Source organism: Talpa europaea (genome assembly GCF_964194135.1).
Source record: "Talpa europaea genome assembly, chromosome: 15".
Lineage (NCBI taxonomy): Eukaryota > Metazoa > Chordata > Mammalia > Eulipotyphla > Talpidae > Talpa > Talpa europaea.
Window position 1 is genome coordinate 61,027,149 of NC_140083.1, and position 144,179 is coordinate 61,171,327.

The 144,179-nt window shown below is 35.6% G+C and overlaps 1 protein-coding gene across 1 annotated transcript; it reads right to left on the reverse strand.

Annotated features, from left to right (window-relative positions):
* Nucleotides 1–5,948: 5,948 nt before the first annotated feature.
* On the reverse strand, nt 5,949–83,343 carry ATF7IP (activating transcription factor 7 interacting protein; the record flags this gene model as incomplete). The annotated part of the gene is made up of 15 exons (XM_084255657.1): nt 83,311–83,343; nt 70,385–72,002; nt 66,181–66,264; nt 64,114–64,259; nt 61,614–61,751; nt 51,396–51,461; nt 32,015–32,088; nt 31,350–31,438; nt 28,298–28,936; nt 23,471–23,535; nt 16,510–16,588; nt 14,342–14,497; nt 12,506–12,688; nt 11,401–11,513; nt 5,949–6,368 (listed from the first exon to the last, which is right to left on the reverse strand). The coding sequence occupies exons 2-15, from the start codon at nt 71,994–71,996 to the stop codon at nt 5,949–5,951; spliced, it is 3,864 nt and encodes a 1,287-aa protein (XP_084111783.1). The 5' UTR covers nt 71,997–72,002; nt 83,311–83,343.
* Nucleotides 83,344–144,179: the final 60,836 nt, after the last annotated feature.

Below are 144,179 nucleotides of genomic sequence, written 5' to 3' on the forward strand. Positions count from 1 at the left end.
CACATCTTCTTGATCCAGTCATCTATTTTGGGGCATTTGGTTGTTTCCAGGATTTACCTATTGTAAATAGTGCTGCAATAAACATAGGGGAACAGGTGTTCTTTTGAATCAATGTTTTTGTGTCCTTCAGGTAGATCCCTAGGAGTGGAATTGCCGGGTCATATGGTAGCTCCATTTTTAGCAGGTTGAGGAATCTCCACACAGCTTTCCATAGTGGTTGTGTTATAGAGCAACCCCGATGTTAAACGGGTTCCTGGCTGTGGGTCCTCACCCGCGCGCTTTAAAGGGACCTATGAATACTCTACTACACACACACAAAAGGGTTAATAAAAGGTTTATTTACAAGAGAAAAAGAAATAAGGAAAATGTACAACTCAGGGAGAAAATAGGGAAATAAAGTCTTTAATGCGCCCTACCCGATCCGACAACCTGGAAACCCAAAGTCACTCTCAGAGCTGGCCGGACGCTGCGAGCTGGCCGAGAGCCCAAAAAAATGGAGAGACCCTCAAAGCCCACGTGTCTGCCTTTTGTATCCACCTGGCTGCTTAACCCCACCCTCAGGTCCCAGCCACCTTCCCTTTGGTGGTGATGGGATTTGGAGTTCCCAGTGTCTTTGGCTTTGACCTGGGGTGGGGGTGGAGTCCACAAAGCCTATATGGAATTTGCTTTGGGACATCCTTTTCCCCCCTAACAGTTGGACCAGTTTACACTCCCACCAGGTATATATACACACAATGGAATATTATTCAGCAATCAAAAAAGATAAACTCACTCCATTCGCAGCAACGTCGGATGGTTTCACTTATAGCAGGAATATAGGGGAACCAAATAAGAGATCAGTGTAAAAAAAATAATAGTACAAAACACAGCAAAGCAAAAAACAGACAATTATAAACCAGAGACATACTGCAAAAGAGGAGGAGGGAGAGAGTAGCACAGGGGACTGTGGTGATGGTGTACAGTGCCCTGGGAAAGGAAATTCTATGAGGACTCAACCTGAGGGGGTAGGGAGAAGCAAATATTGTTCAAAAATAAAAATATGTATTGTAAAATGTTAATGTAAAATTTAAAAAAATTAAAATTTAAAAAATAACCAGAAGTGAACAAAAAAATTAAAAATGATTAATATGAAAAAATAAATAAATAACAGAAACATCACATATGACAACAATACCAAGCCTCAGCAGACAAGCTTTTACGGGCAGGGCAGAAACTGCTTCCTCATTCACCAAAATCCATATTCTCCTTTCATGTCTGATTGTACTGCCACGTCTCCCAGGTTCCCTTAGGTAGTTGTGCCACGTGACAAGAGCGCATGCCTATGGAACCTGAGATGAGAGGCACTTCAGGCCCGGCCACTAAGAACCTGGACTACTCCATGTTCTTTCTTTCCCCCTTGGCTGGATATACTTAATGACATGGCCTGAGAGGGTGGTGGGCAGCATTTTCAAAGCAACAACTGACAGAAATAGAGCCAGTGATTTTTCTGGTCCTTGACGAACATCGCTTGTCTTTTTGTGGTGCAGGCAAGGCAGGCAACCTAGCACACCTGAATGTCATCTCCCCCTAGTTCAAAGCACTGTCTAATCTGGGAGCAACTCTACAGAGCAACTATTCTTTCACTGTTGAATAACTATGTGGCTTGAGAGCCATGGTATTGCCAAGCTGGTTAAGTAAAGCATACTGTACAGTTTAACAGGCGATTTTTAACAAGGTGAGAGAGAGAGAGAGATCTAAAAAAACAACACAAGGACTGAGAAGAATCAGCATTAGAATGACTCAGATACTCAGAATGTTAAAAACCCAGTAGTTTATTTCAAAGTATAAATTTCAGGCTTGCTGGACAAAATCCCACTACAGTTAACACTTACACAGACACCACTCTACTTACATTAAAAAAAAAAAAAAACCCACAAAAACCTTCAAAACCTAATAAAAATAGGGCAACTTGCTATAGCCCAGTTTATTTTAGACATTAGGTCTTACACTGTCTTACTATTTACACTTTAAACTGTAAAGAAAGAAAAATCAGGATGCAAGTTTCCTACAAAGAATTTATTTTTGCATTTAATTTTGAAATGGCTGATAAAATACTAAAGCCAGGTCCCCCAAAAGGTGTTTGATTGCCCAGTTACCTTATTTACAAACAAACCCTTTAAAAAAAAAGACAGCATTTAAATACAAATGGGTGCTTAGCTGACTCTACAAATAAAAAACCAGAAAAACTTACTTAGAATAAAACTATTTTAAGATGAGAAAAGGTGTTTGTATTATCCTATTCTTCCCCAATGGCTGGCTCAAGGGGAACAGGTTTGAGAAATCAGATGTCTGCCACACTAACAGAACACCTCATGAGAATTGCTTCAATCGATTTTTTTTTTGTCCCAAAAAGTAAAAAAGAAAGGGGGAGGAGATCATTTGCCTATATAAAGAGTAAGGAAGGCAGAATCATACACTGGTTTTAGATAAATTATTTGTAATAATCTAATACTGGGACATGGTTTTTCTGAAAAAAATAGAATAAAACAGGCCAATGACTAGTCAATGATAAAATTAAAATAACTAATTATAGTATACTTCAGTTGCCCAAGACAAGGAGTTGGGGAGAACACTTGGAAGATCTTTGCAGTATTAGACTGTGCTAAGATCACAGTGTGTAGCAGTGAGAGGATACCACAGGCATTATTTTGTTAATTTTGTACAGTACTGGAAAATTTGTGGAACAAGATAAATGCATCTCATGCAATAGTAACACTCACCTTGCTGCATAAATGATTTGAAAAATTTAAGTAAAAGAGCAAACAATAACTAAGTTAACACGCGAGACAGTAAGAGAACCGTGTGGTGCAGCGGGGCTCGGGACGTCTACACAAAGATGCACCTAAGATTCTAAGCTCCTTGCTGTAAGTATTTTTTTCCCCCAATTTTACTTTTCAGTTATTATCTAGCAATGGGGTGGGGAGAGTGGGGAACACCTCTTTTTGAGGCCAATGGTATCCCAATACTCACTTTTAAGGAAGAAAGCGCTACTCTTCACTATTCTCATAAACCATCCACTGTGTAAACAGTACACAGTATTCTGCATATTTTCAAAGTGAGTCGAGAGGAACAGAGAGCTAGTTACCTCATAAAGTTAACAACAGATGTCTTTGTATGTCATTTATAAATTTACTGGCAAGAACATAATTTTAAAAAGAGGGTTACTCACACTTAAAACAGGGTGAAATTTACTCTGACAAAGTGCAAAGTAGAGAGTAACAAACATCACTGTTACCTTTAAATGCCATATAAACATCCTACATTTCAGGTTGAAATATCAGAAGTTTCCAGGATTTCCAATAAGACAATACTTACACAGGTATTGTCAGGCTAAAAATGTAGCAAACTTGCATTCCCAAAATGGGATAATCAATTTTATTTGTAATACTTTGTGAAAAGGTACCTGTGAAATAAAAAAAGGTACCTTGGAGTGTGAAGTGCTACTAAAGTCATAATCAGCAGCTTTATCTAGCTGAATCTTCCATTCTCTCTCCCCAAAAGAAACAAACCAAAGAGTCAGTGCTCATCAACATTAAAAAATATTCAAAATAAAAGCCTAGAGTTCAAGCCTACCCCTTTCAGTAAATCCAGTAAAGCTGTGAACTTTAAATACAATGACATGTTAATGTGAGACCATTTTACATACTTTGTCCTCAAATCATTACAGTCTCTCTTTATTCCTTCCTTCCACCAGGTGGAATGAAACTTTTATTTTACTGTAAAAATCTGTTTTTAGGGCTACTATTTGAGAATTTTTTTTCCTCTGACAGAAAACACACAAGATAGGCTAAAATAATACAACATTTTCATTCTACTCGGATTTTTTCACCTGATTATATAATGCTATGAAAGCTTTGGAAAACAAAGTATCAGTGAATATAAATAAAAAGGGAACTCTTCTACACTTGGTAAACAAACTGTTACTACGTGACCATAAAACAGGCCAATAAAGAATTTTGAACATGGGCTTTCCCTTTTGTAGACAGGAATGATCTAGATTAATTATCAATATTGCAACCACTGCTGGAAAAACATATATACATGCAGATACAGATAGGTGTTCAGAGACATCTGGAAGATCAATTTTTTGCCTTTTAAATTTTCATTGGCATGACATTGGGAATGTCTTGACCATCATCATTAGTCCTTGAATGAGTAACACCTATATAGTTTGTTGGCAAATTTGATTCATGGAAACTTTAATTCTCATTGTGATCTCACTTTCTGAAAGTGAAAGGAAGCATTTACATTTTGGCAATCTGTACGCTTTCTTCGGCATCATTCAAACATTACACCTAACATAACAGCACAGTGACTAGTGGAAGTCTCTAAAGAGAGTTTTTGTATGGGGAGAATGCTTCTGACTACAAGTCATCAAAGTTATAAAACAAAGCAGCATTAATAAAAGGGATAGCCTCCTCCTGTAATTCCAGGAAAAATTAATGACAGGGTAGAAATAAGAATTCAAAGATGGCAAGGGAAGATGACTTGAAAAATTATTTCACAAACTTCAAAAATTCTTTTCAAAATATTTCCAACCACACTCTCATCTCCCAAATTACCCCAGCTTTCCTATCCTAAACTATCTACACTCAAACACCTACCTGATACCAATATAGCTGGCAACCAAACTGAAAATCCAAGAAAGACCTAAGCAAAATTGGGTTAACTTTGAAGAGGCAAAGAGATGCACAGAAAATTGTTATCTTATTGTCATATAAAATGATCCCAAGTATATACTTTAAGTTCCATTCAAAGCTGACATAGGGTAAACGCAGACAAATGTTGGCACCATCAAAACAAAAGGTGAAAACAGGAAAAATGATGAAAGAATAAAGAGGAAAGAGAGATTTCCCTTTGATCGTTTAGCCTCCTGTATTTAGTGAACTTTACTAATTACTTCCTTTGAAAGAACGCTTTGGGTGATCATGTACACTAGAATTGCTTTCTTAATTTCTAACACAGTGTGCAACACAGATACTAAAATATGTTTGAAAGAAAATTTTCTTACACAGTATGGTCTTCTCTTGATCACCTTTACACACAGTTAAATAGTGATCAAAAATAAAAGCATTTATATTTTTAGAAGAAAACAGCAAGTCAAAATTTGGGAAGTTAAATGAAGTGATGAACATATTTATATAAAAGCCTTAGTTTAAATTTTATTTCAGGGGAGTATGCTATATAGTTGGTGGAGATGAAGGAGAAATGAAGGTGAAAGGCTGAAAGTGAGCAGTAAACCACAATGGACAAGTGGCCCTGTTTACTTTTGTAGTTAATCTTTAAGGCACAAAATAAATGTAAAAGCCGGATCAGGAAAAGGAGGAAAAGGAGGGGGTGATGCAGATCTTTTTTGCCTACTTAACAACCCAGAAGAGACAAAAGAAAAGATAAACCTGTTCAAATTAACCTGTTTAAAACTATTTAGTAATTTTGCTTATTATTTATTTCTTTGGGTTTTGTTTAGATTCCGTTTAAATCATTTAACTATGAAACTCCAGATCCTTTAGAAGCAGAATCATGCCAGTTACATACCTCAGATCCTTTGATCATCTACTTACTTCATACCAGAAGAGGTAAATTGGAGAATGAAAATGGGAGATTCCACTGCAATAAACATATAAATAGGGAAAAACACACAAAAACACCCACACATATTCCCCAATGTCAAAACTAAAGCAAGGTGCACATTTACATTTCCAACTTTGAAGCTTGAATTGTCCAGGAAAATTCTCCCTTTATGGGCTGAGTTTATTTTACCTCTGATTATAAACAAATGTAGTGTATATACACATCTGTCCAAGAAATCTTGCACAATATGGATTTTACAATGGGTATCATGCACAAGATTAAAACAAGACCAAAAAAGTGGAACTTCTGAAAGTGGAAGAGATAAAGGCTCCAAGGTTTTAACTGTTCTGGGATGAAGAGATCACATCCGTTGACTGAGGATCACAGAAAGGTCCAAAACGTCCATAAATATCCTTGGCTCGTACTGCAAAGTAGTATTTGCTGCCAGATACAAACTGGGTGAGAGTGCATGCCATGGGCAAGGGAAGTGCCTTTACCTCTCCAATCTTTTTCCATTGTGAGGGCACAGTGGCACTGGGTTCCTCATGATAAGCATAGAGATGGTAGCTGTCAACAGTGGCACAGCTTCGATCCACCTCCAGGACACTCCATGACAGTACAATACCATTTTGACTCTGAACTCGTGCTAATTTCAAGTGTGGCTTCTGAGGCAGAGATGTGCTGGCAGCTTCTGGGGGCAGACGCTGCGGTTGTGGGGCTTCTGGTAAGGGTGCTGGATGCACAGGGCGTGGGGGCTCCTAACAAAAGAAGAGTTATGTTGATTTACAATGACCACATAAGGAACTATTTCTGAGTTCTAGAACCAAAACACCTTAGAGATCATTTAGAGACACATCAGTTAACACTAAGAATACTGGGAAATACCAAACATCATACCAAATTTGGCAAGTTTTATTGATTGATTTGTAATACAGCTTGTCCCCACAATGGTGCTGAGGTACTCCTACTTTACTTTCTAGATCTAAAACACTTGAGTCTTGGCGGGGGGGTAGCGGGGCGGGGGAATAAAATCCCTGCTGCTAGAATCATCTTGAAAAACACTGAAGGGCCTCCATGGTGGCGCAGCGGTTGAGCGCTGGGTTGCGAAGCTGCCTGCAGCTTCTGCAGCACCGGTTCGATCCCCGGTTGCTCCCCGGCCTCTGGAGGAGGGTCCCACATGGCACGCACACCTCTCCTGCCACCCGTTGCTCCCCTCAGCAGTGTGCTTCAGTCCTTCTGCCTGCTCTGCTCCCCACTCTGGCTCTGATGAATTCTCTCGACCTCCCGCACTTCTGACTGTACCCAGTGCTTGCATAAATAAATAAATAAATAAATCTTTTTTAAAAAAAAAAAAAACAACAAAAAAACACACACTGAAATAGCCATCAACTTTTAACAAATTTAATTTTTTTTTTAAGATTTATTGATTCATTTACACAAGAACCAGGGTACAGGCCAGATGCGCAGGGGGGTGAGAGGATTCACCAGAGACAGAGCAGGGAACAGAACATGCAGACTGACTGAAACACACTGCTGAGAGGAACAGCAGGTGCGACAGGAGAGGTCTGTTGCGCCATGTGGGACCCTTGCTGGCTAGCCGGGATCGAACCTGCGCTGCAGAGGCTGCGGACAACTTCACAGTGTGGTGCTCAACCGCCTGCGCCACCAGGAGAGACCCTAATTATTTGTTTTTAATTGAATTCTCTACCTGTAATTTAATTCTCTGTGCTATAGGTCTCGTTTTAGTATACTACAACAATATCATATGTGGTAGTCTAGCATATAAAATTTGAGAACGCATTTTTTTCATTAGAAAGCTATTTTTCCATATAACGACAGTTGCACATTTTATGCTCAATGTATATTTTGTTCTTAGTCTACATGAAAAAGGTGCCCATGAGAGAAAGGACTTGAAATGCAGAAATAGTTCTGCACATTTCTACCAACAAATAAAGCATGAGCAAAGGCATGATGGCATGATGATGGAATAGTGAGGAATTTGTAGGCAAAAAACAAATACTGATGTTTACTTAGACACAGGGTATGTAAGGAAGATAAACATGGAAAGGTAAGGCCAAATGATCAGAAAGCATGAATACTAAGTCAGGAAATCAAACTGATATATCAAACACTGGACATTATTACACCTGAATTTTAAGACAGTGATCCCCCCCCCCCAAAGATTCAACTGCTATGAAATAGGAATATGAATGATCTTTTCTTTTGTTCATATAAAACTTCAGTCCTCAATGACTTTATACTGGAACTCATGAAACATGATTTCCTTAACTGAAATTCATTTAACTCTATTTTACTATGCATTTCATTAAATGAATGACTTTTATTACACTAATGAATCTGCAAAGGTCTTATAACTTTTTAATATGTATGCCATCTCAAAGCTTAATAACAGGAACTTGTACATATCAATAGTAACAATTCAAAAAGCACATACTGAATAATTTCAAGGAATGCAAATCTACTATTCAAAATCATATATAGTAGGAAAAAAATCATTTTCTAGACATTACATATCCAGTAAAAGGTACAATCTACAGTTAAAAAACTAAAGTACATTAGAAGGAAAAAAATTAAAGTAGATGAAAAATTTGAAAGATGAAGTACAAGTGATTAGCATATTAATCTTGTTTTATTTTCTCTCAAGTTCTTTATTCCCTAAAATGACTTAATCTGTTCAGAAAATAACATTATATAAATATTAAGGCTAACAAAATCAAAGAGAAAAGGTGTAAAGGTATGAATTTGATTGGAGGGCACACAGGTTTCTGGAGTTTGACAATGGCTTAATAAATGGTCTGTCATTTCTAATTCTTCAAATTCTAGGATTCTGATTCTGCTCATATCCCAAAGTAATTAAGTCAAATGAGTTATGGTTTTGCTTTGTTCCTGCCATTGTAATAGAGATTTTTATTGAAATTTTACAGACAAAATAATACATCAGGCATCTGCTTCAAAATAATCCAATGTAATACATGATGTAGGAAGAAGTGACGGCTCTGTAGATCAAAGACTGTCCATGTGGTGAAACTGTTGAAGAGGTGACAGGTTATGTGGAGAAAACTACACACTGTTCTCGCCATAATTATATATATATATATATTTAAAGAATAAAATGTAAAAATAAAGTGATTAAAAAACAAGACTGTACAAATGCCCCTACTATGTGATACAGTTTAAGGCAATACACAAAGAATCATTAAAAAACCTGATAGATCATCAAATCTGCAAAATTACAGTAAGAATTTTTTTGCTATATATGTATTTTAGAAAATATGGAATTAAATTATTTTTAATTGCAAAAAAAGTATGCTGAATAATGGCCACATACACAAATAGAGTGATGATGTGAAGCACTGTGAAAACCCTCTGGAGGTGCCAGGAATCAATCTGTTTTAAAATACGTCTGGCTCTGACACCCAATGACACTGGGTAACCACTTAAGATCTTTATTTCCATTGAAAGGAGAATAATCCTCCTAAGGTTATAAATACTAAATTAGATAACACATGTAGGGTACTTACTTAAGTACTTTGTCTATGTAATAAATGCTCCATTAATAAAATAATAAAATAGTTAAGAGCATAAGCCCTAAAGCTGAAATGCATGGGGTTTTATGCTACAAGGACCTTGGACTCTGTGTATTAGCTGTCATATCTGTAATAAAGGATAGAAAAAGAGAGCAAGAGTTCTACAGGATCAAGGATCAGTGTAAAGATCAATTACATTACCAATGCCTGGCACATAGTTAACCCTCAGTAAATGCCAGTTATTATGAACATCAACAAAAAGGTTTGTATGGTAAAAAGTGGTATCAGCTTTAATCTCCTTCACAAAGCTAGCAAATTCATTTATATGGCATACTAATACCAATTAAAATCTTTTAAAATAACATCACAGAATAATGTGATACTATTTTGGAGGCTAAATCTAAGGAGAAATTTTTGGTTTTTCTCTATTAACTTCTGACAAATGAATTTCCAATAATATTGGATTACTAGAAATGACGTGATTATAAAGTAGCAGTTAGAACTGATAAAAGGTTTTGAGGAAAAGAATACAGTCAGAACATGAAAATAAATTTTTAAAAATACTTTTTTTACCTTTGACTTTTTTTATAATGGTCACCTCATTTTCCAAAATTTTTTTCCCACTGCCATCCATTACATTCTTTTCTTCTTCCCTTCTCTCTTTTAATTTTAGAAACTCACTTATTTTATTAGTGTCTACTATTTTTGTAAGCTCTCTCTTTGCTGAATCATCTGCTATGTAAAAACCCAGTATCTGTCTTAGTCACTGTGACTTGCTTTACTCCACATCACTCCCTCCAATTCTTCCCATTTTGCTGTAAGCGTCAATATTCCACCTTTCCTGGTGGTTTTCTCACACCAGCATTTTGTGATGTTATTTTCTTTTTAGTTTTAGTTTTTGAGTTTTAATAGGGAGTTTTCTTATCCTAGTAAATGGGCTTTATGCTCCTCTACAAGAAGCTGGGTATAATCCTAATCTTTCCCAGCACCTTTAGGTATAAACAGACTGCTGCCTTTGTACATGTCCAGATGGCCAGGGCAGTGTCACTGGCAAGAAAGGAACCAGGGCAGCAGGGAATCAAAAGGTCATCTCCAGTGAGCATCAGGGGTCCAACTTTCCTACTGTGCACTTAGTATCCCAATTACAGTGGATCCCCTCCCCTGGACCAAACTCCTCAGCCAAAATATCTCATATAGCTTTTCGCCACCTTAACCACTAGGTTGTATGTGTTGCAGCAGTGGGTAAGATCACTGTTGAGACAGAGCCACAAACCAAGAATTGTTCTTTTAACTTCTCAAGTATGGAGTCTCATCCTGGGGCGCTTTGCTTATTAAGAGCTTGTCATTAACATGCAAGGATTTATTTTGGTTAGAGAGAGCATTCAGTTGTCTTGATTTCGGTCATATGTGACACTGAGGCAAGTGTTTTGAGTATCAATCTCAGGCTGCAAACAAAGCGTCATCCCTGAGGAGACACAGGTGATCCAAACCTGTTTTTTCCTGCCAGTTCCGTTTCCAAATATTCTAGATTGGGAGCCTCAGGCTCCAGCCTGTAATAATCATTCTGCATCCCTACTCCTACTGCTCTCCAGTAGTGCACCTTCCGTCCTGCACGCCAACCCTGTGTATCTCCTTCTCCTGTGCAGTGAGTGAATGGTAGATCTCCAGAGTCCCCAGTGTGGATGTGTGGTCCTGAGAAAACAGAACCAGAGGGGCTTCCCAAAGCAGCTGCCCTCCCTTTCATGGGTTGGACTGGCCCAGTTTTGCTGCAAACACTACTCAATTACAGTTTATCCTAGTCTTTTCCAGAAGACCATTGCTTCCTACGTAGGTGGTAGTCATTCATTCATCTTTTACAAGTTGTTGTCTTTGAACTCCTGTAATTTAGTTGTGAATATTTGAGGAGGTGAGCCTATTATCTTTATTCTGCTGCTGTCTTGCCAGATTTGTCAAAAAATACTCTTTAACCATGAATTAGAAAGGATCTATTTTATTTTACATGCCCAGTTGTGAACATTTTTTGTACAATGGACACCATCCAAGGAAACTCAATGATATTTGAAGACCATCATCCCTAGGTATTCTGTTCATATTTATTTATTTTCTCAAATAAACTTGTGCAGGAAAAATAGAAGACTTGTCATTTCCTTTTGACATAACTAGTTTAAACAAAAAATACTAACTGATAATATCTGAAAGCTTTACAGTTAAGAATTTTGTAAAGCCAAGAGTCATCACTTACAGTATGCACTTGCGGTGGTCGATGATGCACTGTGAGCTGAGGTCCTGTTGATCCCAGGGCTAGTCCGTTGTTTACAACATATGTAGTTGCTTGAGGCACTCGAACTGTGACACCTACAAAAGAAAATTAAGGAATAACACTAGAATTCTATTATAAATTTAGTGGAGTACTTATTAAACACTTCAAGTCAGTGAAGGGGTGTTTTAAAAGTCAAAAGAAAAAAATGTTTCTATCTCAAAAGTCTACATTCAGTCAAAGTTTCATTTGAGCAAGGGGATAAAAAATTTTCATATATGCAAGCAATCAAAATAAAACTCCACAAACCCTTTTCTCAAGCAGCCACTGAAGGATGTGTCACCAACATGAGAGAAAATAAAGAGGAAATTTTGAGACACAAGAACAGGCAATGTGACACAGAAGAGAAACAAATGAAATCCCAACCAAGAGGACTATGAGCAGATTCTCTCACTGGAGACTATCCTTTCCATCGACTGGATGAAGCCACTATTGACCATTCCCACTTTAATTAGGGAAAGTATCTTTTTTTTTCTTTTTTTTTAAAGATTTATTTATTTATTTATATAAGCACTGGGTACAGTCAGAAGCATGGGAGGGTGAGAGAATTCACCAGAGCCAGAGCAGGGAACAGAACAGGCAGACTGATGAAATACACTGCTGAGGGGAGCAGAGGGCACGGCAGGAGAGGTCTGTCTCGCCATGTGGGACCCTCGCCGGTGGCCAGGGATGGAACCGGTGCTGCAGAGGCTGCGGGCAGCTTCACAGTCCAAAGTTCAACCACTGCACCACCAGGGGAAGCCCAGGGAAGGTGTCTTTTAATAGAGTGTACACCACATCAAAAAGGGTACTATAATAGTATAAGACATAAAAAATTACAGTTAAAATTGAAAACACATAGAACACAAACTATGTCTCATATATATATCCCAGTTTTCTCTGGTTAACTCTCCTAGAGGAAGAAATATGAATTAACAGTTTTAATATGATATCATAAGCAATTTTTCTCAAACAATGTCAATATCAGTGACAGCAACTAAATGTTTAAGAACTACATGCTATTTAGAGTCATAAATAAGAAATCTCTTACTATTTGGGGGATTGACCTGCCGAACAGCAGGAGCCTGCATAACAGTTCCTCGCAGGGGAGCCTGAGCTGGTGGTGCTGGGATAGTTGTATAAACCACTTGGTGGTTTGCAGGAGCTCTTGGTATAGGGAGTCTTGTAGTCACCTGAGTTACTGGACGATGTGTTACATTCACGGTGGTTGGAGCTAAGGAAAGACAAGAATATATATATAAATATAATGATATATAAATACATATTTACAAAAATTCAGTAAACTATGTATCATACAGTTAAGTTCATATAAAAGACATACTTAAATGTCAAGTAAACAGTATTAAATGATAATTACCTTTACACAAAATGTAACAAGCTGTAATAAAGAAATAGACAATAGTTTCCTTTTGTAATCGCATCTGCTAATGAGAGGACCAACCGAAATTACTATTATAGCCCAAGCTTTAGAAGAGCAGCTCAGTCATGCCACCCCCCCCCCCATGCTCTTTAGTTTGGACAAGATAATAAAGATAAAGGAAGGACTTAGACTTGAGAGGATGCTCTGTATAGGAGTGATTTAAAACAGCAAACAAGGCCCTCCAGGCCTTCTGCCAATAGATATAAATCCCAAAGAGTAAAATTCTCTATTCCCATAGTTCAAGAGCCTGGCTGACTAGTGCAACTGACCTTTTCTTCAGACGAACTAACCATCTCTTTTTCAAAACAATACATTTAGAAGACTTCTTCCTTCTCAACCCTGTCATTTCTCAATCTGTGCCTCACTCTTAAGTTTTTAAATAACATTTTACTTTTTTAAAGATTTATTTATTTATACAAGAACTGGGGCACAGTCAACAGGCGCAGGAGGGTAGGAGAATTCACCAGAGACAGAGCAGGGAGCAGAACAGGCAGACAGACTGAAGACACTGCTGAGGGGAGCAGCAGGCAAGGGAGGAGAGGCCTGCCACACCATGTGGGTTTCTCCCTGGTCAGCCAGGAATCGAACCCGCACTGCAGAGGCTGCAGACAGCTCCAAAGCGCAGCGCTCAACCCGCTGCTCCACCGGGAAGGACCCCATAACTAACTTTCAAATGCAATGGTAACTTTCAATGTGGTTCTTTCTTTAGAAAGGGGAAAAAGTACACAAGGAGAATTCTTATCTATTCATCACTTTATTCTCCATTTTATCATCTATACCAGACATCGGTTTGCATAGTAACATTTCCTTCTAAAATACCTAAATTAAATGACTGTCATTTAATTTTACTGAAGTCAGAGGGTTTATATTTAAGTATTTTGAAGATAAATCTCTAAGCAGTGGGGTATTTTAAGAAGGCAAACTATCTTGATTGGCTTCCAAATAATTTAGAAGATATGGGGCATGTCTTGAAAATGTCTGATTTACAGTTTGGGAAGTAGAAGTGAAATATTAGTATGCGTCCCCTCATGGTATTAGGCTGTTTAAAACTAGCTCAAGAATCATTTCAAAATTCTTGTTGGATCAGTTAACTATAGATTCTTGGTTATAATAAAATGAATCACTATAGCTTCCCTTCCAAAGAAACCATATTCATGTCTGTTATTTACAGTCGTGGATGACAAAGATATATATACATATATACATACATACGTGTGTGTGTGTGTGTGTGTGTGTATAGTTTAAATCTTTTAATAACCATTCTGTGCCAATGTTACTACTTAAGATGGTCAGCAAAACTAAGTTACACTGCATTCAAAATGATATATTTGTCTTCAAAATAACCATGAGAATTGCACTTTAATTTTGTTAATCTTTCCATTCAATTTCATAGTAACATGTCACTGTTAAGACCAAAGCTTCCATCCAATGATTCAGCAAGTTTACCTGTAGGTAGTAAGTGTATGGTTGTCTGAGATGGTCCACTTGTTGGCACCCCAGATGGTTGAAGAGGTGGCGCTGGCTGGATGGGTTGCAATGGTCGAGACACAGGCTGCGAAGAACTCAGGGTTGATACAGGAGTATGATTGAGCTTTTTAGGGTCTGTCAATTAAGTGATTATGACAGAAAAAAATTAGAAAAAACATGTTTTTTCTTTATACATTTCACTTTGCTATCTATTTACTCACATTTATCACTAAAAAAATAATTTATTTATTAGATTAAATATTAAATCTAATTTATTTCTATTTAATTATTTGTACTTTTGACAATTTAAAAACCAAGTCAGGACCTTAAATAATTCAGTTTCATACAGATTCTAATTCGAATTCACAAAAGTTTTACATTTTTTTAATGAAAGAATCCTACTTTTAAACTCAATACAGTCTCACATCATTTAGAATAAATTCATGTCTCACATTAACATCAGTCTATGTATCTATTAATGACATTCTCCTAGACAAATACTTACAAACTGATGAAAGTTTTTCACCAGTTAATTCCAATTGTTTAGGTTCATTTTTTGGTAACACAAATGTTCCTTCCTTATGCCATTCTGTATTTAAAATGAAATAGTGTCAATGTTAAAAAAAAATCTAATAGTCTATTAATTGTATGTTTGCATTTCAGAAAAGGCCTTTAAAAATAGTAACTGGGGAGATGAAAAAAAAAAAAAACAAAACCAAGGTAATTGCTATATGACATAATACATAATATAAAGACTAAAAGCCAGAGATTATTCTTTAAAAAAATGATCTTCACTGATTTCTATACTATGGAATTCCTCACTAAAATATAAATAAAATTTAAGGCTTTAGCAACTGATAATTCAATACTGGGATATTAGGGGAGAAAAATGCACTTTACAGTAGGAGAATTTAAGATACACTCAAAGGTGGGATAATGGTAGATCTCATGAAGTATGGATGTTAGAACTGGAAATGGAAAAAGCACAAATAACAAACTTTGCTTAATTTATGTTTTATCCAGAATCATCCCAACCTATCTCCTCTCAACAATAACCTGTATTTATTTTAGACCTCTAGGGATTTATTATGTTTAAATTTTTTTAAAAGAAATAATGAAAGCAAAAGAGATAATTAGAAACTTTTAAAAAATAACCATAGTAGACTAAATTAAACTTTGGGTAAATGATGGCATAAATCTTTCAATGATATGTCACTTTTATACAAAAAAGTTGACTTAACTGTCATAGTCAATTATATAACTTAATTTTGTTTTCCTAAAATCAAGTAATCTATAGTATTTGCTAAAATATTATTTTAAGTCTTTTAAAAAAACTTTAACATCTTTAAGGGAATAACACCATCTTAGTCAACTTTTCACATGCAATATATATAATTATCATTAAAAGTTTTACAGATATGTCAGTGAACAGTTATGTTGTGTAGCCAAGTAAATTTAAGAAATAATTCATGACTGGAATCATTCTTGTTGATTTACATTACAAATTAGCACAGCAGAGACTCAGCAAGGGTTATATTAAGACTCATAATTTTAACTCAACATTTCCCAAGCATATATAACCACAAAACTTTTTATTCAAAGAACATTTACCAACACTACAGAAGATTAAGTGGGGATATTAGTTAACATGTATCCAGTATTATTTCCAAATATGATTCAAAAAAATATTGAGAATTTTAAACTTGCATGCTTTTTAACATTACTTTCTACTTTTATTCATATAATATTACACAAAGTAAATTAATTCAAAACATCAAAATTAAATACGCAAGTTAGAGTCAGGTGACCTGGGCTTGATTCCCAGGTCCACTGCTAACTCATACTCTGCATCTATATCCTCAACTCAAAAATGAGTTAACAGGGTTATTTCCAGGACATGTGAAATAACAGATGTAAAGAGAAGTGTGCCATAAGTCTCCAGACTGTTTTCTTCTATGCCTTGTTCACTTCTCTTCAAGATTTGATTTCTATTTTTCAATTCTAATCTAACAAACTCTTATTCTAAAAGGGATACACAAACACCAAGCACAAAGCTGAAGAGATCTCTCTTTGCTGAATATTATATTGGATTAAGAGGAATAACTGGTTATCAACATTCCTTAGCATGACCACCTATATTTAAGTACCTTGTGAAGCTCCACTCTCTTCATCATCCATTGTGAGGTCAATAACACCACCTGAATCACTGCTTGTGGCCTTTCCACTCTGAAAAACAAAACATTTGCCCATTTGCAAAGGACTCTGGCAGACAAAGAAAATGAATTAATACTCGGGGGAGGGGTCGGGTGGGGTGGGGTGGGATGGGTGGGTGGGGCGATTTAGGGGTGAGGTGGAATGAGGATAATGAATAGCCTGGTTCAATCTGAACCTCAAAATTGATTCCCTTGAAGAAACAAGTTTGTCAGATAAATGACTCCATGATACCCATGAATTAAACATTTGTCCTGTCAAAATTTTTTTTTAAATAGTTTCACCAGAAATACTGTAAAAATTTTTTATTAAGTTGTTAATTGCACAGTGTTATTAAAATGATCAGTTTCTTTCACTGTGATTAAACGAACACAAGCACCATTCTTTACATATTTAAAATTTGATTATCAGTATTAATTCACAAAAATATCAAAGGAAGCTTCAAAGGTAGAATTAGGTTATATAAGAAAATCTAAAATTATTTTGTCCCCTATAAAAATGGCATGGTATATATGGCAGGATGTTGTATGCTGTACTGGTAACTAACCTACAGTTTACTAGAAGTCAATTCATTGTGCAAAAAAAAATTAGAAATGTAATTGAAAAATTTTAAACCATAGAATAGCAACAAAATAGGAAAAGAATATAACATTGACATAATAACCAGGATCAATCTTCAAGTGAAAAAGACAAAGTACATCTTTTAGTCCTAACACATATTAGCTATGTAGATGTATGTCTAAAGGTAATTTCCAAAATTTGAATAAGGACTCTATTATGAGAAATTAATCCGAATATGTACACAGAGAGCTAATACCAGACAAGGCACAGGGTAGCTGTTTATTAAATGCTAACCATAATTATGATATATTAGACTGAGATCAACTCCAAATAATTTTGCACATTTTTATTTGCAAAACTCCAATTTTGTAAAATTAGAGTAAATAATCTCTTTATGCCAGAAAAAATTGGGTCCAATCCTAAGTGACAATGCAATTCTAAATTTTACAATCATAAACTTCAGAGAAAATGACTTGTTCAACAAACAGCTCAAATCTGTGAAATCCAAAATTCAAAGTTCTTAAATCTGTGAAAAGCACAACAGAATTCACTTGTTATAACATATCTATAAAGTCCATTTTTTTCAAAATTTACTAAAATTAAGTTTATCAGATACTAGACAAACATGCAAAGATTACAGTAAAGTAGAACACAATAAAAGGCAAAAGAAATCGCTTCTCAACCTTTTGGCTAAAATCAAGTGTAAAAAGCAAAAGATAGTCAATAGAAAATTACTCCATATGGAGTCAGATGGTGAATTCAACAAAGACTTCAAATCAGCTACTAAATATCTGGTCAAAAAATTAAAGAAAAGTGTAATAATGTTAACAAGTGTGCAAATATCTCAGAAGCAGAAATTAAGAAACAAAAAATACAAATTCTAGGGTTGAAAAGTTATGATTACTAAATAAAAATTAATTGAGTAGGTTCAAGATCATAAAAGACTCAGTGAAGTGGACTCTAGATCATTATTTTCAGAAAGACCTATATAATAACAAACAATTCAGCAAGACCTTAATCAAAGGGAAAGAATGAATAGGTTTGAAAAAAAATTATTAGAAGAAATAATGGCCAAAAATTCCCCAATTTTTGACAAAAAAGATTAATTTACAAACACAGGAGCTTCAGTTACCCAAATACACCCACTCCTATTTATAGACATGCTTGTTAAACTACTGAAAACTAATAATGAAGAGAAAATTTTGAAAATGAAAACTGTTACAGAGAAGCATATAGTCATTGCCGAGTACTGATAAAAAAACAATGGCAGCAACACATTGAATTATCCATAATTCAGTGACTCCTCAAAAAAAGGGAAAAGACAACAAACTACATATTTACATATATAATAAAAACAAGGTATCACTCTCATATCATACTGTAAGATCTTCAGAAAAGCTTTCAGTTTGAAAGGAAATGCTAATTTAGATTTACAGAAAAGCAGACAAGGTAAATATGAACACAAATGCTAAGAATTATATATTTTTTATTTCTTGAAAAGACACATGATGCTAGGAGGCAAAAGTTAACAACAACGTATTAACAGATTTATAGCATGTGTAGATGCAGTAGAGAATGCAATATATGTAAAAATAAGACCATAATACATCTGAAAACATGATGTAATATATATAAGGAAATCAAAAACATTAGTGGGTAAACAAATACATAATAGCAAGGTCTCTTTAATTTATCTAACTAATTCAATACTAACTCAAGTATATTAAAATAACTTTTAGAGGGCCTCCCTGGTTAATTCCCAGCACTATGAGCTATCAGCAGTGACTGCAGCACTAGTTCAACCCCAGGATAGGGAGCTACCCACATGGTACAGCAGACCTCTCTTGCCTTGCCCACTGCTCCCCTCAGCAGTGTCTTCGGTCTGTCTACCTGTTCTGCTCCCTAGTCTGTCTCTAGTGAATTTGCTCACCCTCCCGCACCTCTGACTTGTACCATAGCTCTTGTATAAATAAATTAAAAAATCTTAAAAAAAAAATAAATCTTACTTGGATTTGCTACTTAAAAAAAAAAAATTTAGATTTAGATTTAGATATATATTACAAACCCCAGAGAAATCTCTAAAAAAAAGTAACACACACAGAGCTAAGAAAGGCAACAGGAAAATTAGGCTAGAATGTTAAAAAACAAACAAAAACTAACACAAAATAAAGCACAAGGACCAAAAACTAGATAAAGCTAATTTAAAAAATATAAAACAGCAAATCAAAATACAATCATACTATTGTAAATCATCTAAAATTTCCTATCAAAATGCAGAAACTGCCAGATGGATTAACACATCAAGAAATAAATACAATTTTTCATCTATTTAGTCACTAAATACAAAGACAGGAACAGACTGAATAAACAAACATTAAAAGCACTTGTGAACAATTAATATTAAACAAGATACAAAGAGAAATTTTATAATGGTAAAGAAGTCAATCTATTTCACTTTGTTGGTTTCACTTCATGTTTTGATGCTCTACTGTAAGGTGCAAAATTTTCTATAATGTATAATCTATAATAGAACAAGGAAGTCTATAAGTGACCTATCTACTGAATTGTAGTTTTATTGATCATAACATAACTGATACAATCAATCTATAGTCACACATTATAGTTTCCTGGCTATATTTTTTTCTTGAGAAATAAAAGTAGCAATTATTTCAATAATTATTAACAGCAAGTATAATTATGATAGCGAGCATTATTTTCATCACACTCTGTGTTCAATGTTTCACATTCATTAACAACTTTAATCTTTATAGTAATTCTGAGGTGAGTACAAGCATTAGCCACATTTTATAGATGAGAAATCCAAGGTGTTAAGGAACTGGCTCAACGGTTACCCACTGTTAAGTGACAGGAGTCAAGCTGCCTGAATCAAAGAACTTATTATTTCTATGCCACTAGGAGCAGATTTATAAATAGACATAAAAACAGTCATGAGTTGCTTAATGCAAAATGAGATGCATTCTGATGCAGGGTGATTTCATCACTGTGCAAGTATCACAGAGTGTACTCACACAACCCAGAACGGTATAGCCTACTGTAAACCTAATCTAACTATAAAGACCATTATTGTATATGCATTCTTGACTGAAATATCATTATGCAGCAAATTATTTATACATATATATGTATACTTACATTTTTTCCTAACATCATTTTTGAGAAAAAATTTCTAATCAGAGACATCATGTGTTTGTATCAGCATTTATGCATATTAGCAATAATCTCAATTTGAAACTATAAAAAAAATCATAGTCATGTCAAGAGAGCAAGGATTGGCTCTGTATGGTTATTATTTTTTTGGTGATGATATAAATAAGAATATATTTGAAAGGCTAGAGTAGAACATGTCAATAATTACACAAAGAAAGTGAACACAGAAGACCTAGTTATTCAATTTTTGCCCATCTTTCCAAGGGAACGTGGCACTATAATTGGGACTTCATTAGCTACCAGTTATTTGTCCCTTGGATAGTTCACATTAATAATTAAAATTTCTCCTATGTACACTTTGAGCAATAGACTGTGTCATAATGGCTTGTCAGGATTTATACGCAACAAAATCAAGACTGATGATGTACAACTGGCTTAATTGTTGAGGTTCCAAGTATCATGGCTGGTTATGCAGAAGGATGTAGTTTACATGATCAGTCCATGAAAATATCTCATACCCTGAGGCTCACTGTGGCTTCAAAGACCCTCTGAACACGTCCCTACAGTTAACAACTAGAGAGAAAAACACATTTTGTGTGATGCTGAAAACAGAATTTAGAAGTTTGTACCTGACCTTTTTAAACACTACTTGATATATATCTTCTTCCTGTTATTTTTACTTTCTAGATTTTTTAAGACAAACCATAACCAAATGTAAAATGCTATGGATCTTATGAGTCCTTTTAGCAAATCAGCAAACTTAAGGGTGACAAAACAGCAATGTAACTGCAGAAGCACCATAAAAAGAATTCTATTCTGTTTAATGTATGATGATGAACTGAATGAATAAACCATGCAGTTCATTATATGAAATAAGCTAATAAACACTTATTTGGGGGACATTAGAGAAATCTTCATTCAAGAATTACAAAAAGATTATTTTCACATTTAATTATTTCCTAATTATCTATGAAAGAAAAAACAATCCTTTTAATCTAAAATAGCTTTAAGGTGTTTAGAAGTGCAATTTTAAGTAAGATTTGGCATAGAAAAACAAATTAGTCGAGATCATAAAAAATGACAGTCTAAAGAATCACAGCCTATTTCATACAAGTTTCTATTTCTCAGCAAGTGGCATATATAAGGTTAAAAAGCTAACAAATTTCTTAAAAATAGCTTTTAGAAATAGTATATAATATTACACTAATGAAAATATCAAGTAGGATGACAAAAATTGTACCAGAAAAGTCAAGACAGCAAAGCATGAATTGATATCTGGTAGCGCATATATACTTCCATAGTGGTTCATCATATAATAATACTTACAAATCATATTTATAAGTGGCACTCATTAAAAGCTGAAGCTTTTCTCTCTCTTAAACTTTACTATTTTTAACCAGGCATTATTTTAGGAGGTTAGCTGCCTAGCCAAACTGCTTGCATTTTCCATGCTCTACTACTAAATTCCTCATTCTCTAAGCCATATACAAGTTCCGTGATGAGCTTAACACTTAGTTGTGCTCTTGGATGTCTAATGCAGTTTCTTGTCTTTTCAGGCATCTTTTGTATTCACCAGTACAAGTCATTTCTTTAACTGTCAGTTATATAGGGCAAGGTAAAGTATTTCAGATTCTAAAACTGTGAAATGTATAATAATTTTGTGATGTTTTAGATTTACAGATAAGAAGTTGGGGAATAATTAGATTTTATATTATTCTGGGTATATTTTTCTTGAATTTTAAAGTATAACAAATTTTATATCAATTTTAATTTCATTTAAATGTTGACAATGGTACAAACACTTCATTTTAGCAATCTACTGTCCCATTGTAATGACAAAAATGTTCTTCTACATTTGTGTTTTTCTGATTTGGTACTGGCTGGTCATAAGTGGTTACTGAGGCTTGAAATGGGGTTACTGATGACAGAGTAGGTGAAAATTTCATTTTAAAGATAGAGGAATTAAATCTACATGTGGCTTATGGTTACATACTGAGAAAGTATACCTCTAGAAGAATCAGCATTTATAAAATGAAACACAGCCATTACTGAATGTCAAGTTTCCTATCTTAAAAATATTACTTAGCTTATCCAAACCAAAAAAAAAAAAAAAAAAAAAAAAAAAATCACCAAGGAAAATAAAGATGATGGCAAATTCTTTGTTTAGTGTTAGGTTTGTCATAAAGATTACCCATACATCCCATAAAAATCACTGAATATATTATTATTTCCTATACTATCTTTTTCAAAGTACTTCATATACCTCTAATTATCAACAGCAATAATGCACAAAAAATCCTTATAAAATAACACAACTTTGTCCTTTACTATCACACAAAGACTGACAAAATTTTAAGAAATAAAGTATTTCTAATGGCTTTAATTTGAGCTGTAAATCATGGTATCTAGTTTTATCTAGTTTGGGTAAAAAAATCTGTTACTTTAAAAGAAAACAATCACTATGAAAGATCATTATGTATTCGTTTTAAAATTCATGTCCTTTATTCCTGGCTGATTTACTCAAGACTTTGTCTTGTTAGGAATGTGTTTCTTTCAATAATTAAAAGAAAGGAAAAAGAAAAAAAAACACCAATAGCCAAATGACTTCCCTATAAATCTATTACATCTAAAGTAATATAGTGGAAAAAGTCAAACGAACACTGTTATTACAGGAAAAAAATGTAGTTATTCCCTTCCTGGGTAATTAAAATATAATGTAAAAAAGTAGCAAGCTGGCAAAATGCTAATAAGCGATCAAAAAGACCAAGATTTCCTTTCCAAAAAGATGTTTATAACCAGTTAAAGAGACTGTGGGTGTATTGGGGGAGGAGGTATAAGGAAAGTAAGCCAATGAGACCTGCTTTGAATGATGGATCAGGAGGAAAATCAATGGGGAGACTGAATTTTTACAATATATGAACGCAAGTAACTATACTGTCAATTATATAATCCAAGCAGTTAGTTAATAATAATAAACCAATACTAAGAATTACTAAGCAAAGAAACTTGATTCTTGTCAAACATTAGAGAAGCTGCTTGAAAATCGTTTTTGAGAGTGGTAAAAACCAGACTTAGGATAACTTTCATTATATCAAAGAATATTGATGGAAATCTGTTCTTGTAAATTTTAATTAGAATTTTACTTTGAAACAGAAGGAAAAATCATACCTGTGATGTGCTATCAGCTGCTTTCTTATTAACAGAAGCATCTAATGTTTTGTTTGTCTGGTTTTCTGAGAAGTAAAAACAAAAACAAAAAGTCAGAACCATTTTTTAGAAGCTCTACAAAAATGTGAAAGGTTCAGCTGCTTCATATACAGAAGTTCATGTGCTTTTTTCCATACATAAATGGAACCTATCATAGATCACTGCTATAATATTTTTCAAAAGGGGAAATTCATATTAGGGTAAAAAAATTTCACATATCCTTTGATTCAGAAATTTTAACTCTATCACAAGAATATCTTAGGGAAATTATTTAAGATGTGATTAACGTAAATGTTCTACTATGACTTGTTAAGTAAAGCATAATTAATTCATCCATACGATATGCCTTTCCAGAAGAACTGTTAACGACATGGAAAAATATAATAAATTCATCAGAAAAAGTTATAAGCACAGTGATTCTGAGAATCACTACATGATCTCAGCAGTTCAATCACAGATGATTTTTCTTTCTTTATTCATTTTTTTAAATTCACACACACACAATCACATGAAAGTACCTCCATCACAGCAAGAAGATAAGCAATGTTCTTTCTGCCTCAATTTCTTAAGAGAAGACACTAAATTTTATCATATCTTTAAATCACTGAGGTTAGTATTTGGCTTTTCCTCTTTGGTTATATGGTGAATCACATTTCTAAGACTGAAACTTCCCAACTTTGCTTTCTGTGAATAAAACCTTTCTAGTCAAATATGGCATTCCTTTCATATGCAAATCTTCAGAGCACATACTGAGTTAAGTCATATGTATATTTTTTTTAAAAAAAGGAGATAGAGCTATATATTCCCATAAGCCCATATGTAAACCTGTACATTAAAAATATGGTTAAGTTAGACAGCTACCTGTTAGGTTTTTCTAGGCTACAAAAATAAAAAAGAGGCCCTTATAATTGCTACTTACTTCATCTGAATTATCTTAGTTCTTTTCATAGGCAAATATATTAAATAACAAAATTACATTGTTCATAAATGAATCACCGATAGTTTTTGGACTATGAAATTCTTGAAACACCGTTTAATGAAAAAAGGAATTCATGGTTACTAATTCTGTATGGTAAATATTGAAATACACTGATGACATTACTAAAACATAAAAATGACTCACTACCAAAGTTTTTACATAGATGTCAGGATACATTCTTTTGGAGTTGAAACTCCTTTTCGTTTGAAATGAAAATGAAACGTTAAGATAAAAGTATATAAGGGAGGCTTCATTTTTTATTTTATGTTGAGATTGCCTCATTTTTCCCAATATTCAGGAAAGGTTTAGACTTCTTTATAAAAAATTATACATACACAAACACACCACATATCATAAAATAGCTTTGAGTTTTGTTATCCAGCATGATTCTCTCTTGACCTGTGTCATAGCTAAGAATTATTCAGTGAACTATAATATTTTTTATCTAGACTTTCAATTATATCTCCTACCCCTTTATTATATACTTTCTTCAAGTTACATTTTACATTTTCATTCTATTTTTTTCTTACTAGATGACTTCTAAAAGTAAAAATTATATATCTTTCAGTCAAAACACAGAAGGTGTACCTCAAACTTTCCATCATATGGGAAACATTTTTCTTATTCTTAAAAGATACTGCTACTTAAACCAACACTGCATTTTTATAAGAGCCATAAAATGATCTTACAAAAGTAAATTAGTGCTAGATAATAACTGAATGAAAATGAATGGAATGAAAACACTGAAATTTTTTCAAACCACAGGAGTCTTTTAACTGGTATCCCTAATTCCATTTTTATCTCCCCCAAACCATTCCCTTCATTTACTGCAGTTGAGCGTACATAGATATAATACTAACCAACATCTAAGCTCTCTGCAAAAATCCTTTAACCCTTTCTCACTATCTTTACATTACTTCATACCTTTCCAGATCTCCCACATTATCTCACAGAAACTTGCATATCTTGAGAGTCATCATATTTATAACAACTTACTTTAAAGCCAAGTTCTCTATTTGATTGTGAACTTGGTGAGAATAGGGACTGGACTATTTTTACATTTGTTTTTGTGTGTAGGATTTTAAAGCAATACAGTCATTCTATATTCATGAAAGAATAAAATTAGTTAAATTTTATTCTGAAATTTCCAAGTCATCCCTAGGACATTTTTACTTAATGTAAACAGAAAATACTTACTCTATAGGAATTATAAAACTAATAAAATATATACAAATGCAGTCTAGCTGACAGATGTTTTTTATAAATAGTACCTAAGTATAAGACTCAGAAGATTTTCAATCATGTAAACCATCAATTTATCACATTAGAGATGTATTAAAGCTTGGCTTTATTATATTCAGTAAAATCTTAGTTATTTGATTTCATCTTAGGTTCTGGGGACTCTAAGTAACTATATATTTTAGCATAATTGATGGCATCCCTATAATTATGCATGATCAAAACCCAAATCATCTCATAGGCTTTAATTCTAATTAACATGAATAAAAACATACAAAGTTTTTCATTCACACTATGGCCAGTATGTAATAATTTTCTTTCAAATGTAGGAATGCAATCTAGACACTGAACTAAAGAGCTACTTAATATAACATAAAGTACACATAAATGTGCTAAACAGATGTTAAGACATGAAATTAAGTGTAAGTGTATATTATCAGAAAATAATGATATACTAGTAATAACTTAATTTTCACACAAAAATAAAAAGTCAAGTAATTAAATGAATAAAAACAAACCAACACTTATTATGACCTACAAAGTGTAATAGCTAGATAACTTTGGGCAAATACATACTCTTTGTGTCAACAAATATTCATAAAAATTTTAAGAGAACAGACAATGAAATTATATTATAATCCTGGTATTTGTAGACGTGTTTAGGGTACTAGAATACATAACATTTAACAACATTAATCTTTTAAGTTATTTCTTTTCAGACCGTGATTTTTCAGGAAAATTTCTATATTTAAGAACACATCTTTTTTAAATTGAAGTAATGCTGTTTGACAACACTGTATATAACTAAGAGGTTAAGAATATATCTTATCGCTGGAAACAACTGAAATGCTCCCAAACAGATGAATAGAGCAAGAAGATGTGGTATATATACACAATGGAATATTACTCTGTGATCAAAAAACATAAACTCATGCCATTTGCAGTAACATGGGTGGAAATGGAAAGGATAATGCTAAGCAAAGTCAGAAGGAAAAATACTGGATGGTTTCACTTATACTGGAATATAGAGAAACTACACAAAGGGTCCAGAAAAAAGACAAAGCTTGCTAGCTGATCTTAGATCTGAGGCATAAGGTAGGGCAGGGGGAGGGAGAGGAGTCACAACAGGAGAGGGAAGAACACAAGGGACTATGGTGATGTGAGAATAGCAGGGAAGACAAAAATGAATGATGATGTAAGAAAATAAATTTAATTATAAAATATATGTGTATATAGTATATTTTATATACTATATGACACTCATATGACCATGAACTAAAAACAATATCAACTTAGTCTCAAAATTTCATGAGGAAAAACTCCAAAATCACATAAAACATCTTCTATCTGATTTATTAAAAAAAAAAAATCAAGGATTAGCAGAGAAATTAAAGAAAAATAAAGTAGACCCTTCCCCCCCAAAAAATTGTGCTTGCTCTGACTAGCTAAATATAAGCATCTTTTAGTTTTGTGATAGTTGGTACTTGCAAAAGAATAATTTACTAAGGAAACATTTAAATTTTAAAAACTAATAGGAATAATTATACTTTTATTTAAAAACTTTCATATTCTAGATGTGAATTTTATGAGTGATATTCACTATGAATCCAAAATTAACTTTACCAATAAGAGCAAGTCCGTGAAATGCCATTACTATATATTTTATATGAGGAAATATACTGAGAAGGCAAGTGTATTACCAAAGGCTATATGAAAAAAAAGTGCCTTGCACTCTTGCTTACAAAAGTAATATGTACTTTAGAATCTTATATTTCATGGTTGGGTACCTACTATATCATATTAGTAAGACAGATATACTGTAGCAATTTCATTATATAGATGATGTCCACCCATTCTTGCCTGTCTTTACAAAAGTAGTGGCGATAAGTATGAAGTCAGAAATGAAGAATAAGCAAGTTTAAGAAGAATACAAAAAGTATGCTTTGTAGGAATAAGGAAGACAGAGTTTTAGATTTTATATACTAGTACAATCAAGTTGTGCTTTTTGCAAAAAGTTTGAAGTATATAAAGACATATCTCAAACTGGAAAATATACAAAAGAGAAAACTAGAAACAATCAAATATTTTATAATAAATTAGAAGGGGAAGAAATTAGTTTTAAACTGTCCAAATTTGGAAGATATAAGTAATGAACGCACAAATGATTTTTCCAAATTGGTAGGAAAGATATGTGGCTTTTATTTTCTTGCATAACCGTTCTGTCAACTATACACTTTAAAATATCTTTTGTTCTATTCAGAAATTCCTGGCAAATGTACTGTAAAAATAATGCTTGCTATAAAGCTTAAATTAAAAATTCATCTAGATTATGAAAATGACTAAAAGATAAATAACAAACGTTCACTTCTCAAACTCTTCCTCAAATCCCATTTTAACAACATCATTTCTCTCCAAACTTACTAAAAGCAATCTCTAGGAAATTCTATTTACCATGTTCATCCAATAATGCTAGTCACGTACCCTTACACACACAGACACACACACGTTCAATTACTTATAGGTCAATAACATGCTTAAATCTCTCATCCTAAAGCTACACAGTGACTCACCAATTCTTAGGGTCGTAGCACTGCTCTGTTCTGCAGGAGATGAAGTACTAAAAGCAGAAATTGGAATTTTCATCTGTATAGGACCTCGATTATTTGAGGGACTATAAAGTCCTGAGGGGCCCACTGTGGGTAGAGAAGTCCTTGTGGCTTGTACAATAGAGTGTGCTGTTGGAACAGCTTGTACCGCAAGTGTTGTTCCCAATGGTGCAGCACTGGCAGGAGAGTTCCTTTGAATACTGGGACTGGGCACAGAAGGAACATTGTTTGGTTTAGTGGAGTTTGACAAGGATGGCAAGGATACTGGATTTTTGGTAAGACCACTCACTGTAGGTGGGCTTTGCACAGAAATGAATTCAACATTGCCGGATGGTTGATTGGTCACTAAAGTCCCTGGATGACTCTGCAGAAGTTGAGGCTGGGAGGATACTGCAACAGGTACATGCAAGATCACTGGTAAAGGTTGCAAAGAGATGGTAGGCTGGGGATTTCCACTAGGCACCTGAGTCGTAGCAACTACTGTAGCTGTGTTGGGTGCAGGAAGAACTGATGTTGCTGTCAGAGAACCTGAAGTCACTGGAGTATGCAATTTAGGTTGACCACTAACAACCGCTGGAGGAGTAACAAGACTGGTTGAAGATACTAAAGAAAGAAAGAAAAAAATCTCAGATTTTAATGGCTATCTTCATCTATCAGCTAGTATAACAATATAGTTTGCATTATTTTAAATTTAATGTAGTATATATAGTAGACAGAGTAAAGTCTTTCTTAATGAATTTTTTCCAGATTTACATTCTGGAAAATCTTAAAATTTCATTTAGAGAAGTATTTTTGGTACATTATGAAAACAGGAGACAATTTATACTTAATATGGAAGACGGCTATTTCAACATCAAAAACAATTTTTGAAAATTACTATAATCACCTCAGAGAAACTAACTGGAGAAACAAAACACAGAAATCTATGTAAAATCTATGTAAAACTGTAAAGATATTTTTGAAATCACACTAAAAGAATTACAAATGCCACGGAATAGTGGCAATGTAGAAAATCAAACAGAAAATTTAGGGTCACCACCATTAATGAGTAATAGATAAAATTGGTCATGGCATTTTATCATTTTGACCATGTAAAACCTGTATCTATGGATCATGTTTCACTGAATTTTCTAGGAGCAAATTGAGGGGATGCTAATATTGGCATTATTAACATAATATGATATAAAAAACAAAGTGATGGTGGGAGATAAATTAAGAAATAAGGGAGAAGACACTAAAGACAAAATCAAAATGCTGATTACTGGTATTTTATAGTAATTTTGGTTCAACTCTTAGGTTTATTCTCACTTGAACAGCTTTGAAATCAATAACCAAATTTCTGTTTCAGATTTGTAGTCTTCTAAAGTCAGACATTCTAGGTCAACAAATTTTAAAGTGTGGTCCAAGAGGACACCTGGAGGTTACTGAGACCCTTTTTTTTTTTTGACAGTTTCCAATGTCAAAATTATTTTCATAACAATAACACATTATTTGACCTTTTTCTCATGTGGACATTTGTAGTGATAGAGCAAAAACAATGGTGAGTAAAAGTTCTCATGTCTCAGTACAAAAATGATGGTTATGGTACTAAACTGGATTCTTTATAACCACATTTACAGAAAAACTAAACAAAATTATTTCACTTAAATATGTCCATAATAAAGCAGTAAAAACTACTGATTTTATTAAATGTCAACACCCGAGTACAGTTCTCCTTACTATTCTACATATTGAAAATTTATATACTAATGAAATGCACCAACCCTGGGAAGATTTAGATAACTTAATAAGAATTTCCCAACTGATCAAAAAAATTATACTATAAAAGATACATCTAAGCCCCCCAAATAAATAAATAAAAGATTTGTTGATTGGGTTTCAGATTCCACTTTGCAACTAACCTCTAAGAAACTATTAGTTGGCCATGTCAAGCAAGAATATCCACAATTCTCTAAAAATGTTACCTAGTCCTAACCAACTATATACATTTGTATGAGACTGAATTTCCTTCATATATTTCAATAATAACAACAAATTTATAGCAGATTCAATTAGATTTAGATTTGAAAATTTAGCAATCATTAGCAGTCTTAATTTTTTTTTTTTTTTTTGGTGGGACCCTCACCGGCGGCCGGGGAACAAACCGGTGCTGCAGAGGCTGTTGGGCAGCCTCGCAGCCCAGCCTTGCAGCCCAGCGCTCAACCACTGCACCACCAGGGTAGGCCCACAGTCTTAATGTTTTAAAGTAAATTACAAAGGTGATTTGTAAAGATGTAACATAATACTTTTTCACTAAAACTTTAAAGTTTAAATAGGTATTTTTCATTAAGACATAATTTGTGTTCTATAAATATGATCTCTGTAATAATTTTAACTGATTAAACAATCACTTAAATATTTTGTTTCAATTTCTACTGTATTAAATATTGATCAAAAATAAAAGCTCAGGGCCTCCCTGGTGGCACAGCGGTTGAGCGCTGGTCTGCGAAGCTGCCTGTAGCCTCCACAGCGCCGGTTCAATCCCCAGCCACCGGCAAGGGTCCCACATGGTGCGCAGACCTCTCCTGCTGTGCTCTCTGCTCCCCTCAGCAGTGTATTTCGTCAATCTGCCTGTTCTGCTCCCCGCTCTGTCTCTGGTGAATCCTTGCACCCTCCCACGCTTCTGACTGTACCCAGTGTTTGTATAAAGTAAATAAATAAATCTTAAAAACAAAACAAAAAAACCCAAAAAAACACACACACAAAAAGCTCACTGGGGTCTTAATAATTTTTAAAGATTATATGATCATACAGGGGTAGGGATACCAGAAAGTGTAAGAATCACTACAGTAAGATTTGTATTCCTGTATTTTCATGCATATCTATAATCTTGATTTTTTAAATGAAATTGTGTATTAACACTCTATTTTATCAGTGTGTTCACTTTCTTAGTCTATTTAAACATCAAAAGAATGTAAGAAAAGAAAACCAACCTTCATTTCCTGAGAAAATGTATTTCAATGTTAAAGAATATTACCTGTATTCACAGGGGTCTGAAATGATGATGGTGTACTCTCGCTTACATTTCTTTTGGACTCCAGCATCTGTCTCACTGTGGTTACATTTCTATGAAATATATATGCACACAAATAGTCAATGGAAATGCTACTGGAGACATCTGTTTAAGCACAGAGAAAATAGTAGCCTATAGGAAAAAGGGGTGTGTAGACTTGAATACTGTAGCAGTAAGCAAATAAATATACTGAGGCAAAAGTGGCACACAAACTCTAAAATGCTGGGACTTATGGAATATGATAAGAGTCTTCTCGCTTATATACTAATGTGCTCAGTTTTCTCCTGAAAACCAAGTGTAGGTTCTAGTATCTGCTGACATTGGCTTTTACCATCTTTTACCAAAGGATTTTCAAAAAATTGAGAGTATGATTTATTATATTATAAGAAGTTATATAGCCATCTGCAACAACCAAAGAAAGCTCTATAATAAATTATTAAAGTCAACTTCCAGAGATGAGCAATTGTAACAAAGCAAAAAAGGGAAAAAAAGGAAATTGATTTAATATAACATACCACTATCTCTACATAATTACATAGAATAACATTCCAACATTTTCCTGCAAAATAAAATCAGAAACTTGTTTTTTTTATTAAAACTCTGACAAGCAGACTGCTTATAATTCTCACCTGTAGGATGCATTGTTATTGCTGTTGACATCAATTACAGACTTTCCTGGTGATACAGGTGGGTTTGGTGGATTCTGTGGGAGAAAAATACCCAAGAAAATAAAATCCGATGTACAAGAAAACTTTAAAAATAAGACCTTTATATGAGTTGTTAATTACCTGTTATTTCTATAACGCAGAAAATATTACTAGTTGAAAGAACTTGTGTCTTGACACTGCCTTTTGTAGTGTACTCTAACCATATCACTTAATCCTTAGAAATAACTGCTTACCATGAGTAAGATTAAGTATAATTCCTATATCTCAGTATCTTGAGTGAAAAACAATAAACAATATAAAAATGTCTTAAATGCTGTAAGGCTTCAGCAATTCTAACAATACAAGTGAGTGAATGGACACACAAGTTCAATAAAGATATAATGATTGCCTACTACATACCACATACAGCAGACACCAGATGACCACCAGCAACTCAACAAAGTATGGTTAATATTCATTAAGTCAGATAAATGCTTGATAACTATGACTTAAAGCAAAATTGCATAGAATGAAAGCAGAAGTAAACTACCAAATAAATGGTACCCTAGGTCACAAATCAAAATTCTCAGTTATTTTTATATTTTTTGTTTGAAAGTAATACCTGCCACAGTGACTGATAATTTCATAAAAAGATGTCTCAATTCTAACTAAGAATCACTATTTCAACCTCCCCCCTTAAAAACCAAATAATATAGAAATATAATTCTAATATCGACAAGTTAATTTCCACTATTTGGACCTTCATCATAATGGTACTATAATCACTTATTTCTTAAAGTGAGGGAAAAAAATCAGTCCAAGATTTACTTAAATGTAATAAAAATACATGTCAAAGCAAATGTGTTAAGAGCTTAGGATAACATCAAACAGATGCCACTAAACATTTCTTCTTTTCTCAACAACAAATATATCTCACTGCTTTTAACAGGACAAGGGGATAATTTTAATCAACCAAATACAGCAATTGTACTAAGTGTGTAGAGGAGTAGAGGAGACAAAATATAGAATTAAGAAACTGCTTTAAAGGTGCTTAAATGTGATTGTGGACAAAGATATTTGAAACAATCAGAAAGCAAATTAAAGTAACAGTGTAGCATCAATGGAAAAAGTTTGTGGGAAAAGGACTGAATCTCCAAATAGGACTTGAAGTAATCAGTATACTCAAAACAAGACGAAGTTAAAGAATATTTCAGGAAGAAAAACAAGAAAAGGAAGAGTAAAACGTAAAGGATAAATACAACTGGTTTAGGACATTGGCATGGAGTCATTACAGAAGCTTGAACACTATAGGGTGATGACATCAGTTGGATGGCAGAATAGGAAACACTCCCATTCTTCCCTCACAGAGACAACAACTTAAAAATACATGAACCAGATTTCCTTTTGTAAGAATTCTAGAAACCATTTAAGAGATTATAGCACTGCAAGAAAAGCAAGGCTAAGAAGAGGTGTATTGTAGTGAGTAGAAAAGTCTGTTGCACTTACCCGCACATACCCTATCCACCTCCCAGCAGAGCATGGCGGAATCAAGAGAAAATTCCCAACTTGTAGCTTCTCCTTCAGGAAGGAAAAAGAAGAGTGGAACTTGCGTGCAACATTCTGGCTGTTTGGGGAACTGTCAAAGGGGCTGGTTTCTATTTCACCTGACTTGGAGGAAGAGACACTTGGCAGATGCCTGGAGGCCAGATGTGAACAAAGAGAAATCTCTTTGACTGGGGCAACACCAGGAAAATTGCAGGAACAGAAACAGAAAGCAAAGGGAACTCCAAAACCATGGTTTGTTAAAGTAGCAGCAAGACTATAAAATGAAAGATAGATACTAGGGGGAGAGTTCCACAATAGAAAAAGATAAACCTCTTCCAGTGGGAGATTAATGAAAAAGATGCATCAAATATGCATCTCCAGGAAGTTTGAGAGCCCCAGAACATCTACCTGGCTTGACAAGTCTTCCTTCTTTCCCTTTGTATGAAAGTATTCTGAAGAATAGAAAAGGATTTTTCAAATGCAGAAATTTCAACAAAAGAGAAGCAGTCACACAAAGAAACAGAGCCCAATCACAGGACTATATTTCCAGAAACAAACCTTAAAGAAACAGAGATCTATGAAGTATTCAACAAATAATTCAAAATAGTGACACTAAGATGCTCAGTGAGATAAAAGAGAACACAGACAGAAACTGAAGTCAAGAAAATAACACATGAAGAAAATGAGAAAATTAATGAGACAAACTTTCAAACAAACTATCAACAAACTTGGAAACAAAGCATTTGAGTTACAGGAACAAAAAGAACAAAGAATGAAAAAGAATGGAGAAAGACTAAAAGATTTATGCAACATTCAAGTCCACCATGAGGTGTACCAATATATGAATATGGGAGACCCTGAATGACAAGAGAAAATGGGCGAAAAAAGTCTACTTGAATAATGGCAAAAAAAAAAACTTTCCAAATTTGAGGCTGTAAATTGACATACAAATTCAAGAAACTCTGATCTCCAACAACAAAGAATGCAGAGAGCTACATGAAAAACACAATCAAGTTGTCAGAAGTCATATGAAGATAATGAACTTTGAAAATAGCAAGAGAAAAGCGAACCATCACATTCAAAGCAATTCCCATAAGATTATCAGAGGACTTTTCAGCAGAAATCTAGTGGCACTAAGGGAGTGATATGTTATCTTCAAGGCATAGGGTCAAAAAACTGCCAAGCAAGAATACTACAGCTAGTAAAACCATCATTCAAAACCAAATGAAGGCAAAATAAAAACTTTTCAGATAAATAAAAAACTTAGTAGAGTTCATCAGCACTAGACCTGCCAAACCAGAAATGCCAACAAGAGTCCTTAAAATGGAAATGAAAGGACTAAAACTTGAAAACATAAGAATTTCTCTGGTAAAAGTAAATAACACCCCCCCCCCCGCAAAAAAACAAAACAAAAAACCCCCCATAATTCTCCATCAATAAAAACCTGGTGAACAAATCATATTTAATTCAGCATGGACTTGAAGCATAAATAAATCTGTTAAGCGCTATACAATATAGTAAATATGTAAGATATCAATACCATAAAATGGTATGAAGATTGGGCATCCCTGGTGGCGCAAGGGGTTAATTCCCAGCACTATGAAGCTATCTGCAGTGACTGCAACACCAGTTCAACCCCCAGACAGGGAGATACCCACATGGCACAGCAGACATCTCCTGCCTTGCCTGCTGCTCCCCTCAGCAGTGTACTTCAGTCAGTCTGCCTGTTCTGTTCCCCACTCTGTCTCTGATGAATCCTCTCACCCTCCCACTCCTCTGGCCTGTACCCCAGTTCTTGGATACATAAATAAATCTTAAAAAAAATACTGATTGGTAGAGCTGTTATATGTGAACAAAGTTAAAGGTGTTACCAGATTAAAATAATAATTTTAAGATATCTTATGTAATAAACATGGTATCCACAGAAAATGTATTTCTATTTCCTTGTGTCTTCTACTTATATTCACAATGTTTTATAATCTCCCTCTTTTAGCTTTTTCACCTCCTTTATTAGGTTATTCCTAGGTATATAATTTTTGGGATACCATTGTAAATTGGATGGTTTTCTTAATTTCTTCCTGATCAGACTGTTTTTCATATAGGAAGGCTACTGATATTTGTGTATTGATTTTGTAACCGGCTACTTTACTGAACTGGTTTTAGTTTTCCTGTAGAATTTTTAAAGGATTTTTTCTATATATTACCATATCATCTACAAATAATGATAGCTTTACCTCTTCTTTTAGAATTCCTTTTATATCTTTCTCTCACCTAATTGTCCCAGCCAGTACTTCCACTATTACACTGAAAATCAGTGATAAGAGAGGACATCCTTGCCTTGCTCCAGATCTTAATAAAAAGGCTTTCAGTTTTTCCACAATTGAGAATGATGTTAGCTGTGGGTTTGTCATTTATGCCTTTTATTACATTGAGATATGTAATAAAGTAGCAGCAAGGTTTTATATCAAGGTTTTCACCATAGAGAACTTTATCAAAAGCTTTCTCAGCATCTACTGATATGATCATATGGTTTTTATTTTATTTTGTTGAATTATGAATTATGTTAATTATTTTTGGGTGTTGGACCATCCCTATGTCTCTGGAATGAATCCACTGTTGATGGTGTTTAATGCCTTTGATACATTGTTGCTCTGGTTTGCAAAGGTTTTAGTATGGATTTTGTATCTGTATTCATTGGTGAGGTTGGTCTGTGGTTTTCTTTTTTGTGTTGTCTTTGGTTTTGATATTACAGTGATGTGACCTCATAAAATGTATTTGGTAGCATTCCTTCTTAATTTTGAAAGTGTTTCAGCAGAATAGACATTAGTCCATCTTTGAGTGTTTAGTAGAACTCACTTATGAAACCATCTTGTCCTAGGATTTTGTTTTGGGGAGGATTGATTACTGTTTCAATTTCCTTACTTGTAATAGGATTGCTCAAGTTGTCTATTTCTTCTTTGTTCAGTCTTAGATGACTGTGTAAGAATTTGCCCATCTCTTCTAGATTGTTGAGCTTGTTTGCACAGAAATGTCCATAGTAATCTCTAGCCTGTTTTTCTGCCATGTCTGTTGTGATTTCTCCTCTTTCATTTATGATCCTATTTGAGTTTTCTCCTTTTTCTTAGTGAGCCTGACCAGAGGTTTGTCTGTTTTGCTTATTTTTTCAAAGAACAAACTTTTGGTTTCACTGATCTTCTCAATGGTCTTTTCAACTTCTATTTCATCTTTTTTGTCCCCCTTCTTATATTTTTTTAAATTCTTTTTCTTCCAAGTTCCTCAAGATAGGAGATTAGTATATTTCTGTGAGTTCTTTCTTGTTTCTTGATGTGGACCTGTATTACATATATTTTCCTCTTAATACTGCCTTTTGCTGTCCCAAACATTCTGAAACGTTTGTCTTCATTATCACTTGTCAAGGTAGTTTTTAATTTCTTCTTTGATTTCCTCACTAATTCAATAGTCTTTCAGTAGCATAATGTCCAGTGTCCTTGTAATGAGGGATCTTCTGGCTTTCTTTTTGTAGTTGATTTCTAGTTTGATACTTTTATAGTCAGAGGAGATCCTTTGTATGATTTCAGTCTTCATGTACTTGGTGTTTGTCTTGTGACCCAATCAATATGTGGCTGATCCTAGAGATGATCTGTATGTACTAGAGAAAAATGTGTATTCAGTTTTCTGGGGGTGCAGTGTCCAGTAGATGTCTGTTAGGCCATGTGTCTAGATCTTTGTTTAGGGCTATTGTGTTTTTGCTTCTCTTTTGTCTTGTTGATCTGTCCCTTGGTGAGAGTGGGGTGTTAATGTCTTCTACTACATATGCATTTTCTCTAGTACCTTTTCAGAGATGATAGCAATTGTCTAATGTATTCTGGTACTCCTTCATTTAGTGAGTATCTACTGGTAAGTGTTATGTCTTCCTGGTGTACTTACTGTCCCCTTGATCAGTATATAGTGTCCATGTCTCCTGTCACCTTTTTCAACTGGAAGTCTATTTTATCTGCTGTAAGTATGGCTGCCTCTGCCTTCATTTGGGTGCTTGTAAAATTGTTTTCCAACTCTTTCAAACTACATTTATCTCTGGAACTCAGGTGTGTTTCCTGGAGGCAGTAAGAGTTGGATTCTGTTTTCTGATCCAACATGCTACTATGTCTCTCTCTATTGGTGAGTTTAGTCCATTCACTTTTAGAGTGATTATTGCTACGAGGAAGTCTGTAACTGCCATAGTTTGTAGTATTGTGGTTCTATTTAATTCCTTTCTATGCTATTCAATTCTTGTGTTCATTCCTCTATTGGTTTCCATCATAAGGCTCTTTAATATTACTTGGAGTGGGGATTGAACAGCATTTCTTGCCTTGAGTTTTTTAAATATGTTACTCCATTCTCTTTCTGTCCATAGTGTTTCTTCAAAGAAGTCTGATGTTGGCTAATCTATTTTCCTTTATAGGTTATGTGTTTCTTCCTCCTCCTCAACTTCATTACTTTTTATTTGCCTTGGACTTTTGGAAGCTTTACAACTATGTGTCCTCCTGTAGACGTCTTTTTATTAAAACAGCCTGTGTTCTTTGAGCTTCCTGTATGTTTATTTTCATTTTATTTTAAGTTTGGAAAGTTTTCTTAAATTATTTCCTTGAGTAACTTTTTGGCTCCCTACCCTCATCTTCTGGGACTCCTACGACTCTTACATTTCCTTTCCTCATGGAGGCAGATAATTCTTGAAGTGTCTCTTCACTCTTTTTCCCTTGAATCACTCTTCTTTTTTCTTTCTTGATTCTTTTTTGCATTTGCATCTTGGAGAGTACTGATTTGTTTTTTCATATCTTTGATTCTATGTCCATGGCTTTCTCCAGAATTTTTTACTTCCTACATTGATTTTTTTTTATATTCTTCAGTTACTTTATTTTCTCTTTTTAAGTTTCAATCTCGAACGTCTGTTTGCTGATTATATTTCTCATAGCATTCTTTCCCTTTCTTGGACATTCTTGTTTATCTCTGATCTGTTTTTCTGAGTTTTGCATTAGTCAAATTCTTTGACTTTCTTAATTATGGCAATTCTGAATCTTCATCTGACAAGAAAAATTCTTCCATGTCAGTGTTACTGGGTTCTAGAGACTGGTTTTCTTTCTGTGGTATTTTGTTCCCCTGAGGGCTTCTTTGACCATTTATATTTTTGTTTCTCCCCATTGTCTGCTTTCAGGTTTACTCTGCAATAGATGGGGTTTCTATCGGGTTGGGGTCTGTTGTCCCTCTAATTCTGAGTGCGTACTGGGGTGCAAAATACAGCTTGTTCAGGTGGGTATCCAAGCTACTGGGGCCATGGACTTCTATTTGGGAGAGCTGCTGGTTGGGTATCATGGGTGGCTGTGTAGCTCTGGCTAAAATAGTTTACTACCTGACTCAAGTCCTGAGTCTTACCAGTCTGTGCAGGTGCTGGCGGGGATCTCATGGGAAGTCAAAGGACCTTTGTATGTACAGGCAGGCACTGGTGGGGTCCTGTAGTACATCGCAAGGCTTTTGCTGGTCTGGATAAGTGCTGTCTGTCCAGGCTGAGGCCGGCAGGATCTCATATAAGTTTGTAAGACCTTTACTGAATGGGCAGATTCTTGCCGAGAATGATGTGAGGTCTCTGTGTGCTCTAACTCCATCCCCAAAGTGGACCTGGGATCTCAGAGGTCCAGGTAAGGACTAGCTGGGTCTTAAAAAAGTTTACAAGACTTCTGCTGCTCTGGGCTGGGGTGGATTCTTATGTGGAAGGTCGTGAGGTCTCTGGGAACTATGGCACCCTACAGTAATTATTTTAAATTTAAATAGATTAAATTCTCCATAGAAAGACATACAATAGATTTAATGAATAAAAAACAAGCTCTTGCTATATGCTGTCAACAAAAGAGATACTTTAGATCTAAAGACACACAGGCCAAAGGTAAAAGGCTGGAAAATGATAATTCATTCAGGGCCTCCCTGGTGGCGCAAGGATTTGAGACACAACCCATGAAGCTATCTGCAACCACTGAAGCACGAGTTCAATCCCCGGTCAGGGAGCTACCCACAGGGCGCAGCAGACCTCTCCTCACACTCCCGCTGCTCCCCTCAGCAGTGTATTTCAGTCAGTCTATCTGTTCTATGCCCCACACTGTCTCGGGTGAATCCTCTCACCCCCCCATACCTCTGGCCCATGCCCTAGTTCTTGTATGCATAAAATAAACCTTAAAAAAAAAAAAAAAAAGAAACGGAAAAGTATTTAAAAAAAGATAGGGCCTCCCCTGGTGGCGCAGGCGGTTGAGCGCCACACTGTGAGGCTGTCCACAGCCTCTGCAGCGTTGCTTCGATCCCAGCTGGCCGGCAAGGGTCCCACATGGCACGGCAGACCTCTCCTGTTGTGCCCACTGCTCCCCTCAGCAATGTGTTTTGTCAGTCTGCCTGTTCTGTTCCCCAATCTGTCTCTGGTGAATCCTCTCACCCTCTCGCGCATCTGGCCTATACCCTGGGTTCTTGTATAAATAAATAAATAAAAATCTTTTAAAAAATAAAAATAAATAAAAAAGATAATTCATTCAAATGGAAACTAAAGAAGAGTTTGTATATAAAAGACGTGAATTCAAAAACTGTCACAAGAAACAGAGAAAGGCATCATATATGATAAAGTGAACTGGCCTGTTATAAAAATTAAAAATACGAATGTACACAAGTTTAAGGTCACCATATACACTATGCAAAAACAGAGTACTAAAGAAGAAAGAGACAGCCATATGTCACCCTATATGATACCTATATAATGGAAAAACAACCTGGAGAGAAAAATCAACAAGTAAACAGCAGAAGTGAACAACATTATAGACTAAATGTACCAAGCAGGTATCTGCAGAAATTTTTACCCAGGAGCAAGATATTAGCACACATGGAATGTTATCTAGGATTAATCACATATAGTAGGTCACCAAACAAGTCTTAACACATTTAAAAACATAAAAAGCATGCAAAATGTCTTTTCTGATCATAAAGGAATAAAACTAGAAATCAATGGCAAAAGGAAAATGGAAAAGTTACAAATATGTGGGACTAAAAACTACTTAAAAATCCAACAGGTAAAATAAGAAATGACAATGTCTTGAAGCAAATGAAAAGAAAGACACCCTATCAAATTTATGGGAAAACACATGTAGCAAAAGTAGTACTAAGAGGGTAGTTTATAGTAAATGCGCTCATTAAAAAAAGATGAAAGAGGGCCTCCCCAGTGGCACAGTGGTAGAGCGCTGGGTTGCGAAGCTGCCCGCAGCCTCTGCAACGCCGGTTCGATCCCCAGCTGCTCCCTGGCCAGCAGAGGAGGGTCCCACATGGCACGCAGACCTCTCCTGCCGCCCGCTGCTCCCCTCAGCAGTGTGCTTCGGTCCTTCTGCCTGCTCTGCTCCCCGCTCTGGCTCTGGTGAATTTGCTCACCCTCCCGCGCTTCTGACTGTACCGAGTACTTATATAAATAAATAAATAAATCTTTAAAAAAAAAAAAAAGATGAAAGATATCAAATCAACAACCTAACTTTATACTTCAGAGAACCAATAAAAAAGGAGACAACTGAATTTGAAGTTAGAATAATAAAGGTAATGTTCCTAAAAATATACAATTTAATAAAACTGAATTATGAAGAAATAAAAAATCTGAATGGGCGTAAACAAGCAGGGAGCTTGAACGGCTAATCAAAAAATACACTAACAAGAAGAGTCAAGTAACAGATGGGTCTCAATGGAAAATTCTAACAGACATTTTAAAGAAAAATTACCAAGTCTTCAACTATTCCAAAAATTAAAGAGGAGGAAACACTCACAAACTCACTTTATGAGACCAGCATTATACTGACACCAAATTCAAAGACACTATCAAAAGGAAAAGAAAAGGACTTAAGGCTAATATCCCTGATTAAAAGAGATGCAAATATCTTCACTATAATAACAGCAACCCAAATTCACAAGCACATTTAAAGGATTATACAACATGACCTAGTGGTATTAATCCATGGAATAACAGGAGGATAGCCTGATATATGAAAATCAGTAATAAAACACCACATTACAGAAGGAAGGAATAAAATACATGATCTTCTCAATTTTTTTTTTTTTTAAGATTTATTTATTTGTTTATACAAGCACTGGGTACAGTCAGAAGTGCGGGAGGGCGAGAGAATTCACCAGAGCCAGAGCGGGGAGCAGAGCAGGGAGCAGAGCAGGCAGACCAATGAAGTACACTGCTGAGGGGAGCAGTGGGCGGCAGGAGAGGTTTGCGTGCCATGTGGGAGGCCCAATCTTCTCAACTGTCTCAGAAAAAGCATTTGAAAAAATTCAATATTCTTTCACCATGGTGATGGTGCAAGGGTGACTTGGTGGTGGCAACTTTATGACACCTGAGAGAAGACAGCATACATTGTACAAAAATAAAGAATGATGTAAAATATATATAATTTAAAAAAAATCATTACGCTTTCATGATAAAAACAATCTCAACAGATTATGAATGAAGCAAACTATCTTAACATAATAAAGACCATATATCAAAATCCTATAATTAACATTACACTCAAAGGTAAATAACTGAAAACATTGTCTCTAAGTTCAGGAATAAGGTAAGACTGCCCACTCTCTCCAACCTTTCTTCAACAGAGTACTAGGAAAGCTTCACCAGAGTAAAAAAATTTTAAGGCAGACCGGGTGTGCAGGGGAGCGCGTCCCCTGCACCGGCATTTTGCAACCACGACCTTTCTTGCTGGAGACTGTGTGAACCCAGCAGAAGGCTCACCGAGGAGACAGAGGTAAGCTGGGAGGCTTGCCCATGCCGGGCGCCTTCTAGCCTGCAGTTCCAGCCCAGAGGGGAGCAGCACCCACCGCTGGGGCAGACCGGGCGTGCAGGGGAACGCGTCCCCTGCACCGGCATTTTGCAACCGCGACCTTTCTTGCTGGAGACTGTGTGAACCCAGCAGAAGGCTCACCAAGGAGACAGAGGTTAAGCTGGGAGGCTTGCCCATGCCGGGCGCCTTCTAGCCTGCAGTTCCAGCCCAGAGGGGAGCAGCACCCACCGCTAGGGCAGACCGGGCGTGCAGGGGAGCGCGTTCCTGCATCGCCATTTTGCAGCAGCGACCTTTCTTGCTGGAGACTGTGTGAACCCAGCAGAAGGCTCACCGAGGAGACAGAGGTAAGCTGGGAGGCTTGCCCATGCCGGGCGCCTTCTAGCCTGCAGTTCCAGCCCAGAGGGGAGCAGCACCCACCGCTGGGGCAGACCGGGCGTGCAGGGGAACGCGTCCCCTGCACCGGCATTTTGCAACCGCGACCTTTCTTGCTGGAGACTGTGTGAATCCATCAGAAGGCTCACCGAGGAGACAGAGGTAAGCTGGGAGGCTTGCCCATGCCGGGCGCCTTCTAGCCTGCAGTTCCAGCCCAGAGGGGAGCAGCACCCACCGCTAGGGCAGACCGGGCGTGCAGGGGAGCGCGTTCCTGCATCGCCATTTTGCAGCAGCGACCTTTCTTGCTGGAGACTGTGTGAACCCAGCAGAAGGCTCACCGAGGAGACAGAGGTAAGCTGGGAGGCTTGCCCATGCCGGGCGCCTTCTAGCCTGCAGTTCCAGCCCAGAGGGGAGCAGCACCCACCGCTGGGGCAGACCGGGCGTGCAGGGGAACGCGTCCCCTGCACCGGCATTTTGCAACCGCGACCTTTCTTGCTGGAGACTGTGTGAATCCATCAGAAGGCTCACCGAGGAGACAGAGGTAAGCTGGGAGGCTTGCCCATGCCGGGCGCCTTCTAGCCTGCAGTTCCAGCCCAGAGGGGAGCAGCACCCACCGCTGGGGCAGACCGGGCGTGCAGGGGAGCGCGTTCCTACATCGCCATTTTGCAGCAGCGACCTTTCTTGCTGGAGACTGTGTGAACCCAGCAGAAGGCTCACCGAGGAGACAGAGGTAAGCTGGGAGGCTTGCCCATGCCGGGCGCCTTCTAGCCTGCAGTTCCAGCCCAGAGGGGAGCAGCACCCACCGCTGGGCAGACCGGGCGTTTGCAGCAGCGACCTTTCTTTGCTGGAGACTGTGTGAACCCAGCAGAAGTTCCCCAGAGGAGCCAGTGGTGAGCTGGGAAGGTCACCCAAGATGCCGGCCAGTACCAGCAACACAGTGTCACAAGGAATACGGCAAATTAGAAAACAGGCAGTAGGGAGTAGAAAAGCCACATGCAACCCAGCAACTCCTCAGCAAAATAGCACACCGCAAAAAGAAAACCATCTACCAGATTGCAACGACAGTAACTTGGAAGAACTTCTGAACCTTACAGATAGAGAATTTAAAATTGCTGTGATTAAAAAATTGACTGAAGTCATAAAGGAAAACAATGATAAGGGGAAAATAATTAATGACCAAAAGAATGAAATTGAGTCCCTAAAGAGGGAAGTAAAAGAAATGCAGGAGATCAAAGAATTAATGGAGACGCTAAAGAACTCTGGGAAAAGCAATGAAAGCAGAATAGATGAAATGGAAGAACGAATAAGTACTCTTGAAGACACAGAAATAAAAAGAACTAAAACAGAAAAGGAAGGAGAAGTACGAAGGAAAAAGACCGAAGAAAGACTCCGGGAACTATCTGACTCCATGAGGAAAGGAAATATAAGAGTTATAGGAATCCCAGAAGGAGAGGAGAGAGATGTAGGAACAGAGAAAATATTCATGGATATAATTGAAGAGAACTTCCCAAACGCGAAGAAGGAGCTGAAAATTGATATACAAGAAGCAAGAAGAACACCAAACTTCCATGACGAAAGGAAAAATACAGCAAGACACATAATAGTAAAGCTCCCAAGAATCCAAGACAAGGAAAAAATAATGAAGCTGGCAAGAGAGAAGAAACAGATAACATTCAAAGGGAAACCAATCAGACTGACATCAGACTTCTCTGAAGAAACACTACGGGCAAGGAGAGAGTGGAGGGACATAGTCAACAGACTCCAAGAAAACAGATGCCAACCAAGAATACTCTACCCTGCAAAGCTCTCCTTCCTCTTTGAAGAAAGAATATGGACCTTCCCAGACAAACAGAAACTCCGGAATTTCATTAAAACTAAACCCCCACTCCAAAAAATACTACAAGGAGTCCTAAAGCCAGAACCTCAGAGGGACGAATAACAACAAAAGAAGGCCAAAGAAAGTTATTAAAAGAATAAATAAATAAAATCAAAGGAAAGACAAACACAATGGCAAATACAGATGCTAACATATCAATACTAACTCTAAATGTAAATGGACTAAACTCTCCAATAAAAAGACACAGAGTTGCAGGCTGGATTAAGAAACAAAACCCAACCTTCTGCTGTCTCCAGGAAACACATTTAGCTGCAAAAGATAAAAATAGACTCAAAGTTAAAGGATGGAAAACAATTCTACAAGCAAATGGACCAAAAAAGAAGGCAGGAACAGCTATACTCATATCAGATAAAACAGATTTCAAACTTAAAAAGATAAAAAGAGATCCCAGTGGTCATTACATTATGATCAAGGGAACAATACTTCAAGAAGAAATAACACTCATTAACATATATTCACCAAACGAAGGAGCACCAAAATATATCAGACAACTATTGGCATCTCTAAAAACAGACATCAGAGAAAACACATACGTAGTGGGAGATTTCAACACACCACTATCAACAATGGATAGATCAACAAGACAAAAAATAAGTAAAGACACTAAAGCTCTAAATAAGGATCTAGAGTGCTTGGGCTTAACAGACATATATAGAACACTAAACCCAAAAAAATCTGAGTATACATTTTTCTCAAGCGCACACGGATCTTTCTCTAGGATCGATCATATACTGGGGCACAAGACAAACATCAACAGATACACCAAGATTGAAATCATACCAACCTTCTTTTCTGACCATGAAGGCATCAAACTAGAAATAAACCATAAAAAGAAGGCAAGGTACTCTCCTACCTCATGGAGATTGAAACCCACACTACTGGAAGTCCACTGGACTAACGAGGAGATAAAAGAAGAAATTAAAAAATTCTTCGAATTGAATGACAAGGAGGACACCAATTTCCTAAATGTATGGGATGCAGCAAAAGCAGTAATAAGAGGAAAATATATAGCAATAGATGCTCACATCAACAAACAAGAAAGAATTCAAAGAAACAACCTAATCTCGAAGCTCAAAGACCTAGAAAAAGAACAACAAAAAAACCCCAAAACCAGTAGAAGAAAAGAAATAATAAAAACCAAAGCAGAAATAAATGAAATCGAAACTAAAAAAACAATCCAAAAGATCAATGAAACCAAGAGCTGGTTCTTTGAAAAAATAAATAAAATAGATAAACCCCTAGCCAGGCTCACAAGGGCAAAAAGGGAGAAAGCACAAATAAATAGGATAATAAATGAAAGAGGAAAAATCACAACGGACACAGCAGAAATCAAAAGAATAATTAATAACTACTATGAAAAGTTATATGGAAACAAGTACAACAATCTAGAGGAGATGGACAAATTCCTACAACTCTACAATCACCCAAAGCTAGATAAAGAAGAAATAGAACACCTAAACAGACCAATTACAATTAGCGAAATTGAAATGGTAATCAAAAACCTCCCCAAAAACAAAAGCCCAGGACCTGATGGATTTACAAATGAATTCTACCAAACATTCAGAGACGAATTAGTGCCTATCCTTCACAAACTCTTCCAAAAAATTGAGAAGGAAGGGACAATACCAAACACGTTCTATGAAGCCAACATTACACTAATACCAAAACCGAACAAGGACAACACAAAAAAGGAAAACTACAGGCCAATCTCCTTAATGAACACTGATGCAAAAATCCTCAATAAAATTTTAGCCATCAGAATCCAACAATGTATCCATAAGATAATTCACCACGACCAAGTAGGATTCATTCCAGGGGCACAAGGATGGTTTAACATCCGAAAATCAATCAACGTTATCCAACACATCAACAAAAAGAAATATAAAAACCATATGATAATATCAATAGATGCTGAGAAAGCTTTCGACAAAGTGCAACACCCATTCATGATAAAAGCCCTTGAAATTCTTGGGATACAAGGAACATACCTCAACATCATAAAGGCCATCTATGACAAGCCAACAGCCATTATTATTCTCAATGGTGAAAAGCTGAAAGCAATTCCATTAAGATCTGGAACAAGACAAGGATGTCCACTCTCACCACTGCTTTTCAATATAATACTGGAAGTCCTAGCCAGGGCAATAAGACAAGAGAAAGACATCCAAGGAATCCAAATAGGAAAAGAAGAAGTCAAACTATCACTATTTGCAGACGATATGATATTATACATAGAGAACCCCAAAAACTCCACAGAAAAGCTAATTCAACTTATCAATCAGTTCAGTAAAGTGGCAGGATACAAAATCAACATGCAAAAGTCAGTAGCCTTCCTATACACAAACAATAAATCTGAAGAAGAAGAAATCAAAAAAACCATCCCTTTTGTTATTGAAACAAAAAAAATCAAATATTTGGGAATAAATCTAACAAAAGAGGTAAAGGACCTATACAAAGAAAACTATAAAACACTGTTAAAAGAAATAGAAGAAGACACAAAGAAATGGAGAGACATCCCCTGCTCATGGATTGGAAGAATAAACATTATTAAAATGGCCATCCTTCCAAAAGCAATATACAGATTAAATGCTATTCCAATCAAAATTTCAATGTCATTCTTCAAAGAAATAGAACAATTATTGATGAAATTCATATGGAATCACAAAAAACCCCGAATAGCCAAAGCTCTTCTGAAAAAAAAAGAAGGGAATGGAGGCATCACACTCCCAGACTTCAAACTATACTACAAAGCCATAATCATCAAAACTGCATGGTATTGGAACAAGAACAGACATACAGACCAATGGAATCGAATAGAAAATCCAGAAATAAACCCACAGATTTATGGTCAACTAATCTATGACAAAGGAGCAAAGACTATGCATTGGAGCAAAGAAAGTTTGTTCAATAAATGGTGCTGGGAAAACTGGGTCGCTACATGCAAAAGAATGAAGCTTGACCACTACCTCACACCATACACAAAAATCAACTCAAAATGGATTAAAGAACTAGACATAAGACCTGAAACCATAAAATATATAGAAGGAAATATAGGAAAAACACTACGTGATCTGCACATCAAAGACATCTTTACAGACACATCACCCAAAGCAGTGATAGTGAAGGCAAAGATAAACAGCTGGGACTACATCAAATTAAAGAGCTTCTGCACAGCAAAAGAGACAATAACAAAAACAAAGAGAAACCCCACCAACTGGGAGAACATTTTTGCACCCAACACTAATGATAAAGGACTGATCACAAAAATCTGCAAAGAGCTGATGAGACTCAACAACAACAAAGAAAATAATCCAGTCAAAAAATGGGCAGAAGAGCTAAAAAGAAACTTCTCTGAAGAGGAAATGCAAATGGCCAACAGGCATATGAAAAAATGTTCAACATCACTTGCCATCAGGGAAATGCAAATCAAAACTACCATGAGATACCATCTTACACCAGTGAGAATGGCACATATTAAAAAAACTAGCAACAACAAATGCTGGCGAGGGTGTGGAGAAAAAGGAACTCTTCTGCACTGTTGGTGGGAGTGCAAACTGGTCCAACCACTGTGGAGAGCTGTGTGGAGATTTCTGGACCTACTAAACATAGAGCTTCCATATGATCCAGCAATTCCACTCCTAGCTATTTACCCAAAGGACACAGAAACATCCATTCCAAAGAACACCTGCACCCCTATGTTTATAGCAGCAATGTTTACAATAGCTAAGCTTTGGAAACAACCCAAATGCCCAAAAATAGATGACTGGATCAAGAAGATGTGGTACATATATACCATGGAATATTACTCAGCATTCAAAAAAGATAAACACATGCAATTTGCAGCAACATGGATGGCGCTGGAAGGGATCATGCTCAGCGAAATAAGCCAAAAAGAAAAAGAAAAATACCGGATGGTCTCACTCATAGCAGGAATCTAGAAAACTTAAATAAGGGACCAGGAAAATGAATAACTATAAGAAAGTGAAAATCAAAATCAATAGAAAACTATGAACCAGAGACACTTTTAGGGGGGCGGGGGCGGGAGGGGAGGGATTGGGGTCAGAATGGGGGGGCTGCAATTGTATGGGGAATATAACAATAAAATTTATTAAAAAAAAAAAAATAAAAAAAAAAAAATAAAAAAAAAAAAAAAAATAAGTAGATGCAGAGAAAGCATTTGAAAAAAAAAAAAAAAAAAAAAATTTTAAAAAACTTTCCAAAAGGAATGACAGAAAGGAAAATTATCTCTCTTCACAGATGACACAATTTCATATTATGAAAACTTTAAAGAGTCTACCAAAAAAATGTTAGAAATAATAAGTGAATTCAGCAGCACTGCAGGCTAGGAAAAAAACACACAAAAATCACTTGTATTCCTTTACACTAACAATAAGCAATTTGAGAAAGAAAACAATCACACTACAATATTACCAAGGAAAATGAAATATTTAGGAATAAACACAACCAAAATGGTAAAAGACCTTTACAACAAAAAACTATAAAACATTGCTGAGACAAAGTATACAAATGGAAAGAAAACTCATGTTAGTGGATTTTAAGACTTAATATCGTTAAAATGCCCACACTGCCCAAAGCAATCAAATACTTCAATGCAATCCCTATCAAAATGCCAGCATAATTTTTTTCAGGAAAAGAAACACATACCCTAAAATTCATATGGAATATCAAGGGAATCCAAACTGCCAAAACTATTTGAAAAAGAACAAAACTAGAACTGCCATACATATTGTCAAATTATCTACAAGGGTGTCAAGGCTATACATGAAGAAAGAGCAGTCTTTCAACAACAGGTGTGAACTCTGAATATCCAAAAACAAAATTATGAAACTAAATTATTGTACTAGCCATAAAAATAATTCAAAATGGATTGAAGGACCCTAAGACTGGTAACTATCAAATTCCTGGAAGAAAACATAGGGAAAAAGTTTCAAGACACTTGATTTGGTGATTATTTCCTCACTAAGGCATTAAAAGCAAAGGTAACTAAAGTAAAAACAAAGGTAAGGGCATCAAACTTAAAACTGGCTTTAAATTTGAAAGATTAAAGACCACCTTAACATTTTTCTTGACGTATCACACATCCTAATTGTTCAAATTAATCTTTCTTAATTTATAGGAATTATGCAATATTTATTCCTTATATCCATATGTCTTATTAGCTAACTCTCCAAAACAAACTTTTCAAGAATTATAGTATTTCTGTATTTATTATTAAAGCTTCTTACCATCTCCTTTGACTATATCAACAAGAATTTGGAAAACAGTTTTGAGAACAAGTTTAACAAGTTCAAACACTAGGAAATCATATGGTGGACAGCATGCTTCATAAGTTTAGAAACAAGGATGATAGAGAAAAAAATGGAAAATCAGACTATACAAAATTATGGAAAAATTTCAAAGCTCTGTTTGGTTCAGGCATAGCAAATAAAAAGATTTACATCAATTTTCTAATGTAAGAAATAAAATATCTCAGTCCTTAAAAGTGATGACAAAGAAACAAAGATGAAAAATTGCAGTTCAGAATCAGAGAACTGATTATATCATTGAGAAAGACCATAAAAAAGAAATCTGTGAGTAGGGACAAATAAGGGTTTAGTGTGATTTGTTTGTACAGAACAAATATAGTTTTTCCAGAAAAAAAAGTCAGATAACACAGTGATGGAGATTAGTTGTTTCCAGGGGCTAGGAAACAGGTGGAGTGGAGAACAAGGCAAAGTTGAAAATATAAAACGGTAGCATGATAGTCTCTTTGTGATAACAAAACAGTTCTTTATTTAACTGTGGTGGGGCATTACAAGGAAGTAAATTGTGTAGAACGATCCACCTATATACCCACTCTGATTTTAAATTCAAGAACCCTAATAAGATCTATAAATTATTTAATAGAATTGTACCAATTTCTTGATTTTGATATGGTACTGTACCTATATTTCAGCAATGGGGAAGAAAGGAAAGTCATAGGGAACTATGTACAATTGTTGCTTGTTCCTACACATATATATTTATTTCAAAATAGTTGTTTTAAATGAAGAAATGAATTCACATGAAAATGAATTAAGACAGAAATATCCTATAGGAATAATGATTAGTACTAAAATAGTCACCATTACTATGTGCTAGACAATGAAATGTAATTTGCTCAAATGGAAGAAGTCAAGAGGAAAAGAAAGAAATTCACCTGAAAACTATAATATACAAGTGTTACATTAAAAACATGTATTACAAATAATAAAGGAAATAATAAAAAGCAAGAGCTAGACTACAAACTATAATTCATGCTGTGTTATGATGTTTGAATTTAACAACATGGGGGAGGGGGGAGAAAGGGAGAGGAGGACAGGGCTACCCAAGGCAGTGGAGGACTAAACTCCTTTGGAGGAAATAACAAATAATGTGACTAAGACAGTGGCAAAAATGTAAAAAGCAAGAAACATGGTAGAGAAAATTTGAAAACACAATTTTAACGATTGATAGAAAAATCCACCTTCAAGAATGTTGAAATGAAATAGATCAATATACTGACAGATGAAATTGTGAGGATTAGAAAGGGGTTAAATAATTTGTTCTGTATCTATAGCTCTTCAGAAACATACAGGAATAGCACAGTAGAAAAGGGAAATTTCAAACCTGTAAAAAGAAAGAGTTTCCTGATATTACTGCTTAGAGCTAAATATAAATTATACAAGACAGAAATTCTTACTTCTTGTCTTTTCTTAAGATCTTCTTTGGCTGCTCCAAAGCGTTTAGTTAACCTGGCTATCTTGGCCTAAAAAAAAAAACAAAAACAAATACAAAACAAAAGTGATATGGAAACAAGTGGTAATATAGTAGTAAAAAGAACTCATACATACACATATAACAAGAAACCCACAGGTAAGAGGAATCTCAGGAGGCAGCTAATAGCAAAGGCAGACAAGCAAATTGTAAAAACAACACATATTTAGAAAATCAGAATGAAAACTAAACTGATCCTTGAACTCAATACCCAGAAGTAAATACTATTAATTTTAGATTAGCCTTTTACATCCTAATGCTATGTATATATGCTCACAAACCAGTATTTTTTAGACAGTTTTCTTTGTTTTTGCCTTTTACATAATTGTAACCACACTTAATTTTCTCACTGAGAATTACGTAATAAGTATATCTGCAAATCACAAAAGATCCTTTGCCAATACTAAAGGGTATATGTAAATAAACTGATTTTTTCTATATTCTCTGTCTTACTGGATATACGCCATGTTACTCAATGGCCTGATACAGTCCAATAACACTGCAATTTAATAACTTTGTTCTTTTAGGTAATTCACACTTGAGGTATTGCAGAGAAAGAATATTCTTAAGGCTCTTATCTAAATGCTTTTCAGAAAGACTTGCTAATTTCCAATAGCAACAGACATGAGTGCCTAGATAACATTGCTTTGAAACATTTAATTGAATATATTGTTAATTTCTCATGACAAAGAAATTAACATTAGCAAACATTTGCCAAATTATTTTATTAATCATTTGTTCTGCCTAAATAAACTGACCACATATTTTGTCAAAATATGTATTCAGAAAATATAGTAACAACAACAACAACAAAAAAATCACATAATCACATGAGTATTTTGTTTGTATTTCCTTTAACTTTTTTACTAAGGCATAGATGTGATACTCAATTTTTTTTTTGCTGCTGCTGCTATTGTCATTTTTGTGTAAAATATATTTCAAAAATTTTAAACTAAACTTCTAAGTGTGTTCATGAGATATAACTAAGAAGAAACTCTTCTAGAGAATTTCCTAAGCATATTATACAAAGGAAATGACATCATTTGATGTTCAAGTATCTTTCAAAATACAGTAACATCTGGAAGGAGATCAAAACCTTAAAAAGGATATAAATCCATTGATATGGTGTAGGCTGGCCAAGGCAATCAATCACCTATGAGGTTGAAGATGAAGATTTCCCTCAGGATTTATTTATGCATATTATTAACACTCGAGGACATAAAGTGTAATTTTTATATTCTTAATATGGAGTTACCTTTCTTTGACTAAAATATTTCAGCAATTTTGATAGTGTTCTCTGCACCCCAACTTATGGAAGAAAATCTTTTTTATTTTGACCTTAGTCAAACTACCTCTCTGATGGATCAGGATTCTCTAAATTGTATTTTATATATAGTACTGTATATTTACTTTAAAATGAAAGAAAATTTAAAAATCATTTTGTATGTTAATATCTCATGAAAGTTCTAGAAAGATAAATACCAAAGTTAAAAGTGGTTTACCTCAAGAGGCTGGGTTTGGCAGGTAGTGAAGGAAAATTAAAGAGGACTCTATTTTCATGTCATATACACCTGTAGTTTTCAACTGTTTTTATAAAAATAATTTTATCACTTAATAAACTATTAGCAGAAAAAGAAAAAAATGCCTAAGTGACTTACTGTCTTCTCTGTCATTTGATATTTTTTAAGGAAATCAAAGAACAGCATATTTTTAGTATTAAGCTAGGAAAAAATAAAATTTTTAAACATTATAATTTAAAAAATAACTGCCATGATGTGTCAAAGTTGGATCACTATTTTGGCAAATATTCTGTGAAATGTTTTTATATTTTTCTTTATAATTTATTTTCTTACATCACTGCTCTACCTTCAGGTGTAGTCCCCATAGTTCTCCCATCAACGGAGCACCTATGAAATACTACCACAGTCACCTGTGCTCTTCCCTACCCTCTATTGATCCCCTCTCCCTCTCTAGTTGTTTGTTTCAAATCTATGGTCAGCTTGCAAGTTTTGTCTTTTTCCTGATCCTTTGGTTTCCCTATATTCCCCCCCCCCCAATAAGTGAAACCATCCATATTTTTCTTTTTCCTTCTGACTTATTTTGTTTAGCATAACCCCTTCCATTTCCGTCCATATTGCTGCAAATGGAATGAATATCTTTTTTGATTGCTGAGTAGTATTCCATTGTCTATCTCACATCTTCTCGATCTAGTCATCTGTTCTAGGGCATTTAGGTTGTTTTCACATAAATAGTGCTATAATAAACATAGGCGTGCAGGTTTCCTTTCAAATAGTGTTTTTATATCCTTTGGGTAGATTCCTAGGAGTGGAATCACTGGAATAAAGCATGTTCATTTGTAGTGTTCGGAGGGTCCTCCACACAGCATTCATAGTGGCTGGACTTGTTTGCATTCCCACCAGCAGTGTAGGAGAATTCCTTTTTCTCCACATCCTCACCAGCATTTGTTGTCACTAGTTTTTTTGATATGGGCCATGCTCACTGGTGTTAGGTGGTATCTCATGATTTTGATTTGCATTTCCCTGATAATAAGTGATGCTGATCACTTTTCATATGCCTATTGGTCATTTGCATCTGTGAAATATTTTTAAAACTCTATAAATTATTTTTTATTAGTCCAAGAAAGAGGACGCTATTATGTCTATGATTACTATATCTAATTTCATTTGTTCTTGGCTTCTTCCTTAGGCATATCTATCACTTCTCTTATAAAGGAACAATGGTAGTTTTTTAAATATAAGTTACAGAAATTGTTGTGAGTCTTTGGCAAATTGGCAAGCCAGGACTTTCTTTGCATATGTACCAAAAAACCTCTTAGGGAATGATTCTAGGATCTCCCCTGGTGGCGCAGCGGTTGAGCGCTGGGTTGCGAAGCTGCCTGCAGCCTCTGCAGCGCTGGTTCAATCCCTGGCTGCCAGTGAGCGTCCCACATGGCACACAGACCTCTCCTCCCGCTCCCGCTGCTCCCATCAGCAGTGTATTTCGTCAGTCTGCCTGTTCTGTTCCCTGCTCTAGCTCTGGTGAATTCTCTCACCCTCCCGCGCTTCTGACTGTACCCAGTGCTTAAATAAACAAATAAATAAACAAACAAATAAATAAATAAATAAACCTTTTTTAAAAAGAGGAAATGATTCCATCTAAAAATGGGTTAATTATGTATGAAGTTTAGCCTAGTAATACATTAGCACTCAAGAAAGTTGGTTAATAGACATGTGGTATCATCTTGTTAATAGACATGTGGTATCACAGTTGCTAAACTTTTTCTGTTTTGTTTTTTTTAATGTTTAACCGTTAATTCTATTGGGCTCTATTTACCAGTCACTACTGTTTTAATTTTTTGTCTTTGTTGTATCACCAGACTGTTACCAAAGCTCTAGACAGCAGCACAGATTAACAGACATCCTTGTCCAATTCTCTACTTCAATGGAAACATTTCTAATACGTGATATCTTTATGTTTCTGATATTCTTTGAGGTTCATGGCTTTCTAAGAATGGCTGGTGAACTTTAACAAATCCCCCTTAACTTCTATCTACTAAGATTATCACACTTTCACACCTTTCCTCTGTTGGTACAGTACTGTGTAATTATGAATGCTGAGCCAGTTTTGCATTCATGAGAGAATTCTATGCTGTGAAGTAAAACTGACCTATAGTTGTAATTATCTTGTGCTACAAAATTCCTAAGTTTGGCTTGACTCATCTCTTCCTATATTCTGAAACATTTTATATGAAATATGAATCAGCTGTTCCCCAAATCTTCCTCAGAATTTTCTCGCAAAGCTTTCTGGGTATTTTCCTGTTTGATAGCAATGAATATAAAATTACAAATTTCACTTTACATAGTGCTTTGGCTTTAACTTACAGGTTTTGGTATGCAGTACTTTAATTACAGTTTTAATCTAAAGACTTGAGAATTTTATTTTAATTCCTCTTTGCAATTATCCGTAAGCATATTGGGGGAGACTAGGGGAAGCATGTATGGGAGGAATAGAAAAGTTAAATATTGACTGATAATTTCTAAATTTATTAGAAAATTGCTACTGCATCCACAAAAATTAACTGTTAACACGTCAAGACTTTAGAAGTTATTACAGTTCTAACAATGCAATGAAGATAGATAAATCTAAAAATGACACATTTTTCTAGTTAAAAAACAAAATCATGGAAATAATTGTTGGGATTTACCTCACAATTTGACATCTCTGAAAAAATGAAAAAACACAAACTTTTCTCACAATTCAGAAAGCATACAAGCCCCAGAGCTAATACACAGAATTATGATGTCACTAATCTGCCATATATTCAATATTGACAATTACTTTCAGCTGTTTAGTACACAGAAATGGAATTAATAAAAACGAAATTTAATAAAAACATATGGACAAAAATAGCAAAGAATTGTATTATTCAAATTCCTCTAAATGTACATTCTGTTATTCAATATTATTCAAATTTAAAATCAAGTAATCTTAAACTAGCCCATCTTAAAAATGCATAAAACAATAATATGTAAATCCACACAAACTCTAATTTTTGTTAGAGAGAAATTTATACATTTAAAATTACAGCACAATAGACATCTTCAGGATCTTTCCTCTAAAGATACTTTTTATGTTGTTCAATTTTATTCTTGCATCAAAATTTCTTAAAATATAGTAAATACACTATGGCAAAAAGGTCACAAGTTCTTTACAGGTCTACTTTCTCATAACTACAATGTTAAAAATAAAGAGGTCAATAATACTAAAATTAATAATTATATTAAAGTTTTAATGTCAGTTTTACCTATAAAACAGTAAGTAATTTAACAAAGTATATCATTATTTGCTGAAGTATGTGACAGAACACCTCTAAATATGCTGGAGATCTTTAAAGTAATAATTAAAACAATGGAACAGACTATAATGACATCACCAAAAATGGCTCAGTAGGGAACTACCTTGCCAAAAGTAACAAATGAACTGGCAACTTTTCAACTGTGGAATCTATTAAAAAAGCACAATACTACAAAAGTCTTAGTGTAGACTGAAGCTGCTGATTTGTGATCAGAGCACTGTGGTCTTCTAAGTTGTCCATTTTCCACCCTCATACCCAAATCAGCAGCAACAGTGACTTCTGGAGCAGGTTGCTAGTGCCACAGGAAGCAATTTGGACCTCATTTAAACTGGCAATTCCTTCAAGGATTAACCAACACAAAGGCTAGCCTTTATTTCACCCAACTAAGGAGTAAATTGCAAGGCTGGGGCAGCATCTCAGATGTCCCTTTCCCAAAGAGACTTAAAAGCACACATATTGACTGGTACAGCAGTCTGGGCAAAGGAACAATATCTGAAGAAGCAATACAAAGAAAAACCTAGGAACGAAAAGTTTGGGAAGGAAGACACATGGCTCAGAAGGGGCTTTTACCCATTTAGGGAAATCAAGAAGACTCTGTGAATGCCCAAAGCACAATGCATGGTCCGATTTGACCAGAAAAAATCCTAAGCTCTTACCTTCTACTGGCCTTCAGAGTCTATGCAAGCTGTAAGTGAAGGATAAGGCAAGTTGTAAATGGCCTAGGCAAGCACTGAAAGAAATGCCTCCACACAGTCAATTTGCTTTATGGGCTCTTTTTTAGGCTCAAGCAATTAAGGTAACTGTCAAATCACCAGTTGACCAAGAAGCAAAAGAAACATAAGACTTCAGTGGCCACACATAACAAAGAATATACTTTATAAAATAGTTCACAAAATCACTAAATAAGCAAACAACTACAAGAAACAAGAACAATAAACCTGGGGAGCAGGGGGGAGAGCTGATATCCAGATTACTACATAATGATATTCACAACACCCAGTTTTCAATTAAAAACTTGGGCATACAAAGAAAGTAGGAAGTATATGGTTCATTCACAAGGAAAAAAGGGATTAAGAAAAAGATAGATACTGGACTTACTAGACAAAAATTTTAAAAAGGTAATTTTAAGTCTGGTTAAAGAGCTAAATGAAAGGACAAACTACAAAAAAAGAAAAAAAGGAAAATGATGTCTCACCCAATACAGCATATCAATAAAGTAAAAGAAATTATACAAAGAAAATAAATAGATACTCCGGAGCAAAAGTACAATAATTAAAATTAAAAATTCACCAGAAAAAAAAAAAATTCACCAGAAATGTACACTAGAAAAAAATGACCCAAATGAGTCAATATAAGTCTTCCCTTATCAGTAACTACTTTAAATAAATGAGACTCTCCAATGAAAAAGCAGAGATTGAGGGGGCAGACAGAGTGGCCAGGTGGGGTAAGCAGGGGACACAACACCCATCTGTTTCAAGAGCAATGGGCCACAGAGATTTATTCACCTATAATCACAATGGGGAGGTGCCCATATCAAGGGTCTACAGAGATGACTTTGGGAGGAATGCAGTTGAGCTGTCTTTCAGATTATGTTATCCACACTCAGAGCAGGTGTACAGCCTCATCATCAATATCACTTGTGCCAGTTCCTTCCAACATCTTGTGCCAGGGGTCCAACATCTGGCTGACAGCTGTCAACAAGCAAAATAGAAATGTGCCACAATCTTCAAATTCCTCTATAGGATATGTGAAGTAACAACAGCCTACACTGGCAAGCACAGTGAGGAAAAACACCAAGACAGGAGCCGCTAGATGAAATACTGGACTTTGGCTGCACAAAGAACTTAGAGAAACAATGAAAACCTTCATCACTCAGCAGGACATCAAGAGTCAGTATCAGACAAATGAAGAGCAATTCAGATCACCAGCCAGGTAACCAAGCAGACTGGCTGGTGGTGGGACAGCAATAAATAGTGCCGGAAAAAACTCTTCCTTGATGTCCTGAAAGAGTGTGAACCTCCTCATGTGCTTGCAGGAGTAGATGCTGAGTGCCAGTATGTCAAGCTCTGTAATGAGGAGCTAGCTACCTGAGTGGCATGCTCAAGTGCACGCCTAAGATGAAAGACAAGATTGTCATTGTGACACAGAGTAAAGACACAAGTGATAAAACAAGCAAGAACAGGAAGCAATCACGTACCATCTATGACTACCTTCCATCAATGTGTGTGACTCAGCAAGTATGACTGAATATAGCAACAGCTTCATGCCACCAGATAGAGAGTGTGAGGCTCATGATATATCACAGTACCAAGGATATGATCCTTCCTTTCTATGTGATCCCATTACAAGCTATGTGAGGGATCTATGTGATCGCTCAGCAAGCTGTAGGTCCAAGTGGCATCAAGTCCAACTCCAAGCCCTCACTAATGGTTCAGACAATAAAGCTGAGTATCCTAACCCCACTGAACACAAAATGGGTATAGATGACCTGCATGAAGGGGAAGGCCAAGTAGAAGGCAAACGATATTACTATCATGTGGAAGGTTGAACATATGGCAGGCATAAAGGAATCATAACCCAATAAAGAGATATTCTGCCCACCAACAAGAAAAACTGGGCCTAACCCCACATTTGAGTTGTCAGTCACATCCACTAGACTCAAGGTGTTCTACTTGAAGGTGCTTGAACTAAAGCTGAACCATGTCACCAAATGTGTGCTCCATATTGGCCACTGCAGCATTTATGATTCTCACAGCTGTCCAGTGGCAGTTTGCTCCCCTCCAGTTCACTATCTCCCACAGGCCTGAGTGTCAGTGGTCAGTTACCACACAGTGTCTCCTCCCTCCTGCTTTGATGCCTTCCCTTTGCAGCAGCCTATGATTCTAGGTCTGGATCAGCCATAGTGTGAGTGCACAGGAGTCCCTGGGCTTCCTGGGTATGGTGGTTTCTGGGGTACCTGCTTTTCTATCCATCTGGCCATGCTCATTGCCAGGCTGAGTTCTGTGACCAAAGCCAAGCGGGCTCCTTCTCTTCCCCTCTCCTGTGACTACATCTCTCTGGAGTAGAAGGCTGGCTGCCTTCAACTCAGAGCTTCCCCAAATGACAGTAACAGATTGTCTAGCTCTCAATCCTACTCTACTTTGGGATAGTATGAGCTTCATTTTGTATACATGTGACTCGGGATCAGTGATAAAGTCAATAAACTCTGCAGAATGGAAAAAAAAGGGACAAAGATTGGCAGAATGGATAGTAAATCATGACAACAATATGCTATCTTTAGACTTTATCAAAATATAAAATTTCTGATTAAAGGACATTATCAATCAAGTAAAATAACAATTTGCAAACGGCAGAAAATATTTATAAAATATCCAAAATATGTAAAGAAATTCTGCAACTCAACAATGAAAATGCAAAAAAGCCCAAATTAAAAATAGGCAAAGAACTTGAGTAAACATTTCTCTAAAGATACACAAATGTTCAACACATGGAAAGATGCTGCTCAACATCATAATCATTGTGAAAATGCAAATCAAAATCACAATGAGATACCACTTCACACCCACTAGGATTCCTATTTTTAAAAACCAAGGGAAAAAAATCCCAGAAACTACCCAGTGTTGGCAAGCATGTGGACAAGTGCTTTGAAAAACAAATGAGTGGATCTTGAATAAGTCAAACAAAGAATTACCATATGACCCACAATTCTAAACCTAGGTATGCCCAAAAGATTTGAAAAATGTATTTAAACACAAAGCTGTACACAAATATTCAAAAGAATACTACATACAATATCCAAAAAGCAGAAACAACTCAAATATCCATCAACAGAATAATGCATAAACAAAATAATGTGTATTTATGCCTGTTACATTACACACACACACACACACACATCCTAGCTTTTTTCTTTCCTGATTATGCAGGTTTTAAAAACAAAAATCACAGGATTGATGAGAAACAAGGAATGAAATTACTCTTAAATCTTCAGCCATTTTTAGATCTAATTCAAAATTCTCAACAGTACTAATAAAATTAAATCTACTAATTAGACAACACTGTCATTATAGAAAGACCTCACAAGGTAAGAAGCTTGATAAACATCCTAAATGGTATATTACAAAATTGAAAAAACCTTACTATTAATAAAGTCTCACCTTGGAAAAAAATTAACATGAAATCAATAAAATAATTTTTAGGCTGAGAAATATAATACCTAAACTATAGCCACAATTGGTTGCAATCTGCTTTATTACTGTAAAAAAAGAGCAGCTTTACTTCCATGGGCCACTTTTCCATCATCTCTAAAATAGGATCCAAAGGGGATTTTTTGCCTAGCATCTGTAGACTCTGCTCATACTTCAGATAGCCAAATAGAAACAACAGATTTACTTATGATGGAAAGAATAACAAAAATTTCTACTCTCAGGCTTTGAATAAAATGGATTATCACAACATATTACCATATGCTCATTTCAAATGATTAAAAGCACTCACACTACATGTTTATAGCTTATTTAATAATTAGCAAAATATAATCAATAATAATATACATTAATAAACTTAAAGTCTTTAAAACATAAGATCCATGGAAGGAAAATGGTCAATATAAAAAGAATCATAACAAGTATGATTTAGTACTCATGACATGATAGATGATGCCAGACATTATTCAATCACTGAAAAAAAAAATTTAAGAAGCACTAAGTTAGATAATTTCTCAGGCTCTGTAATAGGTTAACTTTGAATCTAAAAAGTTCATAAACTGAGTTCTGAACCCTGCATATCTCAGAATGTGACCCTATTTGGAAACAGGGTCATTGCAGAGATTATTAGTTAAGATGAGAGCATACGGAGTAGAGTGTGCCCCAGTCCAACATGACTGGTATCCTATTAAAAGGGGGACATCTGGACACAGAGACACACAGATGCACCACTGTGAAGATGAAACCAGGGATAAGTGATGTCTCTATAAGGCAAGGGTAACCAATGATTGTCAGTAAACCACTAAAAGAAAGACCAAATACAGTTAACAGATTCTATGCACAGCCCTGAGAACCAACCCTGACTTTTAACCTCTAGGAGGATAAGACAACAGTTTCTATTGTATAAGCCATCCTGATTACAGTACCTTTTAATGGCGGCCCTAACAAACTAACAGAGGTACCTTTTACTTCTAATATTTGTAAGTTAAACATATACTATTGCCAAATACAAAATATGGATCCCAGAAAATTAAGTTATAAAAATGAGGACACACATACATATAATTCAAGTTAGTGTACAAACCTGTAGTTCAGTGAGGACTGTTTTATGCCTCTTGTTACATTCAATCTTTTCCACTCGAGTTTTTAATTCTGCCAAAGTCTTATCAAATACAGCACACTGCAGCGCACACAATTTTTCTTCCAGCAACCATTGTACAACCTACAGAAATGTATCATTCCTTTGTTACAGCAAAGAAAGCAATTCAATGAAGCAGCAAACAGCAAATTCATTAAGTACTAATAAGAAAGTACTAATGTATCTACTAATTTAATGGAAACACGCTGGCATCCATAACAAACACTATTGGCTGAAATTCTCCACTTCTACATATATAATATCTATTGCATATTAAAGATAGATAATTTCCAAGTGATATTTTTTAAATATTTTGAAATTGAAGTTTTACTATTTTCTTCCCATACTCTCCATCACGATTTAAAAGAAACCAGTTCAAGGACAGGAGTTCTTTTTTAAAATTCTTAAACTTCCATGAGACATCTCATTATGGACCCAGAACAAAGAGGTAACATCATGTATGCCCATATGCCATACTCGAAAAAACACTATTCAAGTAAATTCTCAGTATACACAGAAGTTTTCAAAATTCTTTTATGTTAACTATCTTCATATTTCTTTTTTTTTAAAGATTAATTTATTTATTTATACAAGAATTGGAGCACAGGCCAGATTCGCGGGAGGGTGAGAGGATTCACCAGAGCCAGAGCGGGGAACAGAACAGGCAGACTGACGAAATACACTGCTGAGGGGAGCAGCAGGCAAGACAGGAGAGGTCTGCCACACCATGTGGGATCCTCGCCAGTCGGCAGGGATTGAACCGGTGCTACAGAGACTGCGGACAGCTTCACAGCACTGCGCTCAATCGCCTGCGACACCAAGGGAAGCCCTATCTTCATATTTCTGATAGACCTAACAAGACAGACTAAATAATCATTATTGTCTCCATGTGAGAAATAAAAAAAAATCTGAAGGAAAAAGCCACTTTTATACTGCATCATTATTCCTTTTTCTAGCATGGATATTTACACTCTATCTCAGTGAAAGAACATTGATCTAAAACCTAGATTATTTACAATTTTATCATTAAATTTGTAAGAAGATCTCAAAAATTAATTTCATCTGAGTTTCATATTCCTCTTTAAAAAGGCAACTGGGCCTCCCTGGTGGAGCAGGCAGTTGAGCGCCACACTGCGGAGCTGTCCACAGCCTCTGCAGCGCCGGTTTAATCCCAGCCCACATGGCGCGGCAGGCAGACCTCTCCTGTCTCACCGGCTGCTCCCCTCAGCAGTGTATTTCGTCAGTCTGCCTGTTCTGTTCCCCGCTCTGTCTCTGGTGAATCCTCTCACCAGCTTGCGCATCTGGCCTGTACTCTGGTTCTTGTATAAAATAAATAAATAAATCTTTAAAAATAATAAAAAATAAATAAAAAGGCAATGGTCATAAATATTTGTGACAAGTTTTGAAAAATACTACATATTTTCATCATTTTTATCATTAGTCTAACAAATATAAGGGGAGGTTTCCAAAATCTGTATCTGAAATAGTCCTTTTCACTAGTCCTTTTACAGCCTGTCCTTATCAAATTCAATACTAATCTTCTTTTTAAGATTTATTTATGCATATAAGAGCTGGGGTGTAGGCCAGAGGTGTGGAGGGGGAGGGAGAGAGGATTCACAAGAGTCAGAGTAGGAAGCAGAACAAGGGGATTGTCTGAAATACAGTACACTGAGGAGAGCAGCAGGCAGAGACAGGAGAGGTCTGTTGTGCCAAGTGGGTTTGCTCCCTGGCTGGGCTCAAACTCATGTCACAGTGGGTGGTGACAGCTTGAAAGCACTGAGACTTTAACCCTTGTGCCACCAGGGAGGCTCAATACTAATCTTAAAAGTACAAAACAAAGATTTGGAACACAGGAACTCAGAAGCATGAAGCTAGCTTATTTTAAAAATTAAAATGTCAACATAAAATTCTTTTTTTTTTAAATAGAGGCATATTTTATTTATTTATTTGTTTGATTGTTTTGTTTTGTTTATACATGCACTGGGTACAGTCAGAAGCACAGGAGGGTGAGAGAATTCACCAGAGCCAGAGCCGGGAGCAGAGCAGGCAGAAGGACCCAAGTACACTGCTGAGGGGAGCAGCGGGCAGCTTCACAACCCAGCGCTCAACAGCTGTGCCACCGGGGAGGCCCTCAACATAAAATTCTTATTATAATAAATTTAATGTAGAAGAAAAGAGCTGAAAATTGATTAGTTTTGTTACTAAAAGCAAAGAAGTCATTATTTTTCCTCATTTTGATAATTACAATCAAATCTAAAATAATTATGTAGCTTTAAAAGTCAGAAGAATTTTTAAATTAAATTATAAAGATAATAAGCTCAAACACACTCTCCAACTTGTCCGTCTATAAAAAAGCCTGAATATGAGTAAAATACCAAATATTAAAAGCCTAGTAGAATAGTGTGATGTTTTTATTTAATGTAGTTTTTAACATCATCTTTAATACCTTTTGTAATTTCTGGTTTATATCTCCTTTGGCTGTAATCTTCACTTGAAATTCTGCCTCATATTCTTCTTCCATATATCGACGGCGCTTGGACTGCACATTGTCCATGTCTTCTGATTTAGAACGTTTTCTTCTGGAAAATTCACCTAAGAATGAAAATCGTAATATTCAATCAGGTGTTTTAATTGTAGAACTTAATGCCTACTCTCCATCCTCAGCACATTATTTCTAGCTATCACAATAATAAACTCAAATCAACATTTTATGAATTGTTTTAGAGATTAGAGATGTTGGTAAGTTGAATCAAATTTAATATTTTTCCTGTGATTTGATACCTTTGCTGTTTTGTTTTGGCTAATGTCTCCAGAATTTTTTTTTTTTTTTTTTTTTTTTTTTTTTGGCTTGGACTGATAAACTATTTCCCAGGAATGGAGGACTTATGCTTTCCACAATGGACAATACCTGGAGAGACTGGTTTGCTTTCCAATGGGAACCCTGAGAAAAATTTTCATTTGAGACTGTACCCCAGCATCCATACATTTGATCTTCAACACCTTAGAATTGATGGCAAAAGGTGAAGTTAATTCCATACAGGCTTTGTGGATGCCACCCCCACTCCATCAAGACACCAGGATCTACAAATCCCAGGATCACCAATGGGAAGTGGTGAGGACCTAAAGGCAGAGTTAAGCAGCCATTTTCTCTGTTTCTAAATAAAAACCAACCATGTTAGTGGGGTTGGTCACACTTGGCTCATGCTCTTGGCCAGGCAGGTTTGGTCTTGGCGGGTCATTTGGGATTCCAGATCAGCAGAATAGGTAGGACACATTTAAGAATTTATCTCCCTCTTTTCTCCCTGAGTTGTATGTTTCCTCATTCCCCTTCCCTTGTAAATAAACCTTCTGTTAACCTTTAAAAATAAAAAATAAAGAGAAAAGTATGTTGGCAGCTTGCAGTAGCAAACTTAAGACTTTCAATATGAAAGTAAGAACCTACACATGGATAAGCAATGTGCAATGTAAACAAACAACTTTCCTTAAAATCTTTATATTAAGACAGAATCATTTAACTTTATAGTATACATGAATCCTCTCTTGACAAAATACAATATTCATACACATCATAGATGGTAACCAACTGTGCATAGCTTTAACTATTTAATTCTTCCTGCTCAGAAAATTTTTCCCTTAGCAAATTTAGGAAAAATGCTTAATTACCAGTCTTAGGAAAATAGCATCATAATAATTATTCTTAATACATCCTAATGAATTTCAACCATAAAAATAAAATTATTATGATTATAAAAGCATATTTAGCAAAAATGGATATTCAAAGATCTCAGAAAATTCTATTTCAAATATTGATAACGTTCATGAAATCTACCTAGTTATAAGTTTTATCTGGCTTCTTTTTTAATATATAAAAAGCAAAAATATAATATTACCATCTCCACAGCTGCTGAAAGTCAGTGTCCTTATGCAATCATAACTGTATTTCCCCATTTCACTGAACATTCATATCTATGTGCCTATTTTTTTAAACCCTGTTCTACTCTACAACTTCTCATGTTTTTAGTTTACATAGTCATATATGGAGAGCAATATTTCAGGGAGAGTTAAAGGACCCAGGCTTCCTGACTTCTAGTGCAAAGATCATCTTCTTATAAATATGATACTCAGTACCATCATTTGCCCTTCCCATGAAGCTTAAGAAACTAAGACACACATTTCCATTGAAGTATATTACCCCATATAAAACACTATTAGTCTCAATTGGAAAACAATTTCTACCAAGACGTTCAGATAGTACCTTACTAAACATTGAGCATAAATCTTTCCTTTGGAACAATCAAAAGTGTAAGTAAACAAAATAAAACATTGAAGTGCACAAAATAATAAAGACTTCCAAATATCCTTGGGGTAGTCTTCAATGAAAAGATTTAACAGTGACTTTCTTAAGCACAAACTTTTGCGATACCTCATGGTAAGAAAATTATATTGCATAGACTTAAAAGCAGAAACAATCACTATTTTTAAAACTAGCTCAAGTTTTTTTACACATGCTTACTTTTTTCAGAAGGCCTTTCATCTTCCTGTATTACTTGCTCTTCTTCTACAGGTTTGTCATCCTTTTCATTACTTTCTTCTACTTCTGGAATAAAAATAGAAACAAGAATCTTACTTCATTAGAGTTCTTAACGGCTCATTATAATTCACTTTCAGTGTAACTAGTTAATATAGTTTATGAATTCAAAGTCTTAAAACTGAAATTTTGGGTATAAAAAGGGAACATGAACAGGTAGACATAACAACCAAGTCCATTTTCAAATGTGCCACCAAATTCATATGAAGGCTCTTTAAACAGTATAGATTTCAAAACAAAGAAAATTTATTGTCACCAATAGATTATTAAAATGTGAAAAGTACTATAAAGCAGCTAGAATCCCTTACATTTAATTGCTATAACTAAAACACTGGTGATAACAATTACAAAAAAAAAAAAAAAAACACTGAAAAAATTCAAAATACCTAGTATTTTGACTAAGCAGGTTGAATTAGTTATTTTAATGGCCTTGTTATAGTTCCAAAAGAATAAAAGATCTTTAAAATAAATGTATTACTTAAACAACTGAGTAAGGTATATGACACGTATTACTTCATATCTTCAAATACAATCCTACACTATGAACAGCATTTTTGCCATCATATAGATAAGAATAATAATGTTTAGAAAGGTTAAGTGAATTTCACAAGACAAATAAAAAATGAAACAATTAAAGTGTACAACCAAAAAATATTATTAAAAAAGTCTATACAATTTCATTTTTATAATAAACAAAATATCTTAAAAGGTCACTGGTCAATCACTGCAACTGGCTCCCCAGTGGCTTCAATAAAGTCTGCTATAATTTATCATATTCTGCAACCAAAACTAAATAAGAAATCACAAGGTAAAGAACACTATATAGGGTGTCCCTGGTGATGCAGGGGTTAAAGACACATCACTATCAAGCTGTCCTCAGCCACTGCAGCACAAGTTCAATCCCCGGCTGGACAGGGGACCTCTCCTGTCTTGCCCTCTGTTCCCCTCGGCAGTGTATTTCAGTAGATCTGCCTGTTCTGCTCCCCACTCTGTCTCTGGTGAATCCTCTCACCCTCTGTGCACCTCTAGCCTACACCCCAGCTCTTGTATGCATAAATAAATATATCTTTAAAAAAAAAAAACACAAGCCCTGAATTCTAATTCCCAAGGAATTATCCTCATTAGCACTTATGGTCATTTTACTAAAGATTCAATGAACGAGAAAAAACAAACCAACTCTAGGTTTTTTTTATCTGAAATAAAATCTGGAAGAAAATTATGTCAGAATTTACTGGAAACTCTGGCTAACCTAAATTGAGGGATTTCCCTCAATAAATATTAATAGCATTATTTTAAAAATTTAAAATGCTAGGAGGAACATTCCCCCTTCCTATTTCTCTATAGTAAACAGAATGGGAACAACAACAAAAAGAAAAGGGGGGGTAGGAGAGGAAAATTGGAGACTGCAGTAGACTAAAAGCTAAACACAGTGAGACTCTTATAGTGGGTGACCAAAAAATATTATCTCCTGAATTTAACAACATGAATGTCAATACCACTTCACTTAGAAAAATTAGGAGGGGTCTGGCAAGAGAGAAACCAAACTTTCCAAGAGGAAAATCTTTTTTTCCCTAGCTTTCCTAAGCAGTCTATGTTTTTAATCATTCAATGAGTTTGTTATTATATGAAACAACAGGCTTTCAGGTATACTAAGAAATACAAACACAATACTTTTTAAGGTCTTTCTTCTATTCTTATAAAATTAAAATAGCTTTCCTACTCAAATAGTTACCCATTGAAAAATCAGTCAAGAATTTTTAAAAAAACTGATATAAGTAATTCCTCAGCAGGTACACAACAAATATTAAATGTGACATTTAGTATTTTTCTACTAAATAGGAAAAGGAGTATCACCTGTAAAGAAACCACTTCAACACTCAATACACACAATTTCCATGGTGGGTGGGTGGGGAGAAGACAGAAAATAATTAAGTTTTGTTACCAGCAAACAAGTTGAATCTATCACTAAACTTACTCTTCTAAAAGCACACAATAAAAGTCTAAAATTAATAAAAATAAATCCAACTTTTAATTTCTAAAGTATGCAGCGTAGATGGCTTAATATTAATCTCTCTGCATTTAGTAGCATGGTGTGATAGTGACAGTCTCCAATATCAAGATCCTAACACAAAGGTAAAGTGTATATTCATTAATAAGCTGCAATTTTACAGATTACAAAATTTTTAAGGACTTGCCCCAATGCCACTTTCTATAAATTATCATTAAATAAATGAGTAAATTTTACTTTTACCTTTCCAAAATGTAATTTTATCATCTCTGCTTAAAAATCACTCAATAGCTCCCCTGTGTTATTAGGATATTTTAGCTTTGTAACCAAGATCCTCCATTATTCAATCACCCCACAAATATTTATTGAGCATATACTGTAATCCAGGCATGATTCTGGCCTGATGATGGTAGCTCAGAACAGGGATGTTATCAGTTATGATGGTAAGAAGATATTGGATTCTAGATCTATTCTGAAGGTAGAGCAAAAGCATTTCCTGAGGGATTACCTATGGAGTATGAAAGAAATAAATAAGAAATGGTTTAAGGTATTTCACCTGAGCAGTAAGTGGAATTTTCTTCACTAAAACCCTATGTAATACAGTTAGTGAAAGACAAGTATCTTCCTGAATAAATCTTATATTCTCATCAAGTTAACCTCCTCTAACTCCCAGAATATCACCTTAACATTATCACTAGACACAGTCCATATCTAATGGTGTGATTTAATTCGTGTCTGCATCCTGAGAGCAAGTACTAAATTTTATCTTTGAATCCCAAGAACTAAAAAAAACCTGGCCTGTCTCGCTATATGTTGAATGAATGAACACTAACACTCTGGAATAAAACTCATCTTTTAATAAGAAAAAAAAAAAACTCTACCTCCAAAAACTAGTATGATATATTGGTGGGGGGGGGGGAGGGAGGGAGAATTCTGTGTGTCTCCTAGGCCTGACTCCTTTTTTATTCTTTAAGCAAGTAGAAACAGGGCCTCCCCTGGTGGCACAGGTGATTGAGCGCAGCACTGTGGGGCTGTCCGCATTCTCTGCAGCACCGGTTTGATCCTGGCCGGCAGGCGAGGGTCCAGCATGGCATATCAGACCTCTCCTGGCTCACCCACTGCTGCCCTCAGCAGTGTATTTCATCAGTCTGCCTGTTCTGTTCCCCACTCTGTTTCTGGTGAATCCTCTCACCCTCCCGCACATCTGGCCTGTACCCTGGTTCTTGTATAAATAAATAAATCTTTAAAAAAAAAAAAAAAAGTAGAAACAAAATGCTGTGTCATGGTACAAGGTCACTTCTCTTACAGAGTTCGTGTTAACATGAGGCAATGAGTGCACACAGGTATTCATTCCAGTCTGAAAGGAGCTGAGAAAGTTATATAAAGGAATAGGTTTGAATCTGACCATGAAAAATTTGCTATTTTTTCTCAGGGAATAACAAAAGAGAGAGTAAAGATAGGCATTGAACAAGTTACAAAGTTTACATAACTTTTATGTAAGGAGTTTGGAATTAACCTAACAGTAACAGCAATCTAATGAAAGAGAGGCACACATTAACAAAAGACATTTAGGTCATAGAAAAAAATCATTCAGATGATTGATGAGAGGGAAGACAATAGGTTGAGTAGGAGTGAAAGAGCCAATGAGGTCAATAGATAATCAAGTTTCAGTATTTTTGGCTCCCAACAATGGTAATATCATTTGCCAGATAAAGAATATTAAAAGATCAAGATTTCAATGAGAAAATTTTAAAACATGATGTTACACTTGAAGTAAATTAAACTACTGAGACTTTTAGATTCTAAGTTATTTGGTAACTAAGTGACAGCAAGAATAATTACGTACTGACTTGAAATTATTCCACAGTGTTGGTCCATCTCAACTGTACGCCTAGATTCTAGGCTCCTCAAGTGTAAGTAGCACATTTTCTATTAACTTTTTTTCCCTTCTCAGCACTGACACTGTTCACTGAATTTTTTGAAGTTAAGATACTATGAAGTTGGGATATCCTTTTATTCAACATCATTCTCTGCAACTAAATGAAAATTAAAACCTTCTGAGTGTTTTATTAAGCAGTTTATTAAAGCTCATAAAAATCTTTAAAATTTAAATATACTAACCTGGAGAGCATGTCTCATTTTGTGATTTCACTTCAGACTCATCTTTTTCTCCTGAAATATCCTCCTCATCAGAAAGGACCAAAAAGGCTTCTTTTGGCAAACTCTCACTACTTTCTTGTTTAGATGGTGAACCAAAAGACCCTTCCATTTTTTCTTCCAAATCTGGATTTGTCTCATCAATTGGAAGGAGAGAAGTTTTAGAAAAGCAAGTTAGTTCATCTTCAGCAGGTGCAAGCTTCTCCAAAATAGGAATGATTTCATCTGTCTCCATAGAATCTGTATTTTCTAAGATATTCTCACTTTTGTCATTTTTTATAACATTTTCACTAATCGTTTCTTCAAGGTCTGCAGAATTTTCATCGTCATTCTTCTCACTTTGGTCAACTTCCATACTGCTTGATATAGCTTCTTCTCCAAGAGCAGGCTCTGTGATAGCATTTTCCTCTACTTTCTTTTCATTTTCAGGAGGTAGATCTGAACCTATAATTCTATCATCTGTTTTGAGAGTTTCTTCCCTAGCATCAATATTACTATCAGCTTTATTTTTCTCATCAAATGTGAAACTTTGATCTAATTTTTCATCATCCCCATTTTTTTCAAGAGAATCTTCACCTTTATTGCTACTGGGCTCTGTGCTGTCAGTTTCAGGAGCTGGGTCACAAACTGGTACAGAACTTGGTTTAAAGGTGGAATCAAAGGCTGATTCAGAAATTGGTTTATCAGAATTCGGTTCATCAGAAGCCAGATCACTAGAGGCTAGATCACTGAAGGTCAGATTACCAGAGACTGGATTATCAGAGGATGATGATCCAGAGGTCAAATCACCAGATGCTGAATCATCACAGGCCTGATCACTGGAGACTAGGTCACTGGAGATGGGTTCTTTTGAGGTTTGTTCACTTGAGACTGGTTCAGCAGAGACAGGCTCACCAGAGATTGCTTCATCAGAAACCAGATCACCAGAGACAGGGTCACCAGAGACTGTTTCACCAAAGACTGGTTCCCCAGGGACTGGCTCACCAGAAGTAGGAACACCAGAGGTGGGATCCCCAGAGGTGGGATCACCAGAGGGGGGGTCATCAGAGGGGGAATCATCATATGTGGGATCACCAGATGTTGGATTACCAGAGGTTAATAGTAATTCAGAGGCCAGCTCTCCAGAAGCCAAATCTCCGGAGACTGGATCTCCAGTAGTCAGATCACCAACAGCTGGATCACCAGAAGTTGGTTCAGCAGTCAATTTAGAAGCTAATTCAGGAGTTATATTATTGGGAGACAAAGGTTCACTATTTAAATCCTCATCCTGCTTGTTTTTTACATTAACATTTAAGGTACAGGGTGTTTCTTTCCATTCTGATTTAATTTTCTCAGGGTCAAAACAAAGCTCTTCAATGCCATTCACCTCTTCCTTGTCATTAATATAGTCCATATTTTCCAAAGGTGAGGTTGGGTCCAAATCTCCATTTTCATGGTTGCCATTTAACAGCTTGACATCAGTTTTCAACAGTTCTTCTTTGACTTTATATACTGCTTCAAGTTGTTGACGATCACTTACTCTCATTGTTTTACGAGCCTTAAAGACTTTTTTCTGAGGTTCTTCTATACTATCCATTTTGAATCTTTAAAAAGAAAGAGAAGGAGAAAAAGTTTAACAATTAAAACAAGCCACAAATTACAGACTGACCATAAATTGGTCTTACAAGCAAGCAGCATTTCATGTAATTTTAAAATAATGACATATAGAAAGCTTAATAAATCTTTGCTGTGTTAATGTTCACATTTATTGGATTTTTGTAATATAGTTGATAACAGATATAGTATACCGAGGATCAGTTACTAGAAAGTATAGGGAAACAGTGATTAATCTCCAGTTCCCCCATTCTTAGTAAGGTACTGGATTCACACAATTTGGAGAAGTTACATAAAGAAAGCAGGTATGGCATAAAAGCAGATGGAAAAAAAAAATAAAAGTATAAGAGAATAAAGCCAGTAGGGAAATAGGAAGGAAGTATAGAGATTGGGGGGAGGGGGGGTGTTGGGAGGAACATATAAAGATAAGATTACATTTGCAACTAGGCATATCTAGATTAACAGAACAGTAAATATATAAACAAGAGATTACCATCAAGAAAGTAAAAAGTAAAACACAACTCATACTTTAGGAGGAAATATTTGCACATCATATTTACTAACAATATATATGGTAAGAGATTTATATCTAGAAAATATAAATAGTTATAAGTGAATGAAAATAAAACCCAATTTTAAAATGAACAAAAGACTGGAACAGAAATTTCTGTAACAGAGATATAAACAAGCCAACAGCCAGTTAGTAATAAACATGAAAAGATGCACATAATCATTAGGCATCAGAGAAATGTAAATCAAAACCACAGTGAGATAACACACCTAACACACCAAGATGATTATAGCAAAAGGTATCAACAAAGATATGGGTAAAATAGAATCCTTTTACAATGCTGATGGAACTATAAAATAATATAGTTGCTTTATAAAGCTGCTTGTTAGTACTTCAACATGTTAAACATTAATTAATTTTCAATCTTTGTACTTAGGTAATGGGTACACTTAAAGCTATACATTTCCCTCTAGGCACTGCTTTAGCTGCATCTAACATTTTATTGTATCATATTTTCATTACTGTCTGTTAAAATATTTTCAATATTTCAATGTTATTTCTTCTTTCATCTATGAGCTATTTGCAAGTATATTTATACATTATGACCATGTAAAGCTCACTAAAAATATGTAAAGGTGGTTTCATAATTAAAAAACAAAAAAATATAGGTAACAAGTGAGTCATGAAGCATTATAGCTTTATGTCAGGTCTAAACAGCATATTCACTTGATAAAAATATATTAGTGATCTAAGCCCCAATACCTCAGAATGCGACCTTAGTTGTATAGGGTCGGTCTCAACAGAGGCAATCAGGTTAAAATTAAGTCATTAGGGTGAGCCCTAATCCAGTATGATTGGAGTCTTTTTAAAAAGGGAAAAATTTGGATACAGACACACATATAGGGAGAAAACCGTGTTAAGACTGTAGTTAAGTTGTTAAATGTGAAACAAATACTTCCCTAACATGGCCCTGCCATCCCCTTGATTTTGAACCCCTTGATTTTGAGCCTCCAGAGCCAACAATAAGTTTTCGATATTTAAGATAAAAAATTCTAGCAATGCAATTCATCTCATGAACAGAAGAGGTTAAAAAAAAAATAGTCTCAACAGATAAAAAATATTCATTTGACAAAATTTAACAATGATTCATAATTAAACTCTCAGAAAACTATAGTTAATCATGTTTAATGTTTAAATAAGATCAGAACCAAAACAATATCAGCACTTCTATGTTATCATCTGGTCAGTACATTATGACAAGCAAAAGAGAGCATGGTTCTGGTCCTGGAGAAAGACAATGTTACTAGACTATAGTGGAATAAAACAAAAGTCCTTTAAGACTAAGACGTACAAGAGAGCAGACAATATTGCTCTTACATTTGGATGTTCACTGACCATTACCATTATCAGTGGGAATGATGGTAGGAAATACTTGTTTAGATTTGCTTAGAGTGGAGAATGAAAAAAAGGAGTCTCTGATGTCTGAGAACCTCATATGAGATTTACAGGTAAGCTTCAATGTTATTATACACTTACTTCATACCTACTGCTAAGCCACATTCTTCTTCTGTTGGACATAAAACCACTTCAATATTCCAATTAGGTTAAGGTCCCTGTGTAACCCATAAAGTACCAAACATCTCTCTCTCTAAGTGAGTAATGTTAATTTTTTCATCATTTGCAGCTTTACTTGCAGTCTGTTCTCCTTATAGGTAAGTTATCGTGATACCAAAACTGAGAATTGCCCCCACCTTCTGACAGAACCCAGTCTGGACTAAGCTCTACTTCTTCAAACCTTCCTCCAAAAAGCTTAACCTATAACTAGAACTATAACCAAATCCGATAACAGCTTTTTTCCTAACATCCTTTTACTGACTGTCTCACAGTTTTGCATGGTCTTTTCCCTCCTTACAACAAATAACGCAAATCCAACTTATTCATACAGCGTGTTCCTGGTGTTTCACTGTTCCTTTCAATGAAAGCCATAAAACAATGGCTCTGCCTATTTATTTGCTCCAGGTCCACACCACTTTGCCACAGTACATCTAGACTGGGGGACTTTTTGTATTAATATTCTCACCATAAGCCAGTTACTTATATTTCTTAGCTTCTTAGCCTTTTAATTTAAATTATGGAACTTGGGCCTCCCCTGGTGGCGCAGAGGTTGAGCGCTGGGTTGCGAGGCTGCCCACAGCCTCTGCAGCTTCGATCCCCAGCCTCGGGCAAGGGTCCCACCAAAAAAAAAAAAAAAAATTATGGAACTCAGTAAGACTACATATAAAAAATAGTTTTCAAGTGATAAGAAACTTCAATGCAAAATTATCATTGTAACTTCAATGCAAAATTATCATTGTTACCACTGCACTGCCAATGAAGTCTAAATTTAAACTCAAACTTCCATTCCTCTCCCCACCTCCACCCCCACCCATTCCAAACTCATGCGAACTAAAATGTTTAACAAAGACTACAAATTTTGTAGTCACTTTTCCCTGCTGACTCTAAAATTACAAAATAATTAAATTTATAATGTAAGGGGTATGGTCATCCTTTCAATATTTTCAAATACTTAACTAATTCTTTTGTAAATTCAAATAGTCACATTTCTCAGCTATTATATGAATAGCTGACATAACTAACAGGTGCACAAAGTACTTCATGAATAAAAGCGTTCTCTAATAATTTTTAGTAATCTAAGAACATGAATTCTGCAGGCAGAAACATGGATTTGAATAAGAACTCTCTCACGTACTTACTATGTAACTCAGAGTAACTAACTTATCTAACATTTCAATGTCTGGATTCAGTTACTTTTAAAAAGGGAGTATCAGTAACTGTCACATAAATTATAGTATTATTGCGATTCTACACATTAAGCACTTAGAAAATAACAAAGACTCAATAAAGGTTATCATGTAATTGTCCACATATATCCAGAATGTTTTTAGGCTTAACCTACAGAATCAAAGACAAGTTTCCCCTAAGTTTGTTATTTTGTATACAAATTAGAAAATTCAAAATCCAAGTGTCACATTTGAAGTTGTATTTTTACCATCTAGTAACATAATAAAAATATAATTCAAGCAAGCTGATTTTATTAACAGAATTGCCATTCTATTCAATAATTAAAGAACAGCACAAAGAATTTCTGAATAGCTACCATCTATACCCACAAGGGAGCACACTACAGCCATTTACTAGATCCTTTATGGGTTCTAAGTATAATAAAAACAGACAAAGCAATAAGGAAGTAAGCATGAAGAACCAGTTCAAACTAGTTTAACCATATCTGTGCAAACCAATCAGCATTAAGTTTTTAAAAATCTATTTTGCATAAGCAAAGTATATTTAAGAAAGATACACATTAAAAATGGGTGTGTTACCTGCAACCAAGTCTTCATGGCTGTATTACCGGAACAAAATATCTCTAAGGATCAGTTTAAATACGTCATCTGGAACTGAGATGCCATTCACAAAACTATTCTACCAAAGAAATACTATTTTTTCAGATGGCAACACTAGAATCATAAAGGTCTCACATGACTAAAACTCATTTTCACAGGAAAAAGCATTTATATTGTACTGCAGAAAATGTCTGCCATATCTAGATGTAAATGTGTAAAACATGAACTAGTTTCTCCTGAAAACATTTTTTCATGAGGAAGATAGTAAAAAATAAATAAATAAATAAATAAAAAATAAAAGGTCTTTACCTTCCTACTCTGTACATTCACATTCAAAAACTGGGGAAGTCCCATCACTAATAAAATCATTTTCTACAGTACTAACAGAATTTCACCTCTAGCAAAATAATTTATATTTAAATAACCAAGAAGGATGTGTTACCTGTAAACAAGTCTCTATGGCAAGGGGGAGAATTTTTTTTTTTTTAATTTTTGGTTAATTACTTTTTAGTAAAGCCCAACAAGCCTCCTCCTCTTTATGTGAAAATATTATTTTCTTCTTTGTTTCATACCCCTCCACCCATTCTTTTCACTCTTCTTTCTAGCAGAGATCCTAGCTATGAAACAACAAAGAGAAGTATTACCAAAAGCTGTGATGTCTTAGCCTACAATCGCCTGCTCAAAAAGCTAAGAATTTAAGTGGCTGTTCAAGAGCTACTCACAAACTCAGCCAATCAGTAACCAGCATTCTGATTCCTGCCCAGCAACAGGAAACAGACAATAAGGTCAGAGAAACAGCTAAAACCTGGGTCCACAAAACTTCATTGAGGTTCTTTGTCTGACAAAAGTAATCTAGAACATAATTACATAAAATCCTAAATCCATATAAAAAGCATTAAATATAGTACATAGATAAATGAAATTTATACCTTTCATGCAATTTTGTCTTCATTTAAATGTTCATGAACATTTCCATAAATATAAATCAATTTTTTTCCTGGGGAATCAGTCAAACATGGACAAAATATAACAAGTTCGTAACTTTTCTACACAATTGATTGGAATCCTGCAAAATTCAAACAAGTTTCTTTTAAAAGGTCCATAGTCTTTAACATCTATTAAACAGCTATATAGCTATGAAACTAAAACTCTGAGGAAATCCATTTTCCATCCATCTGTAACTATTGTCACAGATTTTTTTTAATTAAAAAAAATTAACAATTCTGGACCCATAGGTATAATAACCATGTATGGCATTATTGAGTATTTTACTGTCTACTGCACTGAAGTGACTTAGTTTAATACATTTAATGAAATTAAGATGTGTGATTCTTGACAACCTATATTAAGTGTTGTAAGTACCATTATTACAACTTTTTCTCCTTAACTGCCTTTCACGGCAGGTTACAAAAAGCTCTATGAGCTCTCCCCTTTAGAAGCAATAAAGCAAATGTGTAAATATTTGTGTAAACAGAAGGGAAATTTTTTATATTATATCATTCTACAGTCTCATAAATGCAAAATTATAAAAGAGACTCTATCATCTGTATATTATTTTCTCTGAAATTCAATACCTATCAAATTTTCTTAGGAAACAAGTTTTAGAAATAAATCTTGTTTTTTCCTTCAGTTACAGATAAATCTTGTAATTTTAAAACATAACTTAAAGGGAGCTTGCTGCAGCCATACTCTTATTAGCTTATACAATCTGCCCATAGGAAAAATAAATCAGCAGCAGTTTCAGCGCTTCAGTTTTGTGAGAGAACTGAAATTCACTGTCTGATTGGCTCAAAGCTCTGGTTGCCTAAACCCAATCAGACACCAGCATGACAAATCTTGCCCAGCAACAAGGGAAGCAGATGAGGGCAAGTGTTCTATCAAGAATCCAACCTTGTGAATGCAAATGAAACACATTCAAAACATACCCCCACACCCAGCATCTTTGTTCAAATAATCTATAGTAGGGCTTTCTAATTAAATAAATAAGGATCTTTACTACAGCATTCCTAAAACAGTCTTAACAAAATAACAAGAAGTACCAGGATGGCTGGGTCAAACACATACACAAACACTGTATTAATTCAAAGTTATGGATACCTAATGAAATATGCTTAAAAGTAAAATAACAAAAACTTGCAAATGTTACGCAAAGCCACTTAAGTAGACTGCAATTAGTCTAACAGTCATTATTCTGTATAAAGGGATGCTGAAATTATATTCAAACTTGTATTTTTAGTAAAAGTCTTAACTACTGCATGGTCAACAGGCCTGAGCAATAATGGCCTACTCTTACATTATCACTTTATATTGATTTCTAGACCCTTTAGAAATAAACTCCGCTTAGTGGATTCTTCCAGGACACTAATCTCAGTGGAGAGCTGTGTGATTTTATTTTGTACTCCTGAATTGTACTCAACAATTCTGCAATAGAATAAGGATTCAGATCATAACCAGTGTACTGCACCAAAAATGTTAATAGTCTCCTTTACTGTTTACCATTAAACACTGGAAAACTTGATAATGCACTTCCACATTTATCTGCTCAAATTTAGCGTACATGTTTTCTAAATTGTGATATTAAACACTAAATACTTTGTCATTTCAGTTAATAATTATTTTTCTAAAAATTAGGTAAAACATCATTTCTACTTAACCTCTCAAAATATCTGACACAGTTTTTCATCATGTTTCTATATTCCCTTGCTTTCTAGAAGTTCTCTTTTCCAGGCACTTAAAAACACTGGCAGTACTTACGTGAGGATCTAGACCTGCTGTAGTTCACAGTTCTTCAATTCCACTAAACTACTGTTCTTTCAATTGCATGCAAGCATGTATGTTAGTAGTTAACCTACCATCTTTAAAAATTTATACATTGACAAAACTTGCTCTTTATCAATCCAAATTCAGTAAAATACTGAATTTGACACCTCAGCAAATAATCCCTTCTGCCTGTCATCAGAAATTAGCTGAAATATCAAAATGTGGAATGGAATATCCTCTAATTTTTTTTAAGTAACCAGCAACAAAGGAAATAGGAAGTTTGCCTTACCAAAAATTCCGCAAACAAAAGCAGGAGCAAATCATGCTCCTCTGATTTCAGTTACATCAAAACCACAATGATCACTAACTTCTTGCACTTACTATGTTAGTAGAAAATTCTAGTAAAGTCTACATGAAAAATAAACAATAACTTAAATTCACTTCTCTAAGTGTATTTTTGGTATTATTCTGTTATATAGGCAAATTAAAACCGATGACCTGATCTAATAAATGCCATTTACTTATCAAATTGCATCCCCTTTGGAAAACTGGCCAGTTATCTGTCAGGATCCTATCATCCCGTATTTGTCCCACTCACCAAACTATCACCACCTATATATATAGACAGATATGAAGTTAAAGAAGGCATGTGTTTATTTCCTCAAGAATTTAAGAAACTCTTGTCCAAATTATTTTTCACATTTTACTTAAGTGACGGAAAACACCCAGAATGATACATGAAAAACTAAAAGATGTAAGTCTTTCAAATGCCAGGAAATAGCTCTACATTTCTTATAGACCAGAGAAGAGTGTAAAGATTATTTTCTGTATTCCAGCTTTCCCTAATGAAGGTAGTTATACAGTAAAAATAACAAAACCTCAAAATGTTACTAACAACATTCCTTTAAGGGAGAAAAGGGAGCTGACACTTACCAAGGGACAATAATATGGCAGATAATATACCAAGGCATAGTCTTATCTCTTTATTTAAATGACACTTTGTATAAATTCAACTTTACATATGATCTGAATGAATACATCGATAACCATGTTAGCATGTATCTATCACACAGTCAGTAATTTTAACTTGGCAATACCAAACAGACAACCCAATTCAGCATGGAGTTGTTTCCCTTAGCATAGGCACTTCATTAAGCATTTCATCCTATAACTCTTGCTACCATGGGGTGTTCTGTTTTACCAGAATATCAAGTAAAAACTATATGGTATTTGCCACAATATTCCTCTCTATCTGTTTGAAAATGGAAAAGTCCTTTTATATAAATGCCAAGGCCTAGCCACATAGTAAATGAGATCTGATAGTAAGCTCAATTTCACCAGTATAAACACTGATATATATACATAAATAAAGCTGCAATATTATCAGCAGGTTCCTACATACTTAATTATATTTTAAAAAACAATTTATCTGTAAATCATCTTAACAAATAACAGAACTCACTCAAACTAGAAGGGAATTTCCTCAATCTAATAAAAGGCATCTAAGAAAAACCCACACCTAACATCATACTAAATCATACCTAATAGTGAAAGACAGAAAGCTTTAGGCCTAAGATGAGGAACAAGACAAAATAGTTTTTGTTCACTGAAACTATATTTGCAGATGGCCAAATTTGCATCTAGAAATCGAAGAAATCCACTAAAAATTAATAGAACTAGTAAATGAGTTTAGAAAATTGAAGATACAAAATTAATTCGTCTACATACTTGCAATGAACAATATAAAAATAAAGAAGATAATTCCATTCACAACAGCATCAAGAATAATAAATTTAACAAAAATAATTACAAAATTTAACTCTAAAAACCGTAAAATATTGCTGAAGAAACTAAAAAAGACTGAAATAAACAGAAAGAAATCCCAAATTCTTGAATCAAAATGCTTAATTATAAGATGGGAGTACTTTCAAAATTGAACTTAATTCAAGACAATCCCAGCTATGGTCTTTGCAGAAATTAGCAAGATAATTCCAAAATTCACATGGAAATGCAAGGGACCCAAATTAGCCAAAACTATCTTGGAAAAGAAAAACACTGAATAGCTCATACTTCGCTTTTTCAAAATTTCCTATAAAGTTATGGTAATCCTCACAGTATGGTACAACCAGTGAAAGGATAGATACACTGATCAATGACTAGACAGCCACATGCAGAGAATTAAGTTTGGACCCCTATCTTATACCATATATAAAAATTAACTCCAAATGGATGAAAGACCTAAATGTTAAGAGCTAAGACTTTAAAATTTTAAAAGAAAACAGGTATAAATCTGCATGGCAATGGTTAGAATAGGCAATGGTTTCTTATATGTGACCCAAAAAGAAAAAGAAACTAAAGAAAAAAATAGATTAATTGGACTTCATCAAATTAAAACAGGGCTTGCAAAGAACACCTACTATAAAGGGAAAAAACAACTCACGCAATGGTAGGAAACATTTGCAAATAATGTACCTGGTAAGAGATTTATATCTACTAGATATACAAAAACTGTTGCAACTCATTTTAAAAAAATCTCAAAAATGGGTAAAGAACATGAATACATTTCCCCCAAAATAAACCAATAAAGAAAAAATATGAAAAGATGTTCAACATCATTAATCATCAGCAAAAGGCAAATCAAAACGGTGGCCAAACACTTTACATACACCAGGATGGCTAAAGAAAAAACCAGAAAATGGTAGTAAAGATGCAGAGAAACCGGGACCCTCATATAGTACTAGTGAGACTGTAAAATGGGGCACTTGCTTTGGACAAGTCTGGCAGTTCACCAACATATTCAACGTAAGAACTTCCTTAAGACATAGCAATTCCATGCTTAGGTATACACTGTGCAAAATAAAAACATGTCCATGCAAAAAATTGCATGCAAATATTCACAGAATCACTGTTCATAATAGCCAAATAGTGAAAACAACCCAAATGTCCAGCAACTGAAAAATGGAAAAACAAAATGTGGTATATCCATACACTAGAATTTCATTTGGTCATAAAATAATGAAATACCGATGAAGCTGGTAACTTGAAACATGCTAAAAGTAAAGAAGTCCATCACAAAAGACCACATAATAAATTAACCCATTTATATATGTACAAAGTAGGCAAATCCATAAAAGTACAAAGCAGATTTATGGTTGTCTAGGATCAGGAATTGGAGAAGAAATGAGAGGATGCTAAAGAATAGAGTTTCTGTATGGGGTGATAAAGTTCCAACACTGATTGCGGTGATGGATTCTAACTGTAAATATTTTAAGAACCACTAAGTGGTAAACCTTAAACAGGTGAACTGGGCAATATGTGAATTATATCTCAAAAACTTGTCACTTAACAAACAGAAATATGAATATTTCATTTTTCCTTTCTTTGTTTTTTACCTAAGCCCCCTTCATTGAGTCACACTTTCAACATGAACAAAACAGCTATCTGCTAAGAGAGCTGAGTGATGGTTCATAGTTAGGGAGTATATATCCTAGGTCAACAAGTATATCTGTAAACATCTTGGTGATAAATGTGATATATAAAATAAAGGCAGCCTTGTTGTCTTGTATGTTTATTCCCTGCTCTAAGTGAGACATTTCTATAGTATGCGTATTTCACAACACAGCAGTAACAGGTACAGTGTAGATGAACATTCTATGCACATATACTGTCTTCTTTGGAGATGCGGAAAAATGGAATTAACTATCTTTTACCAGAAAAACTAGAAGGTCTTAAGTGAAATAGAAGCATTCTCTTCTATTATGAAATGACACTATAATTAAGAGACCTTAATGCAATTAAGGTTGAGAAATGTATTGTAAAATGAGGTATACTTACTGAACTTTCTGAAGCTACAAATAGCACTGTCACATTTAATTAATATTATCTTTATTCAATATGATCTTGTCACCATTTACTGCATCACCAGTACTACACATGTATCTTTTTTAGAAAAAAATTATGTTTCTGTATTTCCGTGTTTTTAATGAAATACTTTGCATATTCTCATCATATACTAAGTATTAGATTAATGCACTTTAAGTGTCCAAAGTTTTGTTGTCAATAAAATTCTTAAAAATAAGCTGATATTAGGATGTTCTTCAGAGGTCATTTAACAAAAGAAGAAAAAACAAGTACTCTGCCATAATATAAATGAGCTAAATAAACAGTGTCAGGTACACAGGATATACTTAGTAAAGAAAGGCTTAAAAAATGATGTGCCTATACACAAAACTTATACCTAAAATAATTCTTAAATGAAAAAACCAAGTTATTCTTCTAGGAAGCAAAGATAACAATCTAGAACATTTATAATAGAACTGTAACACATGCTCAAGTAGAGCAGCTTTACATACAGAGGACCACCTTTCTCTGGGGAAGCAGGTTGCTTATTTTATAACAAACAAGTAAAAATATATACCCCCTTAACATAATGTTGCTCTGACAGAGTGCAACATATAGCACCATTAAAATTAATCAAATCTGACACAAGAGGCCTTTTACAAGCCATATGAAACTTATTTAGTTTGATTTCCTATTGCAAAAAATAAAACACCTTTCTGAAAGCAACCTACTTTTGCTTAGTCCTACGTAATGATGAAAATCTTCTTTAAAAATAATAAACATACCCCAAAGGGAGCCCCCTGCAGCCATCTTTTCAGTTCTCTCACAGCAACTGAAACTGAAATACAATTTGCATAGTCACTGTGGTTGGTTAAAGCAAGCAGGCTCATGCAACCAATCAGAAAGCTAAAAATTGGGCAACCATGAAAGAAGAAACTTTAAATCTGCCTGGCAACAGTCTAATAATAGAAAAAATATGCTAGTATGAATCCCAGAATAGATATGAATATCACAGCAAAACTACCAGCAAAAGTACTTTGTTTACTTTGAGAGGGGAAAAAAATCTTCCTTACATTTCATCATCTAAAATAATAACCTGGCACCTTTTCTTACTAGATGGGAATTGGAGAAAAATGAACACTAAGCTAAATAAATGGACCACTTTCAGGTGACATTCCAGTGTGCGTTTTACTTGAGATATATATATATATATATATATATATATATATATATATATATATATGGATGTGCTTTTAATAAAGAAGCATTTTAATTGCAGTTCTAATACATTAAAGGCTCTCTAAAATCTCTCAAAATTTGATCAGCAATGTGTTTTTCCCTAGCACTTTCTCCCTGCAATTATTTGGGGATCTGAGTTTGGGGTCAAAGATGGCTTACTGTGTATTACAAAAATTAGTTATCAGAGCAGATCTCTAAGTAGGTTGAGTTTATGGCTTATTCATTTTTAACACAAACATGTTCCAACATTCAGCAGTATCCTCCACACAGGAGGCATTTACTAATTGTTTTCTCAATCAAATTAATCACTGTCAGTGAGAAAAACAAGTCATCTTATTGTTTTTTTTTTTTAATAGAGGCATGTTTTATTTATTTGTTTATTTGTTTGTTTGTTTGTTTGTTTTTTTTTGTTTATACATGCACTGGGTACAGTCAGAAGCGCAGGAGGGTGAGAGAATTCACCAGAGCCAGAGCGGGGAGCAGAGCAGGCAGAAGGACCGAAGTACACTGCTGAGGGGAGCAGCGGGCGGCAGGAGAGGTCTGCACGCCATGTGGGACCCTCCTCTGGTGGCCGGGGAGCAGCTGGGATCCGAACCGGTGCCACAGAGGCGGTGGGCAGCTTCGCAACCCAGCGCTCAACCGCTGCGTCACCGGGGAGGCCCAAGTCATCTTATTGTTCATGTCAAGTAACAGTTAAACATGTAAAATATAATCTGTACAATGCTGTTATTTTTAATTTTCACTTTTGACTAAAGTAGGATAATGTTAAATTTGACAACTGATTTATTTTATTGTTACCAAGATAAAAGAATGTATCTCATCATTCTAACTTTCCAACCTAACAATATTTAATTTACATGTTTCTTTGCACATTACCTAATTACCTGGAGATTTTAATTCCTAAAGATGGCAAACAATATGCAGTCTAATGTAACAACTATGAAGAAGACTAAAGGCTAGTAGGAAATGACAAAATCCAAGAAGGAAAAGGAAATCAGGAGAAAAACATTAATTTCCAAGAATTTAAATTATAGCTTCTGACAGCCAAGCCATGTCAAAACAAATATATTTATCAAAGTACATGTTCCATGCACTTCTTACATCAAATCCCCTATCAATGTGTTTTAATGAAATGGTAAATTGTTTTTTTAAGTATTTTCTTTAGTCACTATCTGCTATACAAAATGCAAAATGGACACATATTTGAGTCCATTTCTTAATCATGAATAAAGTGTAGGGTTAAACAATACCTTCAAATATATAGGGATACATAACAGTTTTAAGTAACAAAAAGAGTGCTACTGAAGGATGGAGAAAAACAAAATGAGTAATATATCATTTTATTAATATGCTCTTTCAATCTAATCAATTAAGGAGATATTTTAAAATTAAGTTGAACCAAGTTTTTAAAAGCATAAACACTTATTTTAAAACTGGTCTAGATGGAAAGTAACTTAGTTTATCGGGCCTCCCCAGTGGCGCAGCGGTAGAGCGCTGGGTTGCGAAGCTGCCCGCGGCCTCTGCGGCGCCGGTTCAATCCCCGGCTGCTCCCCGGCCACCGGAGGAGGGTCCCACATGGTGCGCAGACCTCTCCTGCCGCCCGCTGCTCCCCTCAGCAGTGTACTTCGGTCCTTCTGCCTGCTCTGCTCCCGGCTCTGGCTCTGGTGAATTCTCTCACCCTCCCGCGCCTCTGACTGTACCCAGTGCATGTATAAACAAAACAAAAACAAACAAGCAAACAAATAAAGAAAAACATGCCTCTAAAAAAAAATATATATTTTTTTCTTAATGTATTCATACATGACTTAGATACACAATCTAAAACTGTACTGATATTGTTCATTTATCTGGACAAATGAACGTGATCCTCATCACAAAGCAAAGCAATATAAATGGATCTCTGAGCTTCAATTCGTGAGGGAGATATGAAAAATGGCTCAAAAATTGATAACAAGGCAAAACTAGTGGGAAAAAAATATTTGACAATTCCAGATATGTAAGTCAAATATCACTTTAAATATTAAAACCTATTTTCTTTAAAATAGGTTTTATTATTTAAAGCAGTTATAACTTTCTAAGAGTTAGTACTTATACTGGCCAGTTTTATTTCAAGAGAACAGAAAAAGCTTGATGTATGTAGAATATTATACAAAATAATACATCCTATCACATACTATGTGTAAGGGAAGGTAGGTGGGGAGGAGTGGTACTGAAAAGTCAGCAGCACTTTAGCTACAATTAGTAAGGCAATTACAATGCCCCTAAGAAGTTTAGCTCCAGAAACTTGACCCTGCATCTCTCTACTTCCTCACCACCCATTCCTCACTCTCCAGCTCCAAAGGCCCCAAGAGAGTTTAAAATGTCAGCTGAGTGACATATTCTGTGGCCCCATTCTATGTGTACAGAGGTCTAATTGTAATAACAAACATAACTAAAGAACCCTAATCTTTCAAATGCCAGAGGAAATTAAAATTTCTCTTTGTACCTCTTATTTTCCTCTTCTATAACAAAGCAACATTGCTGGCATACTACCCCTCTTAGTAGATGTAATTAAAACTCCATTTAACAACTTTTTTGGCTATTCCTATTTACAAATCTTTCTTCAGTTAGAAATTAAGTGGGACAGTTACACTTTTGATAGCAAGATCTCTCCCAAGCATACAATTCAGAAGGGACTAGAACTTCCCTGAGGAGCCAAGTAAGAAAAATTACATTTCCATTCTAAAATTTTTCTGGCACACAATGTCTAAGAATGTAATCTACTTGTTTCTAGCAAATGTTCCTAAGAAGCTTGCTTTCACATAGGTCAGCTGTCAAATGCTATTATCAAAAGTTGATGGTGTATTTTAAGGAAGTACAAAGCTCTTTTATCCAAAATCAAGAACTACCATGTTGTATTATCTTTTAGAACGGAAAAAAATCTGCACAGATTTGACCAAAAAACATTACTCTTTGGAAACTTTGAACCTCTCTCCTAATTATACTGAAAGCCAAACTGCTCCACCCATATTGGAAACATACTGACTGATAACTACAAATACATTGAGATCTCATGTTCCTCTGTTTTCATATAAACCTATTTATGTTAGCAGTTTGTTAGTGAATTCAGTTGTACATCTTTATTACAAATTGTATAATACAACTATAATTTGTGTATACCGATGAAATATGAGTGCAAAAAAAAAGCTGCTAGAAATTAGATATACGTGCCTGTAAAACAGAACAATGCAGAAAATACATAGATTGGAAAGGTATGGTTTAGGTAAACCCTTTAAAATCTTTAGGACTAAAGGTTTCCATCTGGAATAAAAGGAAAATAAATCAGAAGACCTAAAAGGATCCTTTAAGTTCTGATTCTTACATTAAATTTCCCTCCAAAATGCATTTCTCTACCAAGGAATGGTAAAGAGTTGCTTTATTTATATATACAATATTTACCGAATGCCTACATGGTCACTATTATAGGACAATTTTTAAGACACTCTAAAGAAACAATGTGATTCAAAGTTCAAAAAATAACCTAACGAAAGCATAAAAAAATTAACAAGATTAAAACAGTACTGCATGTAAGTTTTAATATAAATGTGGAAAAAAATAGGCAGAATACTGTATGTGGATATTTTTATACATGCATGATGATGAAAATAAGAATTTTCTGTTTTCTATTAACTGCTACTTCTTCAATATATATAAGCAATATAGACTAGTTAATGTTAATAATCAAAAACATGCTTTCAAATGCATAATTACAAACAAGACCTCTAAGGAGTCCGCATTGTCTTTCTAATAGGGTTAGTACTCCCCATTTTTATAAGCTAGTTTTCTGAAAACTGACTCTGCATAACGAATTGCTCAAAAGCAAATAAGAGGGAGGAAGAAAGAAAATGCCTTTTCCCAATCTCAATTTCAACTACACTTCTGCTCATAACCCTATTTATAATTCAGTTATATCCACAAGACTTCACAAGTAGTTGCTAAGCAACAGCAACATGCTGAGTTCAGGGCTATTGGAAATCTGGCTCTCTGCCACATGAAAATATTTTAACTGAGCCTAGAGCCTCCAGAATTTAAAAAAGAAGAAAAGGAAAGAAAGGAAAAATCTCAAAAGAAATGCAATGATAAATGCAATAAATCATGAAAATCTTTTCAAGGATTCACAAATTCGGAACAAGAACCTTATTTTGGTATTTCTAAATACTTATTGTATGTTCTAAAATTTTTACCATTTTTTTTAAATGTTTAAATAAAGACTCTAAAGCTTTTCTACTAGAAAACAGATGACATATGATAGCCATGTCACTGTTAATGGTCTAACAACTGCCTAAAACATACTTACTGTTCAAAGACTTGAAGAGGCTGGGAGAACAGTCTGTAGGAAATGACTAAGACTTTTCATATTGCATCTTAAAAAGACCAGGAAACAATAAACTCTACATTTCCAAATTCCTTTAGCCCCATATGCTGGTTAACTACTAAAAGAAGGTAGAAAATTTTCTATATCAAACTGTACTGTTGTTCAATTATAAAAAGCCAAATGGTTATAAAAAATGTCATTTTCAACAGAAATTGAATGATTCAATATTCACTAATAAAAATTCAAGTTAAAAACAAATATTGTTCTTAAAGCTGATAATGGCTATTTCAAATTAATAGAAAACTTAGTTTAGGGCTAAAAAACCATAGTCATTTCCACTAAATTAAAAACCAAAAAATATGATACTCTATATCCAATACAGTTTTAGAAATCCTGGCCAAAATAGGAAGAGATCAAACAGAGCAGATATAATGAAAACGTTTAATTAAATGGCAAGAAAAAGGTATCTAAAAACATTAACATATATGAAAAATTCAAAGAATTATGAAAATATGTGAAATATTAAAGCTATGCTGAATAAAAGACTCAATGTAGAAGTGCAATATTTCATAGATAAAATATACTAAAAGTAATTCCAACCAAAGCACCACAGATATTTTTGTACCATGACAAGCTTTTAAAAGTTATACCTGAAAAGGGAAATTAAGAGAGAAATAATGAACATTGAAAGTAAAAAATAATGCTTGCCCTCTCAGCGATCAGAGCACGTGACAAAGCAATCATTATTATCTTAAGTAAGAATGGATGCATTCAATAAATTACCCAAAGACAGAGATAAGCAATGAAAGGATATATGACCCACAAGACATCACAATTAACAGGGAATAGATGGATTTTTAAAGTGGATCAAAACAGCAATTAAGCATATGAATGATACCAAACAGACTGTATATGAAATAACAGAAAGTTAAAAACACAAAAAAACACAAGTAGGGGCCTCCCTGGTGGTGCAGGGGTTAAGGTTTAAGCACTATCAAGCTATCAACAGCCACTGTAACATGAGTTCGAACCCCAGCCAGGGAGCTAACCCACATGGGCACAGCAGACCTCTCCTATCTCGCCCATTGTTCCCCTGCGCAATGTGTTTCAGTAGATCCAACTGTTCTGCTCCCTACTCTGTCTATGGTGAATCCTCTCATGCCCCCCACCAAACCTCCGGCCTATAGCCCAGTTCTTATATGCATAGATAAATAAAAATAAATCTTTAAAAAAAATGCAACTAACCACAAATTTTTTTTTAAAGATTTATTTATTTATTATACAAGAACCGGGGTACAGGCCAGATTCATGGGAGAGTGAGAGGATTCACCAGAGACAGAGTGGGGAACAGAACAGGCAGACTGACGAAATACACTGCTGAGGGGAGCAGCGGGTGTGACAGGAGAGGTCTGCTGTGCCATGAGGGACCCTCGCTGGCCAGCCGGGATCAAACTGGTGCTTCAGAAGCTGTAGACAGCTTCACAGCGCGGCGCTCAACCGCCTGCGCCACAGGGGAGGCCCACCACAAATTTTTTAAAAAGATTATTTATGCAAGTAAGAATTGGGGTGCATGCCAGGGGAGTGGTGGCATGTGACAGGATTCACCAGAGACAGAATGGAGAGCAGAACAGTCAGATCTACTGAAATACACTGCTAAGAAGAGCAGTGGGTCAGACAGAAGAGAGGTCTTCTGTGCCATATGTGGGTTAGGTCCCTGGCTGGGGATCAAACTCAGGCTATATGGGTGATAGCATGAGAGCACTGAGACTTAACCCCTATACCACCACCAGGGAGGTCCAGTAACCACAAATCTTTAAATATTTGAAAAATAAAAAACATAGTGATATGGGATAAGTATCCCAAATAAAAAAGAACATCTATTAATGTATAGAAAGGATAATTTTCTATAAAAACAGCTATTTCATAAAACAATATAAGAAAAGTCTTTAAACTTCACTAATAATCAGAGAAAGACAAAAAAATACATTTTACACATCAAATAGGCCAACAATTTATGGCTAGCAATAACGTACACCAATAAAGTTTCACACAATGTTAGCAAAAGAGTGTAGAAGGGTTTGCTGTCATAACCATTTTTAAGGGCAAGCAGACAAAAACTGATCACTTTGAAACACTGAACATACTTGAAACATCTAAAGTTATACCAACATACTTTGAAAGGGCTACATCATCATGAAATCTAATGCTTGCTGCACCATAATCACAAAAATATGAACACATTTAACATTAATCATTAAGAGAATAATTTTTAAAAGGCACTGGAGGAACCAATGAGAGCAAACACTAAGAACTTAAGAAGGTGGTAGGTACGAACATTAAGGTTACAGAAAAACAGCTACAGACCTTGTGACACTTGTGATGCAAAAGTTGGAACCATACGTACCTTTCTGAGTACTAACACTATCAATTCCTAGTTACCAGTTCAAGACATTTATCATTATCAACCTTTCCTTGCCTCCATATTCTCACCTATGGTATTAAATTCTGTCTTCATAAAAAATGCTATTGAGAGGGGCCTCCCCAGTGGCGCAGCGGGTTGAGCGCCTCGCTGTGAAGCTGTCCACAACCTCTGCAACACCAGTTCGATTCCCGACAGGCCAGGGAGAAACCCACATGGCGCGGCAGACCTCTCCTGCCTCACCCGTTGCTCCCCTCAGCAGTGTCTTCAGTCCATCTGCCTGTTCTGCTCCCCGCTCTGTCTCTGGTGAATTTGCTCACCCTCCTGCGCCTCTGACTGTACCCCAGTTCTTGTATAAACAAATCTTAAAAAAAAAAAAAAAGTTACTGAGATTATAAATACCAAGTACTTAGAGCTATAAGCAATCAACAGATGTTTACAGTTTTTCTGCCATTATTTGTTAAAACATATTTCTAAACATTTATACATGCAAACAAATGATATTTTAAAATCTGGAGAGAGAATGTCAAACTAATTCAGCAGTTTCCTTGGGGAGAGAATAGGGACTACAAAGAGTTTCATGTAGATTTGATATGCTACTTCTAACTTCCACAAGGAACACAAACATTCATGTAATTTGTATCTTAAAAGATAGATTCACTTGACTTTCCCCAATCTTTCCATGCTAAGTCAGGACAGCAGTGATATTTATAAACAGAAGATATTTTAAAATAGTCGGTGAAATAAAATCAACATGTATGGAATGCTATCCCACCCATAATTCAAAGCAAATGTAAAAGGAAATCAATTTGAAATCTTAGAAATTCAAAATATGCTTTTGTGGACAGATTAAGTGACCTGGTTAAAAGACCAGACTGTCTCTCAAATTACAAAGGAAAAATGAAAAGCTAAGAAATAAAAGATGTGGATACCAAGAGGCAACAACTTTAAGTAAAGAGGCATTTCAGAAAAACAGCATTGATAAAAAAAGAAGAAACTTCACAGAACTCTATTTCATAAAAAGATCAAATGATCATCAAAATGGAATTAAAACAAGGTAAAAAACTTCTCACACTTTTGACATATTAAGCTAAGAGTCCAGAAAACTACTGTGGAAGCACTAACAACTTAGAGCTAAAAAAAAAAATAAAATAAAATAACTACAAAGAAGAAAGAATTAAACAGACATCAGACTTGTCATCAGCAATACTGAATGCTGGAATAAGCAACTATATCCTCAAAGTTCCAGGGGAAAGTTATTTTTAGCATAAAATCTATTGCCAGAAAAGCCAGTAATCAACAAAAGTAGAGAAATATATCACTTCTAAGCAAAGCCTGAGGAAGCAAACCTTTGCTAAAATAATTGTTGAAAATGTGCTATAGGCACAATCCAGCCAAAGTTCCCAAAAGGAGGAAGTCAATCAAGGATAACAGCAATGCTCCAAAAAACAAGTGAAAATCACATGCAGACTGAAGTACCTGAGGATTCACTATTTTTAAAGTAACATATTTTGGAATTAAAATCCCAGATAATTACAAAATGTGAATTAATGAAGTTAGGATTTGTTGAATATGGGGCAAAAATAAAACTAAGCTAAACAACAGGTTTAAAACAACAGGTTTCAAGCTCTTTAAAACAAAAATACTATCAGATATCAGATATACACTGTAAACAAGAGATTCACCTTATAATAAAAATAGAGCAAATGAAAAAAATGAAACCAAAAACCATTTCCTTGGGGAAAAAAACTATTAAACAGGAAAATGTAGCAAGGAAAATGGAAAGAAAGCATAATATTAGAAATCATGAAGGAGACAAAAATGCTAATTTGAGGTAATACACTTATTTCAAATATTCAGGTTATCAGTAGAATATATGAGAAAGATTGAAGGATGTTAAATTAGCATAAATTCAACAAAACTCAACATTGCAAGGCTGCTATCTAAAATGTCAAAGCAAAGTTAAAAGGTAGAACATAAGTACACAGTCCAAGAGAAGGAAGACATTTGTTAAATACTACACTTAGTTCTGAGAATCATAAAGAGGGACTTCTAAAAAACAACAGGACATACAAGAAGATGACCAGGCTAACAAATAACATAGAACAAAGTGCTATATAAGGAAAAGTTGAGAAAATGGAGAGTATTTTGCCTAGAAACACACAGAAACTTTAATGGCTTTCTTTGAATAGTACGTATCTGTCAAGTAAAAGAGATAGATATAGAAAGGAAAAGGGACGAGAGAAATAAGTAAAGGGGAAGGGGGAGAAAACAATGAAAGGTCAATTTATTCTCAAATTAACAAATGTTAATTTGTTCAGATACCAACATAAGGAACTACTTAATGAAATTAGAAACTCTCCTTTAAACATTAGACATGTTTAAGCAGAAACTAAACGGTCAAGAACCAAATACTAGAGACAGAAGTACAATGTTACAACTACCTGACCATTTGTGTCCACTTCATTAAATTCTGTGATTCTGTTAGGGGGAAAAGGATGTCCTAAAGCTAAATTTTGCTGCCTAGGAAAGTAGAGAAAAACTAAAATCTCAAATTTGACTCCCCAGATTTTTGGATCATTGACACTAAACTTCAACAACTCTTAGATTATACATCTTAAGGCTCATGACTTTTATCTTTGCCATACATGTTTCTCTTTGGGTTAATTTATCTGTATAAAGAGTACTCTCTTACTTTCCTTCATCTTTCTTTGCTATGACCACCAATTCCAAAAGCATTGGATAGATTCCTTGCCTCTTTATCTATATATAAAAAAGTCGGTCCATCTCAACTACTTTTCCAATCCAGCATTCTCCCAAACAATAGTTCAAGAAAATCTGAAACACTTCCTGACTATTTTAGATGTGTGTTCTCCACAAGAGACGCATGACATCACTCCAACCTCAAGCACATTAATCAAAATTGGTATCTCTCTACTATCACCATTTCTCTAATCCAAATGAAATTGTTTTATGGGATTAAACACACAACCTTACACATTTTTATATTTTAACAGAAGATAGCAATTAAAAGGCCCAAGCAACACTGTCAAAAGGCATCAACAGGAAACATTGTTCCTGAAACAGCAGTATGATTTCTATCCCAGGTGGCCTCTAGTTTTTAGGTACCCAGCCAAATAATAACAAATGACCAATTACCTTTCAGAAATCTAGAGACATGGAAGCCCCACCTAAAACTAACACTGTTTGGCTGTAGCAAGATACTGCTGTTTAACTTCTAGAAAGAGGCAAAGAGTAATATAATTCCTCTCCTCCTCCATGTCTCTAAGCTAACCTCACTATCACTCTTTGCTTCATCCTTACATCCCCATAGTCATCCCTCCAAAATCATTACATCAATCAGTAATATATTTTTATTACTGTCCATACTGATTTTAAGAGAAACATATTTGCACCTGTTTATAAACATAAAAAGTAACAAATGTCTGCACCTAGTTTAATAAATAAAATATTACTCAATGAAGCCTCTAATTAACACATCCATTTGAGTTTTAGACTCAAATTCACTTTGTTAAAAAGATAAATTTAAATATGTAGAAATGGAATGAACAAGGATGAGCTGGGAAACTCTACTATCATTATCATAATATACATTATCAAATTTAAGACAATGAGCCATTTGTGAAAACATAAGCAGTCTGGTTTTGATGATTAATTCAAAGTGGTATGTTTACACTGAAACTTTACAGTTCAGTGAGGTTATAAGATGTCACCTCCCTGTATGTACCAGTTGGTGTCACTACAGCTGAGAACACAGTAATAGGACTATAATGAGAAAAGATCTAAAACTGATTTTCTATGTAATATGAACATATATGCAAGAGTGATACTCACATAAGAAGTTCATTATTATTTCATTTCAATTCAAACCTTTAGGAAATTAAAGATGGAAAAATATCTTTTAAAAAACCAAACCTCAATATAGCATTCAAAAGCTCCTGAAAATTAACAGTCCATCAATCCTGGTATTAGTGAAATTAAAAACAAAAAACTTCCCAACCATGAGAGACAGCTATGAGAAACCTGAGGCAGTGGAGAGGAAAGGGGGATGGAGGGTGTCGCAGAAAAAGGACCTGAATCTCTTACCTGAAAAAGGACTTCCTCTTCTGTAAAAATCTGTTAGTTCATTTGTATAAACATTAAAAGCTAATGCAGACTTCTAGACCAGCTTTCTTGAACCTAAATTCCTTGTTTGGTTCATAATCATTAAAAAAATAAAATAAAAACAAAAAACAAGAAAACCCCAGGATTACAGCAGATGACTACATATTAAAATCGCTTTCAAGCAGTGATTCACATCTGTTGTGTAGTTTGTGCAGCAAACATCCCATTAACCACAAGAGCCAAAAAACGTCAGACAATATGTCAATGAAGCTCACAGAACACACAAAGTCCATCTTCCAAAGGACTGTTGCAAGTGAAGATGCCTAGAATCAGAATTCTTTTGTATTGCTTTCTATGCTGCCAACTATTAGTCTGCAGCAACTGTGTGCAGTTAAGTACCTCCCACATATTACTCAAGAGTATCAATAGGCATATATCTATAAAGGCAGAATTAAAAGCTTGAAAGGCTTATAGCTTCTCACTATTCCACACATTCCTTGACAGTTGCAGAAATCTAAGTACTCCTATTCTAACACATCAACTCTGTTCTTTCAGTCCAAAAAGCTGAATTCTTACACATTCCAAAGAGAAAATCCATGACACATATTATTTGCTGCCCTAGCACAGCCAGACTGCAGTTACAGCTAGCTGGCGCCAGAAAGAACAATTTACATAAAGCAGTCCTCATTTCATGACCAAACTAAAGGGAATATTGCTGAGTAAACCCCCCCCCCATTTCATCCCCAACAGGCACTGACTGGTTCTAGAATATATCTAGTTTAACTGTTTACTAATATGATTTAAAACCAGGTAATAAAAGAAAATAAACTTGAAATTCTTAAAGAACTGAAATTCTCCCCCACCACACCAAAAATATTTTTAACCCGCAGAGAGATTCAAGTTTTATTTTATTTGTGACACTAACCAATATGATTACATAAACCCATAAATGCTATCTTAAACAATCATTTAAAAATTAATTATAATTCATATTAGCTAAAAACTGTCCTCATTCTACTCCATAACTATCTTTAAATTAACTAATCATTGAAATAGTAAATGATCATTAAATAGATTTGCTGTTAGAACCATACTACTTTATGTTTCACCAAATATTAAAACTTAAAGCATCTTCAGGTGCTAAGATGGCTAAATAATTCAATACTTTCATCACTAGTTACTACTAAATTACATTCATATCGAAAACTTAGACAAGTTAAATTACAAACATCTACACAAAAACCATATTGTCAGTGGCACATTCTTTTTGAACCTAAATCAATCATGTATTGTCTCAACTGACCAGATCTGACTAGGCAAGGGTTGAGTCATATCATAGCCTTTGTTTAAAAGGACTTAATAGTTACTTTCTGATCTACTGATAAATAATTCTGTATCTCCACTTCCATTGGTCTACTTATTTTATTGAACAAATATATTATTTATTTTCAAGTAACAACCCAGAAACCAGGTTAGTGCCACACCTAAAATGATTACCAAAAAGTACTTAATATGCTAACTATGGGTTTTTCACAATGTTTCCTTATTTTTTAATCTTATTTTCAACTACCTTAAAACATAGTTCCTAAATTATCCCTATTATACAATAAACATAATGAGGTTCTTTTTTTGTTAATGATGAGGTTCTAAATTAGGAGAATGATAAAGTTATCACATGTCAAAGGAAAACGGTAGACTTGTAATACATGGACAATCCTAATTATTGTCTAGGTTACCTTTGATAAGCAGTAAGATTTCCTCAAACAGCTAGATTCTCTTCTCAGAATTTGTGCTCCACCAGTAGCAAATGAAGGGTCGAATATAGATATAAATTTAAAAATATAGTGTGATTTTGAATTTAAATTTCACTTCCTGTATAAGTAACACTCAGTCTTACACCAAAAGAGCTACTGATCATAATCAGAGGTGGAAATCATCTCAGTATTGTATTCCTTCCAGTTTCGATTTTGTTAGAAGCTTCTTCCCTCCCTCTTTTCCTGCTTTATGCATCCAGTTCTTTGAATAAACATATTTGAAAGTCAATTAAAATTATTCAGTCCAGCATAAAATAAATAAATATTTAGGTACAATTTGTTTAAAACCAAGCAAGTTAAACAATCACTTATCAGTGAATAAAATAAAAAGCTGAAATTCTCTCTAATCTGCTTACCTAAGTGCCAATAGAAGTTATTCTAGCTCTGTTTCCCAAGCAATGGTAAAGAGCCAATGTTTTATTTCTAATCCATTACAGAGCAATACTTTTTAACATACAATGAAAATTATTGGAAAAATAAAATTAAAAAGCATATAAAACATAAGCCCTCAATTATTTTTATTTTTTGATTCATCTAACAAAATTATTTTATTGGGCTGATACAAAATTTTCTAGATACTCTTTAGTTTTTATCTCATAGAGGACCAGAAACAAAAGAGATGAACTGATCTGAACTGCCCTTGAATTGATTCACAGAAAACATTTTAAGAGTGCTCACCTAGCTATTTCACCTACCCTCAGCATACTTGATCTTTCAGTAAATTAATATTTTAATATTTATTGTTGGCCTTCCTGCTTCTGGTTCACCCCAGTGAGAGAAAGTTATATGCCAATGATCAAAAAAGTGCCTGGCAGATAATAGGTGCATAGTAAGTATTTGTCTACATAGTCAACCAATTCATACTCCAATTTTATTTTTACTCTATCATGCTGCCTTCGCATAAATAAGAATTGCTCTGTGACCCCTCCCCCTCCTTTTCACTTTGAGATTTAAACACCTTGCATCTGGCAGTTTTATTATAAATTAGCTAAGACCCTAATAACCCCCTCTCCCTAAAAGCCCTTTTCCAATGTACCCAGTAACCCAGATTTCTTCCCAATTCTGTAATGAATGAAAATAAGAAACAATAAAAAAGAATAAAAAAGTGTTGGAGAGAACCATGTGAAAAAAAGGCAATCCATATTTACTCATTTAATCTGTACTACTTTATGTATGTTACACTAATTTAAATCCTTAGATCAATTATATAAGGAGATTTTACCCTCATTTAAAAGTAAACTGAGGTTTGGAAAATAAGCAACTAGCCTTATCCCATAAAAATTATGCATAAGATTTACTATAAATATGCATTATACTTTGAGCACTACATATACATTTTTTTACGTAACTTCTAACTACCGAGTGAAATTCACCTAGACTGTTGGACTCCAGAGTTCCTGCTCTTCCCTGACTCTTTATCTAGTCCAACCTCCTCCCTCATTGGTTAAGGTAGGACCTCCCCGGTGGCGCAGCGGTTAAGCGCTGGGTTGCGAAGCTGCCCGTGGCCTCTGCGACGCCGGTTCGATGCCCGGCTGCTCCCAGGCCACCAGAGGAGGGTCCCACATGGCGCGCAGACCTCTCCTGCCGCCCGCTGCTCCCCTCAGCAGTGTGCTTCGGTCCTTCTGCCTGCTCTGCTCCCTGCTCTGGTTCTGGTGAATTCTCTCACCCTCCTGCGCTTCTGACTGTACCCAGTGCATGTATAAACAAAACAAAACAACAAACAAAATAAATAAATAAATAAATAAAACATGTCTTCCCAATTCCCAATAAAAAAAAAATTTAAAAAAAAGAAGAGAGATTAAATAATTTATCCAAAACCATGCAATTATTTAATGGCAGTACAAAAACAAAATTGATCATTTCCAGGATTTTACACTAATATTTTCCACTAGATATGCCATGATACTATTCTATCAGCCAAAGAAAGCATCAGGCCAGAGGGCTCTGCTGTGCACTTGTGCCTGGGTTACTTCAGCAGGGAAGTAGAAGCCCTCAGGCAGTTACAGACTCAATTCCTCAGACTTCTCTCTGGTATTAAAGTCCCTCAGATTAAACTCAAAGATTACCTGAATCAATAAGCACTGTTTCATCATTTCCATATTCACACATTAGACTAATAACAGACTGTTTCAAATTACTAATAGAGAACATAGTGTGAAAGTTCCAACCTGAGCAATTTTTTGAAGAAGTCACTTATATGAGCAGACTAAGCTTTCTCCCAAATCACTTTTTCTTTTGGAAGTGTGAAGAGTAGGAATCAATGAGAGTTTAATTTTTCCTGTGCAAGTTAACTGCTTTTTTAATTTTCACCAATTTTCTCCCAAACTTGAAAGTCACTTTCGAAAAAGAAATACTATTCTTTCGGCATGTCCCTCTGGCTTTACCAATGTCATATTACATCAATGCTAAGAAGCTGGCTTTCACTCTGGAATTCAAATTCATATTAGATAATGTTTGTAAACAACTATGTTTTGTGGATATAGGTAGTCAACATCAAACTTTCAACAAAATAAGTTTATAATGGCTTCTAAAATTGTCCAGTTTAGTGAAGTTAACACTTTCTATTAGAAACATACTAATTTTAAGAGCTAAAGCATCTTACTTAGCTCAAGCAATTTTTGACAAAAATATTTTATAAAATGTTTTTCATTCACCTGTTCAGTAAACTGCCTATTTTGAACCTAAATTAACTTTTTCTTATCCAATATCATCATTTAGATCAAGTTGACAGTGAGGCCTTTAACACAGTGGTAACATTTTAAAAAAAGAGAAGCGAATTATCACATTGAAAGACCTAAATAAATATATAAAAGGTACTTATATATTTCTAATTCTTGTTTCTTTAATCTCTTCACTTTTCTCAGTTATCACTTTTAGCTGATGTCACTGGATCTCCTTCAATCAGCCATCATGGTACTCTAATAGAAAAACTAGGACAAGGGTGAAGGTTAGTAAAGATGCCTTAACTTCTAAAGAGTAAATTGACTTTACTTATGCTGTTTTTCCTACCAAGTGAAGTAGTCTTGATTTTACTTATACTTTTTTCTTCTGGGTTAGAAGCTGTTTAAATATTAAAGGCTGCCAAAAATCTATCAATAAGCAGAACAGGAATTTAAAAGGAAGAGCCTTCAGGAGACTAGCTGAGAATGTAAATCAATGAAGAGAACCAGATGTGATGTGAGCAGTAGCCCCTATGTGGTGTTCAGTAGCTACTCAGTAGATTACTTTTTCTCAAGCAATAATGCACTCCTAGCAATATCCAATCTTCTATTTTTCAAGAGATGAGACATCCAGATTTTTGTGTAAAATGTGACAGCTTTAAACATCACAACAACTTTGCTGGCTGCCAGTTAGTGGCCACTGGAAAGGAACTATACTGTTATTAAGTTCTAATTTGTACCTAAACTTGTGAAACTCTAGGTCCTGAATTCATGTCTTTAGAGAAATTATTTTCTCATAGTATACTTGGTGGATTCAGCCATTTCTCCCTCTAGTTCTGTAATGCCAATTATGTTTCTCTGTAAAATGGTTATGGCTTTACTTATTAATAAGTACATCTACTACAACCCATATACCAAAAAGAAAGGCTTATTTATGTAATAGGATAGAACCCAGTAGAACACAAATCCATTACACTACCAAGTCTATATACTATGGTAGTTAACACTTCTTGCTTTTGCACGTGAATTATATGACAACATGCCCTTACTTTTTCAACATACCACCGTCCTCGATCCAATCACATTTGAAAAGTTTACAGCAAAAGAGACAGTAACCAAAACAGACACGCCACCGACTGGGAGAAAATTTTTGCACACAACACTAATGATAAAAGAATGACCACAAAAATCTACAAAGAGCTAATGAGACTCAACAAAACAAAGTAAATAATCCAGTCAAAAAATGGGCGAAGAGCTAAAAAGGAACTTCTCCAAAGAGGAAATGCAAATGGCCAACAGGCATATGAAAAAATGTTCAACATCACTTGTAATCAGGGAAATGCAAATCAAAAAACTACAATGAAATACCACCTTATACCAGTGAGAATGGCACATATTAAAAAAAACTAGCAACAACAAAATGTTGGCCAGGAAAAAAGGAATTCTCCTGCACTGCTGATAGGAGTGCAAACTGGTCCAACCACTATGAAAACTGTGTGGAGACTCCTCAACCTGCTAAAGATGGAGCTGCCATATGATTCAGCAATTCCACTTCTAGGTATTTACCCAAAGGATACAGAATCATTAATTCAAAAGGGCACCTGCACCCCTGTTTATAGCAGCACTATTTACAATAGCTAAGCTATGGAAACAACCCAAATGTCCAAAATAGATGACTGGATCAAGAAGATGTGGTACATATACACAATGGAATATTACTTAGCAATCAAAAAAGATAAACTCATTCAATTTGCGTCATCATGGATGGAACTGGAAGGGATTATGCTCAGCGAAATAAGCCAGAAAGAAAAAGAAAAATACCGGATGGTCTTACTCATAGCAGGAATTTAGAAAACCTAAATAAGGGACCAGAAAAAAAACTAATTATAATAAAGAAAAAAATCAAAATCAACAAGCAACTATAAGCCAGAGACACACTGGGGGTGGAGGGGAGGGAGAGTGAGGGAAGGATGAGGGTCAAAATAAGGGGGTTGGGAATTGTACGGGGCATATAACCAGAATAAAAATGCATACACTGTTCAAAAATGAAAAATGATGTAAGAATTATATAAAAAAATAAAAATTTATGGTATCTGAGAAGTAAACTGAAAAGCATTAGAGTAGAATCAGAAAATCAGCATGCCAGATATTTGTGGAGTATTTCATGATATTATTCAAAATCATTGGGCAAATAGCTCCTCAAGCATATCCTCGCCAAGCAGGCAGGAATTTTCCCCGACTTTACAGACGAGAAAACAAGGGTCAAAAAAAGAAATGAGTTGGCTAAGAGAAGAAAGAGATAGCAAAGCAGGATACAATTTTAGATTTAAACCCTTTGTAAGCTTTTTTTCCTAGTTCAATATTTCCTTTAAAGGCTTATGCTAATTAAATAACTTCTGAAAAAAGTGTACACAAGTGGGGAGGACAAGAAGTAACAAAATAGCAACATTAAACCTCAATTATCCAATTTCCAGATTATACCCTCAATTATTCAGCATTAATTAACCCGGAATTCAACACTGAAAATTTGAGAATTGCTTGCCAATCCCAAAAGTAATCCTGGTGAAGTCTAGTTTGCCCTTACAGTTGCAAAAATGCAATATGGCACTGAGACCCAACAACCCTATGTACAAATAATCAGAGAAGTCATCCTGTGGAGAGTGAAGGTAAATTTTATAGTACAAAATAGAAAAAAAATATATGTAGTTGGGCAAAATTTCCCCAAGATCTTTCTCTGAAGACCAACATAAATCCATGAGGTAACTTCAACCTAGCCAATTTTTCCCTAGCAACGGAGAATATCAAACCAGGTAGCTGACTTACATTATATAAATATTTTAAAACACAGCGAGATGTACATACAAGTGCTAAAGGTGACAGCACATTCATGTTCCTATGTCATACTCACTGCAGGGTATAACCCTATTGAAAGACATGATAGAAATCTCTTGCACATTTGAATTTTTCCTTTTTTAGGGGTAAACATGCATGAGTGGATTTACATAAAATCGTGCAGATTATGAGAATCCACTAAGCCACATAAAATAATTCTAACAACTTTACAAAGTCACCAGTTAATGAAAGTGAAATAAACATGTTAATGCTATTGGTGAAAATAAGGTGTGATGCAAATATGCTTTAAGGCCAGGGACAAATAAACACTGATTATGTTAGGAATAGGTATTATTTTATTTTAAAAATAAACTTAAAATATAAACACATCTTTGCGGCAAAGTAGACTATTAAATCACTTATATATGGACCTTATACTCTACCTTTTTGAAAAACAAAAAATAATTGTTCTAGAATACTTTGCTAACTGCATTCCACAGTCCTTTAGTACTGAGGTTCTTCAAATAAATGACTTAGATCCTGATGCTAATTTACGATAATAATTATAAAACTCTGGTTTCAAAGTTTTGATTTCATCTTTATCAGCCTAACTGTTCTAATTTTATTAAATAAATTGCTTTATTTATAGAAAGTTCAAAACTTCCTGTTCTGTATCATATTACTCAGGGATATAGTCACTAGTATCCTACAGGTAAAGCTAGAGAAATGTACTCTATCATTTAGAAAACATTTTATTAAAAATACTGCAATTTAAGCATTAGCATTTACAGTATAGCTTTTGTTATGTGAAGTATTATGTGAATAAGAATTTCATTCTCCTACCTTCTGGATCACTATGGATTTACAGTATCTCAATAAACATTTCTACTTCTGAACAATGTTAAGAAAGCTTTCGGAACATTTTAAAACTAAATATAAAAGATCATTGAGTTTATATTACTTTTAAATTTAACAGATTTAAACTAATTCTAAAGTGAACATTAAAAACTAATACTGCTTAATTAACTAAAGTATGTGAGTCTTCAACTATTGCATTAGACTATATTAGCTATAAATAAAAGGAGTACTCAGATCTAGATGTGAATGTACTCCTACATTCGAAATCTCAATCTAAAAAAAAATTAGAATAGTTAGCACCAATAAAAATGTGACAGAATTGACTGGCCAGGAGGAGGCAGCATAATGAGAAAGAATTGGAACCCACAAACCCCCCCAAAAAATCTGTTTAAAAAAAATTTCTTTCCCTGTGATTTATATCCAGAAAATCATTCTTCCCAAAAAGCTACCAAATACATACTAAAATCACACTTTACTTTTTTGCAAAACAAGGTTTATTTATGACTTCTTTTTAAAAAACCTATCAGAAAATATATTGTTTCTAATTTTTACAAGCAATATCAAGCCAACTAAAATGTCCAAAACAAAATTAATGTTAAGGTCAGAAAAGCAGCACTGTGGTGATCAAATGTTCTGGCAATGACAGAACATAAGATGTTAAGAAATCACAGGAATTTAACCTTTGACCTCACCATTCTCAGTACTGTTTCCATAATAGAGGTTTAAAGGTTCTATCTGCAAACATTTCAACTTATTAGCAAGCAAGCTCTAAGTTCACCTTCCTATATAACCTCAGTAAAATTCAAAGGTTTCTTAATTAAAATGGTCAAAGGTAAAAAGTAATTGGTTCTTACCTCTGGTCCTGATGCATGTGACAAGTCTCCTCACTGGCATAGTTGCTGCCTAAGCAGCTACAAAGACTAGGCTAGCAGCCATTTTGAGACAGCTGCACTGTCTCAGTTGCACTAAAGTGTAATTAAGATGGCTGCAATGTGCACTCAAGAACTCACACAGTGAAAACTCAGCTATGTATCAAACAAAGCCACTCCCACTTTGTCAGCTTGCAGGAAACTGAACCCAGAAGACAAATGCTAATGCATATACTGCAACAAACAATGCAGCTACTCAGAAGACAAAAAAAAAAAAAAAAAAAAGGACAAGGCAGCAAGCCAGTTTTGTAACATAATGCCTGTGAATCCGACTTGAAACAGACTTTGGGCACATCCAGATCCCAGACAGCTTGAAATCCATGCCACATATTAGCTGTTACAGAGATAGAGCCAAATCACCCACAGCAAACATCAGGGAATTCACTTGAAAGAAAGCCTCCATTTCAGTCCAGAAAAAAAAAAGTCCAACTCTGCTCAAGGCACTCCCTCTCCATTTTAAAGTCTTTTATAGTACTTTTATCATTGAAAGAATGAATGTCAATTTTTATAATTTCTAAAAATCAAGCTGTTAAAATCCTAGTAGTCAATTACCATTTATAAAAGGTTAATTAAAGGTTTTCCCCACAGAATGTAAGCCCCAATATGCATAAAGCTAGCAGAATTGTTAAAGTTTAGAATCAAATTTTTGAATCTTGACAATTTAAAATAACTACTGGAAAGTGGCTAGAGTTATGAGCGCTATGATGGCAACAAAGCTTATTTTGAGTAATCTGCCAAAAATATGAAGACAATTTCTCCTCTGTTGTACAGATGGTCACAAAGGCATCTCCTGGTGATTGTTAGGTCTCAGGGCAAATTAAATTTCATACCTTGCCACAGACCTCCCCCCCCCCCAATATTTTGAGATGGTGAAAAGCAAATAGAAATAAAGAAGGCACACACCCCTGGGGGGAAAATTGGGAAGAACAAAAAGGTAAAATTCAGTCTGAAGTGGGCTTAGAACAGAACTGACAGATACCCACAAACTTGTCCTGGCAGCTACCTAACCATCAAGAGACATACAGGCCAAAAGCACCACTGTGGCTTGATAGCTAGGAAATCCCCCTTTTTCCTTTTCATTCCTTGGTTTACCTTTCTAAAATTTAGCTGCCCTGTGCTGGCTTGTCTCTGTCATGTGCTATCTTGTCTCTATCCACCACTAGATGTGGGGATTTATTAAAACTTGTTAAGGGTACTGGCATGGTAGTAGTGTTATAAGGCGGGGAGAGGGGAAGTAGGTGTATATCTAAAAGGAGATTGCCCCATTTATTAAAGATTGTTCAAATTGAGTGATGGGCTCCTGGGATTCATTATTTCATTCTGTTTCTTTATATACTTTAAATTTTCCATAATAAAAGCTTTTTAAAATTGCTCAGATTTAAAAGACTCTCATTTTCCATGAGGCATACTGGAAAATGTATATAAAAAAAACTGGTTTAATAAGTACGTATCAGAAACACAAAGTTATAATTGATTCAAGTCACATTAATTCTTCTTGGCTCAAGTCTTTGTTAAAAGCAAGACACTGGTAAACTTGAAAAGAGTTGAACAAGATAAACATTACTGTAGTACTGGAATGTGAGCAAGGTTGGGTGGGGGTGGGGGAAAAGACAAATAGCCAAAACATTAAGAGCTGCTTGATGAACAGCTTCTAATACTCAGGAAGCAGATTCTTTTGAGAGTCTATTGCAGAGATTTAAATTATGTAATACACCCTCAAATGTACACTACACCCACCCCATTAACATCCTTCCGCCCCCACCTCACCAAATACCTTTCCAGTTTAAATCCTGACTACTTTCTTTCTCATTCTTAATGTTCCTGGGTAAGTTGCCTGCCAGCAGCCCCACTACTGAATATAAGAATTACTTTTCACCCAATTTACATGTAAAAATAGGAAACATAGGGCCTCCCTGGTGGCGTAAGGGGTTCAATCTCAGCACTATGAAGCTATTGGCAGCCACAGCAGCTTGAGTTTGATTCCCGGCCACGGAGCTAACCAACATGGCACAGCCGACCTCTCCTGTCTCAACCTGCTGCTCCCCTCAGCAGCATATTGCAGTCAATCTGCCTGTTCTGCTCCCCATTCTGTCTCTGATGAATCCTCTTACCCCCCACACCTCTGGCCTACACCCCAGCTCTTGTATGCATAAATAAAACAAATCTTTAAAAAAAAAACAGGAGACATAATCTAAATTATAATAATGTACCAAATCTCCTCCAGTTGCCGTAATAATTTTAATACCAATTAACTAGCTTTTCTCTATAATCCCAAGGTACATAAGTCAAATCAATATATTGATTTTCTACCTCACACAAGGAATTTTAGAAAATACAGGAGTAGAGAGGTCCAGTAAATACAGACCGAACTTTGAGATAAGTTTTCTCTCTATATTTTCAGTTACTTCCCACACTAACTCTATATGGTAAATTTTATGAAGAAAACAAGCTCAGAAATTCAACAACCTCACAAAAGTATTAAGAGTGGAAATATTTCCTAGATTACACTCAGCTCCAGTCCATGGAGCTTTGTCCATCCCTTCCCACACTGGATCTGTGTTTGTGTATCACAGAAAAGAAAAATGGTAACCTATTATTCAGATAACCAGTGCCATTACCACATTCCACTCACTATCCCAAAAAAAACTATCCTTGCTCACCTAATAAATCCTATTTGTGATTAAATCTAAACTATCTTGGAAATCCTTTATTCTTTTTTCTCATTACCATGCCTATCACCAAAATAGGGTGTTACTGCTTTCTGAAGATCTTTTATACATATCATAATTGTATTTATATTTCATTAACTTAGTTTTATTTCTAAGATCCTACATAGAAATCACATCTTAATTCCTTTCCCACTTTCATACAGTAAAACAAAGTATTTATTTGTTAATGATGGTTAGTCAAAATTAATTCCAGGTATTTCCATTTCTACTCAAAAAAAATTTTTTCAGAAAATTCTGTATTTTTTTTTAAAGATTTATTTATTTATTTATACAAGTACTGGGTACAGTCAGAAGCGCGGGAGGGTGAGAGAATTCACCGGAGCCAGAGCAGAGAGCAGAACAGACAGACTGATGAAATACACTGCTGAGGGGAGCAGTGGGCGTGACAGGAGGGGTCTGTCGTGCCATGTGGGACCCTCGCCAGGTGGTCGGGGATGGAACCGGCGCTGCAGAGGCTGTGGGCAGCTTCGCAGCCCAGCGCTCAACCGCTGTGCCACCAGGGGAGGCCTTATATCTTCATTTTTTAAGATCTCAATTCTTACTTTCTAAAAAGATAAATAATTCAACTAACAACTAAGCTAAGATATTAGTCTTGGCCTAAAATACTCCACACTTCAAAACCCAAGATGGAAGCATTTTTCAGGGTTTTTGGTTTTTTGGGGTTTTTTTTATACAAGAACTGGGGTATAATACAGGTCAGAAGCGGGAGGGTAAGAGAATTCACCTGAGACAGAGTGGAGAACAGAACAGGAAGATACTGGGCCTCCCCGGTGGCGCAGCGGTTGAGCGCTGGGCTGCAAAGCTGCCAGCAGCCTCTGCAGCGCCAGTTCAATCCCCGGCCCCTGGGCAAGGGTCCCACATGGCGAGCAGACCTCTCCTGCCGCATCCGCTGCTCCCCTCAGCAGTGTGTTTCGTCGGTCTGTCTGGTCTGCGCCCTGCTCTGGCTCTGGTGAATTCTAGCTCACCCTCCCGCACTTCTGACTGTACCCAGTGCTTGTATAAACAAATATTTAAATCTTTAAAAAAAGAACAGGCAGACACTGCTGAGTGGAGCAGTAGGTGAGACAGGAAACGTCTGCCGTGCCAAGTGAGACTCTCCCTGGGAGGCTGGGAATCAAACACACGCGCTGCGGACAGCTTCACAGCGCTGGGCTCAACCCACTGGACCACCAGGAAGGCTCTATTTTTCAGTTCTTAAAAGTGCTCTTACAGAGGTACTATGTGCTCAGAGTAATTGAACACTGATGCAGATCTGTAGGAAATTATGGAACATAAGTATACTATTTATTTTAATATGCCTTTTAATATTACTAAGACTTTAGTTTGGTTATATAATCTCATAGATTATAAGAAATTTATGATAAGGTCAGTAATAAAACCAATCATAATCTGTAAAAACAAACATATTTAGAAGCATCTCTACTGTTACATAAACATTTCCATGATTACCCAATGCTTTATTCCTTCCTAAACAAAAAGTAGTACTTTTCACATACGTTGTTAATTTCACACTTACAGTGTCCATATAAAAGAAGTGTTAGAATCACAATTTTTTACAACCAGTGAATGTAACCATTTTGCTGGAGTCACAAATAGTAATGATAGCAAACTAGAAAGGAATTAACTCTCATCAAATAACAATTTTTTATATGTCCTATCACACTATTAGAAAAATGCATATACAAATTATTAAAATCCCATAGAATTTAAATAAAAGATTTCTCTGGTAATGGGTAGAAAGTAAATTCACTTTTCATTTATTTACTTAATCTTTAATTACACAGATTTTCAACATTATACACATTAAAAGAAAAAAACACTAAAATGTTTTAAGATGTGAACTGAAATTAATTAATTTCACTCATTCAAATCCCACTAAAATTACAGCAAAGTATTTTTCTCTGACGGGCATTCATTTTCAACAGGAAGGAAAAGGCTACAAGGATTGGGGGAGCTGGAAAATAAACAGTTAACTAGGACCATAGCCCAGAAACCTCACTGGGGACAAGTTAAAAACCAATTTGATTAACATGGCAGCAATTTCAAAAGATACGGGAACTAAATGAACGAACGAGGCACCTTTGGAAACTGCAGTAAGGGAGTAAACAGTAAGATGGTGTGACTAAAAAGGGAAATACTAGCAAAAGCTATTTGAAGCAGTAAGATATCCTTTATGTCCTCACCAAACACATTCCACTGAATACCAGCTCTCCCCAATCCTAGTAAGTCTTGAGAAACCTTCCTTGGTTAAAAATGATAGTAGCATATTAAACGAAGAGGGGTTGAGGGCAGACTACAGAGACCACGAAACAATACTTTCCTCTATAGATCTCTCAGAATGCTGACAATCAGACCCTTATTCTCTGTGTATGAAAATGGAAGACTATTCTGTGGGTGAAGTCTAAATAGCACAAGACACCTGAAGGTCTTAGAAGCTATCCCAAAATGGCCCAGACATCCCTAATAAGTAAAGCTAAGCTCAAAACTGTTGATTCCAATCAACTTTTTCGAATCAATCTTCCGTAACAACGTTGGGCAAGGACGAATGGAAGGCAATTAAGTCTAACATGAAAGACAGATCAAAAAAAAAAAAAAAAAAAAAAAACCTATGCAAAAGAAGACTTCAAAAATCCTAATATCCACAGATATGAAAAGATACTACATCAAATAATAATAGAATACTGTAGGCAAGGGAAAAAATAATACAACAGAAATTGAAAGCAGGATAGAAAAAAAAATTTTTTTTAAGATTTATTTATTTATGCATACAAGAGCTGGGATACAGGCCAGAGATGCGGGGGGTGAGAGGATCCACCAGAGACAGAGTGGGGAACAGAACAGGCAGACTGATTGAAATACACTGCTGAGGGGAGCAGTGGGTGAGCCAGGAGGGGTCTGCTTGATCATGTGGGTTGCTCCCTGGCCGACTGGGGATCGAACTTGTGCTGCAGAGGCTGTGGATTGCTTCATAGGTTGGGTCGTAACCCCCTGTGCCACCAGGGAGGCCCTAGAAAAATTTTTTAAATCAATAGGACTGAGTGATAAAGTAAAGGAAATATATTTGAGGAAAAAGACAAAATTGTAAATACAGGAAACGTTTAAAAAAATTGGGAGTGCCCATCTAAAAATTTGCATTCAAATTATAGAATGGCTGGAGAAAAAAATTACCAGTTAAATCATTTACAAAAAATGTCCAAAATTGAAAGGACAAGATCACAGGCAGAAAGGGCTCTATAAATGCCAGCAAAATTTCAGAACACTGGAAACTAAACAGATTCTACAAGTTACCACCAAGGGGAGAATCAGAAATAAAAATGCTTAATAAAATAATAAAAGAAGTGAGAAAATAATTTACAATTCTAAAGTTAAAATGGTTTCCAACCTAGATTTCTATACCTAACCAAACTATCAATCAAGCATCAAAAATAAAGCTAACAATTTTCAAATACATGGTCTCAATATACCTCCCACATTGTCTTTCTCAAAGAAACTACCAGACAATATGATTTCATCTCCCTAATGGCAAAGTAAGTCAATAAAAAAACATGGCACAAGAAAACAAAGGTCTGCACTGAAAAGGGGGTAAAGGAAGTCTCTATAACAGAGAGTAAAATTCCAAGGATGACAGTGATGTACCAGAAAGGAACAAAGTCACACTTAGGCAATGAGACTCAAGAAACAAAAATAAATCAAGATCTTTGCTGCCACTGTACCTTAAGTAAAAATGTGTTTTCTAAGTATCAAAAGACCCATAAAATAAAGGACTGCAACAAATCATCTTAAATATTACTGCAACATTGATGTGACTAATGGATGCAGGCATTCTGGTATAAAGTGAACATTACCTTCATGAATTGACATCTGTCATGACTGTATCAGGAAAATAAATCAGGATTTCCATGATTCTGTTAATTCAATGCAAAACACTGTGTAAATAGATTACTTAATCCTAGATCAGTAAAGTGAGAATTACCTTAGGACTAAATGAACTGATTTAATTGTGGCTAATACTGTTTTTAATGGTCATATGAGAAAAGCATGTTCTCAATTTATCTTTAACTCTTAAAATATGTTTTGTATAAACAGCAATTTAAATAACATCTTAACCCAATAATCTCAGGAAATCCTGTGAATTGTATTAATACAGATTATATTAATATAACTTTAAGAATATTTAAGAGCAATGCTGTAGAAAAACACTGAATTATAGAAAACACAGAATGGCCTAGTCATTCTGAAAACTATTTGGAACAACAATTAAATATCTTATAAGACATTACAACTGAATCTTTTTGACTTTTTTGGGCCACTTTATATAGTGTAAGAGTCTATTTTCAGTCCTAGCACAATAAACTGTATAAATGACATTTATAATCAAGATCACATGAGAAATGTGACATTTATTTATTTTTTTTAAAGATTGATTTATTTATACAAGAACTGGGGTACAGGTCAGAAGCACGGGAGGATGAGAGAATTCACCAGAGACAGAGTGTGGAGCAGAACAGGCAGATGGACCGAAGACACTGCTGAGGGGAGCAGTGGGCGAGGCAGAAGAGGTCTGTCCCACCATGCGAGTTTCTCCCTGGCTGGCGGGAGATCAAACTGGCACTGCATTGGCCGTGGATAGCTTTGCAGCATGGCACTCAACCGCTGCACCACCAGGGAGGCCCAGAAATGTGACATTTAAGAGCAAATCTCTTTTAATTATGTGTAATAGGGCACAAGGAATGCACCTCAAATAAAGAAATGATGCCTGCTAAGTCTGTTAAGAAAATCAATTTAGTTATCTTATATAGTTTATGAATTTCCAGCTTTAAAGGAAATAAAGACTTTTGCTTCCTGACAGATAAGGAATACTGAAAAATGTGGGATAATTCAAGAACAATGGTACCCTCCAGTTTTAAGTACTGCATAAAAACTTGACATAAATTAGCTAAGTTGTGGTTCTTTATCACATAATCAAGCAAATAATTACTGCACTTTATAAAACATATAGACAAAATTTCCCAATATTGCATTAGATATTCTTGTTAATAAAAGGGATGCCTTCCTAAATAAACATCTCATTAAATAAATAAATCAACATCTCATTAAACCTATATAAACAATATGGTCAAATAAAATAAAATACGAAAATAATCAGAATGCCACTAGGAAAACACATATGGTCAGAGAAACTTGGTCACAGAGGGGTTACAGAATAGCTTTACCTCAATTTTGAGTGACCGGTGTATCAAGTTCCATAACCAGAAAGTAAAAGGGGAGGAAGTACTTTGCACCTCAAAATTTTAAAAAGAAAATAGAATAACCCTATGTGCATCTAACAATAGCCCCCAAGTAAATAACTTATACGTAACTTTGACAAGGATGATTGTCTGAAGAAATACAACAAACTGTTAAGACGAGTAATGTAAGAAAATGCTGGGTTTTTTTATAAGAAGCTCATCTCATCACAAACTTCGTGAATTTAATAATCTTTTAAGATTTTTTTTTTAAATTCTGAAACGTGCTTTTTTTTTTTTTTTAAAGACTTATTTGTATTTTTATTTATACAAGCACTGGGTACAGTCAGAAGTGCGGAAGGGTGAGAGAATTCACCAGAGCCAGAGTGGGGAGCAGTGGGTGGCAGGTTGAGGTCTGCGTACCATGTGGGACCCTCCTCCGGGGCCGGGGAGCAGCCGGGGATCTAACCAGCATTGCAGAGGCTGCGGGCAGCTTCAAAACCCAGTGCTCAACCGCTGCGCCACTGGGGAGGCCCTCTTTTAAGATTTTTATTCTTTAATACTTTTTTAAATTTAATTTTAATTCACAGAAGCAGCACTAAAGTTGTACTCCCTTTCAAGCCTTTGCAAGTAAACTTTTTCTAAATGCTCATTTTCCCTACCAGAAAGTGGCATTATCAAACCTACTTTTCTAAATTATCTTTTAATTGATTTTAAATTCTAACTTCAGTAGTCAAGAATATTGTCACTTTCTGTATAGCTCCTCTCACTGCAGAGTTCCTTACGGCAAGCAGCACATAGCTGCCTTTTAGCAAATATTCATGACTGACTGATTTCATCAACTGACTGAAGTCAAAGGGAAAAAAATGTATCAGAAATAAATACAAACTATTTTATCTGTCTTGTATCAAGGAAGCCTCACAACAATCCTAGCAGGTATATGGTATCACCATTATTAATATCAAGAATACAGCTGAGAGACTCTAATTGCCCAGCTGCAGTACAAAATTACTATTCTTCTAAACAGACATTTCTCCAAAAACATACAGACTGCATACAGGCATATGGAAAAATGTTAGCCATCACTCATCATCGGGGAAATGCAACTCAAGACCACAATGAGAGTTACCTCACACCTGTGAGAATGGCCCATACTGATAAGAACAGAAACAAGGGCTGGCGAGGATATGGAAAAAAGTGAACCCTCCCACACTGCTGGTGGGAATGCAGATTGATCCAGCCCTTATAAAAAGCACTGTGGAGGTTCTCAAAAGATATGGACCTGCCATACAGCTCAGCAATTCCACTGATATGTCCCCCCACCAAAAAAAAAAATCCCACTAATTTAAAAAGAAGCCTACACCCCTACGATTATAGCAGTACTGTTTACAATAGCCAAGCTATGGAAACAACCTAAGTGCCCAAGAAGAGATGAGCAACAAAAAAATTGTGGTATTTATACACAATGGAATACTACTCAGCAATCAAAAGATACACTCAAGCCATTTGTTGTAACATGAACTGAGCACCAAAGAGATAATGCTAAGTGAAATAAATACCAAATGGTGTCACCAACTTGTGGAATATAGAATAACTAAACTAAGAGTTGGACAAAAACAAGCATAAAAACTAATGCTTGAAAGCTGACTATAGAACTTAGAGCATCCAGGCCACAAAGAGGGTAGAAGGCCATGGTGCTAGCATATGGATGATTTGGGGGTATATGTGCTTACAGTTGCAATACCCGATGGAGTATCCAAATATTACTTCAATTAAAAATTAATTTTTAACATATATACCATGGAATATTACTCAGCATTCAAAAAAGATAAACACATGCAATTTGCTGCAACATGGATGGCGCTGGAAGGGATCATGCTCAGCGAAATAAGCCAAAAAGAAAAAGAAAAATACCGGATGGTCTCACTCATAGCAGGAATCTAGAAAACTTAAATAAGGGACCAGGAAAATGAATAACTATAAGAAAGTGAAAATCAAAATCAACAAAAAACTATGAACCAGAGACACTTTTAGGGGGGCGGGGGCGGGAGGGGAGGGATTGGGGTCAGAATGGGGGGCTGCAATTGTATGGGGAATATAACAATAAAATTTATAAAAAAAAAAAATTAATTTTTAAAAAACCCACAAAATTACTATTCTTTCCACTTCCACTTATTAACTGGTTTTAGGAAAATCCTTTGTCTTTTTTTTTGTTCTTTATTTCCTCATTTATTTGATTTTCATTATACAACTTTTAAATCATTTAAGGTAAGTATGATGGCAAAAGAAGAGAATTACACAAATTTTAAACACTATCATTCCATCTTCTCAATCCACACAAATGTCTCTCAAAGTAGTATTTTAGGAACCACTTATTAACAGGTAGGAAACAGTGTTTCCTCAATTTCTTAATGTTCTTGTTAATGAACAAAATTGAAGAATATTTTTCCAAGTCATTTTATTATTTTTATCTTTCATATGCAAAGTACATGTCAAATCTTTTGACATTTATCCAAAGGACAGCTTGTTTGTTACTTGTTCAATTACTATTAAAAAACAAAACTGACATCTGTGGATAACCATGAGTTAAATGAAAAAAAAGGAGTTAGCTTAACTCACTCCTTTTCTTGTCTGTCCATGTAATAGAAAGGTACACTAACCTCTCAATAGGTGAATATTTATCAAATATTAAAGCAGGCATTGCAGAGAGCAATCTTGTCCTTTCAATAGTGGCCTTATAACTTATCAGAAAGGATTTGTGTTTTAAGAAGTGACATTTATCAAATAACTCAGTAAGATACAGTTCTTAAGGAAACATAAAATACTATACGGGCAACCATACACATAAAATTAGAAAAGAATAAATGCCTTTAAAAGAGATGCAAAGTGGGCCTCCCTGGTAGCGCAGGGGTTAAGACGCAACCTATGAAGCAATCTGCAGCCACTGCAACACTAGTTCGATTCCCTGCCGGCCAGGGAGAAACCCACATAGCGGGACAGACCTCTCCTGACTCTCCAGCTGCTCCCCTCAGCAGTGTGTTTCCGTCAGTCTGCCTGTTCTGTTCCACACTCTGTCTCTGGTGAATTCTCTTACCCTCCTGTACGTCTCTGACCTGTACCCCAATTCTTGTATAAAAATAAATAAATCTTTAAAAAAAAAAAAAGATGCAAAGTAAAAAGAAAAATTAGAGAATGTCCAGTTGAGAATAACTATTTTTTTTAAGATTTATTTATTCATGCATACAAGAACTGGGGTACAGGCCAGATGTGTGGGAGGATTCACCAGAGACAGAGCAGGAAACAGAACAGGCAGACTGACAGAAACACACTGCTGAGAGCAGCAGCGGGCAAGACAAGAGAGGTCTGCTGCGCCATGTGGGTAACTCCCCAGCCGGCTGGGATTGAACCCGCACTGCAGAGGCTGTGGACAGCTTCACAGAGCTGCCCTCAACCCACTGTGCCACTGGGAAGGCCCCTACAGAAGGCAACTTTTAACTACTTACATATTAATCAGCACCTTATATCACCATCATATAACTTACTAATCATGTACAAAGAATTTGAAACTATAATATTTGTATCTTTGTATATTATAAAATCACAATTTCCATCTTGAAAATGTGTATTTTATCCATATAATCATAAGTGGAGAAAAGTAGAATCTAAATAATGAAAATGCTTAGAAACAGAAAGCAAACAACTTAAGCAACTGTAACTCACATTTTATCTAGTGTCCTTCATCCCTTTTAAAATAAGCAAGTTAACTGGCAAGGCTCAAAAACATTACATTATATAAACAAGAATCTTTTCAGAAAAAAATACATTGTTTTAATCTTAAAACTCTGCATTCTGTAAAATGAATTATGTTTTCAAAGGCAAGCAGTAAGGGCAAGAATTCTACTGAATAAGATAAATACTGACAATAACTAGAAGCTCAGCCACAAATCATAAACACAAAGCTCTCAATTTCCCTTTCAAAGAAGATATACAGTCATAACTAGAGTTAGCTGTTAAAACAAATTTTCAATATCAAATATCAATTATTTTGAGACCACTTCTCAGAAAGCTCCTTTTGTGAAGAAAATGCTAAGTGTTCTCTAATGTCCATTTCCCTCTTTTTATAAAAATCTCTAAATCTAGTTGAGTACAGCTATGTCTAGCTACACATACATACTATATTCTCCAATATTCCTTTTCCTGTAAGTATATTCCAATGACTAAATTCTGATTCATAAACTGAATTATAGTGATATATGTACCTTCCAGGTCATGCTCTCAAAGAATGAGTGTGAACTCCCCCATTGCCTTTTCTCCCTGAGCCTTGGCTGGTCAAATACCGTACTAATAGTCAACCCAGAAACCATGTTCAACATAACGAAACCACATGCTAAACCAAAACCACCTATTAAGCCTCTTCCTCTTTAGTGTTACAAAGAGAAATAAACATTTATCATCCTTAAACAACAGTTAATAGTCTTTCAGAGTAGCTTAGCCTTTACTCTAATCCAATCAGTTCCTGACATTTACTATCTAAATAGAAATAAAAGTTCTTTTCTCTTCCATCCTCTTCCCCATTTCATCCTTTTCTTAAGACATTTAATCTAGTAAGGTTAACACAGCAGATACAACACTGAACTCCAATACCTTAACTGACAATGAGCTGAAGCAGTCAAGAAATTCATTATTGCTTCCCCAAACTCTCTTTCTCCTGGTCCTCAAAACAGCTGACTCTCTTCCCACATTCTAGGTTTAACTTTCTGCAAAATGGTGAGCATTTGAGAATTACTGACTCATTAAGAGATCCTTTTTACAGTTCTGTCATTTCTGAAAATCAGTACTCTGACATATAATTCAAAGTTTTTATTAGGCTGTATAAATGCCACAGAGTGTAAGACACATAATTCCTAGATTCTTACCAAGATAATACTTCCCCAAAGTAACAAGGGCAATACAAACAAAAGAAAGGGAGAAAGGACAGAATAGTAAAACATTATGGTAATACTACTTCAACATTATCATCACGCAAAGGAGTCCTTTCCCAAATTAAAAGTTATCTGGTTAGTTATGCCTCGTTACTACATACAAGGTAACACAAAACATTTCTGTAATATCCTGAGCAATGTAAATTGCATACATGAATGAATGACTATTCCTGATGGTAACGTTAATTGGTGGGTCAACTTCATATCCCTGGTTTTCACATTTATGTAGTTCCAATTATAAAGATTCCAAAGATTTTAGTTTTAGGCCTGCAGTATTTTTTGAAAGGTGATGAAGGAGATGACCGACTCATTCTCTTAAAGACTCAAAAATCCAGATGATTAAAATTAAAAATGAAAAAAAAATAGTTACATCGTATATAAAAAAGCAGGAGTGGCCTGGTCTTTTCATTTTGCAGGGCTTGTAAAACTGAAAATGCTGCTCAAAAGCCATCCCCTCTCTCTTAAATGGTTTCCACTATGAACCTGAAGCAAACAAGACTTTAGTTTTCTGGAATTTATTTTTCAACTAAAACAACAGGAGAAACATCTGATTTACTCAGATTGTAGCACAATCTGAAAAAAGAACACTGCCAAGTAATTTTTAAAATAATGGGCTCTCTGAAGGACATTGTAAGAGCAAATGGGCAAGATTATAAAAGAGAAGCTGTTCCAATGAAAAGGTAATTTCTAGGTACTCTACGAAACTAACAGGGATGATAGCGCCAGAGCTACTTTTTATTGGGTTGTTGGAAAAGCCATGACTCAGGAAAAAAAAGTCATGACTTTTCCAACAACCCAATATTTTTGTGATATAAAGTTCAAATAATGTTAAACTATCACTCAATTATAATCTATAATATGCCCTACAACTATTAGAAACTCAAAGGCAGGAACTTTAAACTTCATTCTAGTTACAACTCCCTTGAAAAATTACATATACATGTTGCCATGTAGCTCAAAACTTTGGGGGAAAAAAAGGGACCTACCTAGTGGTGCAAGGGGTTAAGTTGCAGCGCTTTGAAGCTATCTGCAGCCACTTCAGCATGGCCAGGCAGGTGACTCACATGGCGCAGAGATCTCTCCTGTCTCACCTGCTGCTCCCCTCAGCAGTGTATTTCAGTCAATCCTGCTCTGTTCCCCACTCTGTCTCTAGTGAATCCTCTCAACCCCCACACCTCTGACCTGTAATCCAGTTCTTGTATGCATAAATAAATAAATCTTTAAAAAAAAAAAGTTTGAAAAAAAATAATTGACTCTAAATTAAATTACATGCCTCTTAGCTTTCTTGAAAGAGTTAAAATTACCAGGTGTTCTCTATGAATCAGAATTATTAGTAAGATCATCAATTACCATAATGAACATGCTAGAAATACTGATTCAGCTCTAAGAATACTATTTCCCAAACAAAGTAAACACAAAACTGAGTTTCAGGGGCCTCCCTGGCAGCACAGGGTTTAAAAACATAGCAGCTATCAACAATCACCAGCCACTGCAACAAGAGTTAGATGCCCAGCCAGGTAGCTAACCCATGGTGCAAGATACCTCTACTGTCTAGCCTGCAGCTCCCCTCAGCAGTGGATTTCAGTATCTGCTTGTTCCTGATCCCCACTGTCTCTGGTGAATCTGCTCACCCTTCACACCTCTGGCCTGCACCCCAGTTCTTGTATGTATAAATAAAATAAAAATGTTTAAAAATACAAAACTAAGTTTTAAAATTCTTGCTTCAAACACTTGAAATGTGACTCTTTTTCACTAACAGGACACTAGCCATCTTTTTTTACCTTAGCCATAAGCATTTCTCTCCCAGCACTTCTCCTGTCCTTAATTTGCTACTTCTCATTTGTGAGTCTAGAAAACCCAGTATCATAATTTGTTAGAACTAGAAAAAGTTCTCAGGCAAAAGGAAAATTCACTATGTAAAAAAAGTAAACTATGCAAACTTCTCTAAGTGAATATCCTTGAGGGGGCTAGATAGATGGAAATTTTTCGTTTTAAAAAAGAAAATTCGGAAGCCAACAACATTTAACATTGATTTCTATCTATTCCCTAGATTTACTCTCATAAAGTCAATATTTTACCTTTGATTTCTATTTTTGCTCCCCTCAGTTTTTTCATGCCTCCAATTTTCAAATTTAACAAGCTCAATAATAATATTTTGGTAGTAATTTGACTTTCTTCCCAGTACCTATTATGAAAAGGAATTTTAAAAATATATTTACAACTGAAATACACCACTATTAATCAAGATTATACTTTTCACTGCAATCAGAACAAAGAAAAGATTTAACAAAGAATTAATTTATATTAATAATTAAGGACATATCCTTGCAAGAGTAATTTCATTTACCAAAGAACCTAAAAAACAGGGAAAAAAGTTTACTATATAGTTATTACTAAACTCCATTCTGGTCTGAAAGATTAGATTATTTTACAAATTACCTCCACTAAATAAAAAGGTCTATGTTAATCCAAGAAAAAGTTTGGTTTCAAGCAACAGAGAACATTTCATTGTGGAACCCTAATTTTTTTCTAACTTTAACAGTGCACTATTTTCATGTTACCATGTCCTAAGACAGATTAAAAATAAAAATGTAGTCTTATTATCCTCTACCAACTCAAAGCTATTAACATTTTATCAGCACCAGGAAAGCAGTAAAATAACGCCTCAATGAAAAGTCACAGATATCACAAATACTCTCAGAGTTTCTAAAAAACAGTACATTTTCATGGGCTCTACATGAAATGTACCATGTTCATGAATAAAGAGAAACAAAAAAGCAAATAACTGGCTTTTAAAAAACATAACCGGGCCTCCCCGGTGGCCAGCCTCTGCAGCACCAGTTCAATCCCCGGCCGCTGGCGAGGGTCCCACATGGTGCGCAGACCTCTCCTGCTGTGCCCGCTTCTCCCCTCAGCAGTTTACTTCGTCAGTCTGCCCGCCCGTTCTACTCCCCGGTCTGGCTCTGGTGAATTCTCTCACCCTCCCGCACTTGTGACTATACCCAGTGCTTGTATAAATAAATAATTTTTTTTCTTTTTAATTTTATTTATACAAACACTGGGTACAGTCAGAAGTGCGGGAGGGTGAGAGAATTCACCAGAGCCAGACCGGGGAACAGAACAGGCAGAAGGACCAAAGTACACTGCTGAGGGGAGCAGCAGGCGGCAGGAGAGGTCTGCGCGCCATGTGGGACACTCGCCCGGCGACCGGGGATCGAACCGGTACTGCAGAGGCTGTGGGCAGCTTTGCAGGCCAGCACTCAACCACTGCGCCACTGGGGAGGCCCTAAATAAGGAAATCTTAAAAAAAAAATAATAAATAAGCAAGTGAATCTAAATTTCATCTGTAAAAACCGCTAAGGTTTTCCACAAGCTAGGAAAATTGTGAAAAGGAGTTATGGCTAGTGCCTCACTATACATTTAGTCTACAACACTACAGCAAATAGAATAATGTAGTACTGCTATATGAGTATGCATATAAAATCTACAACTGTTTCCCCAGGAAAAAAACACACATGCATAATATTGCATATAGCAAAGAATCCATGGAATTTTTTAAACCTATCTATAAATTCACCAAAGAACAATGGAATCCAGATTAAATATCCCAATTAATGAAGCAAAACTGGTAACTCAAATCCAGTATACAAGTTATGATCAAAAGAAGTACCTTAAAGCAATGAGTACTTCAATTACCTTTAAGTACTTAGAAGCATAAAATTATAACAAATTTGGAAAAAACGGAAACTGGCAACCCATCAAAATAAACTCCAAGTAGATTAAAATATACTTTTCAAAGATCATTAAAAACACATAAGAAAAAAATAGGCATTTAGTTCTTCTCACAGCAGGTAGTATTTTCTAGACAGAGAAACCCTAGAAAAATCATAAATAAAAACAGCAGTACATTTGACAACACACAAATGTAAAAATTACAAATATGTAAACCATAAACAACTTCTAAATTTAAAAATTGACAAAATATGAAAAGCAGGTTAGCATTCATAAGTAGCTGTAAAAAGCAATGAGGAAAAATACTAGCATCCGCCAGAGAACAAGTCACAAAAATATTTCAAAGAGCTAATTAACAAAAACATGACCAAATTGTAAACATACAGTAAATAATCAAATATCAACTTCACTAGTTTATCAAAACAAAAGCTACTGTCTTACAATTTTTCAACCACCAAATTGATGGCAGTACAGGACATCCTTTTCAAAGAACCTAAGCTTTTATCAATTTTGTAAATTACTTTAAAAGCCCTTTGAAATACGAAAAGGCAGATTATGACCTAGGTACACAGATGTTCACTATAGCATTATTTATAACTGAAAAATGGGAAGCAACAAAATGGCCACAACAAAAGGTTTAATCAGTCATAGTACCTTTCTATTAGAGATAAAATGTAGTCAATTAGAAAATGTATAAAAGAATATTTGACAATTTGGGATGCTTTCTTAGTTTAATATTATATAACCAAAAAAAGATGTACTTTAAAAGAATAATGAAATAGGAAAATACCCAAAAGGTACTGTAAAAAAACTGAATGAAATGTGATCCAAATGGAAAAACTAATAAACTGATCAATAAAAGCGGATCAACCAGGAAAGTTTCAAAAACCATCAAATCATTAGTGTTTACTTCTGAATGTCAATTTTTAATATTTCCAAATGTAAAGTGTAAGTAATGCTATAAGTAAACATACATAAAAATATATCTCTCATATATTCAAATCACACTTTTAAAAAAAAAAATCTTAGATCTTTCTCATTTAAACCCCATTTTCCCCCAAACTGAATTTTATGATGTTGGAAATGCACAAGGCTAACACGATTTTAAATGACCCCAATAACTTATTCACAACTGGAATAACCTAGTCTTAATAATTATATTTTACATAATATGCTGTATATATGATTGGCGGCATAACTACCAAAAAAATTTCAAAACAGACTTGTTACTGACAGGGTACTAATGAACACTTAATGTTCAGAAAATTCATTAATTTTCATTAAAAAATTTTAAAACTATATTTGCCTTTCTCAAAAGCATGAAAGCAAAATTCTTCTACCAATGAATACTAATAGTGTACACTATGTCCTTCAATCTTCAACATCAACCTAAGAAGCAATGGTTTGAATATTCAAATAAAATATATAAGCTTAAACGTAGAAACCAAAATATTTCACTTTTGTGGAAGTGCAGCGTACCATGCCTTAAGATCAAAGTTCTTTCCTTTACCTAGCTTGGTCTGTTTATACACATAACACACAAACATACACAAAGATATAGGAAATACAACATATTTACAGCTCCAAGACACATGAAATAATGTTTTAGAGGTGGGGGGGTGTGTGCTGGGTAACCCCAGAAGCTTGAAAGGGAAGTGATTACACAACTGTCCTCTAAATATATTTTTGTGTCAAATGCATGGGAGGGTCAGGAATTGTATCAATTAACAAATTAAGATTCTGTTGAGAAAAAAGCAGTGATGATTTGAATATACGATTTTTTTCAATCACTCCAATGTGTATGTAATGTCACATTTAAAAATCCACCAACTAGAAGTATTTCTTTCAATTTCATCTACTAACGTACTAAAGACACTTGTTTTGGGCAATAAAAAAAGTACATAAACCAAACAAGATTATAGAGCAATAGCCACTTCTCATTTGACAGGTGACATTTTTTAAACTTAAGTTACATAACCAACCCAAAAAACCAACTGTTGCAAAAACACAAATTACAAGTGAAGTTTATGAAAACCATTTGAAAGTTTTTAACTCGTTAAGAAATAATTTGCACAATGGGAGAATTGATTCCAATCCTATAAAATTTGCAAGGAGTAATGTAAGATTTAAATATAGTGACACTGTCATTTTAAAATAATTAGTATACTTACAACTAACTTCTTTAAGAAGTTAAAACCTGGGACACATTTACAATTAAAAAATCCAAACAACAATTATACCTTATACACGAGGTAGTTTTATTTTTAAAGATCAACTATTTTTTTTTTTTGATGGTTCACTGGATTTCCACATAAAGGCCTAACTGAACTTGGGGAGTATTTTGCAGACTTATTTGAAAATTTTACCAAGTAAGTGTTATAGTTTACAGGCTGTAATAAATAAAATGCTAAGAAAATGACTAAATTTGAAAAGTCTGAATAACACAAATTACCTAACTAAAGCATAGACAAGTGATCAGAGACTGAAAAAATATAAAACTCAAATGCATGCATGATCAGAGGCACACAGACTGATTAAAAATTAAAATATCATTAGCTTAGGAACAACTAGTTTAGAAAAATAAAAGCCCAAGTTAATTGAGAATTCTCATAAAATCTCTTAAGTTCTTTCAATGCACCCTTGTTTCCTAGTCCCCAAACTGTTTCTACTTTGTAAACATTGCACACATCCATGAGAACAGAACTGCTTTGGGGGGGAAAAAAAAAATCGCTATTTACAAACATGCACTTCAAATAATAAACGCACTTGCCCTGAGAACACCACTAGGTGCTGATCTTTATCTCCATAAATAGAAACTTGCATTCAACTACACCCTCGGAGTGAAATTAAAATCCAGAACCACACATGGCAATCATTTTCCAACAAAATTCAGTTCCCAGCTTCAGAGAGACACGCAAGAAAAGCGCCTGTCCACAAGCAGGCCATAAAGGAAACGTTTTCCCTGAAAAACATGACACTCTGAGAGGAACAAAACGCAACCCCTGCAGAAGAAGGAAAATTAAATCTAGAACCCAAATGGCGTCCAACAAGAACGTTCGATCTTGAAAATGAATATTGCGCGTGCGCAGCCGCCGCCCCGCCAGCTGCACCACTGCAGCTAGAGCCCGACCCCGCCAGGTCACGTGCTCCCATGCAGCGCCGCCCGCAGCGCCGCAACCGCGCAGGCGCAAACACAGCTCCCGCAGACGCCATAATGCGGTCTTGACTCTTCAGAAATACAATAGTAATTTCAAAAAAATAACGTTCTAACAGCCCCTGGGGTTTCCAAATACCTTCTGGGGCGGGAGAGGTGGGAGGAGGAACCACGTTCCCGCCTACGGAGCCGCTCCCCGCAGCCGTCCCCAACACTGCCGCCTCAGTCTCACGCGCTGGAGTCGCCGCGCCGCCCGCTGCCGCCGCCGCCTCCGCAGATTCAAAAACAAACCCGCTTCTCCCTTGCACGCGCCGGGGCCGTTATGCAAATTATTGTGGGCGGGGCTCCGCGGTCGTAACTTTGACCACGCCCGCTGTGCCTGCAGCCAATAGACTCACGCGCTGGTCGTTCCCCATGCAAATCTCCTGGTTTTTTATTTGAATGAGGCCTATTAGCCACGCCCCCTGCCGTGGAGCGGAAAAGACCGGCCGCGGTGGTGGCGCTGTGCGCGCGGTTGCAGCGTGAGGCAGTGAGTGGCGCTTCCTCACCAGTGAGTAACACTTGGTGAGCGCCCTCTGTGAGGCAGGAAAACGGAAGGAAGTGGGTAGGTGAGAGTTAAAGTGCTGACAGAAATTTTTTACAAGAGACTGTTGGCTTTGTTCGGCATTTATGTTTAAAATTTTGCAGAGTATGCCTGAAACCCTGTTTGTTGGTCACGAAAACACATCATGGTTTCCTCAGGCTGTGCCCGGGCAAGCACTTGCAGTCAGCCCCTTGCAGTGGAAGTTGCACCCCCCGTTTATGCAAGTGGGTGCTGGGACCCAACCTTTAGGGGAGGCCACGTGGCTGGGGCTGAGAACGGGGGGCGTCCAGCAAGAGGCCCACAGGCGCGTGTTCCCCGGGTGGGCGCCAGCCTCAGTCTTGTCGTCTCTAAAATGGTCGCAGTGGCCCGTTGTGCCTTCTGGTTGGGAGAAATACGTAAGGAAGGAATGGGAATGGATTTTGCAAAGCTGGAGGCGCCTGGCACATGGGTTGTATGGTTTAGTTACTGCTTTTCGAGTGTCATTCCTTAAATGAGACTAGTCAGTTGGGATTTGTTAAGCCACAACTGTGTTCGAGGCTGTTAGGTGTCTGTCCTCGAGAAAGCTCTTGTGTAGGAGACGGATAAGTACACAGGTAATTTTTGTAGGTGATGAGAAATTAGCACATGGTGATTAATACTTTTTCCTTTTTTGGAAAAAAAAATTTATTTATTTATGCGTACAAGAGCTGGGGTACAGGCCAGAGATGTGGGGGGGTGAGAGGATTCACCAGAGACAGAGTGGGGAACAGAACAGGCAGACTGACTGAAATCTGAGGGGAGCAGCAGGAGAGTCAGGAGAGGTCTGCTTTGCCGTGTAGGTAGCCCCCTGGCTGGCCGGGGCTCAAACGCATGCTGCAGAGGCTGTAGATTGCTTCATAGTGTGGTGCTTAACCCCCTTGTGCCACCAGGGAGACTGATTAATACTTTTTCAAAAAGTATCTTGGGGGCCTTCCTCACCGGTGGCGCAGCGGTTGAGCGCTGGGTTGCGAAGCTGCCCGCAGCCTCTGCAGCGCCAGTTCTATCCCCGGCTCGCAGAGCGAGGGCCCCAGATGGCGCACAGATCTCCCCTGCTGTCTTCTGCTTCCCTCAGCATTGTATCCTCAGTCTGCCCGTTCTGTTCCCTGCTCTCTGGTGAATTCTCTCACCCTCCCACACTTCTGACTGTACCCGGGGCTTGTATAAATAAATAAATAAATCTTTAAAAAAAAATAGTATCTTGGGATTTTTTTGCTTGTTGAAACATCAGAAGGCTTTCAGAGGAACAACTGAAACAGACTTGGAGAGTCAGTCATGCCCTCCTACAAAAGCTAATCTTTAACAGGAGACAATTTACATGAGACAATAACAATTTAATAAATTTCATGCCTGAGCACTGGACTTTATTGTGAAAGCAAATAAGGAATGCCTTAAAAGGCTTTCATTAAGGAAATAAGACAAGTAAATTTGCAGTTGCTTAGTTGATCAACTTTATAAAGTACTCAGCACAGAACATAGTATATAGGTTCTCAATAAATTACAGAGCGGCTCATTATTACAAATTATAATGTGTTATAATTTACTTAGTGCACAGGTACTCAATTATAAAATAGATGATTGGTAAATTATAAATATTAATATTGGCATTTTAAGTCCCACTCTATTGGAATAAAAGAAATGGGATTGGAATAATACAAACCATTAGGGTTCTCTTTATATGCCTTCTCGAAGCAAGTAAAAATAATTTTAATAATACTCTACTTTCACTTATCTGGCTAATGGCAAAAGGAGAGGTAATGCAGCATTAACTCACCAATAGTATATTTCTTTATATTCTAGGTTTGCCTTTCTAAGACTCCAACTAGACAATGTTAGTGTACTTTTTTTTCTCTTGCGAGTTTAGTATAAACTAGTTTTGCAGGCCACAAGGAAATAAAAAGACAATGTACAGCCTTATGGGTAACAAGCAGGTAGCTAACAAGGGCCAAGATGAGTTTAGGGCTGTTGTGTGTACTTTTGGGGGAGGGAGCCATGTTAGGGATACTATACAACTTGGTGAAACAAGGCGGAAAATGGTGTTAACAAACAGGTCTGTTACAATGTGGGGAATGGGACCCATGCTTCTGTGGAGCTACTTCCTACTCTGGTCAAAGAGCAAAGAAGGGCTCTCATCCCTGGGGGAGGGAGCCTTACCCCCTGAGGGTACATGCTTATTGGAGGTCCTGGTCCAGGAGGTATTCCTGCTGGGGCACCTATGGGAGGTCTCATACCAGGAGGTGGCCCATCATCCCTGGAAGTGTTAGGGAGAAAGGATGTCCTGAGCGAATTCCATACAGGCTTTGTGGATGCCACACCCACTCCATCAAGACACTGGAAACTACAAATCCCATGATCCCTTAAGAGAAGTTGGGAGGACCTAAGGGTGGAGTTAAGCAGCCATTTTCTCTGTTTGTAATAAAAACCAGCCATGTTAGTGGGCTCTGAGGCACTTGGCTTCCGCTCTTGGCCAGGCAGGTTTGGTCTCTGCTGGTCAACTTCCATGGTACATAGGTGACATAAATGGATGAAATAGTTCCTATTAAAACATATTTAACTGGCACTCTGTAAAAAAGATAGAACTAGTACTACAATTATACTGGGCAATAGGGGCCTTTGTCTTGATCCCCACATATTAGAGTACCCCTACATAATAAAAACATATACACACATTTTAAAAACAAATGTTTGTCACTCAGAACTTGACACCCACTAATAAAAACTGTGGCATATAGTCTTATTATATTATTCAAGGTGACCTTGGAGGAATGCCTCTCCATATTTCTTGCTCTAGCACCTCAAAACAAAAGGCAACTATTGCAATGCTTTGAAATTCACTGGGTTGAGAAACACACAAATTAAGAACTGAGCAGCAAAATCTAAAGTTAACCCTCGGATACTTCTACTCTTAGTACAGATTTAGTAGATTTTTTTCTTAACAAAGTTAGCAGTGTTAAACTTCCATTTTCTGGTGTGTGTGTGTGCGTGCGCATGCGTGCACACACAGAAGAACTGGGGTGTAGGCCAGAGATACAGGGGGAAGGGGGTAGGGTATGAGGGGATTTACTAGAGACAGTGTGAGGAGCAGAACTGAAATACACTGCTAAGGGGAACAGTGGGCGAGACAGGAGAGGTCTGCTGTGCCATATGTGAGTTAGCTCCCTGGCCGGGCATTGAACTCAGGCTGTAGTGGTGATAGCACTAAGACTTAACCCCTAGGCCACTAGGGAGGCCCTTTCCTGGCCTTTTTTTTTTTTCTTTCGTTTTCTAATATGCGGTTCTGTAGTTACTCATTATTACTGTATTCCCAATATTTGTACAAAACTCCTGGAATTTTTTTTAATATTAAATAATCCATATTACTCTTCTATATCTTATGTTACCTGTTCTTTCAGTCTCTTATCTCATATTTCAGTTTGCATATATTTTATTGAAAGGTCTTCTATTTACTGTTTCTTCTGTCTACTAAGTGTATCTTCTTCTACTCATCCATTAAATATTTAGTTTTAGACACTTTTCAGTTTGAGAATGTCTCCTGAATTTTTTTCTAAGTACATTTTAATTTTCTACTGCAATTCCTTATCTTTTCATCCATTTTGTTTATCTTTTCTTCCATTTGCTTTATCAAGTTCCTTTCTCATAAATTTCATATCTGAATAATATTGTGGGTTAGCTTCTAATTATTGTTTTCCCTCTTTATTACTGGCCATATTTTCATGCCTCATAATTTCTTACTGCATGCTGGATATTGAGTATAAAAGAACCATAGACACAGTTATGAACTGAATTGTGACAACCCTGAATTCATATATTGAAGCCCTAACCACCAATGTGACTATATTTTTAGGTAGGGATTTTAAGGTGATAATTCAGGTTAAATGAAATCATAAGGGCAGGACTCTAATCCAATGAGACTGGTGTCTTCATAAGAAGATCAGTGGATACAAAAGATGTATGTGTACAGAGAAACAATCATGTGAGAATTCAGTGAGAAGATGGTCATCTATAAACCTAGGGAAGAGGTCTCAGGAGAGACCTGACACCTTGATAGTGGACTTCCAACCTCCAAAACCACTTCTGGATCTACAAGAATTCTCCTGTAGGGTGAATTGTACAGTTTGTAGTCATCAGTGCCTGAAAAGAAATGATCTGCAAAAGAGCAGCTTCACATGATGCAAGAATTGAAGTAATCCTGATTGTCAAATTGGAACACAGACAGGTGGGAGTAGATGTTATAGAGCATAACAGGCAGGTGATGCTTCAGGATGCAAGAATTGAAGTAATCCTGATTGTCAAATTGGAACACAGACAGGTGGGAGTAGATGTTATATAGCATAACAGGCAGGTGATGCTTCAGGAACAGGAGCTGGCTCCTCTTGCCATTGAATTACACATTTATGCCTCTTTGGAGGGAAGATTGCCGCAGTAGTACAGGAGATAACTGAGAAATTTTTTTAATATTCTAGAGCCCACTCCTTCGAATTGACTGTGGCCAATAAGCTGAACACCACAAGGTTAAACATGACACTGAAAAACATGGGTCGTTTGCCAGGCAGAAAGGCTCTCCATTGGGAGACTTCTATTTGTCTCAGATAAGGACCTAGCCATCATCTGAAGAGCTGGCAAAATTTTGTTGTGCACTGGGCTCACTGACAATTCTTATACCTCTCATCATGAGCAGACACCAACCAAGGTCTTGATATAATGGAAGATTGCTTGCTCATAATTTCCCCCAGAAAATACTTCAGTATTCTCACTATCAAAAGCCATGTAAATAATGTTAAAATGATGCTCTCCCTCAGCTGTATAGGCTTGATTTTGTAGCAAATAAGTTGTTCCTTGAGTCACTGCAGAAACAAATGGTCATCTCCTCCTAAGACTATCCACTAGTCTCCACTGTTGAAAAATTCAAAGGCATTGACACATGCCTTTGTGGTGAAAGGTTTAACCACATTAAAGTGGTTAAACATAATGTCCTTGGAGAGGTTTCTACAGCCACACAGGCGGCTGTTCTGTAAGTCTTCAGTGAGTAAGAACCCATGCAAGCCTGTATAAAATACTCACTACTGACCTCATTCTGCTCCCCAGACCAGCTCTCCAAAGCATTCTGGAACTCCAGTGCATTCTGAAACTGCAACTCACAGCTTCTTTGCTCCCTAAGCCTTACCTGTGGCCGCCATTTTCCCTGCACTGCAATGTGAATGGTTCTTTATAAATAGGCAGAACAAGGTATGCAAACACTTGGTAGCATTAATGACTTTTTTAAAAAAGATTTATTTATTCATGCATACTAGAACCAGGGTACAGGCCAGATGTGCAGGAGGATGAGAGGATTCACCAGAGACAGAGTGGGAAACAGAACAGGCAGACTGAATGAAATACACTGCATAGGGGAGCAGCGGGCGAGACAGGAGAGGTCTACCACACCATGTGGGAATCTCCCTAGCCAGGTGGGATGGAACCTATGCTGCAGAGGCTGCGGACATCTTCACAAGACTGGGCTTAACCACCTGCACCACCAGGGAGGCCTCATTAATGACTTTTTTATTAATTAATTTTTAAAAAAGATTTATTCACTTATACAAGAACTGGGGTACAAGCCAGAAGTGTGGAGGATGAGAGAATTCACCAGATTCACAGGAAAGGGAGCTAACAGGCAGACGGACTGAAGCACTACTGGGGGGAACAGCAGGCGAGACAGGAGAGGACTGATGTGCCATGTGGGTATCTCCCTGGCTGACCAGGAATCAAACCCACGCTTCAGAGGCTGCGGACAGCTTCAGAGCACTGTGTCCAACCCGATGTGCCACCAGGGAGGCCCTAATTTTTTTTTTATTTTTTACATCATTGTTCTATTTTTTTTTTTTTTTTTGTGGGACCCTCGCCAGTGGCCAGGGATTGAACTGGTGCTGCAGAGGCTGCGGGCAGCCTCGCAACCCAGTGCTCAACCGCTGCACCACCAGGCGAGGCCCCATCATTATTCATTTTTAAACAATATTTGCTTCCTCCCACCTCCTCAGGTGTAGTCCCCATGGAGTTTCCTTCACCAATGCACGCGTGCATCATCACTTCAGTCCCCTGTTCTCCTCCCTCCGTCCCTCTAATCCTCTACCTCCTCCTCCCCTACAGTATGTCTCTGATTTATAATTACCTGTTTTGCTTTGCTGTGTTTTGTACTGTTATTATTTTTTACACTGATGTCTTATTTGGTTCCCCTATATTCCTGCTATAAGTGAAACCATGTGATATTTTTTCCTTCTGGCTTATTTCACTGAGCATAATCCCTTCTAGCTCCATCCATGTTGCTGCAAATGGCATGAGTTTATCTTTTTTGATTGCTGAATAATATTTCATTGTGTATATATACCACATCTTCTTGATCCAGAAGATGTGGGCATTTGGATTGTTTCCAGGTTTTACCTATTGTAAATAGTGCTGCAATAAACATAGGGGTAGAGGTGTTCTATTTAATCAATGTTTTTGTGTCCTTTGGGTAAACCCCTAGGAGTAGAATTGCTGGGTCATATGGTAGCTCCAATTTTAGTAGACTGAGGAACCTCCATACAGCTTTCCATAATGGTTGGACCAGTTTACACTCCCACCAGCAATATAGGAGAGTTCCTTAAAAACCATATCAATAGATACTGAGAAAGCATTTGACAAAGTCCAACATCCATTTGTGATGAAGGCCCTTGAAATTCTTGGAATATAAGGAACATACCTTAACATGATAAAAGCCATACATGACAAACCCACTGCCAATATTGTTCTCAATGGTGAAAAGCTGAAGGCCTTTCCTTTAAGATCAGGAACAAGACAAGGATGTCCTCTCTTACCACTGCTCTTCAATATAACACTGGAGGTCTTAGCCAGGGCAATAAGACAAGAGAGAGACATACAAGGAATCTAAATAGGGAAAGAAGAAGTAAAACTATCACTATTTGCAGATGATATGATAATATACATAGAGAACCCCAAAAAACGCCACAGAAAAACTACTCAAAAATTAACCATTTTAGTAAAGTAGCAGGATACAAAATCCACACACAAAAGTCAGTAGCCTTCCTATACACAAGCAATCAATCTGAAGAAGAAATCAAGAAAACCATCCCTTTTATGATTGAAACAAAAAAAAACATTAATGACTTTTTAATGTCCCTTCCTCATCCTATTTCAGATAACATTGTCAAGGGAAATTAATCCCAGGTATCCAAGGATAGTTCAATAGTCACAAATCCATCAAATGATGTATATTAAATAAATTAAAGATTAAAAAAAATAAGGACATAATAAAAACAGAAAGAAAAGTATTAGAAAAAATTCAACTCTGGGGCCTCCCTGGTGGCACAAGGGGTTAAGCACCGCACTATGAAGCAATCCAAAGCCTCTGCAGCACGAGTTTGATCCCCAGCCCACCAGGGAGCAACCCACATGGCGAAGCAGACCTCTCCTGACTCACCCACTGCTCCCCTCAGCAGTGTATTTCGGTTAGTCTGCCTTTTCTGTTCCCCACTCTGTCTCTGGTGAATCCTCTCACCCCCTGCATCTCTGGCCTGTGCCCCAGCTCTTGTATGCATACATAAATAAATCTATCTTAAAAAATTCAATATCAGAGACAAAAAAAAAGTTGATTGTATTTTAAAATATTAATGCCCATAAACAACAACTCCATAGCTAACATATTCGGTGGTTTTAAAAAGCGAAAGCTTTTACTCTAAGATCAGAACCAAGACAAGGATACCAAGGATGTTGACATAATATTGGAAATCCTAGCCAGAGCAATTAGGCAAGGAAAAAAAAAGTTAAAGGCATCCAAATTGGAAAGGAGGATGTAAAAGGAGGTGCTATTTGCAGATGACAAAGACCTAATGACTCCACCACAAAACTGTTAGAGTAAATGAATTCAGTTAAGCTACAGAATACAAAATCAGCACATAAAAATCTGTTGCATTTATATACAATAATATTATTTATATACAATAATAATACAAGTTAAGAAAATAATCCCATTTATACTATATCAAAGATTAAAAAGATACCTAGAAATAATAAAATTAAACCAAAGAAATGAATGACCTGTACTCTGAAAACTTGAAGACATTAGACATTAATGAAAGAAGTTCAAAAAGACACAAAAAGTGGAAACATCCCATGTTCATAGGAGGATTAGTATAAAAATACCCATACTACTCAAAACAATCTACCAATTCAATGAAATTCTTATTGAAATTCTAATGACATTTTTCACAGTAATAGAACAAACACTAATAAAATTTGTATGGAACCAAAAAATGAACCTGAAAAGTCAAAGTAATCTTTTTTTAAGATTTATTTATTCATGCATACAAGAACCAGGGTATAGGCCAGATATGCGGGAGGGTGAGAGGATTCTCCAGAGACAGGGCAGGGAATAAAACAGGCAGACTGACCGAAATACAATGCTGAGGGGAGCAACAGGTGAGACAGGAGAGGTCTGCTGCACCATGTGGGTATCTCCGCAACTGGCCAGGATCAAACCCACACTGCAGAGGCCGTGGACAGCTTCATAGCACTGTGCTCAATCACCTGTGCCAACAGGGAGGCCCTGAATAGTCAAAGTAATCTTAAAGAGGAAGAACAGAGCAGGAGGTATAATGCTCCCTGCCCTCAAATTATATTGCAAAGCTATAGTATTCAAAACAGTAGGGTACTGACACAAAAAAAGAGGCATAGAATAATGGAAAAGAATAGACAGTCCAGAAATAAACCCACAAGTAGATGGTCAATATTTAAAAATCTTATGTCTAAGGGCCTCCCTGGTGGCACAGGGGGTTAAGATGTAGCATTATGATGCTATCCACAGCCACTGCAGCACAAGTTTGATCCCTGGCCAAGGAGGGACCCACATGGTACAGCAGACCTCTCCTGTCTCGCCCACTCTTCCACTCAACAGTGTATTTCAGTCAATCTGCCTGTTCTGTTCCCCACTGTCTCTGGTGAATCCTCTCTCTCTCTCTCTCTCTCTCTCTCACACACACACACACACACACACACACACACCCGCACCTCTGGCCTGTACCCCAGCTCTTGTATGTGTAAATAAATAAATATTTTTTAAATAAGTAGATAAATAAAAATCTTGTGTCTATAAGGGGTTAATATTTAAAATATATTAATATTTAAAATATGCTTTTAAATTAATAACTAAGTAACAATAACAATTTTAACAATAACTAAGTAAAAACAAATTTTAATAAATATTTTAATAAATATTTATTAATAATATTTTATTTTTAATAAATATTTCAGCAACAAACAAATCAACAACAAAAACCAATAATGGGCAGAAGATCTGAGCACAGTTTTTCCCCAAAGAAGACATACAGCTAGTCAACATGTACATAGAAAGATGCTCATCATTACTAATCATCATGGAAATTCAAAGTAAAACATATGTGGTATCACTTCATACCTACTAGAGTGGCTATTATCCAAAAAAAAAACCAAAACAAGAAATAACAAGTGTTGGCAAGGATACAAAGAAAAAGAAATGTTTAGGCATTGTTCAGACTGTAAATTGGTACAACCATTATGGAAAACACTGTGGCATTTACTTTAAAAATGAAAAATAGTACTGCCACATGATCCAGCAATTCCACATCTGGATATTTATCCAAAGAAAGTTAAAATACTAGTTGGAAAAGATATGTGCTTTCCATGGTCATTGAAACGTTATTTATGCAGTATGTGGTTCCCACATTTCTTTGGCCTAGTGATGTAACCATTATATCCTTGAGGCTTCTTGCATCTTATGTTTACTGAATATCTTAATAACATCCTTTTTCCTTGTTTGATTTAATCTCACTTTGCTTTGTTCATGATTGCCCTTAAGGATATGAAATCCACTGCTAATAGTGCATTTACATAATGATAAAATTGTTGATGCATTTCTCAGACTGTATCCCCATCATTAAGTAATGTATGACTGTAGTAGTCAAGATATGGAAATAGCATAGGCAAAGTAACCATTAATGGATGAATGGATAAAGAAAAAGTGATATACATCTGTATAATGGAATGTTATTCATCCATAAACAAGAATGAAATTTTGCCATTTGTGGCAGTATGAGGGCATTGCAACCTTGAGGGCATTATGGTAAGTGAAATAAGTCAAGCAGAGAATGGTAAATACTGTATGATTTTACTTATATGTGGAACCTAAAAAAAAGAAACCAAAAAAACCCTAACCTCATAGGTACAGAGAACACATTAGTAGTATGGGGTAGGGGATAGATGAAATGGGTGTAGGTAGTCAAAGGATACAAACTAACAACTATAAAATAAGTCGGGATCTAATATTCAAAATGGTGACTAAATCTATAACTGTGTGTTGATGGATATTAACTTACTGTAGTGATCACTGTGTAATGTATACAAATATCAAACCGTTTTGTTATATACCTGAAACTAATGTAGTATTATCTCAATTACACCTTAATTTAAACATGTATATATTGTATATATGTGTGTGTGTGTGTGTATATATATATATATATATATATAGCTCCTGTGCATCAAAGGACACTATTAACAAAGTGACCACTTAATGAGAAAAAAATCTTTTTTTAAAAAGATAGATTGGATGTCATAATCGTTACTTTTATTTTTTTTTAAGATTTATTTATTTATGCATACAAGAGCTGGGATACAAGCCAGAGATGCGGGTGGTGAGAGGATTCACAAGAGACAGAGTAAGGAACAGAACAGGCAGACTGACTGAAATACACTACTGAGGGGAGCAGCGGGTGAGACAGAAGAGGTCTGCCTCGCCATGTGGGTTTCTCCCTGGCCGGGGATTGAACTCGTGCTGCAGAGGCAGCGGATTGCTTCATAGTGTGGTGCTTAACCTCTTGCACCACCAGGGAGGCCCGAGAAAAAAATCTTTATAAATCTGAATTAATATATAGAAAATATATAAAAAATTCCTACAGCTCAACAACAAAATCCAAAATTTGGCAAAGAAATAATTAAGTCTTCGAAATGATATACAAATGACCAGTAAGACAAAAGCTTGCTCAACATCATTAGTCTTTAGGAAAATGCAAATCACAGCCACAGTGACATACCACTCCACCTATTAGAACTATTTCCAAAACAAACAAAATTAGTGTTGTCAAGAACCTGAAGAACTTAGAATTCTCATGCATTATTAGTGGGAATATAAAATGCTACAGTATCTTTAAAGCACATATGAGGATGTGAGAGGACAATCCTTGGTAAAAAAAAAAAAAAGAGCAAACAAATGAAAAACAGCAATTGCTGTATCTAAGAAAAAATAATTTAAAGAAGGGAAATATGATCATAGGGCACTACTTAGTTCAATAGCAAAAATATTTACCTGAGCTTGATAATGTAAGTACAGGATGTTGAATTCATAATTCTTTCATTATATTGATCAAATAAAGGGAGAAAAGGGGTATAGATGAGAATGAATACTAATCTATCATACCAGTAAATTAATAATTAAATAGGTGAATATAGAGTAGTGATATATAAATTTCACTTTGAAATATCTAGTCAAATAGAAAAAACAGAACTTTAAAATGTAAGTGGTCACTTGAAAAAAGGGTTACAATAAGGCTATTAGAATACTATTTTTATTGTGAAACTTAGCACTTTGTTTTTTTAAACTATGCTTGTATTAAATACAATTAATAACTAAGTTAAAACAACAAGTTTTAATAAATAATTTCAGCAAATATAAAGGATAAATATAATGGGATGAAAGAATGAAACTATTAGATATTCAAGAATGGCAGCACTGTACTAGATTATGTATCAGCAAACACTCTCTTGTTTGAAGGAATTTCTTTTTTTTTTTTTTTAAGATTTTATTATTGTTTATACAAGAACTGGGGTACAGGCCAGAGGCACGGGAGGGTAAGAGGATTCAACAGAGACAGAGCAGGGGGAACAGAACAATCAGACTGATTGAAATACACTGCTAAGGGGAGCGGCAGACGAGACAAGAGAGTTCTGCTGCACTATCTGAGTATCTCCCTAGCCTGCCGAGAATCGAACCAGCGCTGCAGAGGCTGCATACAGCTTCACAGCGCTGTGCTCAACCCCCTGCACCACCAGGGAAGCCCTGAAGGAATTTCTTAAAGCTGTTTTTTCCTTTCTTGTTTTTTTTTTTCCTTTTATACCTGTTAAACAGAGTTCTTGCTTAACTGCTGTATATTGAATTGAAGACTATAGAACAAGACCGAATAGCTAGATAAGGTCTAAAATGTCTGCAATAAAATTGTCCATAGCACCAAAAGGGCCTCAATAAAAGAGCTAGGTCAAATATTATCAAAGCATCCTGTCCTTAATTTTTATATCCTAACTCTCATCAAATCTGTATTGATAAAATCACTTTTGGAAAACTGAAATAATTCTAAAAATCCATCTCCCTAATTTCCCTTTGTAGAATTAAAAATTTCTATACAGTTTTTATTTTTTGTTTTTACTATTTTTTTATAGGTGAGGGTTTTTTTAATTTTTAAAAAAATTTTTTTACATCATTGTTCATTTTTTAAACAATATTTGCTTCCCCCACCCCCTCAGGTGTAGTCCCCATAGAATTTCCTTCACCAGTGCACCTGTGCACCATCACCTCAGTCCCCTGTGCTCCTCCTTCCCTACCTCTGATCCCTCTCCCTCCTCCTCTCCTGCAGTATGTCTCTGATTTGTAATTGTCTGTTTTTGCTTTGTTGTGTTTTGTACTATTATTATTTTTTACACTGATGTCTTATTTGGTTCCCCTATATTCCTGCTATAATTGAAACCATCCGATAAGTTTCTTTTTCCTCCTGGCTTATTTCAGTGAGCATAATTCTTTCTAGCTCCATCCATGTTGCTGTGAATGGTATGAATTTATCTTTTTTGATTGCAGAATAATATTCCATTGTGTATATATGCCATATCTTCTTGATCTAGTCATCTATTTTTGGGCATTTGGATTGTTTCCAGGTTTAACCTAATGTAAATAGTGCTGCAATAGACATAGGTGTGCAGGTGTTCTTTTGAATCACTGTTTTTGGGTAGATCCCTAGGAGTGGAATTGCTGGATCATATGGTAGCTCCAATTTTAGTAGAGGAACCTACTCTACTACTGAGTAGGTAGTAGAGGAACTGAGGAACCTCCATTCAGCTTTCCATAGTAGTTGGACCAGTTCGCACTCCCACCAGCAATGTAGGAGAGTTCTTTTTTCACCACATCCTCGCCAACATTTGTTGTTGCTTGTTTTTTTAATATGTGCCATTCTTACTGGTGTAAGGTGGTATCTTGGCATCTCATTATGGATTTGATTTGCATTTCCCTGATGATGAGGGATGTTGAACATTTTTTCTTATGCCTATTGGCCATTTGCATTTCCTCTTTGGAGACATGTCTTTTAAGTTCTTCCCATTTCTCAACTAGATTGTTTACTTTGTTTTTGTTGAGTTGTGTGAGTTCTTTGTATATATTTGTGATCAGTCCCTTATCAGTTGTATGGAGTGCTGAGATTTTTTTTCCCAATCAACTATACTGTTTTTGTATGGAACACTGTAGTAAAGAAAACTGTTCATGGTTTAGAAGTACAAAGATAACTGGGGTTCCAGTTGTTCCAGGCCCAAGCTAACTGCACCGATAGCAAGCATATCTATAATATACACCTGTAACATATATGTGACATATCAATGAACCTTAGTACATCATTGTATCTCGGAATTTCTTATCTATAAATCAAATTAATACTTTTTCTAAGAAAAGGAAAACCTGTAGTTAAAATTTATAGAATAAGGGCCTCCCCGGTGTCGCAGCGGTAGAGCGCTGGGTTGCGAAGCTGCCCGCGGCCTCTGCAGCACCGGTTCAATCCCCGGCTGCTCCCCGGCCACCGGAGGAGGGTCCCACATGGCGCGCAGACCTCTCCTGCCGCCCGCTGCTCCCCTCAGTGTACTTCGGTCCTTCTGCCTGCTCTGCTCCCCGCTCTGGCTCTGGTGAATTCTCTCACCCTCCCGCACTTCTGACTGTACCCAGTGCATGTATAAACAAAACAAACAAACAAGCAAACAAATAAATAAAGAAAAACATGCCTCTATAAAAAAAAATTTTATAGAATAAGAAAGGATCAACTAGAGGGGAAAAAAGGGTTTTCAGCATGTTAAAGGGGATTATATTTAATGAGGAAGTAGTTTTAGAAAGGGGAAGGATGAAAACTAATACACTAGTTTATTAAATAAATTTTAAAACTAAGTAAAAATAATTTTAGTAAATAATGCTCTCCCCTATATTGGTACTTTAAAAAACTGTCAGTAGTTCTCATCTCTAATGTAAAGCACTCTAGGGTAAAATAACCGAAGTGTAATAGTCATGAATCTGTCTTATGACTATGAGATTGAATTAGATATTGAGCAGAGTCCATATCCCTCCAAGTGAAAGCTCCTATAGTTCATAATAATTTTTTTTTGTCTTTCCAGTTATTTTTTCCTCCTTATGGTAAAAGAAATGCATCATTCTATGTTCAGTTAAGGAAGAAGAATCACTAATAAGAAATAGTAGTATGTGTTAGAATAACAATTGATCATATGATTATAAATGGTATTTATAACTTAACTTTTCTACTATGCATTACATGTGACCATTGTCCCCACTTTTTGTGTCTCCTTACCTGATGGAATACTGTAGCAAAGAATAATAGGAACCTTTATTTCTGAAGGGTTTATGCCCTTAACAGTACAGACTATTGGTTTGTTGTAGTGTCCCACTGATCTTTATCATAGGCTACGGGAGTACTAAGAGCCACTTCCAGAGCATCTCCTATGCTACAGACATACTTCTTTTATGTTCATTATGTAACAACAACCTAATATTCCCTTAACAGCATCATTTACCATAGCCAGTACAGTAATTTCCTTTTGCCTGTTAGCTAATTGTCATGAGTTTCCAAAAAAGGTAGGTAATTTTCAGTTTAATGAAATTAATGTGTCCGCTGGTAGAGTATTCTTCCATTGGGAACCAATACCTCCATGTTGGCAGAACCCAAAATTGTGGGATAGGAAACAAAATACTCATTAGTAGGACAGTAAGTGTAATTGCAAAAGGAAATGCTTCCATTTCCATCCCTTAATTTTGGGACTCATTAATCGTACCTTTGTCACTGAATCAGAACATATACTGCAAACTGGAGGACATTAACACAGCCCAACAAAGTGTTGTCACCCAGTTGGCATCATAGTTGAGTCTTTAAAAAGCCATTCTTGGCTTCCAGTCTTCATTTAGAGATATAGGAAAGTGGAAAGAGTGTTCACTTTTCTAAAAAGAAAAATAAGCCAGACAAATTAATGACATTTCTTAACTCCATCAGACAATTGTGTTTACAGGGCCAACAACTAACCTGAAATCTAGAAATAGACAAAGAAAAACAATATCTGAGAACTTTTTTTTGTACCTTGCATAGATGCTTGCAGATGCTATATGTATCAATAAGAAAATGAGACTTGAAAAAATATTACCAAATTGCTTAAGGCCAGATATGAGCTAGATTGAGTGTGAAGCTCCTGAGGGACACAGATGATATATAAGGGACTGCATACTTTTATGGGCTTTTCCTTCAGGAATCCACCTACATTCTCAAAAGGAAGAGTGGGAAAATTCCTGAGAAAGATTCCTTCATAGCATAGTGCTGTGCTCATATAGAAGTGTGTAGTCATATACCACTACTCCAGATCACCATATCACCAGCCTTCCAATTCTGTTTCTTTGTCCCTGCTCATTCAGCCCAGTGTCAGCAAATGCCCGTGAATCAATATCGATCCATATTTCTGGATAACACTTTGGTCCAGATACAGTGGCCAGCCAAATGTACCGCTTAAAATTCTTCCTAGTGAGTGGATTTTCCTTCATCAGTGTTATTCAGATCTACCCCTGAATGGACTATAGTACTGCAGCCATCAGTTTCATGTGGTGCCATCATATAATTCAGAACCATCTTTGAACCAGATCCAGTTTTTTTCTTAGCTTTAGATACTCCCCATGAATTCATAGGTACAAGTTCAAAGAGGCAAGAGGCAATGTAACAGAAAATAGACTCATACAGGAATTTCTCAAGGCCAATCTAGATTTGATGATGAAATGCTGCTGTGCATACTTAGTTTATGATTTGATAAGTCATACAATACTTGATTCATGATGGATAGCTTAGGTCATGTGGTAACTTGACAGCTTGTGATTAAGCTTTTAGTCTATTAGGGTGCATAGTGGGAGTGGGACAGAATCTGTTTCTCAAAAGGACAGTAGTCATCTATGGAAGATGATATAGCTTGGCATTGAAGGAAGCTAAGTTCCTATGGCAGTCTGCCAAAGGCTCTTCTAAATTCTATCTAAAAAAGACAGCACCAGCAGAATCATATCTGCTTATTTTTATGGCTTAGTGGCAGAGTAGATCATACAGCAGCCTGGATCTGATACAGAGATTCCTCCAGGATCCACACCAACCAGAAGCACTTTGCGTTACCTAGTAAACAGATCAGAGAAGTGTATGCAAATGTAGTTTATGTTGTCTTTAAAATCCAAAAAGGGCTAATGGCATTTGATCTCTTTCTTACTGGGTGGGAGAAGGGATGGAGTAACTTGTCCTTAACTTGGAAGGACCACTTTCAAGTCCTAATATTAGATCATTGGATCCTATAAAGCAAACAATACAGGAAAGGTCATTACATTTTCTTTACACAACAGAAGGCTCATTTGTACAGACAGAAAATAGTAGGCTATTTATAATACATGGCAAAATTTAGGAGTACAAGGTCCTTGGCCTTATTGGAATCTCCCCTATGTTTCTACCCCAATTATCTCCTTCCCAATCATTGTCATAGCATTAATATGACATCTTGTGATATGAAATCAGTTTATATTGTAATTTAGCCATCCACATGACTAAACATTGGACTTGGTCAGAAATTTTGATACTCTGCAACTAAAAGAATAAAAGTTTATTTTTTAGGCTGTTATATAAACCAGTTGTTTCCTTATCTGTAGCAACATCATTCTATAGACCCTTTGGTGCTAATGACTGTTTTAATTTAACTATTTTGACACTTCATGTAATGGACTTCCATTTTACTGCTGGCAAATGTGTCAGATTGTAGTATCAGTTCTAAAGTCCCAACATCATGTTTCTATTCCCCTGGACCAACTTCTACAGCCAGTGATGTTTATCACCTAAGTTTAGTAAGAGAAGCAGAGACCCTAATTAACCTTAATTGTATAACAGATTTATTATAAGATTAAACATTGTACAACTGCAGTAGAAGCTAGTTAGAGGAATTGAGAAGACTAGTTAGAGGAATGGAGGAGTTGCTAAGTAATCTGTAAAATCAAGCACATACAACTGCCTAAGTGGGATGGCAAAGGGAAAACCCTGCCTCTATCTCTGTGGAGTCAAACCAAGTATCTTTTGTTCATCAAAAGGTTTAGAAGATAGGAAGACAAACTGGAGGTGGTATGAAGGAGAGTGAGAACAATCTGGACCTTACCAAGCACCTCTTACCAAGCTTACAAGATGTGGTTTATCACCACATCTAACTTGAATGATTAATGATTTTTTTTCAGCCTCTGAAGTACCTATATTTTAAAATATTTTGACAGCATATCTGAATAATAGACATGATAAAGAAATAGTCTAAGTGGGTACGTGGTCATGAGAGAATGTGTGCCTTGGCTGGGTATTTGGTGGTGAAAGTTGAAGACAACACACTGTATTTGAAGAAACAAAAATCACATTGAGATCTGGCAATACTAAATACTTAATGGAGCAGCATCATAAGAGTTTTGAGGGAGAAAGAAGGAAACATTATGTTTATATTTAACATTGTTTTGTTTAAATTGTCTCTGATGTAGAGAAATAACAAATTTATTCTTAGAGCCTCAAGGATTCAGAACCTGTCTTCCCTTTTGAAAAAACTACTGATAGCTATAGATTTATTTACTTATAGATTAATCAAATTAATACCTCCATAATCAGAAATTTTGGTTCTTAATTTAAAAGGTTTATTTAAGAGGAACATCGATTGGTATAATACACAATTCCCAGCAAGAACTCTGAGAATAATAATTCAAGAATCCACATCAGGCTGACTTTACCATTTGCTGATGAATGATCTTTTAAGTATGGATGCCTCCTCAGTGGAATTTGGACAAAATTTTAAAACAAGCAGCCTCATTATAAGTATTTTCCCATAGGGTTTGGGGTGGGGGGAGTTTCCTAGGTAGCCTCCCTCTCAAAGTATATACTTAATTTCAGAATATCAGCTAAATGATGAAACAATTATAAACTATCTAGAATTATGTAAACTTCTAGAACAAAATACATGAATATAATAATGTAGATTTTTAAAGTGTTGGTATTTTGATTAATTTTTGTCCTTTATATTTGAGATCATTTTCCATATTTTCTTTCATGAACAGGTTATAAATGTGTTAATTACAGAAGTGCTGCTTCCTGATGTGATGTAGTCAGTCTCATAATATCTAGTCTCAAAGTCCTGCTAGAGGAATGGATATGTTATATACACAGGAGAGAACTCTATATCTTATAATCAAGATATTTGAAACCTGAGGTGAAGTTAAAACAAACAGTGTCTGATTGGATCAAAGCCATATCTCTTCTGACTTCCTGACAGTGGAAAAGGCATACACTGACTGGGATAAAATTATACCTCAGGTCCCATAAGTTTTTTGTTTGGTTGTTCTTAATATTCAATGTTCAATGTACAACAACAAAAGTTACAAGATAGGCAGACATGAAGGAAAATGCGACTTGTTATCAAGAGAAAATATAGACATTAGAAGTAGACCCACAGGATGATTCAAATTTTGGAAAGTTAAAGACACTATTGTGGCTGTGTTAAGGAAAAAAAAAAACAGGTGAAAGTATATTGAATTCAATAAAAATGAATCTCTAAAAAAAAACACTGTAGAATTGAAAGATACAATAACTATACTTAAGAATTCATTGCTTAGTCTTAACAGTAAACTGGACATGAAATAAAGGATTGATAAACTTGAGGAAAAGTAAATATATTTTATTCAAGCTGAAGTACAGGGAAAAGAAGGAAAAAATAGATGAGACAGTAAGAGGAAGGAGAAGAGGAAAAGGAAAATAACAATTGAGAGAACTTTGGAAAGTTCTTTATCTCTTCAAATATCTCTTCTTCCACATACTCTTTCTCCTCTTCTTAAAAACACCACTGAGATGCTTTACACTTTTTTATTATGCCAACACTTCTCTTATGCACTCCTCTGTATTTTCCATTCTTTTTTTCTTTTTGTGGTCTATGTCTAACTTCTATTTTCAGTTTGCTAATGATATCTTCTATGTCTAATTCTTTTGACGTAAGGTTCATTATTATATTTTATAATTTAGAATTAGAAATTCCATTTGATCCTTTACGTAGATACCAGTTTTCTGATGAAATTCCCCATCATCAATTTTGTTCATGTCTACCTTTATTTTCTTAAACATATTAATTATTTTAAAGTTCTTACCTGCTGTTGACTGTGCCAGTTATAGATATTTTTAAGTACACTTATAGTCTTGTTTTATTTTGTTTGGTTGGTGTTTTTTTTTGACACAGCAATTTTTTGTTGCATGCTAGAAATCATGTGTTGATGTTGTAAAATCTTCAGATGATATTGTTTTCTCCAGAGAAAATTTGAAGTTTTGTGATGAAATCCATGGGAGTTTATTATTCTTAACAATCTCCCTACTTTGTTATAAGTTTCAAAACATCCATTATAAAATGTAAAAACAATCAAGATTGTTTAAGGATCTTGAATAAAGTAATTTTACGATAATATAGGAAAATAAACAATATCTAAAAAGAGCTAAATCAATTTGGAAAAGAATAATAAAGAAAGAAGACTGCTTCCCATTACGAAGACACCACAAAATCAGAGTAATAAAAACATTGTTATACTGGCACAAGAACAGACTATTATATTTA